The sequence below is a fragment of the Erinaceus europaeus genome, chromosome 20 (assembly GCF_950295315.1).
Source record: "Erinaceus europaeus chromosome 20, mEriEur2.1, whole genome shotgun sequence".
Lineage (NCBI taxonomy): Eukaryota > Metazoa > Chordata > Mammalia > Eulipotyphla > Erinaceidae > Erinaceus > Erinaceus europaeus.
Window position 1 is genome coordinate 44,338,655 of NC_080181.1, and position 139,315 is coordinate 44,477,969.

At 44.6% G+C, this 139,315-nt stretch overlaps 4 protein-coding genes and 1 non-coding gene across 13 annotated transcripts in view; 3 read left to right on the forward strand and 2 right to left on the reverse strand.

Annotated features, from left to right (window-relative positions):
* Positions 1-401: 401 nt before the first annotated feature.
* On the reverse strand, positions 402-39,101 carry FAN1 (FANCD2 and FANCI associated nuclease 1). 7 transcript variants are annotated; one of them, XM_016191734.2, is made up of 16 exons: positions 39,023-39,070; positions 38,204-38,725; positions 36,668-38,026; positions 30,660-30,800; positions 23,800-24,001; positions 21,664-21,897; positions 19,703-19,834; positions 15,566-15,674; positions 14,056-14,175; positions 8,191-8,355; positions 6,500-6,650; positions 4,316-4,419; positions 2,995-3,189; positions 1,567-1,695; positions 676-802; positions 404-596 (listed from the first exon to the last, which is right to left on the reverse strand). In XM_016191734.2, exons 3-16 carry the CDS (start codon positions 37,875-37,877, stop codon positions 577-579), a joined length of 3,039 nt encoding a protein of 1,012 aa, XP_016047220.2. In that variant the 5' UTR covers positions 37,878-38,026; positions 38,204-38,725; positions 39,023-39,070; the 3' UTR covers positions 404-576. The 7 variants fall into 7 exon arrangements, 6 of the variants coding, with proteins under 6 accessions (XP_060035254.1, XP_016047220.2, XP_060035253.1 ...); XM_060179270.1 differs by having other exon boundaries at positions 36,668-38,725; positions 39,056-39,101; XM_060179268.1 differs by having other exon boundaries at positions 36,668-38,725.
* On the forward strand, positions 28,748-28,857 carry LOC132535030 (U6 spliceosomal RNA). Its single transcript, XR_009546818.1, has one exon. It is a non-coding gene; the product is annotated as a U6 spliceosomal RNA (small nuclear RNA).
* A 2,851-nt stretch (positions 39,102-41,952) lies between the features above and the next one.
* Positions 41,953-62,322, reverse strand: MPHOSPH10 (M-phase phosphoprotein 10). Its single transcript, XM_007520673.3, has 11 exons — positions 62,166-62,322; positions 57,946-58,642; positions 56,395-56,534; positions 55,600-55,759; positions 52,160-52,301; positions 51,386-51,453; positions 49,692-49,829; positions 47,619-47,729; positions 45,519-45,626; positions 43,792-44,022; positions 41,953-42,882 (listed from the first exon to the last, which is right to left on the reverse strand). The coding sequence occupies exons 1-11, from the start codon at positions 62,252-62,254 to the stop codon at positions 42,733-42,735; spliced, it is 2,034 nt and encodes a 677-aa protein (XP_007520735.2). The 5' UTR covers positions 62,255-62,322; the 3' UTR covers positions 41,953-42,732.
* A 736-nt stretch (positions 62,323-63,058) lies between these two features.
* Positions 63,059-88,344, forward strand: MCEE (methylmalonyl-CoA epimerase). The gene is made up of 3 exons (XM_060179274.1): positions 63,059-63,260; positions 71,298-71,635; positions 86,082-88,344. The coding sequence occupies exons 1-3, from the start codon at positions 63,074-63,076 to the stop codon at positions 86,232-86,234; spliced, it is 678 nt and encodes a 225-aa protein (XP_060035257.1). The 5' UTR covers positions 63,059-63,073; the 3' UTR covers positions 86,235-88,344.
* A 42,376-nt stretch (positions 88,345-130,720) lies between these two features.
* Positions 130,721-139,315, forward strand: part of APBA2 (amyloid beta precursor protein binding family A member 2) — a 134,139-nt gene continuing 125,544 nt past the window's right edge. For all 3 annotated transcript variants that reach the window (XM_060179278.1, XM_060179275.1, XM_060179280.1), the window contains exon 1: positions 130,721-131,209. The gene's annotated coding sequence lies outside the window, so the exon portion shown is untranslated. The remainder of the gene's footprint in view (positions 131,210-139,315) is intronic.

A 139,315-nucleotide genomic window follows, 5' to 3' on the forward strand; every position in this document is an offset into this window, starting at 1 on the left:
CTGGGAGTATGGACTCTGGGTCTTTATGGGGTTCAGAAGGTGGAAGGTCTGACTTCTGTAATTGCTTCCCCGCTGAACATGGGCGTTGGCAGGTTGACGTGCTACATTTATAAAAATACTTAAAATTGAGTCAACATGTTTCTGTTTATTTATTTTTGCCTCCAGGGTTATTGCTGGGGCTCCATGCCACTGACACCATGAATCCACTGCTCCTGGAGGCCATTTGTTTCCATTTATTGGAAAGGACAGAGTCACTGAGAGGGGAAGGGAGATAAAGAGGGAGAGAGAAAAACAGACACCTGCAGACCCACTTCACCACTTGTGAAGTGTCCCCCTGCAGGTGAGGTCCTTATGCTTAGAACTGTAAGTGCTAACTGGGTGCATCACCGCCTATCCTCATTTCAATCTCTTTTTAAAAACTCTAATTTAGACTTGAATTACAGACACCTACCTCCTAAAACTACCACCAAGGTTCTGACCTTCAGAATTTATTACCTGTTTGTGGAACGGATGAATGAATGTATTCCGGACAATACCAAGCTTTATGATGTACAGACATGGTACAGCGATGAGTCGTCAAACAATCCAGTTTATTACTGACAGGAAAAAAAAAAAAAGGCAAGGATGCTTTTGCCATATATGACCAGAGACACAATTCCTTAACTCAGTTAAGACCTTTGCTCTTAGCTCCAACAGCAACCACATGGCAGACTTCTACTTCAGCCCCCAGCTTCTGCAGTTCATCCAACCAAATCATTTGCTTATGTGAGAGACGATCACTGGGACCTTTGACTTCCACCAGCTGGAAGATAATTTGTAAAAATTATGCATACTATTGCCCAGGAGGTGCCTGGGTGGATAAAGTGTTGGACTCACAAGCATGAGATCCAAAGTTTGATCCCTGGCATCACCTGTGCCACAGTATTCTGCTAGTTCTTTCTCAATAATAGATAAAGGGGGCCAGGTGGTGGCACTCCTGATTGAGGACATTCATTACAGTGCACAAGGACCCAGGTTCAAGCCCCCAGTCTCTACCTATGGGGGAAAGCTTCACAAGTGGTGTAGTATTGCAGGTCTCTCTCTCTCTCTCTCTCTCCTTTTTTATTCATTTTTTCTTTGCCTCCAGGGTTATTGCTGGGGCTCGGTGCCTGCCCTACAAATTCACTGCTCCTGGAGGCCACTTTTCCCATTTTTGTTGTCCTTGTTATTACTGCTGCTGTTGTTGGGTAGGACAGAGAAAGACTGAGAGAGAGGGGGAGAGAAAGACACCTGAAGACCAGCTTTACCGCTTGTGAAGTGACCCCTCTGCAGGTGGGGAGCCAGAGGCTCACACTGGGATCCTTACACCAGTCCTTGCCCTTTGTACCATGTGTGCTTAACCCAGTGCGATACTGCCCGGCCCCCTTCTTCTATTTACCTTCTCTTTCTTTCTATCCCCCTTCCCTCTCAATGTCTCTATTCTACCAAATAAAGTAAATTAAAAAATAAAGATAGGCCTAAGATCATAGCTTTAACTAGACTACCACCAAATTCCAAGTATGACTTTCCCTGTTGGCTGAAATTTACCTTAAAACGATGAGCCTGAGAGTCCCACACCACCAGGTCGGGGAGTCCCCCTCGGCAGTGTCGGAAGTCCATGGCCAGGCGCCTGCACACACCGCTGAGGATGGGGCCCCCCACGCAGGAAACAAGATCCTGAGCAGGGAATACAAAAGCAGTTAGCCAGCACACTGTGACCAAGACCCTGACGTCCTCCCAGGTTAGAAGATAGAGAAGCTCCGGGTGCAATTCAGCACCAATGAATCCCTGAGTTCAGGAGGTGGCTCGGTGGGTGAAACCCACCACATGGAAGGCCCTGGCTTAGAGCCCCAGCACCATATGGGAGCACCAAGAATGAAAACAGGGAGCCACTCAGATGGTGTTGTAGTGCCCTGGGGTCTTTCAAAGAATAGAATGTATATATTTGATAGGACAGAGAAAAATTGCAAGAGGAAGAGACAGCTACAGCACTGATTCACTGCTCACGAAGCTCCCCCCCTGCAGGTGGGGACTTGAGACTTGAACCCAGTCCTTGTTCACGGTGATACATGCATTCAAGCAGGTGTGCCATCGCCTTTTGGCCCCACAATATATATATATATATTTTTTTTTTAACAGGAAGAACCAGGATGGAGACTTGGACTCTCAAGAGTGAGGTCCCAAGTTCAGCCACAAAACCCCGTCAGTGCTGCTCTGGTTTCTCTTTCCCTCCCTCCACTCTCTCATTAACACGAATTTTTTTTGGGGGGGAAACACTGGAGTTGGGGAGGGTCAACCATATCACCCACATACACAGTTCTATGTTCACACCCCAACACAGCATGAGAAAAAGATTCTGGGCTCAACCAGTTGAACAAGCATATCGCCATTTATGCACAAGGACCCAGGTTCAAGTCCCTGGTCCCCACACCTGCAGTGGGGAAACTTCATGAATGGTGAAGCAGGGCTGCAGGTGTTTCTCTTTCTCCTCCTCTATCTTCCAGTCCCCTCTCAGTTTCTCTTTGTCCTACCCAAATATAAATATAAATATATATATATATATATTTTTTTTTTAAGGATTTCAAGGATAACAGGTGCTGCCAGGGTTCTAAAACCACTGGCTAAAATTCCTACTGGCAGTTCAGGAAGCCGCTGTCTTGTGGTCAGTCTATACCCCTCTGCGGCTGGACAAACTCTAGACAGCAGCTGAGGGAGAGGGGCTTCTGAGTCACCACAGAGGCATATGACAGCAGGGACTTTTGAGGCCAGCAGTCCCAGGGGTGGTCTCTGCCGGGGTCACAGGCCAAGCAAGAGAGGAGCTATTAGCTAAGTGGGGAGAAGGCATAATGGGGGTGTGTCTTATGCCGAGGTCTTCAGCACACACACAACTTTGCACACGCATGTAGAAATGCACAGACACATCCACCTCTGTGTGTGGGGGTGTGTGTGTGTGTGTGCCTGCCTGCAAATCTTTACCTGAGCCTGCTGAAGGGAGGTGAAGCGGTCCCAGCTGACGATGGAGACCACTCTGCCTTCCTGAGCCTTCCACGTGGCGGCCACCCAGGCCCGCAGGCTCTCGGCTGGGGCGCTATGGATTTCCTGCAGCCGAGCCTCGAGGGCCGGCCCCCGGCTTGTGAAGAAGCTATCCGTGCACAGGTCCAGCGGGAGGGCCTATGTTGCGGGAAACAAGCTGTCAGACTTGCCCTGAGAAACCCTGGTCAGGGCCAATGACTTCTGGAATTGGACCACAAAGATTAGACGGGCACCTCTTTTTCCTCAAGAATATGTACTAGAACATGGAAGAGGTTGGGCGGTCTGGTGAATGGTGCTCCTGTGTGTGGCAGTATCCAGCCTGGGCAAGCGCTCAGGAAAGGCAGCAGCTAAATAGGAATACTCCAAGTTCCCACAAGGACGGTGAAGGTAAACTAGACATAGAATTTAAAACACTAGGTCTGGGGAAATAGCATAGTGGTTCTGCAAAACAACTTTCATGCGTCAGGCTCAGAGGTCCCAGGTTCAATCCTCAGCACCATCATAAGCCAGAGCGGAGCAGTATTCTTGGGCCCTCTCTGACACTAAATAAACAAAGGTTAAATTTAATCCCTTTCGATAAATTTCTCATTTAAGATTTAATTTAAACACATTTTTAATTTTCTAATCTGTTTAAATAAAATTTTATCTCTTTAAATAATGTCAGTCTCTCATTAAATAAATTATTAAAATAAAAAAAATTTTAGAACACCAGACTGGTGAAATAGCTCACTTGGATATTACGTTGCTTTGCCATTGTATGTGACCCAGGTTCGAGCCCAGGCCCCACTACACTAAAGGAAGCTTCAGTGCTGTGATCTCTTTTACAGTATCTGTCTTGTTGACTCTATTAAAAAATATATAAATAAAAAAAATTTTTTTAAAGGAATCGAAAACACTGCACTTCTATTTTAAGCTTTGTGACTCAGATTTAAAAAGCAAAAGCTAATCCATACAGTGGAATCGGGATCATTGATCCAAAAGGCCAACAAGGCTGGAGAAACGGCTCTGCAGCAGAGCATAAGACTTGCAGGAATGAGGTCCCAGGTTCAGATCCTGGCACCGGATATGCCAGAGCTGAGTGGTGCTCTGGTGTGTCTCCCTCCCCCCCCCCCCTCATTAAAAAGGAAAGAAAAGAAAAATAAAAAGACCAAGATGTAGGGCTGTGATGGCTGCAGAAATGTGACCTAGAGGGGGTGCCAATCACCAAGGCTCTCAAGGGCCTGAGGGCCTGGCACGGGCACACAAGATAAAGGCAGGCATGGACCTGGTAGGCATTCCTGAAGACATCCGGGACACCCTCCATGAAGATGACATCCCACAGGAGGAGGCCGAACAGCGTGCTGAAGGTGGACCCTTCCCCATGGATACCTACGACAAAGTCACATGCAGGAGGGACAGTGAGCCTTCTTGATAGCTCAAATGCCACCAGTGTGAACTACTTACTGCCTGTGCAACAGAAAAAAAAAAAACTAGTCCGAAAACTTCAAAATAAATGCTAAGAGCAGGGTGGTGGCACACGCAGTTGAGTGCATGTTACAGTGCACAAGGACCTGAGTTCAAGGACCCGATGCCCACCTGCAGTTGGGGAAGCTCCATGAGCGGTGAAGCAGTGCTGCAGGTGTCTCTCTTCTTCTCTATTTTCCCCTTCCCTCACAACTTCTATCTCTACATAAATTAATTAAATAAAAACAAAAGACAAAGGGAGTCGTGTAGTAGCGCAGTGGGTTAAGCGCAGGTGGCGCAGAGCACAGGGACCGGCGTAGGGATCCCGGTTCGAGCCCCCGGCTCCCCACCCACAGGCGGTGAAGCAGGTCTGCAGGTGTCTGTCTTTCTCTCCCCCTCTCTGTCTTCCCCTCCTCACTCCATTTCTCTCTGCCCTGTCCAACAATGACAACATCAATAGCAACAACAATAATTACAACAATGAAACATCAAGGGCAACAAAAGGGAATAAATAAATAAAAATAAATAAATTAAAAAAAACAAAAGACAAATGCTGGTGGGGGAGTCGGATGGTAGTGCAGCAGGTTAAGCACATGTGGCACGAAGCGCAAGGACCAGCATAAGGATCCAGGTTTGAGCCCCCAGCTCCCCACCTGTGAGGAGGGAGGTCACTTCACAGGTGGTGAAGCAGGTCTGCAGGTGTCTTTTTCTGCCCCTCTCTGTCTCCCCCTCCTCTCTCCATTTCTCTCTGTCCTATCCAGCAACAATGACATCAATAACAAAACAACAAGGGCAACAAAAGGAAATAAATATTAAAAAAAAAAAAAAAAGACAAATGCTAGTCGTCTGGGAGATGGCGCAGTGGATAAAGCACCAGACTCTCAAGCATGAGGTGGTTCAATCCCAGCAGCACATGAGCTCATGTACCAGAGTGATGTCTGGTTCTTTCTCTCCTATATCTCTCATCAGTAAATAAAATCTTAAAAAACAAAACCAAAAAATGCTGTTCTTATGCCACTCACTCCTTGTTATACTTTCTTTGCCTTGTATAAAAGAGTCTCATTTATGGGCAAAAATCTTAGCGATCATGGGAAAATTTAAGCGCACCTTTCAGAATGACAAAACAATGGTTCTTAGTCACTAATGGGAAAGAAAAAAAAAAAGTAAAGGCTGTTGAAACAGTTCACTTGTATAGTGCGCTGCTTTACCGTATGCAAAGCCCAGGCGTGAGCTGGGCCCCACCACATTGCAGGAAAATTCAGCTCTGTGGGTTTCTTTCCCTCCTTCTCTACCTCTCTGCCTCAAAGAACAAACTAACATGTTTAAAATAAATTAATTAAGAGCAAAATCCCTCCTTGGGCTCTGGGGTTCAGGCTCAAAGGTTAGAATGCGCACAAAAACTGGGGAAGGTACTCCATGTGGGGTCCCTTGGTGTGACTTGGAGAAAGGCTGACATCTGGGGACATGTACCTTGGACCTCGCAGGTACCGTTTCTAATCACCTCATTTGGTACCTCGGACCTTGCAGGTACCGTTTCTAGTCACCTCATGTGACTCTCCACATTCCTGCTTGGATCCGACCCAGTGGCTGTGCTCCCTGGACTCTAGCTTTCACAGCGTCCTTCTACCTTAGAGATGTAGCGTTCCAATCCAGATCCCCAGCCCTCACACATTTTGAGAATAGCAGCTGAGACAGCAAGGTTCATGAAGAACCCGAGTGAAGCCAGGACCCAGCCTTGCACAAGGAGCCTGTGCACTGGCCCTGCCAGAGGCAGCACGAGGACCTGACATCTGGCTGCTTCCTGTCAGCAGTGAGTGCTATCCATTCAGAGAATTCCTCAACACCTGAGCTTCCATGCCGGGTGTTTGCATAGAGAGTGGGATGGATCCTTTTTAGTCAGATCCTTCTAAGTAATTCAGAAATAAGCACCCCAAAAAAGCCTGAGCCCTTATGCCACGTCTTCTCTAAATTCAAGGCTGGCAGCAGACTCTTCATTAGACATTACCCTGGTCATAGCCGCCACGTCTGTAGAAGGCCAGTGCCAGCTCCTCCACAGAGCACAGGACTGTGGTGGGTGCGTCAGGAGCCCCGGCCTCCATCACAAACACCGACTTGCCCATCCCACGCTGTGGGCACAGCTGGCCTGTGATAGTCACCTGAAATGGCAGCAAGAGAGGGTCTGTGAGTCTGTAGCAGCTAGTGCCCAGTGAGCCAGGCTTTGGGGGCACAACTCTGACACCCCAGTCAGGCACCTTCACACATTCTCCAAAAGTCTCACATTTTGAGTACAGTGGGTTCCCCACACTCCATGAGCTGCTGTCCAGGGGCTCTGACCAGCAGGCGAAATTGGCAAAGGTTGGGAGCTTCCACCTTCGGGGAGGGACAGGAAGTTGCTTAACCCAAGCACTGAGCAAGCATGCCTACCACCAGCCCTTGGAGGGGTGAAAATCGCCATCCACAATGGGGAGACAGGGTAGGGGCAGCACACGAGAGAACCTGGGAGAGGTCCCAGGTTTAATCCCTGGCAGCATTACATGCCAATGCTGAGTGGTGCTCTGGTCAAAAATAAGCAAGGCTAGGAGACAGCACAGACAGTACCAGGCACACTGCCCCATGTACAAGGACCCAGGTGCAAGCTTCTGACCCCACATGGGAACACTGTGTACAGCACCAGGGCAAGTTCCATGAACAGTAAAAGGGTGCTATGGTTTCTCTCTCTCAGCCTCTATCTGAAATTTTATTTTATTTCATTTTATGTTACTTGCAACCAGGATTATTACTGGGGTTCAGTGCCTGCATGACTCCACTGTTTCCGGTGGCCATTTTTTTTCTTCCTTTCTTAAAGATAAGAAAGTGAAAGAGTAAGGGAAAGAGACAGACAGACATAGAGAGGGAGAGAAAGAAACAGAGACAACACAGCCCCACCTTGCCACCTGGGAAGGTTCTCTCCTGCTAGGTGCTGCCTGCCATGTGTTGGCCAAGGGCTTGAACCCAGGTACTTGGGTGAGCCACCTGCTGGTCCCCTGACTTTTTTTGTTTGTTTATTTTGTTTTTCTTTATTGAGGGATTAATGGTTTACAGTTGACAGTAAAAAGCAGTAGTTTGCACGTGTAACATTTCTCAGTTTTCCACATAACAGTTCAACACCCATTAGGTCCTCCTCTGCCATCATATTCCAGGACCTGAACCGCCACCTCCCCCCAGAATCTTTTACTTTGGTACAATACACCAACTCCCCTGACTTTTATTAAAAGGCTGTAGGGGCTGGGGGTGGGCGGTCGGTGCACCAGATCGAGTGCACACATTGCAATGTGCAAGGACCCCACTCTCCTCATGCAAAGGGGGATGCTTCATGGGCTGTGAAGCAGGTCTGCAGGTGTCTCTCCTTCTTTCTCCCTATCTCCCCCCCTCAATTTCTCTCTGTCCTATAAAAAAAATAATTAAATAAATAAAAGGGAAATATGGCCACTTGGAACGACGGATTTGTTGTGCCAGCACTGAATCCCAGAGATAGACCCGGTGGCAATAAAAACAAATAAGTCTGCCGGGAGCGCTGGGATCACACAGGTGTGAGGCCTTACCTGGCAGATTAAGTAATTGAAAACCACTAAGAACCACTCTCAGGTTGCTCCTCCCCTATCAGCAAAAAGCCCTGGCAGATGCGTGTGAGCCCTGGTGCCCAGTGGCATCACTCACGTGCTTCACATCGGCCACAGTCACTTCCGGCAGCTGGAGGAGGAGGGACCTGTGCTTGTGGCAGCTCGGAGACTCTCGGAGGCGCATGGCTCGCTGGTAGAGCGACAGGCGATGTCCGGTCCTGACAGCGGGGTCCGCCAGCCCTGCGGCGATGCACTTAACTGCCTGGCAAAGGACACACACACAGTCAGGGTCCCAAATGGCCTGGAGTTGCAGCCACAATGGCTCGGTGGGGTCAGTTGGCTGGCAGCCGAGCAGGAGTTAAAGAGCTCAGGTTCTGATCCTTTGAAGGCACAGAAGTGATCAGAAGTGTGGGGAGCAATCAATGACTGGCTAACGAAGTTATGGGATAAGGGCCAGGTGGTGGCGTACCTTGTTGAGTGCACATGTTACCGGAGCAAGGACACAAGTTCAAGCCCCTGGTTCCCACCTGCAGGGGGAAAGCTTCACAAGAGGTGAAGCAGTGCTGCAGGTGTCTCCCTGTCTCCCTCTCTATCTCCCCCCTCTCAATTTCTCTCTGTCTCTATCCAATAATAAATAAATATTTTTAAAATGGGGGAAAAAAAGTTATGGGATTATATATACTCCATGGACTACTTACTCTGCCATCAAAAAAAGATGATATTGTGTCCTTTGGGACAAAACAGATGGAACTAGAGGAGATTATGCTTAGCAAAGTAAGTAAAAGAGATGAAAACTACCAGATGGTTTCACTTATATGTGAAACTGTTTCTAAGACTTTTGAGAACTATGGTGGTTATCTGTGGGAGGTGGAAGGGTAGGGACACAGAACTTTGGTGGTGGGTGTAGTGTGAAACTATATACACTGTAATCAACTATTATTAATCACAAATTTAAAAAAATAGGAAAATAAAAATAAAAAAGAAGTGTGGAGAGCACAGCGGTCACTCCTCAGAGGCCAGGAAAGGAAGTACGGTCACCTCTAGATGCTGGAGGACACAGGGAATGAGGTGAGCTCGGTGGTTCTCAGGGCACCACCTGGGCTGCTTTGGACAAAGAAGTCACCAGCCACCATCTACCCACAGAATGAGCCTCTGTAAAGCAGGGTCTGTTGTCCCCGACTCCTACCAGGACACCAGCTGAGTCTCCCACACACCCATGAACTCTGGGGCTGGTCGAAGGTTCTCAGTTACTGAGAAAAGAACCGTAAGGTCTGGAAGAGCTACCTTTACTTCCTAAGGTTACTCAGATTTGGACTAATAAAAATACTGAAAACCATAAAAGGCTACTGCTTCACGCCTACTGAGAAGGCAACAGTCAGAGAAATGAAAAAGGACCGTTGGCGAGGATGTGGCCATAAGTGGGACCCTCACACTTGGGTGGCAGAGACGTGAAAATAAGCCAAACTTGACAGGAACCACTGGGCAGCTCCTCAGTTGGCTAAATATAGAGCTGCCATCTGACCCAACAATCCCACGCTGAGCCTGTACCCAAGAGAACTGAAAGCAGTTTCAAATAGATAGCGGCACACTCAGAGTCACGGCAAGGTTGTTCACATGTCAAAATGCAGAAACTACACACACACACACACACACACACACACACACACACACACACACACACACACGTGCGTGCAGGCATTTCCCCTGCAGGTGGGGACCAGGGGCTCAAACCAAAGGCCTTGTGCATTGTAACATGTGCGCTCAAGCAGATACACCACCACCTGGCCCCTAAACAAATCCTTAAAAAAAAAAAAAAAAGTCTGCTGGAAGTAGTGGAATCTTGCAGGTACTGCCAGCAAAACCAACCCAAATCCTAAAACAGAGACAGAAAGCAGGTGAGTGGTTACCAGGGGGCAGAGGTGGGGCTGGAGGAGGAAAGGGCAGTAATCTCATCAAGGTTACAGAGTTTGTTTATAGTGACAGAAACATTTGGAATCTGCCATGGTGATTCACAACACTGTGAGCACAAATCAAGCCACAAAACTGTACAAGGGCAAGACCGCTAAAACGGCAAGCTTTATTTACATGATCTATTTAGTTTACTAGAAGGGGGGAGCCAGTGAAGAGAGTGAAGGGATTAAAAGTCACCAAAGTTCTACAGGACCTTGCCCCTCAATGTAGTAAAACAATGACAGAAACTGTCCCACTCTCTGAAGGGAGGCTGGATCAACATACTCTCTCACTCGAGGAAGATGGATCCTGAAATTAGTGCAGCCTAGCGATGTTCCTAACTATGACCATGGAATGTTAGCTCAGACCTTACAGGGATGCAGAGGTTACACAGGCTCCTGTGCTGAATATGGGCCCCAGATCAGATTGACTGGGTTTTCAGTTAATGGTATATATATATATGCTTTCCCCATATTTCGGAGCTACTCTCTGCCCTGGTCTAGCTTTCTAGTCCTACTTCCAACTCTAACCCCACCTCTCCAGGTGATCAATCTGCATATTAGCCCATCTGTACATTGGCTCAGGTAAGAATTAGTAAAGTTATGGGCCCCTTGGAATATACCCAAAATAGACTTCCTAGCTTCCTCCAAAAACAGAGAACCCAAATATGATCTGCTATATTCTTACCTTTAGGTTCCTGATTATTAAACAACTGGTTCTGCTTTATATCTTAGCGCTTTGCAGCCACCAAGCTGCAGATGCTACCATAATGCCAACCTGACTTTTTTTTTCTTTCTTTTTTTTTTTTTTAGGACAGAGAGAAATGGAGAGAAGAGAGGAAGACACAGAGGGGGAGAGAACGATTGACACCTGCAGACCTGCTTCACCGCCTGTGAAGCGACACCCTGCAGTTGGGGATCCGGGGGCTGGATCACACAACGTGCTCTTAACCTGCTGCGTTACTGCCCAACTCTCCCAACCTGACTGCCTAAGGAAGATGACCTCACCAATGTGTCCTGGAACTCTACCTCCCCAGAGTCCTAACCCACTAGGGAAAACAAGAAACAGGCTAAGGGCATGGATTGACTTACCAATTCCCATGTCCAGCAGAGAAGCAACTACAGAAGCCAGACCTTCCACCTTCTGCACCCCATAAAGATCTTTGGTCCATACTCCCAGAGGGATAAAGAATACAAAAGCTTCCAGTGGAGAGGATGGGATATGGAACTCTGGTGGTGGGAATTATATGGAATTGTACCCCTCTTATCTACAATCTTGCCAATCATTATTAAATCAATTTAAAAAGTCACCAAAGTTGGGGGACACTGAAGGGCACTGTCAGCCCCCCAGGAATCAGAGGAGGTTGGGAGGGGGTGGGGAGACAGATTCCAGAGAAGGGAGGGCCTGGCCACTGGGCTCTTCAGGAATAAACACTTCTGATAGATTGCAAAGGGGAACAGTCAGCAAAATAACAAAGAGGAACCATCAACAAAATAAGGAAGTTTGTGGGTGTGGCCCATAGATCTTTGGGAGAGGAGTTGGGCAGTGGTATACTGGGTAGAGTACACGTTACCACACGTGAGGACCTGGGCTCAAGGGACCCTGTCCTTACCTATAGCGGGAAGCTTCATGAGCAGTGGAGCAGTGCTGCAGGCCTGACTCTCTCTCTCTCTCTCCCCCCCCCCCTCTCTGTGTCTATAAGGAAAATGATGATGATGATGGTAATAATAATAATAGTAAGGTCACCAGAAGTAGTGAATTTATCATGCAGGTACCAAGCCCAGTGACAAACCTGGTAATAAACAAATAAAATCTTTGGGAGAAGGCTACAAGAAATGAAAGTTTTTTTATTTTTTTAGTATTTATTTATTTATTCCCTTTTGTTGCCCTTGTTGTTTTATTGTTGTAGTTATTATTGTTGTTATTCATGTCGTCGTTGGATAGGCCAGAGAGAAACGGAGAGAGGAGGGGAAGACAGAGAGGGGGAGAGAAAGATAGACACCTGCAGACCTGCTTTACTGCCTGTGAAGGGACTCCTGTGCAGGTGGGGAGCTGGGGGCAGGTGGGGAGCCCGGGGCTTGAACGGGATCCTTCCGCCGGTCCTTGCGCTTTGCACTACCTGCGCTTAACCTGCTGCGCTACCGCCCGTCTCCCAAGATGAAAGTTTTCTATTGGTCTCAAAAATCACAAGTGGGTGGTCAGCCCCTTGCTGTTGCTGCTCAATAAACCCCAGGAAGCTGGCAGCACCATACAACTGCCAGAGAGAGAACATGGCTTCCAAGGCTGTGTTGAAGACATGGTGCTTTTTCAGCTGAAGGCAGTAAAAAACAGTCTGCCCTGTCTCACACTCACAGTCAGTTTTTCCACCGTTGCAGCACCCTGACTCACCTCAGGTGGCAGTGGAAAGACTGAAGCTCCCAGAGGTGCATATGCCAGAGGGATCCTCTGGTTCTTTCCTTCCCCTGCCCCCTTATAAATAAAGAGACACACCTTTTGGGAAAGTGCATTTTCTGATGGCAAAACAGAATACCTCCCCTAGGTGTCATTCATGGAGTCACTGTAATAAGACACAGAAGGGAATGTCTCCTGACTCTCTCATCCTACCTGGAAGTCCCAAGTAGAAAACAAAAATCAAATCACCATTTTTATAATAAAAAGCACTCTTGATTTTTGGCCTCCAGGGTTATTGTTGGAACTCAGTGCCTGTGCTACGAATCCACTGCTCCTGGAGGCCATTTTTTTCTTTTTGTTGCCCTTGTTGTTTATCGTTGTTGTTGTTGTTATTGATGTCATTGTTCTTGGATAGGACAGAGAGAAATCAAAAGAGGAGGGGAAGACAGGGGAAAAGAAAGTGCAGACCTGCTTCACCACTTGTGAAGCGACACCCCCCCCCCCCCCCCCCGGCAAGTAGGGAGCTGGAGGCTTGAACTGGGATCCTTACGCTAGTCTTTGCACTTTGTGCCAAAGTGTGCTTAACCCGCTGTGCTACCGCCTGGCCCACAAAAAGCACTTCTTGTCGAGCACCTGCTAAGGGCAGAGATGTCTAACCCTTCTTTTTCCTTAAACTCCTAATGCCCAAAGTCAACACAGACCACACTGCCAACTCAACGGAGAGAAGACAAACAGCAGGGAGACAGCCCAACAGTCATGCAAAAGACTTTCAGGCCAAAGACTTGTAGGTTTCAAGTTCAAGCCCCGGCACCACCATAAGCCAGGACTAAGCAGTGCTCTAGATAAGAAATGATTAGGAGTTGGTAGTGGTAGCCCCTGTTGACTGTACACATTACCATGCACAAGTATGTGGGTTCAAGCACCCAGTCCCCACCTGGTGGGGTAAGCTTTATGAACAGTGAAATAGTAGTGCAGCTGTCTCTCTTTCTCTATCTCCCCTTTCCCTCTCAGTTTCTCTCTTTTCTCTAGCCAATATTTTAAAAAAGGAAAAATATTTTTAAATAAATGATGTTAATTAGTTAAATAAAAAAGGAAAAAGAAAAGCCTCCCGCTTTCTTTGCCAGGCTATTCTTCTCCAGGTTGGAAAAACAAAGACAAGGGGACCAGGTGGTGGCACATTTGGTTAAGCGCACACATCACTGTGCACAAGAACCCAAGTTCAAGCCCCTGGTCCCCACCTGCAGGGGGAAAGCTTCATGAGTAGTAAAGCAGGACTGCTGGTATCTCTCTGTCTCTTTCCTTCTCTACCTCCTCCTCCCCTCTCAGTTTCTCTCTGTCTATCCAATAATAAAAATAAAGTAACACAAAAAAGAGAACATAGTTTTCCTTCTAAAAAAGAAAGAAAAACAAAGACAAAAATATCTGGCTGTTGAAAAAGTCATGACACATCTTTGCAGAGAAAAACAGAAAAATACATGACCTTCCTGACAACCCAATATGCTTAAAAAATAAAAAAAGCTTGAATTATATTAGATTGTTAAAGTATTAGCAGTTGGCTAACAGTTCTTTAGACTTACACAAAAGTAAATAAAGACTAAGATAAATCAAGTTAACACAATACCGGTTCGAGGCGTTTCAGGTGCTGGTGTAAGTTAAGGGCCAGTCTGTCCCACCATCGGCCTCTGCTGTCAGGACAGTACACTCTCTGGGACAAGAGGTTTTCAAGTTCCACCACTGCTTCCTAGTGCAATGACAAAAGGAATTCATTAGGCTCTTGTACGCCAGAACTGTCATTTTATCAAGAAGCCAGTAAAGTTGACAAAGCATGTATATTGCTACACCAAAATAAGGCCCAGGATCCAGCCTCCCAGGACAAGGTGTATGAGACATCCCTCCAGACATCTCCACTCTTGGCCTAGAACCCTTGTCACCTGGAAGCCAAGTAAACCAGCTCAGGGCTGTAGATCTACACAAAGTCATTGGGGTTGATGGGTGAGGAATTTGGGGTGGGCAGGACAGTTATTAAGGAGTGTTCTTATTTCCACCTCAACAGAGAAACTGGCTAGATTTCCAGACTGTTCAGTCTTCATGATCTTTTGTGATTTGTGGAAATCTCTGAAGCATCTATCGACTGCCCTGAGGAAAAAAAAATGTGTGGAACCCCACCCCACCCCAGACACACATACAACAGTGGGGCTCACACATCCTCCAAAGCCAGTTCTTTGAGGATTCATGAGCCCAGGTCAATAATTCCAGCTTTGAAGCGTTCTCTTTGTCAAACACAGCAAGAGGGTACTCTAGCAGTCTCCCAATGTTTTGCAGAGGGGGTGGATAAAGCCAAATTTCTATTTGTTTTTATCAGCACTGGAGCTTCACTGCTCCAGGCTGACTTTTTCAGCTAGAGAGAAAGACAGAGAGACCACAGCACCAAAGCTTCCCCCAATGCAGTGGAAGTCCGGCTTGAGCCTGGGTCACGCACATGGCAGAGAGGGCACATAATCCACACGAGCTATTTTGCCAGCTCTTAACCTATAGCTGTAAGTCATTTTCAGGTAGTTCAACCCGGCTTTGACCTAGCACGTTATGATTGGGCCCTCCTCAATCACTATCGAACAGGCCATGGCCGGTGTGCCGCTATGTTCCATCGCTGGGGAGCCAGAGACGACCCGAACTGCCCCTGCGGATACAAACAGACTATGACCCACATAGTCAACGACTGCCACCTCTCCAGATTCAAAGGAGGTCTCGAAACTTTACATCAGGCTCAACCTGACGCTGTTGACTGGCTACAGAAGAAGGGCAAACGCTAGAAGAAGAAGGTAGTTCATTTGGAAGTGTGAATGCCACCTCCCAGGTTTTGGACAATTCCTTGATCACATAAATGGCTCTGAGAGAGCGCAGGCTCAGAGGTGGGTTCTGTGTGGCTTCCTATAGAGCAGTCTGTGACCCTCTGGGGCATTTTTGACAACTCACAAGCAGAGTCACTGGTCTTTAGCCATCATCCTTCTAAGACAGAGAGGGCTGACACATTCTACTGTACTGCCCAGAGAGATGCCTGGAGTCAGGCAGGCTCCCATGGGGGCATCACTGCCTTGGCTATGTAGGGTGGAAGCAGGGAGGTAAGATCTCACCTCATACAGGTGAAGGCGCTGCAGTATTTCAACGGCCCGAGACAAGATCCTGGTGTAAATCCACCCGACAGTAAAGCATCGCAAGAAGAGTGGTAAACGCTCGTGGTATCTGGATTGAAGATGGACACCGATGGTTTAGTTATGTGAATTTCGACCTTTAAAAAACAAAGATTCTAAACACTATGTGAGGTTCTGTACCACAAACTGGCATTCTCACACCCACTGACTGATTCCCAGATCACTCAGGAGCAGTGGAATAAAGTGCGAAACGTCAACATTGTTAATACTTAGGGTTACAGAAACATGCAAAAGACTTCGATGCCTGAGGCTCTGAGATCTCAAGTTCAATTCCCTTTTGTTACCCTTGTTGTTTATTGTCATTGTTGTTGTTATTATTGCTGTCGTCGTTGTTGGAAGGACAGAGAGAAATGGAGAGAGGAGGGGAAGACAGAGAGGGGGAGAGAAAGATAGGTACCTGCAGACCAGCTTGAAGCAACCCCCATGCAGGTGGGGAGCCGGGGCTCGAACTAGGATCCTGATGCCGGTCCGTGTGCTTTCTACCATGTTTGCTTAACCTGCTGTGCCAACGCCTGGCTCTCTATTTTTATTTTTACCAAACCACTGCTCAATTCTGGCTTATGGTGGTGCTGGGGATCGAATTTGGGAGCATCAGGCAAGAGAGTCTCTTTGCATAACCAGGAAGATCTACCTGCGAACAAGCCCTGGCCCTCTCAACTTACATTGAAAATGGATTCCAGAAGAATTTAAAGATGGGTGCTGTCTTTGTTGATCTCACAGCAGCCTATGACACGGTCTGGCACCGTGGTCTCCTAGTCAAGATCTTAAGATGCCTGCCTCCATGGGTGGCCAACACTATATCGTTTCTTCTCCAAAACAGAAGATTCCGGGTGCATCTGGGTGACAAGTCTAGCAGATGGAGACTTGTCTCAAGTGGCCTCCCCCAGGGCTCTGTTCTGGCTCCTACGCTATTTAATATTTACATCAATGACCTCCCAGAAACTTCTTCAAGGAAGTTCATCTAGGCCGATGACATCTGCTGTGCAACTCAGGCATCCAAGTTCGACATCCTCGAGGAAACACTCACGAAAGACATGTCTCTGATATCTGATGACTGTAAAAAATGGCGACTAATCCCTAGCACTGCAAAAACGGTATCATCTGTTTTCCATCTACACCATGCCTCGGCCTCGCGTGAGCTTAATGTGCAGCTTGGCGATATGAGAATCCGGCACGAAACCCAGCCAGTCTATCTTGGCGTTACTCTCGATCGCACTGTCATTTCACAAACATCTCATAAAAACTGCAGCAAAGGTGGGCGCGAGAAATAACATCATTGCAAGACTGGCCAGCTCCTCATGGGGCACGAGCGCTTCCACACTACGATCATCATCTCTGGCATTATGCTATTCCACTGCAGAATACTATGCCCCAGTATGGTTCCGTAGCCCCCATGTCCACTTGGTCGATTCCAAATTATATTCCTCCATGAGGATAATTTCTGGAACCATCCGTTCCACCCCGGTTCCATGGCTGCCAGTTCTTAGCAACATCGCCCCGCCAGATATTCGTCGGGATGCGGCATCATCTAAGTTCATTTCCCACGTCTACACTCAACCGGACCTGCCAATATACACGGATATCTTCGCCCACCCTGTCCAATGCTTGACGTCTCGTCACCCAATCTGGTCCCCTACGCCTACACTGAACTTCTCTGTTCCAGTCTATTGGAAACAGAGCTGGCAGTCAGCTGAGGTAAAGAACAAACACCTCATCGCAGACCCCTGCAAGCGTCAACCCGGCTTTGACCTAGCACGTTATGATTGGGCCCTCCTCAATCGCTATCGAACAGGCCATGGACGGTGCGCCGCTATGTTCCATCGCTGGGGAGCCAGAGACGACCCGAACTGCCCCTGCGGCTACAAACAGACTATGACCCACATAGTCAACGACTGCCACCTCTCCAGATTCAAAGGAGGTCTTGAAACTTTACATCAGGCTCAACCTGACGCTGTTGACTGGCTACGGAAGAAGGGCAAACGCTAGAAGAAGAAGACCATGATGCTATGTGCCCCACCCAGTACTGAACTCTCAAGCATGAGGTCTGAGTTAAACGCTAGGGATCAGGAATGCCAGAGTGATGATCTGGTTCTCTCTCTCTCCAATCCTCCACCTCTCTCATTAGTAAAATGAGTAAGTAAATATTTTTTAAAGGAAATCATCAAGTTTACATATACACCACAGGGATAATAAGTCTACGCTGATGATCAAATTTATTTTACTTATTTACTTATTTTGGATAGAGATGGAGAGAAATAGAGGGAAGGAGAGATAGAGAAGGCGAGAGACAGACACCTGCAGTCCTGCTTGACTGATTCTGAAGCCTCCCCCACTGCAGGTGAGGACTGGGGGCTTGAACTTAGGTCTTTACACATTATAGCATGTATGCTCTACCAGCTGCACCACCACTCAACCCCTGGTAATTTAATTTTTCCTAATTTCTTTTTTTTTTTTAATTTTTTATCAGAGCTCTGTTCAGCTCTGGCTTCTGGTGGTGCAGGGGATTGAACCTGGGACTTTGGAGCCTCAGGCATAAGAGTCTCTTTGCATAACCATTATGCTGTCTGTCCCCACTCCCCACCCCCTCACCCCTGATGATCTAATTTTTAAAACAGCCTTGAAGTAAATGGCTCAATTCTGTCGGAATCACAGAATATACCCAAACAAATTAAGGGTAGAACGTTCAGACATTTTTCTTAACTGCAAAGCTCATTTTCCTGGCTATGATTATAAAGTCAACAATATACCTGTACAAGATTTATGTCCTAAAAGTTTTTTAAAGGGATATTTATTGTAGTAGTATCATTTTTTTTTCTTCATCACTATGTAACAGTAAAGGAAATTTGGGGGCCAGGTGATGGTGCACCTGGTTAAGTGCACATGTTAGCATGTGCAAGGACCAAGGTTCAAGCCCCCGTCCCCACCTTCAGGGGGAAAAGCTTCACAAGTGGTGAAGTAGTGCAGGTTTCTCTCTTTCCTTCTAGATCCCTTTCCCTTCTAATTTCTCCCTATTCTATCAAATAAAATAAAGTTAGAAAGAAAAAAAAAAAAAGGAAAGGAAAGGATTTTATGTCAAACCAAAATAAGAATGGACCATGTAGTGAGTAGTGGAACTTCTAAATTATTTAGTTTTCATAACATATCCACTGGAAGATCATATCTAGCAAGCCCCCCACCCCTGCTGCTGGATTTCCCCACAATTAAATGAAGCTGTGAGCCAGGGAGATAGCACAGTGGTAACATTCCAGACTTCCAAGTCTGAAACCTCAGAGGTAACTGGTTCAATCCCTGATATCACCATATGCCAGAGCTGAGCAGCCCTCTGGTCTCCCCCCTCCCAAATAAATAAATGTTTAAGGATCTGGGTTTAAGTCCTAGTCCCCACCAGCTGGGGGGAAAGCTTCATGAGCAGTGGAGCAGTGTTGTAGGTATCTCTCCTTCCCTCTCTCTTTCTCATTCTCTCTGTCCCTGGCAAAAGGATCCCGGTTCGAGCCCCTGGCTCCCCACCTGCAGGAGAGTCGCCTCACAGGTGGTGAAGCAGGTCTGCAGGTGTCTGTCTATCTTTCTCTCCTCCCTCTCTGTTTTCCCCTCCTCTCCCCATTTCTCTCTGTCCTATCCAACAATGACGACATCAACAACAACAACAATAATAACTACAACAATAAAGCAAGGGCAACAAAAGGGAAAATAAATAAATATTAAAAAAATAACTACAACAATAAAACAACATGGGCTACAAAAAGGGAATAAATAAATAATTAAAAAAAAAAAAAAGCCATGCATCTGTCCACTTGAATGGCCAAGATATGCTAAATGGCTAAAGATGAGCTACGATGGAATCACAGGACTATCTCAGACCTTCCCTGCTCTGTCACATGACACGTGCCTACTACCCAAAGCATGAGGAGATTCAACTATATAGCTCGTCTGGCCATGAATGAAAAGGAGTATGTTGTCCACAAAAAAAATTATCTGAAATAGAACTGCTTGGTCAGTCAAGTAAATTTGACTAATACTTGTGAAAAAACAAACAAAATAAAAAAAATAAACAAACCTCACCTCAGGGAAGGGTGGTCTTTCAGCTGGTCCCAGTCCCGTTTCGCACACTGAGCGAGCTCGTTAGCCTCCTTCCAGTTCCCACTGGCCATTGCGGTAGAGATGTCATTCAGCGTGTATGCAGCAGACGCATACCTGGGGTGGAAACCCAGGCCACCCAGGTCTCAAATGTAGCAACAATCACCACAGCCTCCTCCTGAGGTCACACTATAAAGGTTGAAGGTGTGTGTGTGTGTGTGTGTGTGTCTGTGTGTGTGTGTGTGTGTTTAAATGTGACAGTTGACTGAAATCTTATTCTAGTGATCATTTAATGGTTTACTCCTCTGGAAAGGTCTAGAACTAGGACACGTGACCCAACTTGAGGGATTAAAACATTCACACCTGCAGCTTAGGAGGTGACACCATAGAAGAGCATGGGACTTACAAGCATGATGTCCTGAGTTCAATTCCCGGTGCCACATGTACCGGAGTGATGCTCCAGTTCGATTTCCCCTCTCTCTTATTAACACATAAATAAATTTTTAAAAAAACCAAAAAAATATTTACACTGGGTGCCAGACTGCTGGACTTCTGGTGGACCTATTTTTTTTTTTAACTTCAGAACTTTATTGAGTAATGATTTATAGTATAGTTAAGTTTATTTATTTATTTATTTACTTTGCCAGAGCACTGCTCAGCTCTGGCTTATGGTGGTGCAGGGCACTGAACCTGGGACTTTGGAACCTCAGGCATGAGAGTCTCTTTGCATAACCATTATGCTAACTACTCCCACTGTTTGTTTTGTTTACTACTCCTATCACCAAAGTTCAGTGTCCCCCATAGACATAGACCACAGTCTTAGATATAGGTTGATTTTTTTTCCACATTCATATGTTTAATTCTCTATATTCCACATAAGAGTGAAACCATTCAGTAGTTGTCCTTCAACACCTTACTTGCTTCACTAAGCATAATCTCAAATTACATCCATTTTATCCCAAAGGACAGGACACAATATCATCTTTGTACTGCTGTATAATATGCTCTATTCTATATATGTCCCATAACTTTTTCATCCAGTCACCTGTCAAAGAGCATTTTGGTTGTTTCAAACTGGGCACCCTTTTGCACAAAAGAAACAAACTGCCTAATTCATGTTAAAAAAAAAAAAGAAATTCAGTGGGAGGTTCAATCCCCCCATACCACCATAAACCAGAGCTGATCAGTGCTCTGGTGAAAATAAAAAATATTTTTAATTTTTTAGAAAAGTAAAGGAAATAAAATAATACAGTGGGATACACACACACACACGGGCGCACACACATATATCAGTCCATATCTGTGACCTTGAGAGAACTACTGCACTTTCAAATGGAGGGCCTGGGGACATAGAGCACCGACGGTGAAAACAGTGTGGAATTAAACACCTGTTACAATTTGTAAATATTAAATCACTAATAAAAAATATTCACATTGTATTACTAAGTATATCCTTTGAGTACAGAGGACAGATTTGTTTAGCAAGCAAATAAACATGTAACTGGCAGCAGTGGTACTGTGCATGTCTGAGGCCCCAGCACTGCAAAAAACAAAAACAAAAAGAAAACAAAACACTAACAGAATCTTTTTTTGGCCTCCAGGGTTATTTCTGGGGCTCTCAGTGCCTGCACCACAAATCCACTGCCCTTGGAGGCTATTTTTCCCCCTTTTGTTGCCCTTGTTGTTTTATCGTTGTTGTGGTAATTATTATTATTGGTGTTATTGATATTGTTATTGTTGGATAAGACAGAGAGAAATGGAGAGGAAGGGAAGACAGAGAGGGAGAAAGACAGACACCTGCAGACCTGCTTCACCGCCTGTGAAGGGACTCCCTTACTCCTTTACGCCATGTGCGCTTAACCTGCTGCGCTACCACCCGACACCCCAGAATCATTTACATAAATGAGAAAACACACAGATCTTAGAGTGAGTTGACATGATTGTACCTGATGAGATCGTCTCTATCTTGGAAGATTGGGGTCTGCCGACTGATTGTGTAGCTAGGAAACTGCATTCGGCCGAGGCTGACCAGCAGCACGGTAGACAGCTGCCCTTGTCCACCACAGGCAGCGTCCTCATCTTCCAGCGAGTCAGTCAGGGAGAAGAGCAGCAGGATCCGGGAAAACACAGCCCTGGGGCCTCTGCAGACTCTCAGCGACTGTCCTGCCAGGTCCTTAGCTCTAGAAGATATACAAAAAGGAAATAATTTTCTGACTGATGCAGAGGGCTCTGTGCACACCTATGTTCACTGCAGCACTGTTTACCATAGCCAGGAGTTGGAAGCAACTTATATGCCCACCAGTAAGTGGGCAGATAAAAAAGATCACACACACAAGACAATATTATTCAGCTGGGGCCACGTGGTGATGCACCTGGTTGAGCGCACATGTTAGAATGTGCAAGGACCCAGATTCAAGCCCCCAGTCCCCACCTGCAGAGGGAAAGCATTGCGAGTGGTGAAGCAGGGCTGTAGGTGTCTCTCTCCCTATCTATCACTCCCTTCCCTCTCAATTTCTGAGTTTCTATCCAATAAGTAAAGATAATTTAAAAAAAAAAAAAAAAAATTATTCAGCTACTCAGCTATTAAGAACGATGAATTCACCATCTTCACCTCATCTTGAAGGTACTTGAAGGAATCACGTTAAGTGAAATAAACCAGAAAGAGAAGGATGAATATGGGATGATCTCACTCATGGATAGAAGTTGAGAAATAAGGACAGGAAGAGGAAACACAAAGTAGAATTTGGACAGGGTTTGGTGTTTTGCACTGAAGTAGAAGACTCTGAGAGAGGGGTGTTTTCAGGTCTTGGTGCATGATGGTAGAGGAGAACCTATGCTGCGGGTGAGAGTGTTTTGCAGAAAGCTGAGAAATGTGGGGGCAGGGCAGTGGCGCACCAGCTGACGTGCACACAGTATGAAGTATAAGGACCTGTGCAAAGATCCCAGTTTGAGTCCCCGGATCCCCCACCTGCAGGGAGTTCACTTCACAAGTGAAGCAGGTCTTCAGGTGTCTATCTTTCTCTCTCCCTCTCTATCTTCCCCTCCCCTCTCAATTTCTCTCTGTCCTATCCCAAAAAAAAAAAAATTGAAAAAGTGGCCACAGGAACAGTGGATTTGTACTGTAGGCACTGAGCCTCAGCGATAACCCTGGAGACAGAAAAAAAGAAAATTGAGACATTTTACACAGGTAACAAAAAAAAAAGAATATTATTCAGTATGTAGAGTGGGGGGAAATAATAGCTCGCCAGGTGACACACACACTCTAATACTGTGCATAGGGACTCAGAGTTGAGCTCCTGACACCACATGGGAACACCATGCATGGCACCAGGGGAAGGTCCATGAACGATGGAATGGTTCTGTAGTGTCTCACCTTTTTCTTATTCTCTGTCTCTTATCTAAAACTGAATGTGGGAAGGGGGTTTCTGTTGGGAGCAGTGGAATAAAACAAAGCAAAAGAAAAAGATGGAATCCTGCCATTTGCAACAACCTGAATGGGAGCTGAAGAGCTAGCAGAATGGTTCTGCAAAAAGACCCTCATGCCTGAGATACCAAAGGTCCCAGGTTCAACCCCCAGCATTACCATAAGACAGAGCTGAGCAGTGCTTTGGTAAATAGACAAACAAAATAAAATAACTCTGAGAATCTCATTTCCCTACAAGTCCAAAGTCAGTGAGAAAAAAAAGTAATACATTTGGACAAAAATGTATGAAACTGGAGGTGATTATGTTTAACAAAATAAGTGATGAAAGACAACTACCAGATGGTTTCACTCCTATGTAAAATCTAGAGATCTGATACACATAAACTTGGAGGGGAAAAAAAAAAAAACAGAAACAAGCAAAATGTTTCTAAGACTTTTGAGAACTATAATGGTTATCTCTGGTTATCTTTGGTGGTGGGTGTGGTGAGAACTGTACACTGTTATCTTACAATCTTATAACCAACCATTGAGCACAAACAAAAACAACTTTTCTTTTCTTTTTCTTTTTTTTTTTTTTTAATGTAGCACTGATTATATAATCACCACTATGCACCACCAACATTTGAAATACAGTTACTGGAACAAGAGCCAACAAAACCTTTTTAACATCACTGTGCTGATGCCAGACTGATTCTTGCCCCAAGTACAGACAGAGCGTTGTCTGGCCAGCTTGAGCAAGGTGTCCACCAGATGCTGCTTCTGTCCATTGGGATTTGCCACGTGGAAGGTCTTTGCCAGGGTTTTCAGTTCAGGTGCAGAAAGGAGTTCAAGCACTTCAGGGAGGTCTTGCAACTCAGATTCTGAAATGAGAAGACACAATTTTTATAGCACTTCACCAGAGCTGGCAGGGTGGTGAAGCAGGTCTGCAAGTGTCTCTCTTTCTCTCCCCTCTCTGTCTCCCACGCCCCTCTCAAATTATCTCTGTCCTATCTAATAAAAAGGAAAAGAAAATAATAATAATAGAAAAAAAGTTAAAAATGGCTACCAGCGGTAGTCGGGTGGTAGCGCAGTGGGTTAAGCGCACATGGCGCAAAGAGCAAGGACCAGTGTAAGGATCCCAGTTAGAGCCCCTGGCTCTCCACCTGCAGGGGGACTGCTTCACAAGCGGTGAAGCAGGTGTACAGGTGTCTTTCTCTGCCCCTCTCTGTCTTCCCCTCCTCTCTCCATTTTCCTCTCCATTGTCCTATCCAACAACAGCAACAAAAATAATAACTACAACAACAAGGGCAACAAAAGGAAATAATAAATAAATAAATGTTAAAAAAATTAGAAAAAAAATGGCTGCCAGGAGCCATAGATTTGTTGTGCAGGTACCAAGCCCCAGCAATAACCCTAGTAGCAAAATAAATAAATAATAATAAGAAGAAGCAATGCAGGAGAGAGAGACCTCTTCTGGAGGAACTAGAGATTAACTCCAGGTCAGCAACTCCCTTCTCTGACTCCTCCAGTGAATCCTGCCCCCATTTGAGGGACGAATTAGAGCAATGCAAGAAAGATGTTAGCAACCTTTGTTCTCCAGCAAGTACTAGTGCTGGGCCTTATTTACTTTATCCCCTCCATGAAGGTCCAATCAGAGGAGGGGTCACTGGGTATGTGAATGCACCCTTATCTCACAGTGAACTTTAAAAAAAAAAAAAAGGGGAGTCGGGTGGTAGCGCAGTGGGTCAAGTGCGTGTGGCACGAAGCTCAAGGACCCACCTAAGGATCCCGGTTCAAGCCCCCGGCTTCCCACCTGCAAGGGGGTCGCTTCACAGGCAGTGAAGCAGGTCTGCAGGTGTGTCTATCTTTCTCTCCCTATCTTCCCCTCCTCTCTCCATTTCTCTCTGTCCTATCCAACAATACTGACAGCACTAACAACAATAATAATAACAGCAATGATGAACAACAAGGGCAACAAAAGGAAAAAAAAAAACCCTGGGGAAGACAGGGAAGTGGCACACTTGGTTGAGTATACACATGACTGTGCACTAGGACCTGGGTTCAAGTCCCTTCTGCCCCTGCTGGGGGGACACTTCATAAGTAGTGAAGTGGGTCTACAGGTGTCTATCTTTCTTCCTCTGTATCTCACTGTCCCCTATCAAATTGTCTTTGCCCTATTAATAAAAGAGAAAGAGAAAAAAAAGGCCAACAGGAGCCTTGGATTCCTAGTGCTAGCACCAAGTCCCAGCAATAACCCTGGTGGCAATTAAACAAACAAACATGGTATTGGGCAGTAGCGCAGTGGGTTAAGCGCACGTGGCGCAAAGCACAAGGACCAGCGGGAGGATCCTGGTTCATGACTCCGGCTCCCCACCTGCAGGGGAGTCGCTTCCCAGGCGGTGAAGCAGGTCTGCAGGTGTCTGTCTTTCTCTCCCCCTCTCTGTCTTTCCCTCCTCTCTCCATTTCTCTCTGTCCTATCCAACAACAACATAAATAACAACGATAATAGTAACCACAACAATGGTAAAAACCACCAGGGTAACAAAAGGGAAAAAATGGCCTCCAGAAACAGTGGATTCTTGGTGCAGGCATAGCCCTGGAGGCAAAAAAACAAACACACACACACTCTGGGAAAGTAGTGACCAGGGGACAATATCCTACTCCCCAGAAGCCCAGAAAGGGATGAGGTCAGTAATAGAGAGATTAATAAGGAATAGGCTGTTTGAGTCCAACATGTTCCCTTTCGATACAATGATACTTCCAGCCAAGAAGTCAGAGGGCTCCTATAGAGCAGTGTTAAGACTTGAGCGCCATAAATCAGCTGGTGAAAATTCCTCCCCAGGTGATGCCTACGCCTTATCCCCTGCTCAGTAAAATTCCTCATGAGCATGAACAGTTTAGTGCAGCTGATTTTATTTATTTATTTATTTATTTATTTATTTATTTATTCCCTTTTGCTGCCCTTGTTGTTTTATTGTTGTAGTTATTCTTGATGTTGTTGTTGGATAGGACAGAGAGAAATGGAGAGAGATGGGGAAGACAGAGAGGGGGAGAGAAAGACAGACACATGTAGACCTGCTTCACCGCCTGTGAAGCGACTCCCCTGCAGGTGGGAAGCCAGGGGCTCGAATCGGGATCCTTATGCCAGGCCCTGCGCTTTGTGCCACTTGCGCTTAACCCGCTGTACTGCCGCCCGACTCCCATTGTGTAGCTGATTTTAAAGGTGTTTTTTAGGCAGGCCTTCTGGATTCCAGGTGCTAGGACCTGTTTGCTTTTGAATGGAAGGATCCTGGGACAGGGAGGAAGTAATAATAGAGAAAATCGGGGCCAGGCAGTGGCGCACCTGGTTAAGCGTACACATTATAGTGCACAAGGTCCCAGGTTCAAGCCCCTGGTCCCGGCCTGTAGAGGGAAGTAGTGCTGCAGGTGTCTCTCTATCTTCCTCTTCCTTTCTATCTCCCCCACTCCCCTCAATTTCTCTCTATCTCTATCCATTAATTAATTAATTAATTAAATAATAATAATAATACAGAAAACCCCTCATGGGTTTACAGAAGCTCCTAGCCTTTTGGGGCGCTCCTAGGATGGGTGATGGAGACATTTTCTATCCTAGTTGAGGCTCAGCTCTTGCAGGATGTAGATGCTTTGCTGCTGTCAGGACAACAGAGGAAGAGGATCAAAGGGGAAAACTACTTACTGTCTAAACTTCCTTAGGGAACAGGCTGAGAGTGTTCAAAACTAAAGTACAATTGCTGAAAAGAGAAGTTAAGTGTCTGCCCAAGAACCAAGTTTAAGCCCTTGGTCTCCACCTGCAGGGGAAAAGCTTCATGAGCGGTGAAGCAGGGATGCAGGTGTCTCTCTGTCTCTCTATCTTCCCCCTCCCCTCTCAAGTTTTCTCTGTCTGTCTCTATTCAATAGTAAATAAATAAAAATATTTATTTTAAAAAAGAAGTTAAGGGGAGTCAGGTGGTAGCACAGCAAGTTAAACGCATGTGGCACAAAGCGCAAGGAACGGCATAAGGATCCTGGTTTGAGCCCCCGGCTCCCCACCTGCAAGGGAGTCGCTTCACAGGCAGTGAAGCAGGTCTACAGGTGTCTGTCTTTCTCTCCCTCTCTCTGTCTTTCTCTCCTCTTTCCATTTCTCTCTCTGTCCTATCTAACAATGACAACATTAATAACAATAATCACTACAACAATAAAAAACAAGGGCAACAAAAGGGAAAATAAATAATTTTTTTTTAAAGTAGTTGAGTATCTGGGAATCCTGATTAGTAAAGAAAATAGAAAAATTGACCGAGAGTGCACTTCAGGGATAGTAGAACTGCCTCTAACGAAAACAGAGAGGGAGCTTAGAAAATCCTTAAGACTGACAGATTATTGCTAAATCTGTATAGAAGCTTATGCACACAAACCTTTATATCAAAAGTTGCTAGCTCCCTCATGTGGGCATCAGAGGAAGTGCAAGCAGCCCAAACCCTTAGTCCCAGCTCTTCCAATACTAGAAGTCTTTTCCTATGTTCATGACCGTAGAACAGGAAATCACACTGAGGGTCCTAACTCAAATCTAGGGAGGGGAAAAAAGCAGCCAGTAGGTCAAGTTCATCCTAAATCAAAGAACTGGCTGGCGGCTGACTGACTCAGATCCTGAAACAGAAGGCTATGTTTATGAAAAGAGATGACCTAATATTAACCACATATAACTGTAAATTCTGCTAATTTTTTAAAAAATATTTATCCCCCTTTTGTTGCCCTTGTTGCTGTTATTGTTGTAGTTACTATTGTTATTATTGATGTCGTTGTTGGATAGGACAGAGAGAAGTGGAGAGAGGAGGGGAAGACAGAGAGGGGGAGAGAAAGATAGACATCTGCAGACCTGCTTCACCACCTGTGAAGCAACTTTCCTACAGGTGGGGAGCTGGGGGCATGAACTGGGATCCTTACACTGGTTCTTACACTTTGTGGCACCTGCACTTAACCCATTGTACTACTGCCCGACTCCCTAAATGCTGCTAATTTCTTATGGAAATGAGAACAGAGTGAATCTCAAGAATTAGAACATGACTGCTTAAATTTAATTGAATTTTATTTATTTATTATTTAATTTAATTTAATTTAATTTAATGGCACACCTGGCTGAGTGTATACATTACCATGTACAAGGACCCAGGTTTGAGCCCCTGTCCTCACCTGACGAGGGGACATTTCATGAGCAGCAAAGCAAGTCTGCAGCATATCTCTTACCCTTCTCTCTATCTCTCCCCACTCCCCCATATTTCAATTATTTTCTGTCCTATCAAAAAAAAAGGTGGGGGGAATGGACATTGGGAGCAGTGAATTCAGTGCCAGCCCCAGCAATAATCCTGGTGGCAATAAAATTAATTGATTACTTAATTAATTAAATATCCAACTTAAATAAGATTGGATCTGGGTAGAACACCTCTATGTGGTGGAAAGCAGTTGTACTTTGATGGATCCTCCCCAGTGCTTGAAAAAAAGATGATATACTGGCTTTGGGATAACAGACAGACTAACCCAGACTCTAGTAGAGGGGAAAGATTACCTAGTCATTGGTCAGCATAAACTTGTGAGTGCTAGGTATACACTAAACCAGGTATAAAAGAAGGGAGGTACTCAATTTGGAAGTACATATACTAAAAATTAGAAAACAATACAGAGATTAGCATGGCCCCTGGACAAGGGTGACAAAAAAAAAATTTGTGAAACTTTCCATATTTCTGACCTCTCTGGGTAGAAGACCTCACTAATGTGCCCCAGAATCTCACCTCCCCAGAGTCCCACCCAGGAAAAGATAGTCTTAGTAGGGAAAGATAGAAACAGGATGGGGATACAGATAGACCTGCCAACACCCAAATCCAGCGGAGAAGCAATTATAGAAGCCAGACCGGGTGTTGGGTGGTAGCGCAGCGGGTTAAGCTCAGGTGGCACAAGACCTAAGAACCGGCGTAAGGATCCTGGCTTGAGCACCAGGCTCTCCACCTGTAGGGGGGGTCAACTCACAAGCGGTGAAGCAGGTCTGCAGGTGTCTATCTTTCTTTCCCCCTCTCTGTCTTCCCCTCCTCACTCCATTTCTCTCTGTCCTATCCAAATGACGACGATATCAATAACAACAATAATAACTACACAATAAAAACAAGGGCAACAAAAGGGAAAATAAGTAAAAGTTTAAAAAATGTTAAAAAAAATAAAAATAGGAAGTTGGGCAGTAGTGCAAGGGGTTAAGTGCAGGTGGCACAAAGTGCAAGGGCCTGAATAAGGTTCCCAGTTCGAGCCCTGGCTCCCCATCTGCAGGGGAGTCGCTTCATAGATGGTGAAGCAGATCAGCAGGTGTCTATCCTTCTCTCCCCCCTCTGTCTTCCCCTCCTCTCTCCATTTCCCTCTGTCCTAACAATGATGACATCAATTACTACAACAATTAAACAACAAGGGCAACAAAAGGGAATAAATACACATGCATTTAACCCACTGAGCTACCGCCCAACTCCTAGCCTGTTATAATTTTGTAAATCTATATTGAATCACTAATAAAATTAAAAAAAAAAAGGGAGGGAGGGTGTGGGGGTTGCTCTGCTGCCTGACCACCATTCTGTTGGCTGCAAAACCTTTTGCAAGAGAATAAACGCCTTGTTTCCACTCCTTACCTTTTACCTTGCCAGTTAAATTTAAGTAGACCTTATTTACCACACCCAAGACCTTACATGTGGAAGGCATGTGCTGTACTGCTGAACCACTTCCCTGATCAGAAAGTTAAATTTTCCTTTTTTATTTTTTGCCTCCTGGGTTATCTGTGGGGCTCAGTGCCATCACTACAAATTCACTGCTCCTTGGGGCCTTTTTTTTTTTTTCCATTTTTATTAGGTAAGACAGAGAAATTAGGAGGGGATGGGAGGGGAAGATAGAAAGGGGGAGAGAAAGACACACCTGCAGCCCTGTTTCACTACTTGTGAAGTGTCTCCCCTGCAGGTGGGGAGCCGGGGACTTGGACCAGGATCCTTCTCAGGTCCTTGTGCTTTGTACTATGTGCACTTAACCCGGTGCACCACCACCCGGCCCCCTAAAGTTAAATCTTCCTATAATAGTTTCTTTTTTCCTCTTCATTTGCCACCTGTCTTATTGCTGGAACTCAGTGCCTACTCACCGACTTCACCAACCCCAGCAGCCATTTCTATACTTCTTTCTCTTGTTTGGTTTGGTTGACAGAGGTGTGAAATAGAAGAGAGAGGGTGGGGGTAGATAACATAATGGTTATGTAAAGAGACTCTCATGCCTGAGGCTCTGAAGTCCCAGGTTCAATCCCTGCACCACCATAAACCAGAGCTGAACAGTGCTCTGCTAGAAAGAAAGAAAAGAAATAGAAAAGATAGGAAAGAGAAACACCTGCAGCACTGCTTCACTTTCCCTGAAGTCCCCCAGCCCCAACCCCACAAATGGAGACCAGTAGCTTGAACCCAGATCCTCATGAGCCACCACAAAACCCCTCAGGTCCTATTTTTGTTTTAAATTTCCTTTGACTGATCATACCTGTCTGTAGAAAGCCTGCGTGCTTCAATTCTCCAATCACAGGCGTTAAATCAGGAGCAATCTCTTCATATTCCAATTTATTCAACTTAATCCAGCTGAGTTTACGTTGGAAAAGTCTCACATATAATTTCTGACCATTATCTGCAGGAAAGAAAAACAGTGGAAAGTATTACCTTTCTTCATAGAAAAAAACACACAAACCGCATACACTGATTAATAGTGACATGAGTATACTGGGAATATACATAGGTTTGTTCAGCTGGTCTTTTTCTTCTTTTGGAAGATATAGTTTAAAAACAGGAGAGGGACAAGAAAAGTGTGTGTCCTCACCTGAAGAGGGGAAATTTCAAGAGCAGCAAAGCAAGGCTGCAGCGTCTCGCTCCCTCTCCTCTCTATCTCCCCCCCCCCATATCTCAATTATTTTGTCCTATTAAAAAAGGGGGGGAATGGCCATTGGGAAAAGTGGATTCATAGTGCCAGCCCCAGCAATAATCTTGGTGGCAATAAAACGAATTGATTACTTAATTTAATTGAATATCCAACTCAAGTAAGATTGGATCTGGGCAAAACACCAGAGAGAGAACACCATCTTCCTCAAGTTGGTGGGAAGATTAAACAAGATAAAGTATTCCATGGTTAATGCATAAACTATTAAAAGATCCCAATGTTGGTAATAATTACTGATATTTAAAAGCTTGTCAGAATGGCAGCCCAAGAGGTGATACAGTAGATAAAATGCTAGACTTAGAAGCATGAGGTCCTGAGTTTGATCCTTTGCACCACATAAACCAGAATGCTGATCTAGCCTTTTTGTCAATCTATCACTTATGAAATTAAAAAAAAAAATCACTTCTAAAAACTGGATTGGGGAGACAGTATAATGGTTATGTAAAAGGCTTTCATGCCTGAGACTCCAAGATCACAGGTTCAAGTCCCATTGGCAACACCACCATAGCTAAACTGTGCTCTGGTTTAAAATAAACAAAAGGGGGAGAGACAGAGACAGAGAAAGTGACAGAGAGAGAAAGGGAGAAAGTTCTAGGAACCAAGTTCTTATTAAAAAAAAAAAACAGGCTCCCATTTTCTTAACACCAACTTCTCTACTCACACAGAGAAGTCCTACCCAGAATTCTAATAGCAGTTTGTTCCCTGCTTTAGTTTAGTGTGCATTATGTAAGTTTTGGCTAACAGGAGACTCTGGAAGAGCAGCACAAAGAGGCGGGAGCAGTACGGATACTTTATGCAACTGCACCAGAAGTTATCACTCACATATCAAAGTAATATAAAGGAATGCCAAAGCTGGCTGTGTGCATTTTTTTGCCATCAGGGTTATCACTGGGCTTCAATTCCTGTGTGACTCCACTGTTCCCAGTGGCCACTTTTTTATAGAGGGGGAGAGACAGAGGAGAGATAGAAAGGGATACATCTGCAACACTGATCCACCACTGTGAAGCGACTCCCCTCACACCACCACACCGCAGGTAGGGACTAAAGGCTTTAACCTGGATCCTTACACATGTGCTCTACTGGTGTTGGGCATTGTCTCAGTGAGACAGATAGTGAGACAGATACAGAGACAAAGGTACAGAAAGAGACTGAATCTGGGGGTTCAGAGCCTCAGGCATCAAAGTCTTTTTTTATTACTTTTTTTTCATTTATCCTTATTTATTGGATAGAAACAGCCAAAAATCAAGACCTAGAGAAGGATATATATAGACACCTGCAGCACTGCTTCACCACTAGTGAAGCTTTCCCCCTGCAGGTGGGGACCAGGGACTTGAACCTGGGTCTTTGTGCACTGTAATGTGTGCGCTTAACCTGGTGTGCCACCACCTGGCTCAGGCATGTATTGTGCTGTCTCCCCTGCCCCTGACAAATTATTTTTTAAGGTGCTAATTGAGTTTGAAAGTTCTCATTTCCTCCACATCTTAACTTTCAAGCCTAAATTTCTTTTTTCATTCTTGTCTGTCTTTCTTTCTTTCTTTCTTTCTTTCTTTCTTTCTTTCTTTCTTTCTTTCTTTCTTTCTTTCTAAGGAAATGCAAACTGCTTAACAATTAGGCAAAAAGACTTTCATGCCTGAGGTTCTGAGGCTTTGAAGTTCAAGTTCAATCCCTAGCACCACCACAGCCCACAGCTGAGCAGTGCTCTGGTAAAAATAAATAAGTAGAGGGAGTTGGGCAGTAGTGAAGTGGGTTAAGAACACTTGGCACGGGGGTCGGGCGGTGGCGCAGCGGGTTAAGTGCATGTGGCGCAAAGCGCAGGGACCGGCGTAAGGATCCCGGTTCGAGCCCCCGGCTCCCCACCTGCAGGGGAGTCGCTTCACAGGCAGTGAAGCAGGTCTGCAGGTGTCTATCTTTCTCTCCCCTTCTCTGTCTTCCCCTCCTCTCTCCATTTCTCTCTGTCCTATCCAACAACGAATTGCGTCAACAAGGGCAATAATAATAACCACAACAAAGCTACAAGAAGGGCAACAAAGGGGGGGGGGGGAATGGCCTCCAGGAGTGGTGGATTCATGGTGCAGGCACCGAGCCCAGCAATAACCCTGGAGGAGAAAAAAAAAAAAAAAAAGAACACTTGGCAACTTGGCACCAAGCGGAAAGACTGGCGGAAGGATCCCGGTTTGAGCCCCTAGCTCCCCACCTGCAGGGGAGTCACTTCACAGGTGGTGAAGCAGGTCTGCAGGTGTCTTTCTCCTTCTCTCTTCCCCTCCTCTCTCCATTTCTCTCTGTCCTATCCAACAATGATGACATCAATAACAACAATAATAACTACAACAATAAAACAACCAGGGCAACAAAAAGGAATAAATATATAAATATTCTAATAAATAAATAAATAAGTAGGGAATCGGGCAGTAGTGCAGTGGGTTAAGCACATGTGGCGCAAAGCGCAACAACCAGCATAAGGATCCCAGTTCGAGCCCCCGGCTCCCCACCTGTAGGGGTGTCGCTTCACAAGCGGTGAAGCAGGTCTGCAGGTGTCTATCTCTCCTCTGTTTTCCCCTCCTCTCTCCATTTCTCTCTGTCCTATCCAACAACGACATCAATAACAACAACAATAATAACTACAACAATAAAACAACAAGGGCAATAAAAGGGAATAAATAAATATTACAAGAAAAATTTAAAAAAAACATAAAATCAATAAGTAAATGGTATGGGAAAACAACAAAACAGGTGGATGACACGCTCAAAATGTGAAGTATATTTTTCAACATCATGCAGTTTCTCTCCTTTTCAAATACAGAAAAGGTGGTTTTACAGCCATCGAATACATATGTTAAGGAAAAATAGCTCTGTCCCTTTAGCCAAAGTATAGCTTGGGAGGTTTGCTACTACAGAAGCAGGTACCACCACAAAGCCTTCCCTTTGTTTTGTGCCTCCATAGTTATCACTGGGGTTTGACGCCTACACTACGAATCCACTGCTCCTGAAGGCCCTATTTTCTTTTTCTTTCTTTTCTTTTTTTTTTTTAATAGGCTAGGACAGAGAAATGGACAGAGGAGGGGAAGACAGAGAGGGAGAAAGGTAAGACACCCTCAGACCTGCTTCACCACTTGTGAAGCGACGCTTCTTTCTGCAGGTGGAGAGCCAGGGGGTTGAACCCAGATCTTTGCTGGGGTCCTTGTGCTTAACCTGCTGTGCTACTGCAACCCTCCCCCACCCCAAGCTTTCTTTTAACATTTATTCATTTTCCCTTTTTTGTTGCCCTTTTTTTTATTGTTGTAGTTATTATTGTTGTTATTGATGTCGTCGTTGTTGGATAGGACAGAGAGAAATGGAGAGAGGAGGGGAAGACAGAGAGGGGGAGAGAAAGACACCTGCAGACCTGCTTCACCGCCTGTGAAGTGACTCAACCTGCAGGTGAGGAGCCCGGGGCTCGAAGGGGATCTTTACTCTGGTCCTTGTGCTTTGTTCCACGTGCGCATAACCGGCTGCACTACCATCCGACTTCCCCCACGCTTTTTTAAAAGAGACAGAGAAGGTGAAAAGGCAAAGAGAGCGAAAAAGACCACAGCACCAAAGCTTCCTTCAATATCATGGGGGCTGGGCTTGAACCCGGGTCATACACATAACAAGGCAGCGCACTATCCAGAATTTTGTCTTATTATTTTAAAGCTGATTTTTTTTTTTTTTTAAATCAGAAAACTGCTCAGCTCTGGCTTATGGTGGTATGGGGGATTGAACCTGGGACTTTAGAGCCTCAAGCATGAGAGTCTCTTTGCATAATCATTATGCTTTCTACCCCCCACGCAGTGCACTATCCAAGTGAGCTATTTCACCAGCCCAAGCCTTGCCTTTATTCACAGACACATCAACCTCAGGATGGACCTTGCAGGCTGGTGGCTGTGAGAACTCCCCCCCGGGAGGACTTGCTAAACCAGTGGTTATCCCATTACTTACTTACTTACTTCTTTTTTTTTTTTTTTTGCCTCTAGGGTTATTGCTGGGGCTGGGTACCTGCATTACAAATTCACTGCTCCTGGAGGCCATTTTTTCCCCTTCTGTTGCCCTTGTTATCTATCATTGTTGTTGTTATTATTGTTGTTGTTACTGCTGTCATTGTTGTTGGATAGGACAGGGAGAAATCAAGAGAGGAGGGGAAGGCAGTGATGGGGAGAGAAAGACACTGGCAGACCTGCTTCACCACTTGTAGAGCGACCCCTCAACAGGTGGGGAACCAGGATGCTTACACCAGTCTGCACACTTCCCGCCATGTGTGCTTAACCCGCTGCACTACCGCCCAGCCCCCTTATTTATTTTTTTAAAGAAAGAGAGTTGGGGGTGGGGGTGTAGCATATTGGTTATGCAAAGAGACCTTCACACCTGAGGCTCTCAAGTCCCAGGTTCAATCACCCAGTACCATCATAAGCCAAAGCTGAGCAGTGCTCTGGTAAAAAGAAAGAAAGAAAGAAAGAAAATAAGAAAGAAAGAGAGAAAGAAAGAAAGAAAGAAAGAAAGAAAGAAAGAAAGAATTGGTATGCTTCTAAAAACCCCTTCTGTTTCATTGGTTTAATTCCCCCCGTGCTTAACACTGTTCTATTTACATAACCACTTCATTCTATTTACATAACCGCTGTTAACAAGCACCACCCTCCCTCCAGGGCATTGGTGGTTGAGTGGTAGAATTCTTGCCTGCTCCGCCCCCTCTCCTTGTCACACCCTGATTATCACCAGTCACTTTCTCTCCACCCTCTCAGCGTTGCATCCTGTTCCCACCCTACTGGGCTAGTATATTTATAAGGACAAGATTGTAGTTTTTAGTTTAGCTTAGCTTGGTATAGATTGCGCTGCGTCCTGCATGAATAAAGAGATACTGCCTACAGCTCAACCATGAGTCCCTGGTCGTCTGTTACCCGCCTGTGAAGCCAGCCCGGCGAAAACAGAAAGAAAGAAAGAAAGAAAGAAAGAAAGAAAGAAAGAAAGAAAGAAAGAAAGAAAGAAAGAAAGAAAGAAAGAAAGAAAGAGAGAGAGAGAGAGGGAGGGAGGGAGGGAGGGAGGGAGGGAGGGAGGGAGGGAGGAAGGAAGAAAGAAAGAAGGAAAGAAAGAAAGGGGGAAAGTTGGGTAGTGGTGCACCTGGTTGAGCACACGTTTCAATGCTCAAGGACCTGGATTCGAGGCCCCAGTCCCCACCTGCAGGGGGGAAAGCTTTGAGAGTGGTGAAACAGGGCTAGAGATGTCTCCCTCTCTATCTCCCAAGTACTCTCAATTCATGCCTATCTCTATCCAATAAATAAAGATAATTTTTAAAAATTAAAAAAGAGAGAGAAAAACATTGAGAGGGATGAGGGAGAGAGAGACCTGCAGCACTGTTTCACCTGTTTCACAGCTGGTGAAACTTCCCCCTGCAGGCGGAGACCAGGGGCCCAGACTCAGGTCTGAGCTGATGATGTATATACTTTACAGTTATCCAGCCCCTTGCCACCACTTACTGCCTATCACACAGCAGCCCAAGTCAGAACAGCCTAGGAGGCAACAAGACTTGAAAACTAAAAGGCTTAAGATACCTGATAGCTGATGGAACTTCCTTACAATTTCATGCTCTTGTTCGTCAAAGAGCCTGCTGTCATCTTCATTCTCAAACACAGCTTTCAGCACCATGAGGAAGTTCTGAAGGTAGTAAGGATGACTAGGGGCCACTGAAATCACTCTCCCCGGCACATCATGGCGTGTTCCCTGCTCCAAAGGAATCATGCCAGGGAACTCATTCTTGAAGCCACAGTCACTTCCTGGAGGAAGTTCGTGGAGATCATTCTGCTTAGAAGAATGAGATTTTGCCTCCCAATAGGGCAACTGTGTCTGATTAGCCTCAGAAGCAACAGTCATTTCCACTTCTTCATGACTCCCTGCCTCACACTTTTCTACACCTCCTGTGATAGTCTCCTGCTTGGCATGACTGTCAGTGGAGGCTGACTTTAATGAAAATAGCATGGAAGCACTATCTGGGGCGGCAGGGGTGAGCACGGTTGATTGCCAGCATTCCTGGGGTGAAACCTTGTGACTTTCAGCTTCTGTGATGTTAGAGCCTTCTCCGCCACTCTGTTCCTTCAGAGAATCGTAAGCAAACATATTTTCCTTCTGGGAACTATTCTGTAAAATTTTATCTTTGCCCTCAATCTCTGGAAAATCACCAACCAGACCCCCCTCTGATATGGATAAGGAACTCTGAGGACAATGACTGGCAAACTCCTCATTTTGATTTATAGATCGTTTCGCCTTTATGTATCTTCTGGACAATTTTGAAGACAGGCTTCCCAAAGAAATGACTTGCACATCGTGCTTTGGGGCATCCTGATTTTTGTGTACCAAGTTATCATCGCATTCAAAATAGGGGCTGGTCTGCTGTTTGATGACCATTTTTGCAGAATCACTTTGGCCAGGGCTTAAATTTATCTTTGGAGGTGATGACTTCTTTGGAGTTACATCTTCTAAAACAATACTGGTCAAACCCTCTGTGGACACATTTGAATTCATTACAGGAACATGGTGCCTGGGATTAACTGGATTGACACCATCACTGTTAGCACACAGTTCATCGAGGTGCTTGTTTAAGTCATATCTCGGTACCATCTCACTACAAATGGGGCAGGCCAGCTTTGCTGGTGGTGTATTGTTAAAAAATGAAACAATAGAGCTGGACACATTTTTTTTAGCTTTGCTGTTTGACAAACTTCTCCGAGGTCTTTTGCTCCTCTCAGCTTTTCCTTCTGACATCATGTGTATGAGAAAGACTGGATGTTTCAAGTAACAAAGCACATCGAATCATGCGGGAATGATAGCAATGGTTTCTGTTTACTCCCCTATCTCGAAATAAAAAGTCTAATTCTTTTAGGCTTCATGCTATTTCTTTGGACAGTTTCTTCTTCCTATGAAATCAAACACACAAGGTTCAAAACACGTTTATGAATTCACACATCAGGAGGGAGGGGGGAACAGCTCTAGAACAAAGCAGTAGTAGTTATCTGCGGCCTAGCGAGGCTGGGGAGGGAAAACCTTGCAAAGTTCTGGTCTCAGGCTACACACAGGTTCGGTGAGTTCCTTACCATAAAAACGGCCGTGCTATGCTGGGCTTTGTACAGTTTCCAACAAAATCGCATTAGGATCTACCATTGTAGGGGGCCGGGTGGTGGTGCACCTGGTTGAGTATGCATGTTACAATGCACAAAGACCTGAGTTCAAGCCCTCGGTCCCCACCTGCAGGGGGAAAGCTTCACGAGTGGTGTTGCAGCGCTGTGTCTCTCTCCCTCGCTATCAACAATAACAACAAATTTAAAGGCATCTACGATTGTAGAACTTTCCAAAAGGTGAAATTCCAGGGGGTCGGTGGAGAGGAGAGAGTTCGCCCGGTGGACACACACTTTACCATGCAGAGGACCCGGATTCGTACCCCCAGCGCCACGTGGGAGCATCATGTAGAGGGGAGGCTTCACTGGTGGAGCGGAGCTGTGGTGACTTCTCTCTCTGACGCTGTATGCGGACGGGGGTGTGAGGGGGGGGAAGAGGTTTGGGGGTGCATCTGCCAGGAGCCGTGGAAATGTGCAGGAGGCGCGGAACCCCAGCGAACTCTGGAAGCAATAAAAAAATAACTCTTAAATGGAAAATTCGAAATAACTCTTAATGGAAAATTCGACTTCTCCGGATTTTCCCCGGGGCCAGACTATCTGCAGTAACATTTCCCAGGAGAAAGCCTATCCCGGCGCCCCTCAGGGTCACTGCCGCCTCCAGAGCGGCCCGGGTCACAGACACTTATCCGGAACCCGGAAACACTGCAGCTCGGCCCGAGCCTGGCGGTCAGCGCCCGCGCTGCCGCCCTCCACCGCCGGCTCCTGTCCTTCCTCCTCTGCCGCCCGCTGGCTAGTGACCTGAGCCCAGTGCCCAGCGCCCCGAGCTCCCACCCGGCTCTGCGCGCCGCCATCACAGTCATTCCAGCCGATCCCCGCGCCTCGGCTCGCAGTAGACGCGACCAGCCGAGGTTCGAGCGATCGATCACGCTTTCCTTCCACATGGGTGGCTTAGACCGACAGCTTAATTTCTGGGCAGGCAGGCACCTCCTTTGCTTCACATTCAAAAGAAACAGATGGCCCAGACGCGCCCCATGCACCACTTTCCCAAATTGACGGGTGGAACGGTTACATTTGGGGGAAACACTTGAATGAGAAAGTGAAATGGTCTCCTGGGAGAAGGCAGAGGCAGGCCTTCTGTTTAACAAGCATCCTTCAGAAGACAAAGTAGAAAAAAAAAAAAAAAAATCAAAGAACCGAGCGGGCTGGAAATAGCTCACTCAATAGAGTGCACTCTTCCATGTGCTAGAACCCGATACAGCTTAGAGGACTCCCTGTGAAATCATAAGATGTGCAAGGTCGCAGGGCAATGATAATAAAGTTAGCAGACAAGATTGAGGCTGGGGAGTCAGTTTAGTCAAATGAAACATGAAATGGACAGGTCAAGAAGGGAGATTTGACCACCGCCATCATGTTGGAGTCAGAGATTTGGCAATAGACACCAAGAATATAAACAAAGCCACCTTTCAAGGATGGTGGCATATTTGTAATAAACTGGAGACAGGGTTCTCTGCTTTAGGCAGAGAAGTTCAAGTACAATTTTCATTGACCTATTGATATTACGTTCCTTTAGAGTTATTTAACCAACTTTTTTCCTGTTTTACCTAATTCAATTACTAGGTATGGATGAGGAAATTTCACCCCCTCTGGAGTTTAGACCAAAATTCTTTATCAGGTGCTGAAGGGGGAAGTCCTGGCTTCTGTAATTGCTTCTCCGCTGGATATGCATTGGCAAATCGATCCATACTCCCAACCTGTTTCTATCTTTCCTTAGTGGGGTGGGGCTCTGGAGAGGTGAGATTCTAGGACACATTGGTGAGATCATCTGCCCAGGGAGTTAAGGATTAAATTGTAGAAGCATCTGCAACTTGGTGGCTAAAATGTATGTAGATATAAAGCAGGATAAAATGTCTAATGAAAGGAGTTGGGCGATAGCGCAGTGGGTTAAGCGCACGTGGCTCGAAGCCCAAGGATCCCTGTTGGAGCACCCGACTCCCCACCTGCAGGGGAGTCACTTCACAAGCAGTGAAGCAAGTCTGCAGGTGTCTATCTTTCTCTCCTCCTCCTCTCCATTTTTCTCTGTCCTATCCAACAACATCAATAACAATAATAACTACAACAATAAAACAAGGGCAACAAAAGGGAATGAATAAATAAATAAATATTAAAGAAAAGAGATATACTTATTGGCTAGAGACAGAAATGGAGGGAGGGGGAAGACACCTGTAGCACTGCCTCACTGCTTGTGAAGCTTTCCCCCAGCATGTGAAGACCAGCAGTTTGAACCCCAGTCCTTGCACATTGTAACACATGCACCCAGTGGAGTGCACCACTGCCTGAACCTGTGCACTTATCTTCTTTTTATTATATCGTTATTTGATAGAGGCAGCCAGAAACTGAGAGGGAAGGGGGTTATAGAGAGGAAGAGACAGAGAGACACCTACAACACTGCTTCACCACCGCAAAGCCTTCCTCCCACAGGTGGGGAGTGGTGGCTCGAACCCGGGTCCCTGTTCATTGTAACATTTGCACTCAATCAGGAGTACCACCACCGGGCCCCTAAACATAGCTATTCTGATATCTGAATGATAACCCAGAATGCAAGATTTCTGAGTGTAGAGGATCTGAACTATCTTTGACCACCACAATAGCCAGCTGTGTGAAACGAACAAGTGAATGAACTAAGCAGAAAGGGGACAGACTAGGGGAATAATCTACAAGCATGTGCCTCCTACCAGGTAAGGATCATGATGCTGATGACAGTGAGCAGAATACTTTAACAGAATGTGTTCTTTCTGGTGGAGGTAGAGAAAGAACAAAAACTGGATGAATCACAAATGATGAGATTGAGGGAATAGTCTAAAAGTTAACTGAGTGAAGGATTTACAAACCTAAGGCTCCTGAGTCACCCAGGTGATATATACATTGACTTTTCCATACTCTTACAAAAATGCTATCTTGGGAGTTGGGCGGTAGCGCAGAGGGTTAAGCGCACATGGCACAAAGCACAAGGACTGTCATGAGGATTCTGGTTCGATCCCCAGGCTCCCCACCTGAAGGGGAGTGGCTTCACAGGCGGTGAAGCAGGTCTGCAGGTGTCTGTCTTTCTCTCCCCGTCTTCCCCCACCTCTCCATTTCTCTCTGTCCTATCCAACAATGACATCAATAACAACAATAACTACAACATTAAAAAACAAGGTCAACAAAAAGGAAATAAATATAAGTCCTGTTATATGTGGGTTTTCTTGCAAGCAATGTGAACTCATGGTATTGATAAATACAGCCCTGTACTTTAAAGGTATTTTCTATTATGGTTATCTTAGCTTCTTACTCTGATTACCTTAACATTTCTTCTCTAGCTAAGAAAACATATAATCAGACAACACAGAAAATACGTGCTCATCAGCTGTTCATAATTTCAGTAAGCCATCTTATTATTTTTGCTACCAGGCTTATCACTGGGTACATGTATGTATGACTCCCTCAGTTCCTGAAAGCCATTATTTTCCCTCCATTTATTTGCTTTTTGATAACAGGTCAGAGACAGATAAACACCTACAACATTGCTCAACTATCGTGAAGCTTCCTCTGCCTCTCACAGGTGGGGACCAGGGACTTGAACCTGGCCTTAAGCATGGAAACATGTGCTGTACCAGGTGAGCCAGCATGTGGCCCCTCAGTAAAGCTTCTCAACAGTACACTATTAGGAAGTTTGTGGGACTCAACATTTATTTTATTTTTATTTTTTGCTTATTATTGGAGACAGAGAAATTGAGAGGGGGATAGAGAGGAAAAGAGACAGAGAAACACCTGCAAGCCCTACTTCACCACTCGTGAAGCTTTCCTCCTGCAGGTGGGGACCAGGGGCTTGAACCCGGGTCCTTGCACACTATAGTTCATGCTTAACCAGGTGTACCACTGCCTGGCCCCTGGGACTCAAATTTTATACACAGATTTCAACCTTTGGGGGAAGATACTGAGGTGAAGTTGAACTCTCCCCCTCCCCCCCACATTCTGGTCACAGGGTCTCTGGTCACACTCTACTCTGTAGTTATAGTGTGAAAACTAAGAAAGGCACGGTGGGGAAGGGCTTGGGCCTAGATTCCGCCTCATGCCTACAGCAAGTGAGATAGGATTTGTTTATTTATTTTTCCAGAACACTGCTCAGGTCTGGCTTATGGCGGTGCTGAGGATTCAAACTGAGACCTTGGAACCTGAAAATCTTTTTGCAAAACCACTACTGCTATCTCCCCCTAGCCCAAGACAGGACTTTCTAAAGACAGTTTGAAGTTTGTCTTTTCCAACTATGGAATTCTCTGCATCTATGCAAAGAAAAGTTCTCAAAAGTTTTATTATAAAACAGACTAGTAGTGATCCAGAAGGTGGCACAGTGGCTAAAGTGTTGGACTCTCAAACATGAGGTCCAGAGTTCAATCCCTGGCAGCACATAAAACAGACTAGTGAAAGAATGTAAGTTTACATGTCCATATTTACATTATGTTCAAAATACATTACAGCTTTAATTTATGCACAGAAATATTCTGTTTTTTCTTCTTTTTCTTTTCTGTTTTCTTTGCCTCGCTGATTTGCATTTTTACTTGGTCTTGCAACTTAGAGAAGAATGCCTGTGATGACTTCAGGGCTTTGTCTTTTCCTTCATCCTGGAATTAAAAAACAATACAAGGTCATGTTACAAAAATCTTTTTTAAAAAAAACTATCCAATTAGGAGCCAGGTGGTAGCACAGTCAGTAAAGTGCATGTGGCACAAAGAGCAAGGAACAAGGACCAGCATAAGGATCCCAGTTTGAGCCCCGGACTCCCCACCTGCAGGGGGGTTGCTTCACAACTGGGGAAGCAGGTCTGCAGGTGTCTATCTTTCTCTCCCCCTCTGTCTTCACCTCCTCTCTCCATTTCTCTCTATTCTATCCAACAATGACATCAGTAACAACATCAATAACTACAGCAATAAAAAAAAAAAAATTAAAAAAAGCAAGGGCAACAAAAGGGAATTCGCAGAGGGCTAAGTGCACATGGCGCAAAGCGCAAGGGCCTGAATAAGGATCCCGGTTTGAGCCCCCGGCTCTCCACCTGCAGGGGAGTCACTTCACGAGTGGAGAAGCAGATCTGCAGGTGTCTTATCTTTCTCTCCCCCTCTCTGTCTTCCCCTCCCCTCTCCATTTCTCTCTGTCCTCCTATCCAACAATGACATCAATAACAATAATAACTACAACAATAAAACAAGGGCAACAAAAGAGAATAAATAAATAAATAAATATTATCCAGTGTTCACAATGGTAAATTTAAAAATGTGAAAAAGAACTAGAAGAGATTATGGGGGGTGGGTCACCCCAACTGGGAGGCACTGAGTACAATCTATTGCTGCTACAATGTTTGTGTAACTAAAGAGGGGGGGGGGAAAATTGCGGCCAGTGAACCAAAACTTTCAAGGTCACCTGCAGCCTGTCCACCCCGACGTGGGGGGCACTGGCTGATGTAGTCACCACACTGAGAGACGCCACCACCCCTTCCCCACAAAGGCTTTCCAGCAGTTTCCTGGCCACACCCTTACCTTTAAGAGCGCAGCTTTGCCTGTTCGGGTTAGCTGTTTCAGCTTCTCTGAAGCCACTGCTTTGCTATACTTCCCCACCTGGTCAGGGCTGTTCTTCTCAAGCAGTCTCCTTCGCTTTTCTTTCTCCTTGAGCTTCAAATGTTTCTGGTACTTCTTTTTCCTCCGTTCTCGTTTCTTGTCTGTAGCTGTTTTCTCGGCGTCGGTTTTCACATCTCCCGCTTTATTTTTTTCCTGTTTAAAAAGAAAAAAAAAATCACCAGCAGTAGAGTAGTTAATTTCAATATACAATTCAGGGAACTGAAAGAGAATTGCATCTATGGAATGTGACCAGTGGACTGTCTGTGGCCTCATGGAAGCATGCAGAACAAACAACCTCTGCCTGGGTTACAAAGAGCTTTGTGAACCAGAGTATCACTCTGGCACATATGATGCCGGGGATCGAGGTTGGGATCTCATACTTGAGAAATCAACACTATAGCCACTGCACCTCCTCCCAGTGAGGCAGCTCTTTAAAAGCTGGAATGCCTCCTTGGACAGAACAGCTGTGATGATGGCTTTGAACTAAGATTCAGCTTTCACAAAAGCAGCCTGGAGGTTGGGCTGTCGAGCTAACCCTCATAAGAAAGCTGGTCCCTGGGGTCAAGCAGTAACACCTACTTGAGTGCATATATCACCATGTTTAAGGACATGGGTTCGAGCCCCTGCTCCTCACCTGACGGGGGATGCTTTGTGAATGGTGAACCAGGTCTGCAGGTGTTTACCTTTGTCCCTATCTCCACCCCCCACCTCAAATTCTCTCTGCCCTATTAAATAGGAAAAAAGAAAAAAAAGAAAAAGAAAAAAAAGGAAAAAATGAGCTCCAGCAGTGAAATCTGTAGTGCTGACAAGGAGCAACAGCAATAACCCTGGTAGCAAAAAAAATAATAAATAATAAATAAATAACAGAAAGCTGGTCCTGTTTCATGAGATTCCAGCAGGGCTTTGGGGTAATGGCGGAAGAGGGTTACTGGGCTAATGGCGGAAGTCCCCTGACTTTTGGGCTAATGGCGGAAGAGGGTTACTGGGCTAATGGCGGAAGTCCCCTGAGATAGAAGAGAATTATCTACTCAGTGATGCGTCTTCTTTCCTTCTCTCCATTCTCCTGGCTGCCTATCTATTCATCCTGGGCTGTCATCTGAGAGCTAGGCTCTTGAAGAAAAGGATGTAGCAAAGCAAGGGAGAAGAAGGGGGAGCAGAGCTACAAGACGGGAGGGGGGGGAAGGGGAGTGCTCCAGGAGAAACCATTATTACTATGTGAGGCAGGGGCCACCTGTATGTGGTATGTTCACCCCACCCATTAAGAAATGCTCTATTCTAGACCTGGATTTCATCAGAATAAGCACTGAAAGGGCAAAATAATGGGGGAATCCTGACAGTGAAAGGTTGGTAGTATGCAACCGGTTTTCAAGTTAATATTACTATTCAAATTGGGCAAAACCAAAATACTAATGTTGAATATTTACAGATAGTTTTTATAACAATTACCCTATCTACCTCATACTAATGCTTCATTATAGAAAATTGGTGTTGGAGTTGCATTATTCATTTGATTATACTTGAAAATGGCTGAGCCACATTAGGATGAAAACAATCAACTCAAGAAAAATGAGATTAAGTAAAAAAAGGATCTAGCAATGCAAGTAATTCACTGACAATCAGACAGTTAACATTCACCACTGGCTTCTTACCTTGACTTCTTCTGGGGCCAAAAGAGTGGCATCACTAACACTCACTGGGGCAACTTCTTCCATGGTTATGGCTGGCAGATTTGACACAACTTTAATTTCTGGAACAGGCTAGAAGAGACAACACATTCAACAGGAAGTCAGAAGCAGCCTGAATATAAAATATCTCAATTGTGAATTTAGTAACTATGGAGATGGCATGGGAAACAGGAGAGACAGCAAAGTGCAAAAGGACGTTTATGGTCAAGGTTTCGAGGTTCAGGTCTAACCCCTGGCACCATCATAAGTCAGACTGGGCAGTGCTCTAGGGAAAGGAAGGAAGTTAGGAAGGGGAAAGAAAGAACCTAAGAAAGCAAGCAAGCAAGTAGGCATCAAGGGAACCTATATCAGAAATTCTTCAATTTTTGTAGAGGAAAAAGAATGACTTGTAAACTGTTGGGAACATGTGTGAGCCTGATAGAGCTTAGGGAGAACCACCCCCATCTTTGGATGGAGGTCTGAGAAGATAACCTCTTGGTAAGTCTCTCTCAACCGAGGTGAGCCTAAGGGGGGAAACTCAGACTTGGTTCTTTCCTTCTTGACTCTCAGGCCCACAGATACCCCAGTACTTCCCTCCATTAACCACAGGCCACATGGCCGCAGATTCACTTATTCAAAGTCACCTTCTGATCACAGAAGAACACACCTTATCTCACACTTCATCACACACCTCAGACCCCAGACAAGAGAAATTCCAAACTATATGGCCTTTTGATATTCATCTTCTTTCTGTCTCACCCTACGGATTTAACCCCTATGCTTCTCTCAGATAGCTTTGGATAATTAAGTTGCTTGTGTCATGGAAAATAACTGTTTTGTATCTCATCAATTCCTGTCATACCAACCCCCTACCTTGGGGGCATGCTGACTGTTAAGAAACCTGTAATTTCTGTCATATTTCAACAATAATTACCTCCATTGCTTTTCTATTTAACTCATGTCAATTTTGCTAATAAACGGACTCTAGGATTCTGGGACTCTAAGGACTCAGATTCTAGATTCACGCTAAGAGTCCCCTGGTGTCTTTTACTTCGTGTCACCCCTGTCGTGAGCGAGAAAGAACCAGCCCGTTACCTTTCCCCTGGAGGCCACCCTGCCGGAGAAGGAGAGAGACACCCCGAAAGTAAACCATTACATGTAAGACAGGAGACATAGCTCAGGTTTGAACCCAGATATCACACAAGAGTGCCACAGCAACTGGGAAAGATCTCATTGTGGGGGTTAGGGTGCTAGCACAACGGGTTAAGCACACATGGCCTGAAGCACAAAGAGCGTAAGGATCCCAGTTCAAGCCCCTGGCTCCCCACATGCAGGGGGTCACTTCACCAGTGGTGAAGCAGGTCTGTCTTTCTCTCCCCATCTCTGTCTCCCCTCCTCTTTCAATTTCTCTGTCCTATCCAACAACAACAACGACAACAATAATAATGACAACAACAAGAGTAACAACAAGGGCAACAAAAATGGGAAAAATGGCTCTCAGGAGCAGTGGATTTGTAGTGTAGTCACGAAGCCCCAGCAATAATCCTGGAGGCAAAAAGGAAAAAAGAAAGATCCCATTGCTATAATGTCTCTCCTTCTCTCTGAGTAAATAACCTGGTTTTAGAGAAGTAAATAAATTGAAATAAGTAGATAATTGGAGACACAAATACACATTCTCCCCCCCCACACACACACACAATTATCAGTTCAAGATTACTTTTTCAGACAAAAATACAAAAAGGCAGAGAGAGAATAACAGGTCCCTTTGCCAGGCATGAGCTTCCACACAAGAGGCTTTGCCTGTGATTTATCAGGAATGCAAAATGTTCTTCTTTTTTAATAATGTTATTTATTTGTTTATTTTACCAGAGCACTGCTCAGCTCTGGTTTATGGTGGTACTGGGGATTGAACCTGGGACCTTTGGTACCTCAGGCATGAACGGCTTTTTGCATAACCATTATGCTGTTTCCCCAGCAATGCCAGGTGTTCTACATCCTGAAACCAAATAAAGTCAATCTCACAAAAGCTCCAAGAACTAAGGTCACTCTGGTAGCATTTGCTCACTGAAACGTTAGTAGACTCACCGGTTTAGGGATGAAGTGAAAGTTGGAGAGGGCATCTAATTTTAAGAAGAGGGAATCCATCATCTTCTGAATTTCTACATGCTGAGGATTCTCCTCTTCTTCTGCTTTTTGCTGTGGAAAATAAATTCAACAACATCAGATTAAGCAACAGAGGACAAAATCTGGAAGGGTTATGAGGTTATCCCCATCTCATCTTCCAGGCTTCAGCTAGAAACATCTCAAGACAAAAATCAAAGTGAACAATACCAAGGCAGCACTAGTGACTGCCAAAGTATACATACAACAACCATTACCACTAATGTTTAGAACTTGTGGTGACAGGTGCCCTCTGTCGGGTGTGCCCCACATAGCTCCCCAAAACTTGTATTTAATTCTCATTAAAAACTAAGCTATTCCTTTTTCCAACTATGACACCATTTCCCCAGACAATAACCTGGGTCCACCTGCATATTAGATGTCAGGCACAGGAAAAAACTAGTAAAGTCATGGGCCCCTTGGAATATACCTAAAATAGATCTACTAGCTTTTTCCAAAATGGAGACCCCAAATCTTCATCTGCAATATTCTTGCCTTTAGGTTCATGATTAATCAATAACTTGTTCTGCTATATATATATATATATATTTTAGAATTTATTTATTTATTCATGAGAAAGACAGGAGGAGAGAAAGAACCAGACATCACTCTAGTACATGTGTTGCCGGGGACCGAACTCAAGACCTCATAGTTGAGAATCCAACGCTTTATCCACTGCGCCACCTCCCAGATCACTATGCTTTATTTCTTAACTCTTGTTTGGTCACCAGGTTCCAGTTAATACCATGGTGCCAATCTGACTTCCCTGGGTAAACAACCTCACCATGTGTCTTGGAGCCCCGCCCCACTAGGGAATGGGAGAGACAGGCTGGGAGTACGGATCAACTTGCCAACACCCATGTTCAGTGGAGAAGCAATTACAGAAGCCAAATCTTCCACCTTCTGCACCCCATAATGGATCCTGGGTCCATGCTCCCAGAGGGATAAAGAATAAGGAAACTATCAAGGGAAGGGATTGGATATGGAACTCTGGGAGTGGGCACTGTGTGGAAATGTACCGCTCTTACCCTACAGTCCTGTCAATATTTCCATTTTATCAATTAAAAAAAAAAAAACTAAGCTATTCTTGGGCAGGGAAGCCAGCATAATGGTTCTGCAAAAGGCTTCCATGTCTGCATGTCTGAAGCTCTGAAATCGCAGGTCCAATCCCCACATCACTGAAAGTTAGAGCTGTGTAATACTGTGGAAAAGACAAACAAAAACTAAGCTAGTCTTACTGGGATGATTAACAAATCACACAGAAGAACAGTGGAGGTTATCTGTTAATCATGTGAGTTATCGCTCAATCCCAAAAAAGCTTTTGGAAATTGCTAGTTTGTTTTGTTATTTAACCAGAAACATTTTTAAAAGAATCTATATAAAAACAATTCCACCAGCCCTAAGTATCTGAAAAAACATTCAGATAATTTTCCTCCACCAGAGCACTGCCCAGTGGTAGAGGAGATTGAACCTGGGATTTCAGAACCTCAGACATGAGAGTCTCTCTGCATGACTATTATGCTGTCTCCCTCACCCCAGATCTTTTAAAGCTATATTAAGAGTTTCAGAATCATTAATGAAAACGTATACATTTTAGTTGTACTGTAATAAGTGCTGTAAAATTCAAAACTAGTTGTAAAAGTAGCCGGTGACCAAAGTCTGATTCCAATAGTCCTTGGCTACAGTCTCTCCATTTCTAGCATGCTCACTCTTTTATTTTTTCCTTTATTTGATGGGACAGACTCCTGCAGTATTCGGTTCACCACTTCTGATGCTTCCCCCTTGCAGGTGGGGGGTGAGGGGCTGGACCCAGGCCCCTGTGCATGGTAATGTGTGCTTAACCAGCTGTACCACCACCCAGCCTGGCCCCCAAGCTTGATCTATTATACATTTAAAGGGAGACTAAAGAGCTCAAGATTCCTGTGTTCCGTGAACTACAACACTTCCAGTAGAGCTGATGGAACTGGTCTCTACATGACATAATAGTTACTTCCTTACCTGGTTGAGTTTGATGTACTCCTGCTCATAAATCTCAGCAAGGCTCAATTTACTCTTCTCGTGGTCTAATGTTAACCGCTTTTTATATTCAAATGCATCTTCTTTAGGTTTTTCTTTACGTACTACATCATCCCAAGCCTGGAATATGAGTGGCACATGAAATCCAAATAAACAAAACTAATATTTTTTAAAATTTTATTTCTTTTACTTGATAGGACAGAGAGAAATTGAGGGGGAAGGGGGAGATAGAGAGGAGGAGTCAGAGAGAGACACTTGGAACACTAGAATTTTCTGGAATATTTATTGTCACTGCAGAGTAAGAAAACTGCAGCAAGAAAAAAATTATTTTGATGAAATTTTCCTTCTTTTCTGATGGCTGTTCAAGTGACAATAAATGCAAAGGTCTTAACAGCAGTACCTTTTTTTTTTTTTTTTTTATTAAATGTTCCACACTTCCCCATCATTTTATAACATTTAGAAGTCCAGACACTATCCAAAAGTTTATCTTGTTTTATAAGTTTTCATTGCTTCACAGTACTCACCTTTTTTTTTTTTAATATCTTTATTTATTGGATAAAGACAGCCAGAAATCAAGAGGGAAGGAAGAGCTAGGGAGAGAGAAAGAGACGCCTGCAGCCCTGCTTCACCACTCACAAAGCTTTTCCCCCTGCAAGTGGGGAATGGAGATTTGAACCCAGGTCCTTGCACATAGTAATGTGTGTGCTTAAGCAGGTGCACCACCCCCCACCCCACACCTTTTTTCTTTTAAAGATTTCATTTAGTAAAGAACAAGAAAGACAGGGGAGAAGAGAGAGGGGGGAGGTGGGGGAGAAAAACACACTAAAGCATCACCAGAACAGGTGCTGCCAGGAATTAAACTCATAACTTTATCCTTGAGAATCTAAGGTTTTATCCACTTTTCTACCTTCCATAGCACAGTCCTCAGCTTTCATCCACTTTTCTACCTTCCATAGCACAGTCCTCAGCTTTCAACCCCATTCAAGCACAAATGTCTAAGCAAATACATGATAAAAGCCATCATTACTTATTTATTTATTTATTTATTTATTTTATTTATGAGAGAGATAGGAGGAGAAAGAACCAGATATCACTCTGGCACATGTGCTGCCGGGGATCAAACTCGGGACCTCATGCTTGAGAGTCCAAAGCTTTATTACTGCACCACCTCCCAGACCACAAAAGTCATCTCTTATTGTACATGCCACTTTTATTTTATTTTTACTGTATATGTCACTTATTGCACATACTCACATTTTAGTCTAGGTTTACAAAATAAGGCCAATTCTCAAACTAAACCTATTTAATAGCTTTTTAATATTGAAAGAATACTAGGCCCTTTACCTATTACACCAGACACTGTGTCTAGACCAAGGATCCTGGCTGTGACTACAGCAAATCCCACACTAGTCACCACACCCACCGCCCTTCATCTCACACTGCCCAGCAAATCTGTGGGGAGGTTGGAGATGGTGCTGGCTACTTTTTTTTTCCCCAGGCAGTGTTTCACAACAAAAGCTTATAAGAATCTTAATTTGAGACTTAAGGCTTACATGAAGAATAGTACAAATAAAATGTCCATGAAAACAAAAGACAATATTTTGGGTACTCCCCCAATATTATTTCCAAAAATTCTTTCAGATTTTTAAATTCAAGTTAAATCCAGTCATACTGACCTGATCTTTTATCCTCTGCTTAATGATATCTTCGAGTTGAAGGGTGGTTTCCTCTGTGATCACAGGCGCTAAGGAAAAACAATACACATTGGGGAGAGAGAGCAAGGACAGAGAAATGTTAGAAGTAGAGGACCGGGCTGAATGGCATACATGGTTGCTGTCTTGTTTATCCAACTTTCTTGTATGTTTGCAAGTGTGTTTAATAAAAAATTGAAGAGGTGCTAGGCAATGGCACACCTGGTAAAGTGCACAAGCTATACCATGTGTGAGGATCCAGGTTGAAGCCCCCAGTTCCCACCCACAAGGCAGGAGGCTTTACAAGTGGTGGAACACTGCTGCAGGTGTTTCTCTTTCTCTCTCTCCCCATCTCTCCTCCTGTTTCTCTCTCTATCATAATTACAATAAGTAAGGGGGGCAGGTGGTGGGACACCCAGTTAAGCACACATATCACTGAGTACAAGGACTCAGGTGTGAGTCCACTTCCCACCTGTAGGGGGTCCACTTCACGAGCAGTGAAGCAGGACTGCAGGTGTCTTGTTTTTCTCTCCCTCTTTCTATCCATCCTGTCACCTCTCAATTTTTCTCTATCCTAGCTAATAAAAATTAGAAAGAAAAAAAGGAAAAAATGGCCACCAGGAGCAGTGGATTCATATGGCTGGCACTTAGCCCCAACAATAGCCCTGGTGGCAATTAAAAAAGAAAATCCACCCCCCGCCAATCTGTCTATGGACTAGAAACACAAAGAAGGCAGCAAAGGGGAGTGGACACACATACCCATGCGCACGGCATGGTCAAAGTGCAGGGTCTCCTCCAGGAGGCTGTTCTCCGGTCGCTTTTGTGCTGTCACCTCTCCTTGCAGCTGCCAGGGTTTTTTTTCTAACAGCTCCTTTTCTAAGGATGCAATTTTTTCATTCATCTATGAAAGAAAACAAAAGGAGTAAGTCATTCATTTAGGAGAGAAAATTAGGCCTACAGCTGTGTAAAGGTGACTAATAATAATGTGAAAGCAGGATGTTCTATAAAACAATTGTTTCGGACACCTTGACCTTTTTCTTTAAACATTTTATTTTTTCATTTTTTTTTAAATATTTATTCCCTTTTGTCGCCCTTGTTGTAGTTGTCATTGTTGGATAGAAATGGAGGGGGGGGTAGACAGAGAAGAGGAGAGAAAGACAGACACCTGCAGACCTGCTTCACCGCCTGTGAAGCGACTCCCCTGCAGGTGGGGAGCCAGGGCTTGAACTGGGATCCTTATGCTGGTCCCTGCGCTTTGTGCCACCTGCGCTTAACCCGCTGCACTACCACCCAATTCCCTCTTTTAACATTTTATTTATTTGTAATGAGAGAGAAATACAGAGAAAGGGAGACCAGAATATGCTCAGCTCTGGCTTATGGTAGTGCTGGGGATCATAACACTGGCCTTTTGCAGAACCATTATGCTGTCTCCCCAGCCTGTTTTACCTTTTTAAAGGATGGTTAACAGGTATACACACACACACACACACACACACACACACACACACACACACACATATGTTGTTAAAATTTCGGACGGCTCTTGCCGAGTTAGCTTCGCAGTGGTGAACAGAGACGCGGAGACAACGGCTGGGCAGGGAAGCTGTATTTCTTTATTCAGGAACAACGATTCATAAACTAAGACAAACTAATCACCAAACAGAACTCTGCTGTCTCTTTGCGGCGGCGCAAGCACTCCCTCTTACTCTTGAACTCAGGAACTCTCCAACTCTAGAACTCTCCGAACTCAGGAACCCAAGAACTCTCTCTCTCTGGCACTCTCTCTTTTACTCTGGAACTCAGGAACCCTCTCCCTTACTCTCGAACTCAGAAACTCTCGCACTCTCGCACTCTCGAACTCCGGAACTCAGGAACTCGGTCACTGGGGAACTCAAGAACTCTCGGACTCCGGAACCCTCTCCCAGGGTCCCTTGGGGCGGGGCCAAGCGGCCCGCGAAATTAACTGGACTGATCCAATTCTCTTGGCGGGGGGGGGAGGGCTAGAACAAGCCAATGTAAAGCATACGACAATTCCCCCTTTTCTTTTTAACTAAATGACTACAGTATCAAGGGTGTGGGGTGAACAGAAACATATATAACAAAAACCAGCATGTTGCCAAGGGAAGGCCTGAGGGGGCCATATCTGAAAAAAAAACCATTTCTTGCCTCGGGGGGCTACTTGCCTCAACGGGCAATTGCATGGGGGTGGGGAACGGCCTAGGGTCCCACAGGCAGCTGGCTGCAACTTACTTACTATGAAACAAAACTTGTTATTAGCATATCTACTGCACGATCCAACGTTTCTAATAGAGAAGGAATTTGAGACTTTTACATATCAACAACGTCTTTTAACCTTTTGTTACACCCATTCAAGATGGAGACACACCCTAGGTGTGGGCCGGAGAGGAAACCTCAGGCATGAGAATAATTAGCATAGCCATTGTGCGATCTACCATTTCTAATAGAGAAGGTAGTGTTTTACATATCAACAAGTCTATTTAACCTTTTGTTTAGACCAACTTAGTTGAAATATATTGATTGTTAACTAATTTTTACCTCAGACTTTAAATGTAAGTTAATTTTTATCTTTATGAGGATTATATTGAAAACCTTTTTCATTTAACTTTGACTAGTAAGAATTTAGCCTTAAAGCTACTGTTTACCGAACTTTAAACATACACATAAACATGGTCATTAATACACAAGGAGAGAAACCTTTGTTACGAAGACATGTCATTTTAAACACGAATTTAAGTCTATACTGTCTTAGTTGTTGGGGGGGGGGGGGGTTTCACCATCCGGAGGTGGCTTCCCGCGCAGCTCCACTTCTAGGAATTGCAGGTTGCGATCTCTGCACAAATCTCTGCGTACTCCAGCTTGTCTGTCTTCAGACCGGACCGGCGGCTGGAGATCTCGTGTGCCCAGTTTCGGCAGGGAGCCCGGGGGTCCGGGAGGCCCGGGATGGTTCCAGAATTCATAGAAAGAGGGCAGGCAGGCCATCTTTGCAGAAGGCGTGAGCCTAGGTGCCCAGGGGTGGTGGCCATGATAGGCCGCCGCGGCCCTGCCCCATGGCCCTGCCATGTCTGCTGCCCTGTTCGCAGTGGCCGAGCAGCGTGGAGGGATCACGCGTCCAGTGCCCTGCAGCACGCGGTGGAGAGCCGGCTCCTGTGGGCTGGCCTCAGGCTCCAGCATGTTGGCATCGGGCTCCAGCATGTTGGCCTCAGGCTCCAGCATGTTGGCATCGGGCTCCAGCATGTTGGCATCGGGCTCTAGCGTGCTGGCATCGGGCTCTTGCATGGTGGCGTAGGCCTCCTGCGGGCTGCGGGGCTGCGGGGTTGCTGGCGCGGTGCGCGGGGTTGTCTGGGCGCAGCCGGCTGGCTGGCTGTTTGACCAGGTGGAAACAGCAGCTCCGCGCCTTGCCTCCCGCCCGCTGGCTCTTCCCGCTGGCTGTTCTGAGTTCGCTCGAGCGAGTGGAAACCACAGAGTGGTCCAGAGATAAATGTTCCAGAAACAGCAAAACAGTCTCGTGAAGAAAGAGCAGAGGCCTTTGGAGATCTCTTCACAAGCAGAAGAGAAGGCCATCGTGCATAGGTAGCCAAATTGTCTTTACTTATCTGAGAGATGCGCAGGTCAGGTCCACGTGGGCGCCATTTGTTGTTAAAATTTCGGACGGCTCTTGCCGAGTTAGCTTCGCAGTGGTGAACAGAGACGCGGAGACAACGGCTGGGCAGGGAAGCTGTATTTCTTTATTCAGGAACAACGATTCATAAACTAAGACAAACTAATCACCAAACAGAACTCTGCTGTCTCTTTGCGGCGGCGCAAGCACTCCCTCTTACTCTTGAACTCAGGAACTCTCCAACTCTAGAACTCTCCGAACTCAGGAACCCAAGAACTCTCTCTCTCTGGCACTCTCTCTTTTACTCTGGAACTCAGGAACCCTCTCCCTTACTCTCGAACTCAGAAACTCTCGCACTCTCGCACTCTCGAACTCCGGAACTCAGGAACTCGGTCACTGGGGAACTCAAGAACTCTCGGACTCCGGAACCCTCTCCCAGGGTCCCTTGGGGCGGGGCCAAGCGGCCCGCGAAATTAACTGGACTGATCCAATTCTCTTGGCGGGGGGGAGGGCTAGAACAAGCCAATGTAAAGCATACGACACATATATATCCCATGCCCCTAAGAAAAAACATCTTTACCTTTTCTTGTCTTTTCTCGAAAGAGGATTTGATTTCATCAGAATCTTTCTTTACATTTACAATTTCTGTATCCTCATCATCTGGTAAAGCAAAAGTTACTCTTTTTGAACTCTGTTTACCATGCTTGCTGTCTTCACTTTCAAGGTCACTATCTTCATCCCTGTAATAACCAAATACAAAAGGAAATACACAACTTCACATTAGGAAAAAAACAGGAAATAAGTTAACTAGTAATGAAAGTTCTTCTCCCAGCCCCCTCCTTTTTACCAGAGCACTGCTCAGCTCTGGCTTATGGCTGTGTGTGGGGGGACTGAACCTGGGACTTGGGAGCCCCAGGCATAACCATTATACTATCTACCCCCACCCGTGAAAGTTCTTTTATATGCACAATGGAGCTAAATATCCAGGACTTCTAAAATAATTTTGTTAGTAAGGTACACAGAACAAATGACATAAGTGAAACACAAATGTCTGCCATAAAAAAAAAAAAAGTTATTCATTGAACTATGAGACAAATTCACTTTACAAAAGAATTAAAATGATAGCTTATTGGCACAACAGATAAATCAGTGCTTTCCATTTGATTGCTATGATCAGTAGTATCCCTCTTCATCAGACAATCTTGTAATGTTCTTTTAAATACAGAGATGTTCTTCTAATCATCTGATCCTAAGGCATCTATTATTTGATGGCAGAGGATCTAATTCAAAGCACTCATTTAACAACTGGGAGTTAATCGACATACATGATTACACAGCTCCAGCTGGCAATGTCAGGGATGATTAAAGGACTCACATTTCAGAAATGTCACCTTCTTCAGCCATTTCTTCATTTTCATTTGAACCCAGCTCATCTTGAACACCTTCTATATCTTCATCACTTTCAACTGGGTCAAAGAAATCTTTGTATTTCAGGTTTCTGGAACTTCTTCCTGACTATAGGGGGGGAAAAAAAGACCTTCAAAATTTAATTTAAAAAAAAAAAAAAAAGCATTTAAACTTTAATTCAGGCTGGGAAGAAAAAAATACTTTATCATGTTTGCTAACTAATAACACTACTGTAAAGCCTTAAAAGATTCTAGATCATAGTGAAAGATAGATACTTGCAGACCTGCTTCACCACTTGCAGGTGGGGAGCTGGGGGCTTGAACCGGGATCCTTACACCAGTCCTTGTGCTTTGCACCACCTACGCTTAACCCGCTGTGCTACTGCCCGACTCCGGATGTATAGATTCATTTATGATGAATAAGAAAAAGTACAATATTCTGGGACAGCAGCACATCCAGTTGAATGTACATACTTCCAAGCACAAAGTTTCAGGTTCAAGCTCCTAAGCCCCACCTGCAGAGGGGAAGCTTCACACACAGTGAAACACTGCCACAGATGTCTTTCTCCCTCTGTATCTCCCTCCCACTTCTCAATTTCTCTCTGTCCTATCAAATAAGTGGTGGTGGTGGTGGGGTTTGGCTGCTGGAAGTAGATCTGTCCTTCAAACACAGAGTCCCAACAATAATCTAGTGGCAAAGAAGTAAAATAAAATATTAGGTGGTCTGTGAGGTGACGCAGTGGATAGTGCTGGACTCTCAAGCATGAAGTCCTGAGCTCGATCCCCGGCAGCACATGTGCCAGAGTGATGTCTGGTTCTCTCTCATCCTATCCTTCTCATTAATAAATTAAAATAAAATATTTAAGTATCCTTGTCGTTAGCAAGCCTATTTTTTTTGGCATGGGCTTGTGTCTGCAGGATTCCACCACTCCTGGGGAACAAGACAGAAGGTGAGAAACAAGGCAGAGCGTAGATAGCATAATGGTTATGCAAACAGACTCTCATGCTTGAGGCTCTAAAGTCCCAGGTTCCTGGGTTCAATCCCCCACACCACCATAAGACAAAGCTGAACAGTGGCCTGGTTAAAAAAAAAAAAAGAAAAAAAAGTGAGAAACAGAAGGAAAGACACACCACAGCACTGCTCCACCACTCACGAAACTTTCTCCTTTGCATGGTGCTCCCACAGGGTGGCCAGAGCTTAGACCCAAGCCCCTGTGCATGGTTGAATGTTCTACCAGGTAAACTACCTCCTGGCCCCACAAATGCCTTTCTTTTACTATTTCTTTTAGTGCTTGGGGAATATATATATGGAAAGTCTGGATATCTCTAACATGTGGGATCATGGTAGTAAGCCAGAATTCAAGCGTTTTGTGTTAAGGAAATGATGGCTTCAGTTTACCTTTCCCATTCTTTGAAGCAATGCTTCACTTATACCCCAGCAAGTTCTGAACCTTTCCTTGAGAAGTAGAAATACTTGATATGAGGTGGAAAGTACTGTCTTTCCTCTCCCAAAACTTTACCTTACGTTTTTGACCTCCAAACAGTCCCTCTTCATCAGAATCAAGATCTTCAAATAAATCAATATCTTCTTCGTCGCTGTCATCTTTCCCCTCCTCTTCTTTTTCCATGTTTTCTAAAAAGCTTTCCATTTCAGCCAGTTTGAAAAATTTGTCATCTACGACGGACTTTTCTATGGGCTTTTTGGGTGTTTTGGCTTTTTGGCTTTGCACCTTGCTCTGCTGTTCCAATTTGCTGATATCGAAGTCAAGATCAGAATCCACATCACTGAAATCTAGGCTTTCCTGTGGATCCGATTTGCTTGTGCTTTTAGCTTTCTTGTTCCCTCTAGGATCACTCTCGCTCAGTTCTAACATCTCCTCTTCCTCCAAATCTTGTTTGAAGTCCTGCTGGCCATCAGCTCCCATTTCTGAGGCCTCTTCCATCTCTGAGCCATCCTCTTCACACTCCTGGTCAGCATCCTCTGGGAGAAGACTGAGGTCTGCATCGTCGATGGCCTCACTCACTACATTCTGGAAGTACTGTAAAACTGGTTCATTCTGTAATTCCAGTTGCTGCCAAATCTGTTCATCATCAAATTTATCTATCATCAGTTTTCGTAAAGGACTTCCACGGACCTTCCCATTCTCCAGAACTTTGTTAAAGTCATAAAGTACTTTTGTTAAAGAAGTGAAGTTAGAGGCCAGTCCTTCTTGAATCCTATTTAGGGGGCAAATGGAGGATGCTAAATAAGATTTAGAAGTATAGTCAACTAAAAAAAAAAAAAAAAAAAAAAAAGCTCTGAAATAAATAAAATTTTAAAAAAAACCCTAACTCTTGTGTAACTTAAATTTAAAAGAAATGTCAGTTTTATATGTAGATTATAAACCTGCTATACAGATGTAGGCAAGAAAGCCATTATAGACCCATGTGCTTAATCTTAAATATTATTCTTAATCTTAAATTCTCCACTCTGCTGTTACTCCACCCTACTCATTCCGTTAGTAAAGATCAACAATTATTTCTGTAAAGAGTGGTCAGGGAATACCTTTTTGAGGATGCGATTATTTGAGATGAGACCCACACACTAACGAACAGCCTTAAAAAACAACTGGGGGGAGTCGGGCGGTGACACAGTGGGTTAAGCACACGTGGCGCAAAGCGCAGGGACAGGTGTAAGGATCCCGGTTCGAGCCCCGGCTCCCCACCTGCAGGGGAGTCGCTTCACGATCTTTCTCTCCCCTTTCTCTCTCTGTCTTCCCCTCCTCTCTCCATTTCTCTCTGTCCTATCCAACAACAAAGCAACGTCAACAATGGCAATAATAACCGCAACGAAACTGCAACAACTAGGGCAACAAAAAAGGGGGAAAAATGGCCTCCAGGAGGCGGTGGATTCATGGTGCAGGCACGGAGCCCAGCAATGACCCTGGAGGAAAAAAAAACAAACAAACAGCTGGGGAGTCAGGGTGGTGGCACACCCAGTTAACTGCACATACTACTAGGCACAAGGACTCACACAAAGATCTGGGTTTGAGACCCTGGCTCCCCACCTGCAGGGGGGATGCTTCACAAGCCCTGAGCAGGTCTTCATGTGTCTCTCTTTCTCGCTCTGTATCTTCCCCTCCTCTCTCAATGTCTCTCTGTCCTATATAATAAAATGGAAAAAAAAAATGGCTGCCAGAACAGGGGCACCCAGCTCCATTAATAACCCTGGGGCAAAACAAACAAAACCCAGCAAATATGCCCTCTGGGCAGATGAAACAACAAGAACTAATCACCTAAGGTGGAAATGAGGTTGATGAGTTTGAGGAGAATGGTCAGCATGTGGGGAAGGAGGTGTGAGTGAGTGTGGTGAAAAAGAAGCCAAAGGCAAGGTTAGAGACAGAGGGAAGAGACCTACTAGGGCTTGGAGGAAGCTATGTGCCATTTCATTGTAAGTATAAAGAGAAGCCATCAGAAGGTGTCATCTTAACAGGCAAAATGATATTCATTTGGCAGGATGGCCCAGAACAGAATAGGAAGGAAGGTAGGGTGATTAGGAAGTTCGTGAAGCCTTCCTTGCAAAAGACACACAGCTGTGCTAGAGTTACACCAGATTTTATGGTGAATTGTGGAATTTATAGTATAGTCTGGAAACAGACCTGGAAGGACTTATCAATAAATTAGGTGTATAGTTGAGAAAAGGGCATTAGAAAGTAGCATGCTTACGTGTTGGAAAGACTACAAAGATTACAAAGACAGAAGTACAATTTACCAAGATAAAAGAAGGCCGGTGGTAGGCAAGGCCCTGGGAGAAGAAATCTGGGAAGGGCAGATGGTACAGGGAAGTAAACAGAGCCAAGTGGGGACGTGGCACAGTGGGTAAAGCATTGGACTCTCAACCATGAGAGTCCAACAAGGTGTTACTTGTTTATCTCCCTCTTTCTCTCTCTCCCCCCACTTACATTAATAAATAAATCCTCTTACGTTTTCTACTTTATTTGCTTATTTTTGTCGGAGAACTGCTTAGCTCTGGCTTATGGTGGTGCTGGGGATTTTGGTGCCTGAGGCATGAAAGTCTCTTTGCATTAAGTAAATCCATTTAAAAAAAATAGTTTTTAGGGTGGGGGTATAGCATAATGGTTATGCAAAGAGACTTTCGGGCTCTCAAGTCCCAGGTTCAATCCCCCACACCTCCATAAACCAGAGCTGAGCAGTGCTCTGGTAAAAGAAAAGAAAAAAAATTTTTTTTAAGTTCTTAATTTTTATTTATTAGATAGAAAGCCAGAAATGGAGAGGGAAGCGGGAGATAAAAAGGGAGAGAAACAGAGAGACACCTGTAGCCATGCTTCACCACTTGAAAAGCTTTCATCCTGCAGGTGGGGACTGGGGGGCTCGAACCTGGGTCCCTATGCACTGTAACATGGGCACTCAACCAGGTGCGCCACCACTTGGCCCCTAAGTAAATCCTTTTCTAAAATGAGTACAACCGGGAGTTGGGCGATAGCGCAGCGGGTTAAGCGCATGTGGCACAAAGCTCAAGGACTGGCGGAAGGATCCTGGTTCGAGTCCCTGGCTCCCCACCTGCAGGGAAGTCGCTTCACAGGCGGTGAAGCTCACAGGCGGTGAAGCAGGTCTGCAGGTGTCTATCTTCCTCTCCCCCTCCTCTCTCCATTTCTCTCTGTCCTAATAACTACAACAATAAGACAACAAAGGTAACAAGGGGGAAAATAATTACTTAATTAAAAAAATAAATACAACCAGGGGCCAGGTGGTGATTCACCTGGTTGAGTGCACATATTAGAGTGCTCAAGGACGCAGGTTCAAGCCCACGGTCCCCACTGGCAGGGGGAAAGCTTCTCAAGTGGTGAAGCAGGGCTGCAAATGTCTTTCTCTCTCTCACTCTCTACCTCCCTCTCCCCTCTCAATTTCTCTCGGTCACTATCCAATAATAAATACCTCTTAAAAAACGGTTTAGGGGGTCAGGCGGTAGCGCAGTGGGTTAAACTCATACGGCGCAAAGCCGCAAGGACCAGCATAAGGATCCCAGTTCAACCCCCGGCTCATCACCAGCAGGAGGGGTCGCTTCACAAGTGGTGAAGCAGGTCTGCAGGTGTCTGTCCTCTCCCCCTCTCTGGATTTCTCTCTGTCCTATCCAACATCAATGGCAACAATAACAACAAGGGCAACAAAATGGGGGGGGGGGGGGAAATGACCTCCAGGAGTAGTGGATTCGTAGTGCAGGCACCGAGCAATGACCCTAGAGGCAAAAAAATAAATAAATAAATATAAACTTTTTTTTTTAAAGTACAACCAACGGTTCATTTTGGACATCCTAAATTTAAGACACAGAGAAGGATTTGGAGGAAGAGGTCAAAGTCAGACAATGTCAGACGCCAGATTTTAAGTTCACAAATTACAAAGAGCTTGTAGGTGGGTAGACGTGAAAGACAGTCCCAATCGTCAAGATTAATCGCTGCGGGTGAACAGACAGGCGACAAGCTCGTAGCAGAGCTGGGGCGTGGGGAAGCACTGGGTGCTCTAGGGGATAGAGAACTAGGCAACCAGATCAAGTCAGAAGGAAGGACGGGGTGGGCAGGCCCCTAAGAAGGGATCTGGGCATCGATAATGGATCTACACGGCTCTCGACATCTGCAAAATGACAGCTGGAACTATCTGAAACGTGGGAGAGCGATCACCGCTGCATGTCCCTCCCTGTACTCCAGTTTTGTCCACGTCCATGTGAGATCCGGGCCGCACTTACGTAAGGAAGCACTCAGGTCGTTCGGTGGCTTTCCCAACCTCTCTCAAACACCGCTCCAGGGTCTTTCGACGCCAGACCTGGGGAGCCATGGTCGTCGATACCGGTAAAGAACCTCACGCATGGAGGAAGAGAGCCGCCCGGAAACCGGGCCACAAATCGTCCTATGCAACCTGGAGCCGGGTGGCAAAGGTTCCGCCCCGCAGAGGTTCCGGGCCCACCCCCTTTCCAGAGCCAATGGCAGCGCAGAAACTCCCCACTCGCTTTTTTTTTTTTTTAATATTTATTTATTTTCCCCTTTGTTGCCCTTGTTGTTTCTCATTGTTGTTGTAGTTATTATTGTTGTTGTTATTGATGTCGTTGTTGTTAGGACAGAGAGAAATGGAGAGAGAAGGGAAGAAACAGAGAGGGGGAAAGAAGGATAGACATTTGCAGACCTGCTTCACCGCTTGTGAAGCGACACCCCTGCAAGTGGGGAGCCGGGACTCCAACCGGGATTTTTACGCCGTTCCTTGCGCTTTGCGCCATGTGCGCTTAAGCCGCTGCGCTACCGCCCGACTCACCGCCCCCCCCCCCCCGTCGCTTTCTGAGGGGCGAGGAGCTAAAAAGAGCTATTGGTCAGCTCCAGCGCTTTTGCAGAGTCCAAACTTTTCTGTTTTGAGGGGCGGGTTGAGAGGAAGTTACAGTGTTAAGTGCTTTGAAAAGACCGGTAGGGAGGGGGTTTGCATAATGGCTATGCAAAAAAACTCTCATGCCTGAGGCTCCCAAATCCCAGGTTTAATCCCCTTACCACCATAAGCCAGAGCTGAGAAGTGCTCTGGTCAAAAAAAAAAAAAAAAAAAAAAGTCGGGCTATCGGGCCTTTAAGGGTCCTCAGCCCAGCCGCATGACGGAGCCCGCCCCCTAGTCACCATGGCTCCGCCCACTAGCCACGCTAGTCCCACCCACTTAGCGTTGCTCGCCGCTTGTGGCTCCGCCCCCGGGCCCATTGCCCCGCCCATCGGCCGAGCTCCTCTACCTCCAGACCCACGTCGCGACTTCAGGGGCTGGATTTCCAAGATGGCGGGCTTGTGGAAGGTGGTTGCGGCGGCGGCCCCAGGTGAATATCCAGCGCCAGCGGGCTCGCAGTGCTGCTGGGCGAGCAGAACGGGAGGCAGGGCTGGAGGAGGCTGCTGGCGGGCAGTCCCCGCTGATCTGCTGCGCGCCGCCTCCCGCAACACCTCTGGGCAGCAGGTTTTCTCGGGAATTCCTCAGGTTGGCATGAGGGTGTCTCATAGCCTCTTTGAGGCGGTTGACATTGTCCCCTTTAAGATGTTTTCAGAAGGGGCCGGGTGGTAGCACACCTGGTTGCGCGCCCATGTTACAGTGCACAAGGATCCTGGTTCGAGTCCTCGGTCTCCACCTGCAAGAGGAAAGCTTTGCGAGTGGTGAAGTAGGGCTGCAGGTGTCTCTGGCTCCCCCTACTCTCTCATTCGTTTTCTGGCTGTCTCTATCCAATAAATAAAGATAATTTAAAAAAAATAGTTTAAAAAAGAATTTACTGAAAGAGACAGAGATAGGTGGTCTCAGAGAGGTGAGGGAGGTGGTCCTGGGGACAGCGAGGCAGGAACAGAAGTAATAGGCAATAACAACAGAAAGAGCTGTGAGCCTTAATTTACCGCATGTCCAGACACTGGGGAGAGGGCTGGAGAGATACATAATGGCTTTGCAAAAAGATTTTCATGCCAGAGGCACCAAAGGTTCCAGGTTCAATCCCCAGTACCACCATAAACCAGAGCTGAGCAGGAGCTCTAAAAATAGAGCGAGAGAGACAGAGGAGAAATGAAGGGCAAGTCTTTTATAATCTATAAATTGAACCTCAGGTTGGCCCCGTATCCTGCTGGGAACGCTTGAAGGTCAGCTGTGCAGAGAATGCCAAGTTGTTCTCCCCCCCACACACATGCTTATATGCCTAATATGCTTATTATCCGTTGAGTGTAAACAAAAAAGGTAAAAGCAGGTGGGTTTGAAAGATTCCATGAGTTCTCTCTGTCTTCACACTAAGAAAGCTGGGTAGAATCAGTCAAGACAAACTCAAGGGGGTTGGTTTTGTTTTGTTTTTAGAGAGTAGTAGCAGAGAAGCAGAGAGAGAGTGAAAGAAACCACAGAACTGAATCTTTAATGAAGTGAGGGCTAGGTTCCAATCTGGGTCATGCACATAGCAAAGCAGCACACTATCCAAGTGAGCTATTTTGCCAGCTAGAAATTCAGGTTTTCTGACTCTCCAGTCCACCCACATTCTCATCTCTCTCTCTTTTTCTTCTGCCTTCCAATCTCCTTTAGAGAGGTTTGCCACATTATTTCTTTAATCTCCAATTCCCTGCTAGGGAGAAAGTGCCTAGTGTTACCTCCTAGAAGTTTGCGATAAGTAAAAGTTTAGCACCTTCAGAAAGTGTTCAAGGGGGTGAGCCTTTAGTACTGTTAGATCTCTCAAAATATCTTGTCCATTTATCAATTCAAGTCACCAGGCTAAGTGATAACTCATGCAAAGAAGTGTATCATTACACTGTTTTTCATTAGTTTTTTTTTTTTCTTTCTTTTTAATGAGGAGAGGAATGAACCCATGTGTTATAACCTGCTGAGTGGCCACCTGATTATTTATTTATTTATTTTTTTGCCTGCAGGGTTATTGCTGGAGCCTGCATTCGTGCCTGCACTACGAATCCACTCCTCCTGGAGGCCATTTTCCCCACTTTGTTGCCCTTGTTGTAGTTGTTATTGTTGTTATAGCTGTTGTTGTTGTTGGAGAGGACAGAGAGAAATCGAGAGAGATGGGGAAGAAAGAAAAGAGGAGAAAAAGATAGACACCTGCAGACCTGCTTCACCACTTGCAAAGTAACCGCCCTGCAGGTAGGGAGCTAGAGGCACGAACTGGGAGCCTTACACCCGTCTTTGCGCTTTGACCATGTGGTTTAACCCACTGCACTACCACCCAGCCTCCTCACCTGATTTTTATTCAGCATTTGGAGAATTCCATCATTCAGGGGCTGTGCTTGGTGATGTCCATCCATTGTAGCTTTCATGCAGTGACACCTGTGATGGAGCCCAGGGCCTCACACATATTAAGGCCTGTGTTTCACCCGTTAAGCTAGGTCCTGGGCCCTCACTTTTAGGCCTCAGCCTTTCATTAGTTTAAAGAGATGATATGTATATAGGGGGAAAAAAACTGAACAGACTGAGCACATGTTGCTAAAGTAAATATTTATTTTATTATTATTGTTTTTTTTTTCATTTCTTTATTGAGGAGTTAATGTTTTACATTTGACAGTAAATACGATAGTTTGTACATGCATAATAACATTTCCCAGTTTTCCATATAACAATACAACCCCCACTAGGTCCTCTGTCATCCTTCAGGGATCTGTATTCTCCCCACCCACCCACCCCAGAGTATTTTACTTTGGTGCAATATGCCAATTCCAGTTCAGGTTCTACTTATGTTTTCTCTTCTGATCTGGTTTTTCAACTTCTGCCTGAGAGTGAGATCATCCCATATTCAACCTTCTGTTTCTGACTTACTTCACTTAACATGAATTTTTCAAGGTCCATCCAAGATCGGCTGAAAATGGTGAAGTCACTATTTTTTATAGCTGAGTAGTATCCATATATATGTGGATATATATATGGATACTACTATATATATATACCACAACTTGCTCAGCCACTCATCTGTTGTTGGACACCTGGGATGCTTCCAGATTTTGGCTATTACAAATTGTGCTGCCAAGAACATATGTGTACACAGATCTTTTTGGATGGGTGTGTTGGGTTCCTTAGGATATATCCCCAGGAGAGGAATTGCAGGGTCATAGAGTAGGTCCATTTCTAGCCTTATGAGAGTTCTCCAGACTGCTCGGGTTGGACCAATTTACATTCCCACCAGCAGTGTAGGAGGGTTCCTTTGACCCACAACCTCTCCAGCATTTGCTGCTGCAACCTTTTCTGATGTATGACATTCTCACAAGAGTGAGGTGGTATCTCATTGTTGTCTTTATTTGCATTTCTCTGACAATCAGAGACTTGGAGCATTTTTTCATGTGTTTCTCGGCCTTTTGGATCTCTTCTGTGGTGAATATTCTGTCCATGTCCTCCCCCCATTTTTGGATGGGGTTATTTGTTGTCTTGTTGAGATTTGCAGGTTCTTTATATATTCTGGTTATTAGCCTCTTGTCTGATGTATGGTGTGTAAAGATCTCCCATTCCTGTGAGGAGTCTCTTGGTTTGGTTAGTGGTTTCTTTTGCTGTGCAGAAGCTTTTTAATTTGCTGTAGTCCCATAGGTTACCTTAGTCTTCTTTGTAATTGGATTCGTTTCATTGAAGATGTCTTTAAAATTGATGCGGAAAAGAGTTCTGTCAATATTTTCCTCTAAGTATCTGATAGTTTCTGGTCTAATATCCAAGTCCTTGATCCACTTGGAATTTACTTTTGTATTTGGTGAGATATAGTGGTTCAGTTTCATTCTTCTGCATGTTTCAACCCATTTTTTCCAACATGATTTGTTGAAGAGACTCTGCTAACCTTGAGATAATTAGTGTTTTCTTCCGGGGTCTCATTTGTTGTTTCTGCATTTCTGATGACAATTCTTTCAATTTCAAATTCAAATTTCAGTTTCAAACTAGTGTTTGGATGTTGACCTCATTATTTTGTGCTTCACCCTTCCTTTGGGGGGCTTTTAGCTGGACTCTTGTCCTGGTTCATTTCTCCAGTATTTCTTCCTGTTGGTTTAACTGTTTTATATAGTATGTTATGAGGTCCCTCTCAGTACTTTTCAAATTACTGATCACTATTGCCTGGATTGACTTGTGTCTTAGTAAGGTAATTAAAGGGTTCACAGTTGTGGAAGTTAACAGTTGTTTCAATAGTATTTTAATCCCTGAGTTGGAGCTCAGTGGCTTAAAACCTCTTTTGTGCTTTTTCTTCCCTGTAAACTATAGGAGCCTGAGGGTTTTTAAACCATAAGTAGGCTTCTTAGCTTAATCACTGACTCCTGATCAAGAGATAAAGCAGGGTGGGGCAGAGATAATCCAGTGATTATGCAAAGAGACTTTCACAGCCTCACCGCTATGCCACCAAGGTATAGATCTTCTCCTGAGTTTCCTTGTTAGTTCTCTGTCCCCTGGTGTCAGCCCAGGGCCTCCCTGCAGCTGCTCCAGATTCTGAGGGCAGTAGCAATGGAGACTCAGAATTGCACTTGGTGAGTCTCAGGGGAGTCCTCTCCTCCCTTCAGCTCTCCCCTTGTTGGTGAAACAGACTGGAGGTGGTGTCTCAACTGATAAATTGCCGGACTGTTACTAGCCACTTAATCTCTCCCAAGGCTCCTCTCTGACCACCAGCCACATGTGTTTGCACTCACCAGTGGTTTGGTGGGTTCCGGAAGTCGTTCTAGTCCTGTCTTCTTTCGGTCCCAGGTGGCCTCCTTTGGTATTCTTAGTTGATCCGGGAGAGGAAAGGAGAGAAACACATTTGCTGCTGCTCGTAGCCCTGCCTAGAGTGTAACTTCTGTTGAGATATTTAATTTTTTTTTACCTTTATTTTATTGGATAGAGGCAGCCATAAGTTAAGAGGGTAGGGGAGATAGAGAAGGAGACAGAGAGAGACCTGCAGCCCTGCTTCACCACTCAAAAAGCTGCCCCCCTGCAGGTGGGGACCGGGGGCTTGCACACTGTAATGTGTGCCAACACTTGGCCCAGATATTTAACTATTTTTTAAAGATTTTCTTTTTTTTTACTAATGATCAAGAAAAGGGGAGAGAAAGAGAACCAGAACATCAGTTTGTCACATGTGATCCTGGGGGGTCATACTCAGAACCTCATGCTGGAAAATCTATAACACTTTACTATGCCATCTCCTGGGTTGCAATACTCAGTTTTTCATACCACTGTTTCCTGGCCCCCTCCTTCCTTTGCTTGGTAAAGGGGATCTTACATTATCTTAACTTCCACTCTCTCACATAGACTTATCTTTCGTCTTTCAGTTTCCATTAGAAGGGAAGAAAGTGAGACCCCATAGACTTTCCTACTATTCATGGAATTTCTCCTTGATGCTGTGCATGGTAGTCCCATGTGGTTTCCTGGGCTTCAGCCCCTGTCCTCTTGCATGAAAAAGTGCTCTCTACCTGGAGATCCAGCTTCCCTTACTCCAAGAATTGCAGGTTTTTGCCATTTGAAAAAGTGCTGTCTACCTAGAGATCCAGCTTCCCTTACTCCAAGAATTGCAGGTTTTTGCCATTTGAAGAGCAACTTAAAAAAAAAAAAAAAAAAAACAGTGGGGGTCGGTTGGTAGCACAACAGGTTAAGTGCACGTGGCACAAAGCGCAAGGACTGGCTTAAGGATCCCGGTTTGAGCCCCCAGCTCCCCACCTGCAGGTGGGTAGCTTCCAAGCAGTGAAGCAGGTCTGCAGTTGTCTTTCTCTCCCCCCTCTGTATCCCCTCCTCTCTCCATTTCTCTCTGTACTGTCCAACAACAACATCAATGGCAACAATAACAATAACAACAACAAGGGCAACAAAAACGGGAAAAAGTGGCCTCCAGGAGCAGTTGATTTGTAGTGCAGGCACCGAACCCCAGCAAAAAACCCTGGAGGCAAAAAACAAAAAATGCTTATCATGCCTGGGCTTCACTGCGCCAAGCTGACCTTTTCAGACAGAGAGAGAGGCAGGGAGAGAAAGAGAAAGACACGACACCAAAGCTTCCCCCAGTGTGTTGGGGACCAGACTTGAGTCCTGGATTATGAACATAGCAAATCAGGCACCCTCCCAGGTGAGCTATCTTGCACCCCCCCAAAAAAAAAAGAAAACCTACCTTTTTGGAATCCTTGCTTTTAATTACTTTGAATAGGTAGGCATGGGATTTCTAGGTCATAAGACAATTGCTTAACTTTTGGGGGACCTGCCAAACTTTTGCGGTGGCTACATCTCATTCTCTTTATACCCAGCATCAATACTGGGTATTGGTGCCTCAGCCAGTGACTCTCTCCCCATGCCTATAAGTACCCCTCTCTGGTGCCACAGGGACCCTGTATCCTCTGCACAGAGGTCAGTGGGGTTGGCCAAATGCCATGTGCTGTTTCTACATTCAGCAGAAACAAAGGTATGTTTATTAAGATGCCTGGAAAGATAACCCCACTCACTGTGAGGAGAAAGCCTGGCACAGGCTATGTAAGCTCTTTAGCAACTGGTGAGAAAGCACCCCAGGCCCCAAGCCCATTCTTCCATGGCCCAGTGGTGTCATGCCATTACCTTTCCCAACAGGAATTATCGTCTCAAACAAAACAGTGACACTCTCATTTCTTGTCAGCAGAAATTTCAGCAAAGGGAAAGTAATTTTAAGTTAGTTGAAACAGTGTGATATCAAGTGCTATTTAAAGTGTTTTTTTTTTCTTTTTCTTTTTTTTCTCCTGAGTTCTGAGAGAGAGCGCAGTGGTTGTGCAAAAACACTTTTCATGCCTGAGGCTCTAAGGTCGCAGGTACAATGTATCCTGGCACCTATATCAGCCTGAACTAAGTTAAAAAAAAAAGTGTTTTTCGTGAAGAAGACTGAAAAAATAAAAGCACATACTAGTTACTGTGAGTCAGGCCCTAGGGTGATTCCTGATGCCACAGGGGAGCACTGTGGATAGCAACAGGGCAACTCCATGGATAGTTCGTTCAGTGGTTCTTTGGTGTCTCTCTGTCTAGCTCTCCCTCTCCTCTCTATCCATCTCAAAAATAAAATGTAGAAACAAAAATTGGGGGGTCTAGCGGTAGTACCACCGGTTAAGCACACATGGCTTAAAGCACAAGAACCAACGTAAGGATCTCAGTTCGAGCCCCCAGCTCCCCATCTGCAGGGGGTAGATTCACAGGCAGTGAAGCAGGTCTGCAGGTGTCTGTCTTTCTCTCCCCCTCTCTGTCTTTCCCTCATCTCTCCATTTCTCTCTGTCCTATTCAACAGCAATAACAGCAATAACAACAACAATAATAACATCAACAGCGATAAACAAGGGTAACAAAAGGAAAAAAAATAGCCTTCAGGAGCAGTGGATTCATAGTGTAGGAACGGAGCCTCAGTGATAATCCTGGAGGCTAAATAAATAAATAAATAAATAGTACTATTATGAGTGGCTTGGCAGTCATGTAGTGTCACACTTGGTTGAGCACACCTGTACTTCTCTTTTCTCTCTTTCTCTTTCCCTCTCTATCTCTCCCTCCCCTCTCAATTTCTCTCTGTCTAGCTAATAAAATAAGGAAGAAAAAGGGTACTGGGACCAGTGATTTTTTTTTTTTGTCTCCAGGGTTATTGCTGGGGCTCAGTGCCTGCACCACGAATCCATTGCTCCTGGAGGCTATATATTTTTACCCCTTTTGTTGCCCTTGTTTTTTTATCATTGTTGTGGTTAATATTGTTGTTATTGATGTCATTGTTGTTGGGTAGGACAGAGAGAAATGGAGAGAGGAGGGGAAGACAGAGAGGGGGAGAGAAAGATGGACACCTACAGACCTGCTTCACTGCTTATGAAGCGACTCCCCTGCAGGTGGGGAGCCAGGGGCTCGAACCAGGATCCTTATGCCAATCCTTGCGCTTTGCACCATGTGCGCTTAACCCACTGTGCTACCGCCCGACCACCAGGGGCCAGTGAATTTGTAGTGCTGACACCAAGCCCCAGTGATAACCTTGATGGCAATAATAAGGTAAAAAAATAAAGAACTACTATGGCTAAGGTTTTAATGAGTTTACTGCAGAATAGAAGAAAGAAAATTGGTTATAGAAAGAGAAGAAAATTGCTTTCACTATTAAATGGGGTTGTTTCACTCAAACTTGTTTTGTGAAAAGCAGGTAAGAAGTCATTCTAAATGATCCTAAGTGTTGTTGATGTAAATGATATTATAAAATGTGCCATTCTTTGTTCTGAATCTAGATGAAGCTGAGAATTAGCTTTATAATTCTGAACACTCAGATGGTCAGAGAACAAGAAGTACTTTTGACTTAACTCTTTCCATTTATCTCCCCTGATTTTAGTAATTAGAAAAAATAAAGATATATAAATAATATCGGTGTGTATTACTTATTATTTTTTTCATTTCAGAAATATATAATTATCAGTGTTCATCTCTCCAGGGCTTTTATCCAGACTTCTAACTCAAATCTCAACAGCAACCCCTTTCTCCACATCCCAGCTCTCACATCAGGGGGCAGGTTCTGTGTGGAACCTGGGCCCACTCAATCACGTTGCTATAGCAGTGCCAGACCTGGAAAAGGCCAAGGCGTTTTATAAGAATGTGCTGGGCGCCCAGGTCAGTGAGGCAGTCCCTCTGCCTGAGCATGGAGTCACGGTCGTCTTTGTAAACCTGGGAAATACCAAGATGGAACTGCTCCAGCCTCTGGGACCAAACAGCCCAATTATCGGCTTCCTGCAGAAAAACAAAGCTGGAGGAATACATCACGTCTGCATTGAGGTATTCTTCATGATTTTAATGCCTGCTTTGGGCATACGTGATTTAATAATGGTTTACAAACTTATTATATTTCAGGAGTATAGTTTCACTCCACACCCACCACCAAAGGTCTGTGCACACACCCATAGCCATGTAGCTGTCATGAGGTCTGAGGGACAGGTTAGTTGGTTAGTTCCTTTAGTTAGTTTTTTGTTGTTGTTTTGGCAAGTTTGCATACTTTTGTCATCTATAGTCCACATAGGAGTGAAACCACTTGGTGGTTGTCTTCAAATTAGGGCCTCAAGGATAATAAAGCAAGTGCCTAACTGATTGAGCTCTCTCTTGCCTTCTTTTTTTTTTTTAATATTTATTTATTTCTTCCCTTTTGTTGTCCTTGTTTTATTGTTGTAGTTATTGTTGTTATTGATGTCGTCGCTGTTGGATAAGACAGAAATGGAGAAAGGAAGAAAAGACAGAGGGGGAGAGAAAGATAGACACCTACAGACCTGCTTCACCATCTGTGAAGTGATTCCCCTGCAGGTGGGGAGCCGGGGTCTCGAACCGGGATCCTTACTCCAGTCCTTGCTGTTTGCACTACCTGTGCTTAACCCACTGAGCTACCGCCCCACTCCCGTCTCTTGCTTTCTTATCCACAAAATTTTAATAACTTGATGATTATGGAAACAATACATTTTCAATCACTGACTAATTTCTAAGATTGTGTCAACTGCATCTGCTAATGTTTCCAAAACACACAAAAAAAGTAATTTGTTAGACAAGATCATTAGTTCATTAGAGAATCATTATCTACCTGTTCAGAAAACTGCTTTTTGTTTGTTTAATTTTTTTTTTTTCCCAGTAGAGAGCGAGAGAGGGAGAGAGCGAAAAAGACCATGGTATCTTCAGTGCGGTGGGGTCAGAGTTTGAACCTTCACTGTACACATGGCAAAGCAGCACACTCTCTAAGTGAGCTATTTTGCTGGCCCAGATGACTACCTTTTGGAATATCAACAATACCAGCAGTTGGTTTTATGGTGGACTCGAGCATTTATTCAATTTATAATGCAAACATTTGCCAACCTAAATGTTCTCTACTAAGTGCTTGGGTTTCAACAATAGTAAACCTTGGGCCATTCTCACAGTGAGGAGAGGCAGCTATTCAAACAGGTGATGACAACATACTGTGACAATCAAAAAAATTTTTTCTCAATTTTTTAAAAATTCTTTTCTTTTTTTTATTTTTAAAAAATATTTATTTATTTTCCCTTTTGTTGCCCTTGTTGTTTTTTATTGTTGTTGTAGTTATTCTTGTTTGTTGTTACTGATGTCATCATCGTTAGATAGGACAGAGAGAAATAGAGAAAGGAGGGAAAGACAGAGAGGGGGAGAGAAAGATAGACACCTGCAGACCTGTTTCACCACCTGTGAAGTGACTCCCCTGCAGGTGGGGAGCCAGGGGCTTGAACTGGGATCCTTACACTGGTCCTTGCACTTCGGCCACATGCACTTAACCCGCTGGGCTACCGCTCGACTCCCAAATTTCTCAATTTTGAAGCATACATGAAGGAGAGGTTGACTACTCCTAGCTGGCCAAGGAGGTGAGAGGAGACACAAGCAAGGCATGAGTGACGATGAAGTGGTCTGGGAGATGGCACAGTGACACATGTACCAGAGTGATGTCTGGTTCTTTCACTCTCTCTCTCTATCTCTTTTAAAATATAAGATATTTTATTTACTTAAAATATAAGGTATAGAGACAGAAATTGAGGGGGGCAGATAAGGAGAGAGACAGAGAGACACCTGCAGCCCTGCTTCATCACTCGTGAAGCTTTCCCCCTGCAGGTGGGGACCAGGGACTTGAACCCAGGTCTTTGGTCACTGTAATGTGTTTGCACAACCAAATGTTCCACCACCTGGCCTTGTCTGGTTCTTTCTCTCCTCCTATCTTTCAAATTAATAAATAAATAAATCATATTTTTTTAAAAAAATGAGTGACAGTGAATGTGAAGGAATTCCCCTAGTGGACATGAGGAGGAAGGTATTCCAGGCAGATGGAACAGTGTGTGGAAAGGCAGAGAGGGTTTTTTTTTTTTTTTTTTTTTGGTCTTTTTTTTTAATATATAAAGGAAACACTGACAAAACCATAGGATAAGAGGGGTACAACTCCACACAATTCCCACCACCAGATCTCCATATCCCATCGCCTCCCCTGACAGCTTTCCTATTCTTTAACCCTCTGGGAGTATGGGCCCAGGGTCATTATGGGGTGCAGAAGGTGGGAGGTCTGGCTTCTGTAATTGCTTCCTTGTTGAACATGGGCATTGGCAAGTCAATCCATACTCCCAGCCTGCCTCTCTCTTTCCCTAGTGGGGCGGGGCTCTGGGGAGGCGGGGCTCTAAAACACATGATGTGGTCATCTGCCCAGGGAGGCCAGATTGGCATCATGTTAACATCTGGAAGCTAGTGGCTGAAAAAAGAGTTAACATATAAAGCCAAACAAATAGTTGACTAATCATAAATCTAAAGGCTGGAATGGTTCAGATGAAGAGTTGGAGGGGTCTTTGTTTTATAGATACTTAGTAGTCCTATTTTAGTTATATTCCAAAAACCCCATGACTATACTAGTTTTTTTTTTCCCCTGAGCCTGACATCTGATATGCAGATGGATCGAAGTTATTGTCTAGGGAGATGATGTCATGCCTGGAAAAAGGACCAGAAAGCTGGATCAGGGAAGAGAGTAGTTCCCAAGCATATGGTGCTGCAGGGGATTGAACCTGGGACTTTGGAGCATCAGGCATGAGAGTCTCTTTGCATAGCCATTATGCTATCTACCCCTGCCTGAAAGGCAGAGAGTTATAACAACCAGGAGACCCCTGCCTGAAAGGCAGAGAGTTATAACAACCAGGAGTGAGTCCTGTGGCAGTAGTAGAAGGCTTCAGCACGGATTATCTACTTGAATTCTCATGACTACTATATGAGCTCACTGTTGGGGCCCCATTTGACAGATGAGGAAACTGAGCCTTCCTAACAGTGGTGCACCTTTACACATTATAGTGCACAAGGACCCAGGTTCAAGTCCCTGGTTCCTGCCCGCCCCTGGCATGGGGAAAGTTTCACAAGTAGTGAAGCGAGGCTGCAGGTGCCTCTCTAGCTCTTTCCCTCTCCACTTCCTCTTCCCCTCTCAGTTTCTCTATGTCTCTATCCAATAATAAATTAATTTTTTAAAGTTTAAAAATATTTATTTTAATGAGAGAGATAGAGAGAGGGAGAAGGGGGTAAGAGAGAAAGACCATTGCACTGCTCGGCTCAGGCTAATGGTGGTGCTGGAAATTAAACCTGGGAGCTTGGAGCCTCAGGCATGAAAGTTCTCTGCATAACCATTATGGTATCTCCACAACCCAACATTTCATTCCTTTTATTACTTTTTTCTTTTCTTTTCTTACTTTCTTTCTGTCTTTTTTTTCTTCTTTCTTTTATTTTTTTCCCCAGAACACTGCTCAGTTCTGTCTTATTGCTGTATGGAAGTTTAGACCCTCAGACATGACAGTCTCTCTCTCAGTTCCAGCTTATGGTGGTACGGGACAGGGAATTGAATTTGAGAGTTTCTTTACGTAACCATTATGCTATCTACTCTCACCCTAGACTCAGATGACTCAGATTTGTTCTAATCTCAGAGTCAGTATTGTCACTGTCAGCCATGGTACCACATTGCCTTTATTGTATTAGTTGCATTTGAAATTTAAAGTGAAGGAGGCCAGGTGATGGCGCACCAGGTTAAGCGCACGAAGTATGAAGAGGAAGGACCTAAGCCAGGATTATGGTTCGAGCCCCCGGCTCCCCACCTGCAGGGGTATCACTTCACAAGTGGTAGAACAGGTCTGCAGGTGTTTATCTTTCTCTCTCCCCCATCTCTTTCAATTTCTCCCTTTCCTATCCTATTTTTAAAAATGGAAAAAAAATGTGGAGTCGGGCGGTAGCACAGGTGGCTCAAAGTGTAAGGACCGGCTTAAGGATCCCGGTTCGAGCCCCCGGCTCCCCACCTGCAGGGAAGTCGCTTCACAAGCAGTGAAGCAGGCCTGCAGGTGTATCTTTCTCTCCCCCTGTTTGTCTTCTCTATTTCTCTCTGTCCTATCCAACAATAACATCAATAACAACAACAATAATAATTACAATAATAAAACAATTATGGCAACAAAAGGGAATAAATAAGTAAATATTAAAATAACAAGGGCAATAAAAGGGAATAAATAAATAAATATTTTTTAAAAATTTTTAATGGAAAAAAAAATGGCCTCCAGAGCAGTGGATTCGTAGTGCTGACACTAGGCCACAGCGATAAACCTGGAGTAAAAAAAAATTCAGGTGGATGAAGGGGCCAGGCAGTGGTGCATCTGGTTGAGTGCACATGTTACCATGAACAAGGGACCCCCATTCACGAGCAGTGAAACAGTCTTGCAGGTATCTCACTGTCTCTCGCCCTCCTTCTCCCTCTCTACCTCCCCCTTCCCTCTCAATTTCTCGAAGTCTCTGTCAAAAAAGGGGAAAAGAGAACATTTGAGGTGAAGGAGCGGGTTGGCAGGTGGCTCACCTGGTAGAGTGCATGTATTATCATGTTAAAGGACCTGGGTTTGAACCTGAGCCACCTTGTGGGAGAACCTATAGGGTGGGGGTTGGAGGTAGAGTAATCTCTCTTCTCTGTCTCTGTCTCCTGTCTTTCACTCTCTAAAAGGGGGAAAATACTGAGAGTGGTAGAGTCATGCAGGCACAGAGCCCCAGTGATAACCCTGATAGCTAAAATTAAATTAAATTAAAGTAATAAAAATTGAGGCAGGAGAACTGGAAGAGGTTAGGCCAAGGAGCTATGAAAATGTCTACTCTTTAATCTTTATCTCCCACTTTTTTTTTTTTTTAAATTAGGGTTAACTTTAACTTCTGTTTTTTATCTCATTGGACTTAAGGATTTGTCTAAACACACCCTCCCCAGGTTGAGAAGCAGGATCAAGAAATCATTTGAAAATCATTTGAAATTCTCCTTTCTCTCACACCACACTGGCTGTTCTACATCAGAGAGCCTGTGCCTTCAAAGGGAGCCACTATGTGAGTTACAAGTTCAGTTCAGTAAAGAATAGTGGAAGTTCAGTAATGTGACAGCAAATTCCAAAGCAGAGATTAAAAGGGGCTTGTATATCAGTATAAAATGAAGGCAAGGCAATTGGAGCAGGTATAGAAAGGGGTTAGGTAGTTGCTATGCCAGTATGCCACCCACTCCCATTAGCATCCCCCTACTCTCTATAAAAAATAAGGTCATGCACATAGCTAATTAGACTTTTTCTGGTCTCAGTCTAAAAGTGAACTGTCTAAGTAGTTCTGCCTCCTGTGACAAGTGTCCTACAGAGCTACTTCAGTCATTGCTATTGCTGTTTACCAGCAAGAGGGGAAGGAAGTCAGAGAGAGGATATCCAGCAAAGTCCTGACCCGGAAGTGATGGAGACATGATATAGCACTCCTAAGCTCATGCTTCATCACATGACACACTTGACAGGCAAATGGAGTCTATGTGTGGTGGGGCACTGATGTGCTCTGCTAAAACTTGGAGGGCTGCTCTGATTCAAAAGAAGGGAAAGAGAAAGGGCACTGAAGGCCACCCATCCCTGTCACACTTGGCACATTTATTCCAGGTAGCATTACCAAGATAGCATTTCTGAAAGAAGGTGGGCTGAAAGGTGGAGGCATCTGAGAACTGGTATGATGCTTTGACCAGACACAGGGGCCTTATGTCCTGGGTCACCAAGTAGAGCTGAATTCCTCCATTTCCACACTTTTGTTGAATGAAGTGCTGAGAGACACCTGCAGCACTGCTTCACTGCTTCACCGCTTGTGAAGCTTCTCCTCTGCAGGTAGGGAGCAAGGGCTTGAACTTGCATCCTTGTGTGTTATAGTAGGTGGACCACAACCTGGCCCCCCCATTGCCACTAAGTTCTAATACCATTTAATGCCATTCAATAATAGCAAAATGTCAAACCCACCTTCTGGAGAATTGATTTTCTCTCTGTCTGCTATTTGGGACTGAGTATCACGCCTCTGAGCTAACAGAGTGTCTAACAGATTTTTTTTTTTTTCTTATAAAAAGGAAACACTGAAAACCATAGGATAAGAGGGTTATAATTCCACACAATTCCCACCACCAGATCTCCGTATCCCATCCCCTCCCCTGATAGCTTTCCTGTTCTTTAACCATCTGGGAGTATAGACCCAAGGTTGTTGTGGGATGCAGAAGGTGGAAGGTCTGGCTTCTGTAATTGCTTCCCCGCTGAACATGGGTGTTGACTGGTCGGTCCATACTCCCAGTCTGCCTCTGTCTTTCCTTAGTGGGATGGGGTCTCTTTCCCTAGTGGGATGGGGTCCTGGAGAATCAGGGCTCCAGGACACATTGGTGGGTCATCTGTCCCGGGAAGTCTGGTTGGCATCATGCTAGCATCTAGAACCTGGTGGCTGAAAAGAGAGTTAACATATAAAGCCAAACAAGTTGTTGACTAATCATGAACTTCTTTTTTTTTTTTTTTTTTTTTTTACCAGAGTACTGCTCAGCTGTGGCTTATGGTGGTGCAGGGGATTGAACCTGGAACTTTGGAGCCTCAGACATGAGAGTCTCTTTGTATAACCATTATGCTATCTACCCACCCCTTCACAGAGATTTTTTTCACACCATGTCCTTTTCCTCCTCTATGAGTTAGGATCACACCAATTACCAACAGTTTCTTTCTTTCTTTATTTTTGATAAAGACAGAGAAAAGTTGAGAGGAGAGGGGGAGAGAGAGACAGATAGACACACACACTGGCAGCACTTCTTTACCGCTTTATGAAGCTTTGCTTCTGCATGGGGGAGGGGGCCCTTGAACCCAGGTCCTTGTGCATTGTAGTGTGTGCACCCTACCAGGTGCACAAGCACCTGGCCCCCTATCAACAGTTTTCTTTTATTGTTATTTTATATTTATTTATTTATTTTCCCTTTTGTTGCCCTTGTTGTTTTTCATTGTTGTAGTTATTATTGTTGTTATTGATGTCGTTATTGGATAAGACAGAGAGAAAATGGAGAGAGGAGGGGAAGACAGAGAGGGGGAGAGAAAGATAGACACCTGCAGACCTGCTTCACCGCCTATGAAGCAACTTCCCTGCAGGTGGGGAGCTGGGGGCTCGAACCGGGGTCCTTACGCTGGTCCTTGCTCTTTGCACCACATGTGCTTAACCCACTGGGCTACTGCCCGACTCCCTTATGAACAGTTTTCTACCTAAGGTGATTGTTGATTTCCATTTTTCACTCAAATGGGTTGCCTGGATTTCTTGTGTTGGTGTTTTTTATTATTGTTGTTTGTTTGTTTGTTTTGTATTAGTGTTTTTGCCCAAGGAGTTTTAAAGTCATCTAGTCTCAACAGCCTGATGTTTTCTGGTGCAGCTTGTCCTGCTGCTACCAATTTGTGTTTCCCGACTTCTGCAGAGATGAGCTGTGGTACTGGGGAGAATTGCTCGGTTTTCACGAAATAACTCACCCACCCTGCCAGCAGTGTCACAGTGAAGACCTCAGGACCACTGACAATACTGACTTACTCAACAAATGTCCACTGGGCTTGTAAAAACATTTGATCACTTCCATGCCAGTCCGTAAATAGCTGCTTCTTGAAAATTGTGTAGCATCCTCCATCCAGAGGGACCCTTCCCTTGCACCCCCAGGTTCCCCTCCACAGCACACACATAATCTAGCAGCTAGTGGGGCTAGCATCCGGCACACCATGGCTTCCTCGGGACTTTCTTGTTGGTAATGCCCCTTCTTTATTTTATTTTATTTTATTTTATTTTATTTTATTTTATTTTATTTTATTTGTGTGTGTGTGTGTGTGTGTGTGTGACTGGTTATCTTTGTATTCTGTTTGATCCTAGTTTTTTTTTTAAGACTCTTTTTTAAAAATATTTATTTATTTTCCCTTTTGTTGCCCTTGTTGTTTTATTGTTGTAGTTTTATTGTTGTTATTGATATCATTGTTATTGGATAGGACAGAGAGAAATGGAGAGAGGAAGGGAAGACAGAGAAAGGAAGAGAAAGACAGACACCTGCAGACCTGCTTCACTGCCTATGAAGCGACTCCCCTGCAGGTGGGGAGCCGGGGGCTCGAACTGGTATCCTTCAGCTGGTCCTTGTGCTTTGCACCACCTGCGCTTAACCCGCTGCGCTACCACCCAACTAGTATGCAACTTGACAGTGTTTTAACTTCCTGTACTATTAAATAAGGAAAATTTTTTTTCTACTTCCATCTGCTATTGGTGTGACTTTGTAAAGGAAAAGGTATTTAATTCCCTCCTACCTCACCAAAAGAAGTGAAGAAAAGGAGAAATCCTCTTTGGGTAAGAGTCTGTCAGTTAAATTCAGTTTGGGTTGTTTTAAGATTTTTTTTTTTTTTTTTACTTTACTACCAACAGGAGAAACTATCCATGGAGAGCAGCTTTTGAGAAACTTGTATAGGTACCAACCACAAATATAGCAAATATGGAACTTTAGATATTGCCCTTCTAAAACAATACCCAAGAGTATTTACAAAGTGAGAACAGGGCTAGGCTTGCATAATTCATTTAACTCTTAGGTTGGGGAGAAAAGCAATTGAAACAAAGATCTTTATCCAGACTTTTCATTTTAACTTTCATGATTTTATATCAGCATGGGACTTGAATTCACTCTTTATTGATACTAATTAGTACCATTGTTATTTGAATACAATAAAAAGCCTAGCTTTACGATATTATTCAGCATGTTATGCACCATTAAAAGCAGTCTGTTATTACTTGTTCATAAGGTACATTGGGTTTTTTTTTTTTTTTTTGCCTCCAGGGTTATTGCTGGGGCTCAGTGCCTGTACCATGAATCCACTGCTCCTGGAGGCCATTTTTTTCCCCTTTTGTTGCCCTTGTTGTTGTAGCCTTGTAGTGGTTATTGTTGTTGATGATGTCGTTCATTGTTGGATAGGTCAGAGAGAAATCAAGAGAGGAGGGGAAGTCAGAGGGAGAAAGATAGACCCTTGCAGACCTGCTTCACCGCCTGTGAAGTGATTCCCCTGCAGGTGGGGAGCCAGGGGCTCGAACCCGGGTCCTTCTGCCAGTCCTTGTGCTTTGCGCCGTGTGTGCTTAACCAGCTGTGCTACTGCCTGACACTTGATTTTGTTGTTGTTGTTTTTAGAAAAATCTCTCCCTTAAAATAATTCAAGTTGTTGTGGTCTGGGGGTGGCACACTGGCTAAGACACTGGACTCTAGAAAAATCTCTCCTTTAAAATAATTCAAGTTGTTGTGGTCCGGGGGGTGGCATACTGGCTAAGGCACTGGACTCTGGGCATGAGGTCCTGAGTTCAATTCCCGGCAGCACATGTACCAGAGTAATTTCTGGTTCTTTCTCTCTCTCCTCCTAACTTTCTGATAAATAAATAAATAAAATCTTTAAAAAAAGAAAGAAAGAAAGAAAGAATTCAAGTTGCATTCCCATTTTCAGATGGAACAGCTGAAGTTTCTGAAGTTTGGATTGTGACAGTACAAACATTTTCATTTGGAGTACTATCATTTTTGATTTACAAATGACTAGAGGGAAACAACAAAAATCCCCAGACTCAAATACACATACTGTGTTGCTCCCCCTGCAAGAATAAAATGTGATCAGAAGTTGAAGTGACTAGCCCCGATTTTCATTAATGGCATTTAAGATCTTCCAGAGCTAGATAAGGGAAATCTGCAATTATTCCAAGGACTATAAAAGCACATTTGAAGATGGGCTTTTACTGACTATATTATTTTTATTAGTTAGTGAGGGGGACAGCTTCATTCCTCAAATCAAATTGTTTCACATTTCTTATAAGCAACTCTTGGAATTGTAATGTAGATAATGCATTCCTTTACAATTCAGAAAACGAAAAGGAATTTTTACTTCATTCTCTTTGCTACTGCCAAATAAAACATTAGAAGTACTCTTAAAGAATTATAAACTTGAAAGTAACACTGAGAAAGAGTGAGTATGGTACAAGGTCTTTTAAAATCCAAGTGAGTGTTAGAAATAGTAATGAAAATGGAAACTAGTAAACTTTCAATTAGGCATCTAAAAATAAATCTTCGAAGTGTTTCCTGGAGTAAGGCACATTGAAGAAACAATGCAATAAAAAGTGGGATGCGACTTTAGAACTGCAGATATTGTACTTGGGCAGAATGTTCTGAATGATCATCTTCATGATCACAAGGAGAACAGGTATTATCAAGTGGGAACTGGAAAAATTCATGATTACACTATGACTTGATTATATCATATATGATATGATCACATTATATTATGATAAAAAACAATCTAGTGAGCTCCCATGTCCCCATTGGCTTTATTTTTTACTTCATTATTTAAGTACTCACAACATTCTTTTTTCCCCAGAGCACTGCTCATCTCTGGTTTATGATGGTGCTGGGGATTGAACCTGTAAGCTCAGAGCCTCAGGCATGAATGTCTTTTTGCAGAACCATTATGCTGTCTCCCCAGCTACATGTCATTTTAACTTCCTGCCATTTCCACCTTGGACAATCACCACAGTGACATCATATCAATCAATTAAAGATAAATCTCTTATCATTTTCACACTTACTGGCCATACATCAGATTTCACAAACTGATTCTCCAGTATCATTATATAATTGACTGTGGTGGGACCAGGCCTTGTACGTATGCATTTTCTTTGTTCCCAGGCTATTTTTTTCCATTGATGTTGAGAAACAGAAGAGAGGGAGACAGGCCACAGCACCAGAGCTCCCCCCCCCCCCACACACACACACGTCTTCCCTGGGCCATGCACAAAGCAAGAAACATGCCGACCAGACACTTTATTTTATTTGTAATTTTTTTTAATTTATTCCCTTTTGTTGCCCTTTTTGTAGTTGTTATTGTTGTTATTGATGTCGTCATTATTAGATAGGACAGAGAGAAATGGAGAGAGGAAGGGAAGACCGGGGGAGAGAAAGATAGACACCTGCAGACCAGCTTCACCGCTTGTGAAGCGACTTCCCTGCAGGTGGGGAGCTGGGGCCTTAACTCCAGTCCTTGCGCTTTGTGCCACCTGCGCTTAACCTGCTGCGCTACTGCCCAACTCCCCAGACACTTTATTTTAGTCTGAACTCAGACAGATGGACTTATTCTAGATAGTTGTTACCATCTTTAAATTATTTTATTATTATTTAGGGTTGTATATATTTTTTTGGTCTTTTTTTTAATTGTATTAGGATGGAGAAAGAGAAATTGTGTGGGGATGGTATGGAGAAGAGAGCTATAGAGAGACACCTGCTGAAAAGATTCTAAAGCAACCAGAGGGGGAAAATATGAAATTAAAATATATGTAATGGTATTTTATACTAACAAAGTGTAGTACCAGCTTTGGGAAACTAACAAAGAAAAATAGTAATAACAAAGAAAAATCTGCCAGTTCAAATTCTTATTTTAGCCAAGATGGTGTAACAGGAGATCTAGCCTTTCTCTTAAAAAAGTCTAGATAAAGAGAGAGAATATTTCTTGAAGATTTATATGTTAATATGAGAAAGAACCAGAGAATCACTCTGGCACATGCGATGACGGGGTTTGAACTCGGGACCTCGTGCTTTTAAATCCAATGCCCTAGCCACTGTGCCACCTCTGAGGCCACTGACCAGTTTTAGAATCTAATATACAAACCATAGCTCTTTGAAAATAAGGTTGCATAGGACCAGAAGGTAGCTCACCCAGTAGGGTATGTTTGCAAAGCTGCAGGTTCTCGCCCTGACAATACATGGAGCTGAGGTGGCTCTCTCTTTTCTTTCTATCTGAAATAAAATGAAAAAAAAAAATCCCAGGAGCAATGAAGTTATGTGTGAGCCCTGACACTGCGAGACAAGAAGGTCGTATATATAATACCATTTTCAAAAATCTTTAAGTTGGAAATATGGGTGTTATTCTTTTTTTTAATATTTATTTATTCCCTTTTGTTGCCCTTGTTTTATTGTTGTAGTTATTGTTGTTGTTGTTGGATAGGACAGAGAGAAATGGAGAGAGGAGGGGAAGACAGAGAGGGGGAGAGAAAGACAGACACCTGCAGACCTGCTTCACTGCTTGTGAAGCGACTCCCCTGCAGGTGGGGAGCTGGGGGCTCGAACCGGGATCCTTATGCCAGTCCTTGAGCTTTGTGCCACCTGCACTTGACCCACTGCACTAAACGCCCAACTCCCAAAATGGGTGTTATTCTTTTTTTTTTTTTTTCAGTGTTTGGAATATTTTGTTGGATCACTAAACTCTGGGATGATTTATCACCATCTATAGATTGTGATAGGCATCTATAGGCAATCACTTCAGACTTTTATGTCCATTTAGTGGCCTCCTAGTCTAGGCAGATAACTCTTCTCAACAGAGAAATGTTCTTCCATTAAGCCTATAGAGACACACAACCCAGGAGATGGTGCAGTGGATAAAACATTGGACTCTTCAGGTATGAAGTTCTGAGTTCGATCCCTGGCATTGCATGTACCAGAGTAATCCTCTGATTCTCTCCTTCTCTCTCTCCTCACCCTCTCTCCAATAAATAAATAAACCTTTAAAAAATAAGTAAACATATAGAAACATATGTGATCCTTTCCTAGACTGCCAATAAATATGAACAGAAATTTAAAAGAATTACAAAATGAACATTTGGGTCTTTTGAAAAAAACATTCTGATGGCATTTTTTTTTTCTTTTTTGACCTTTTTTTATTTGATAGGACAGAGAGAAATTGAGAGGGAAGTGGGAGATAGGGAGACAGAAAAGCACCTGCAGTCCTGCTTCATCACTCATGAAGCTTCTCCCTGTAAGGTGAGGACCAGGGGCTTGAACCCAGGTCCTTGTGCACTGTGATGTGTGTACTTAGCCAGGTGCACCACCACCCGGCCCCCTGATGACACTTTAATAATGATTTTCATGAAGTTTTCATTTCAAAAACAGATGGTTTGGAAACCAGGGGGAGCGCTCACATTTACTGAGCACCTACTACATGTGTGCTGTAAGCTGTGCTAAGAGGTTCTCATCACTTCACTCATTTTAATCTGTAGCCCACTTAGATGGGAGGCCTCGTCTCCCATTGTAATGACCAACATTGCCATGGCCCCTAGGGTGAGACATTTTTAAAAAATATTTATTTATTTTCCCTTTTGTTGCCCTTGGTTTTTTTTTTAAGGCCTTTTTTTAAAAAAAATATTTATTTTATTTATTCCCTTTTGTTGCCCTTGTTGTTTTATTGTTGTAGTTATTATTGTTGTTGTTCGTTGTTGGATAGGACAGAGAGAAATGGAGAGAGGAGGGGAAGACAGAGAGGGAGAAGAGAAAGACAGACACCTGCAGACCTGCTTCACCGCCTGTGACGCGACTCCCCTGCAGGTGGGGAGCCGGGGTTCGAACCGGGATCCTTATGCCGGTCCTTGTGCTTTGCGCCACCTGCGCTTAACCTGCTGTGCTACAGCCCGACTCCCCCCTTTTTTTTTCTTATTGTTTTTGTAGTTATTGTTGTTATTGATGTCATCGTTATTAGCTAGGACAGAATGGAGAGAGGAGGGGAAGACAGAGGGGGAGAAGGGGCAGACATGTTGTGTAGTATCACCAATACTACCTCTGGAGGAAAACATGATGAAGTGTAACCTGCACCATTCAGAGCATAAGAAAGAACAAGTGTTAACTAATGGCAAAGTATTGTTTTTGCCTTCCTTGAAAATGTAGCAACTTCTTTTCCCTCTCTGGAAATAATTTTTTTTTTAATTTTTATTTATAAAAAGGAAACACTGGCAAAAACCATAGGGTAAGAGGGGTACAATTCCACACAATTCCTACCACCAAAGCTCCGTATCCCATCCCTTCCCCTGACAGCTTTCCTATTCCTTATCCCTCTGGGAGTATGGACTCAGGGTCACTGTGGGGTGCAGAAGGTGGAAGGTCTGGCTTCTGTAATTGCTTCCCTGCTGAACATGGATGTTGACAGGTAGATCCATACTCCCAGCCTATCTCTTTTCCTAGTCGGGCGGGGTTCTGGGGAAGTAGGGCTCCAGGACACATTCTTTTTCTTTGCCTTTTTGAAGATTTTATTTATTAATGAGAAAGATAGGAGGAGAGAGAGAGAGAGAGAGAGAAAGAACCAGACATCCTGCTAGTACATGTGCTGCCAGAGATTGAACTCAGGACCTCATGCTTGAGAGTCCAGTGCTTTATCCACTGAACCACCTCCCAGACCACATGGATTCTTTTTTTTTTTTTTTTTTTTTTTAATGTGTGTGTGATCAGTAGATCCCATGAGCTCTTGAAGTTTTTTCTAGGTCTTAAGATACTATTCTGACCTTACATTTTCACAGTACATCTCAAAAATGATGGTCTCTCCCCTGCCCCCCCCCCTTTTCTTTTTTTTCCTTCCTCAAGGTGGATGATATAAATGCTACCATGGTCGATTTGAAAGAAAAGAAGATCCGTACTCTAAGTGAAAAGGCCACAATAGGAGCACATGGGAAACCCGTGATTTTTCTCCATCCAAAAGACTGCAGCGGAGTCCTTGTGGAACTAGAGCAAGCTTGACATACGTTTGCAAGAAACTAAGTGACATGAAAAAGCCTTATAAAAATGTACTTTGCCATTGAATCTCTTGCAGCTTTAGTCACTTGGAAGTTCTAAAACTAAATTATACAAAGAGATAAATAGGGTGGGGGCATAGATAGCATAATAGTTATGTAAAGGGACTCTCATGCTGGAAGCTCCAAAGTCCCAGAGGTTCAGTCCCCTGCACCACCACAAGCAAGAGCTGATCAGTGCTCTGGTAAAAACAAAACAAAAAAACAACAAAGAGATGTAAACATATATATATGTACATGTGTGAATGTGAAATTCCAGCTGTGAAGAAGTGTTGCTATTACTATTTGCATATTGACAAAATGACACACATTGAAAATCCTGAACCAACCAAAAAATTACTTAGAAATTATAAACAAATACAGTAGAGTGGCAGGATACAAAAATCTTTGTACACCAAAAATTGTTTTATTTCTACATATAAGTAAAGGAAAGACACTTGATGAAGGCAATCCTATTTCAAGTTCATCTGTGGTCTGGGAGGGGTGGTACAGTGGATAAAAGCATTGGATTCTCAACCATGAGGTCATGAGTTCAATCCCCAGCAGCACATGTGCCAGAGTGATGTCTGGTTCTTTCTCTCTCTCTCTCTCTGCCTATCTTTTTCATGAATGAATAAATAAATTCTTTTTTAAAAAAAGTAAAGTACCTGGGAGTAAAGTTTTAAAAGTGGAAAGACTTGTATATTGAAATTTATGAGACATTGTTAAAAAAAAAAAAAAGGAGGGAACTATTCCATTTTATGGGTTGAAAGAAATATTCATTGCTAAAATGGCCTTCCAAACTAAAGCTGTTTACCAGTTCTGTGCTATTTTTTTTTTTTATCAAAACCCCGATGCCATTTTTTTAAAAGAAGTAGAATACATAATTCTTAAATTTCATGGGACCACAAAAGACCCTTAATAGCCAAAGCAGTTTGGAATAGAAAAGGAAAATGGGGACATCTCACTTCCTGCCTTTAAACTGTACTATTAAAAAATGGCATTGGAGAAAAACACAAACCAACAGAACTTAGAACCAAGAGCCCCAAAATAAATCGCATAAATATGGACAATTGATTTATAACAGTGCAGCTAAGGTGATACAGTAGAGAAAGCAAAGCCTTTTCAGGGGCCAGGTGGTAGCGCATCTGGTTTAGTGCACTTGTTGTCACAGTGCACAAAGACCCAGGTTCAGATGAGATCGGGCGTGTTCAGGGTGATATGGCTATAGACAAGACCTGGGTTCAAGCCACTGGTCTCTGCCTGCAGGGGGGAAGCTTCACAAGTGGTGAAGCAGGGCTACAGGTGTCTCTGTCTCTTTATCTCCCCCCTCAATTTCTCTCTGTCTATCCAATACTAAATAAGAGGTTAAAATAATGATTTTTTAAAAATTTCTTTATTGGGGAATTAATGTTTTACATTTGACAGGAAATATAATAGTTTGTACATGCATAACATTTCTCAGTTTTCCATATAACAATACAACCCCCTCTAGATCCTCTGTCACCCTTCTTGGACCTGTATTTTCCCCACCCCAGAGTCTTTTACTTTGGTGCAATATACCAATTCCAGTTCAGGTTCTACTTATGTTTTCTCTTCTGATGTTGTTTTTCAACTTTTGCCTGAGAGTGAGATCATCCCATACTCATCCTTCTGTTTCTGACTTATTTCACTTAACATGAGTTTTTCAAGGCCCTCATCTCTCCCTCCCTCCTCTCAATTTCTGGCTATCTCTACCCAACAAATAAAGATAATAAAAAAAACTCCTAAGAAATCATGTTAAAAATAACTCACAGATTCTGAAAAAATAAAACTAAAAACACTGTGATTACTAGAGGGGGGTGAGTAAGTATTAGAGGGGTCAATCTGATCAAGAGAATGACACTAGAACTCTGGTGGTAGGTTACAGTTAAGTTTTTGGATACACAGAGCTGTGAAGCTGTACTTCTAACATGCATGTAATGATGACAACAAACAATAGATCAATATCATTTTAAGTAAAGAACGTATATATGTATTGCTTTTTAGAGATTTGGAGGAAACATTGATCATTAAATACTTATGGAACATTATTAAAATCCTGTTCATAGAAATCACTTTTTTCTTCTCTAAAATGAGGTGACTGAGTTTGCCAGCTATGTGAATGGGTGCGGGTAAGTGTGTGTGCATGTGATGAGCTGAATCCATAGCACTAAGGCAAGTAAGAATTCTACCTCTGGGGGCCTGGTGGTGGCTTGTTAAGCACATACTACTAAGCACAAGGATCCGGGTTCAAGCTTCTGCTCCCACCTACAGGGGGACACCTCACAAGCGGTGAAACAGTTCTGCAGATCTATATCTCCCTACCCCTCTCATTTCTCTCTGTCCTATCTAGTAAAATGGGGGGGGGGGTGGTGGGAGTAAGTAATGGCCACCTGGAGCAATGGATTCATAGTATAGGTGAGCCCCAGCGATAACCCTGGAAGAAAAAAAAAAAAAGGAATTCTACCTCTGAACCACCAAAGCCTGACTGCAAAGAAGCTGTGAAAGACTAATCTGACAGCCCTCTGACTACTAATTGGCAAAGTGATAACATAATGGCTGTTGTTGTGAACTAAACTTTTTAGGGAAAATTGTTTAAGGAATTTTAATACACCAAAGCCGTCCAAATTCTGCTTTGTGATTTCCCTTCTGTTCTTATTTTTCAACTTCAGACAGCTGATTTCTACTAATAAATAGAGAGGGCAATGAATTTGTAAAGGTACCTGTTGGCCAGGTGCTACTACATAAGGAAGATACAAATTAATGGAGACTCATTGCAAAGAAAATTATTGTTCAACTGGGAAAACTACTTTGTGAAATACATGGAAATAATTTTTTTCCTTTTTTTTGGCCTCCAGGTTTATTATTGGTGCTCACTATGAATCTGCTGCTCCTAGGGGCTACTTTTCCCCCCTTTTGTTGCCCTTATTGTTTATCATTGTTGTTATTGTTGCCATTGTTGTTGGATAGGATAATGAGAAATTGAGAGAAGAGCGAAGACAGAGGGGGAGAGACAGACAGACACCTGCAGACCTGTTTCACTGCTTATGAAGCAACTCCCCTGCAAGTGGGGAGCCGGGGGCTCAAACCAGGATCGTTATGCTGGTCCTTGCGTTTTACGCTATGTGCACTTAACCCATTACACTACCACCGACCACCAATTTTCCCCATTTTTTATATGTGATTAATAGTGGGCTAGCATACTTTTAAATTACAGTGTATAGTTCCATACCACATCCGTCATCAAAGTTCTGGGTCTCCATCCTCCCACCTCCCAAGAATAACCACCGTAGGTCTCACAAGTCTTAGAAATAGTTTGTTTGCTTTTGTGTTTTGTTTTCGTTTATATATTTTTTTGTTATCTTTATTTGATAAACATAGCTAGAAATCGAGATGGAAGGGGGAAATACATAGGAAGAGACAGACACCTGCAGCCATGCTTCATCACTCATGAAGCTTTCCCCCTGCAGGTAGGGACTGGGGGCTCGAACCTGAGTCCTTGCTCGTTGTAACATGTATTTAACCAGGTGCACCACCACCCAGCCTCCCTTTTTTTATAGTGCATGTTTATATGTTATCAATTCTCTAGATTCCACGTGAGTGAAACCATCCGGTAGTTGTCTTTCATCTCTTTATTTATAAATACTTAAAAACAAACTCTATGGGGGTTAATCATTCTTTTCTGATTCTTTCTTAGAATTTCTCTCAGCATCTCTCACCCATGTGCTCTTGCATGCCGTCTACTTTTTCACTGGGGTCCTTAATAAATTAATCATAGTTTTTTTAAATCCCCAGTCTGACAGTTGCAGCTTCCCTCCCAGATCTGACTATAACTGATTTAGTATGTGTTACCATCTCTTTGTTGTTGAAGGCCTTTTATGATGTATCAGGTAGGAGGAGCTCCAATAAGCAGGACTTTCATCAACGTGCTGGTAAGGTGCAGGAAGGAGAGCATCCCATAGTTCCATAATTGGTTCCATTAGTGGCCTGTATCTCTGGGTCCTGAACTTCACAAGTACCTGTTTCTCACCACCCCCTTTAGTTGGAATGTAGTGGCTGAAGGGTACTGGTATTGAGAAGGGGGTTCTTGTCCCCATGTGGGCTCAGCTTTGATATGATACAGGTCCTGGTAAATTTGTATCTCCCCAGGCAGAACTTGTTACAAAGAGTAGAATAGATTTCTCTGCCATATGTCAGATGAGTTACTTCCTCCCTCCTGCTGCTGGAAGCCTCAGAGGACCTGATGTTCAGTGAGAAGACCTGGAAGAGCTTTTGGGGACAAACTTGAGAAAATACAGGGACTTCTATATATATATATATTTTCCCCTTTAAACAGAGAAACAAAAAGAGAAGCAGAGTGAAAGAGACCACAGCACCAAAACTGGGGTTAGGCTTAAACCTGGAACATGTACCTGGCAAGGCAGTGCACTGTCCAAGTGAGCCATTTTGCTATCCCCCTCTCTAGAATTTGTAACTTATTCACAGTGAACTTCCAGTAATTCCTCAGTTCCCTGTGTCTATCCTGTTACTGGTTCCTACAGAAGTTTCTCTTTTGGGGGTTCTATGGTGAGTCATGCTTCTCTGTGTCTGCTTTCGGTGTCTACCATTTGGGGAGGGATCTGCACTTTGCCTTGGGAGCTTACTTTTCTGATCAAGCTAAGAAAAGTGACTGATTTAGTCTGGAGGTATGGATTGACCTGCCAATATTCATGTTCAGCAGAGAAGCGATTAGATTTCACATGAGTGAAACCATCCAGTAGTTGTCTTTCATCTCTTTACTTGTAAAATCTTAAAGCCAAAACTCCCACCTTCTGCACCCCAAAAAGAATTTTGGTCCATACTCACAGAGGGGGGAAAATGTTAGGGGAGATAACCAGAGGGCTCTAAAAGCCAGTTCCATCAGGACCCAGAGAAAGAAGAGGAAATAAAAAGGATATTCTCAAGGAATAACAGGTGTAGGTGTGACTTAAAAAGCAAGAAGGCAGGACCATAGAAAAAGTGGTAAATATATATATATACAGATAATTATCGAAATAATAGTCAACCCATGTCTGTGACCTTGGGAGAGCTACTTCAGTTTCTTTTTTCTTTTTAATTTTTTATTATCTTTATTTATTTGACCGGGATCCTTACACCGGCCCTTGAGCTTTGTGCCAAAAGAACTTTGAAGAGAGAATTCAAGAGGGCGTGAAACTGTTAAGAGGTAAACAGGTGTGGTCCACGGGAGCCCAAGTCCTTCTGATCGAGGCCCAGCCCGTGGATAGTGTGAGGCCAGTGACCCTGGTGCACCAGGCCCAGGCCTTCCTAGAGTCAGGTTGCTTGGGAATGCAGCCCAAAACGGGTGGTAAACTCCATCTAAGGCTAAATACCAGCACGAGACCAACAGTCAACAAGTACAGTAAGTGAAAGTTGAAAAGAACTTTGAAGAGATTCTTACAGGGAGATTCGTTTCCTCAGTTCCCCATTTTTCAATGGGAAAAGCCTCACCATGCTCAACCTAATGGTTCTCACAGTATTCCCAGCAGAGACAGCCAGATATCGAGAGGGAAGGGGGAGACAGAGTGGAAGAGAGAGAGAGAGATACCTGAAGCAGTGCTTCACCACTTGTGAAGCTTCCCCCTGCAGGTGGGGATTGGGGACTTGAACCCAGGCCCTTGCTCATTGTAATGTGCACTTTTTTCTTTTTTAAAAAATTTATTTATAAAAAGGAAACATTGACAAAACCATAGGATAAGAGGGGTACAACTCCACACAATTCGCACCATCAGAACTCTGTATCCCATCTCCTCCCCTGATAGCTTTCCTATTCTTCAACCCTCTGGGAGTATGGACCCAAGGTCATTGTGGGGTGCAGAAGGTGGAAGGTCTGGCTTCTGTAATTGCTTCCCTGCTGAACATGGGCATTGACAAGTCGATCCATACTCCCAGCCTGTCTCTCTCTTTCTCTAGTGGGGAAGGGCTCTGGGGAAGCAGAGCTCTAGAACACACTGGTGGGATTGTCTGTCCAGCGAAGTCAGGTTGGTATCATGGTAGCATCTGGAACCTGCTAGCTGAAAAGAGAGTTAACATACAAAGCCAAACAAACTGTTGATCAATCATGAACTTAAAGGCTGGAATAGTGCAGATGAAGAATTGTGGGATACTCCATTTTGTAGATAGCTACTAAGCATATTTTAGTTATATTCCAAAGGGCCTGTGGCTATACTATTTTTTTTTTCCCCTGAGCCTGAAAGCTAGAAGGAATTATGTTAAGTGAGCTAAGTCAGAAAGATAAAAATGAGTATGGGATGATCCCACTCGTAAACAGAAGTTGAGAAAGAAGAATAGAAAGGGAAACTAAAAGCAGGATTTGACTGAATTTGGAGTAGGGCACCAAAGTAAAAACCCTGAGTTGAGGGTTAGGATGGATGTTTGGCTTCCTGGGTTGGGGGTGGTGGATGGGATGGGACACAGTCTTTTGGTGGTAGGAATGGTGTTTATGTACACTTCTATTAATTTGTAGTCATATAAATCACTAATTAATATGAGAGGGGAAAACTTGTATGTCTCAAACTTTTTAAAGCACAGACTGAGTCTTTTTAATACATAGGCTAAGTCTTTGATATGTTGATTCTCTCAAAAGCCTAGACCAGGGAGAGCAGAAGCAACTGGTGGCACAGCTATATACAAATAATGTCAAAGGACATAAATTATGGTGTTGGTGTGTATGATACAGCAAATCCTAACAAAGGGATTTTTCAAAGTTAGCCCAATTGCCAAATAATGTGATTATAGTAATAACTAACTATTGTCTTCTTAACCCTAAAACATCAGGAACCTCTCACTTCCTCAATAGAGCCTATATTTCCCCCAGTCCTGGAACCTCTAGGGTGGGGCTCATTTTCCTGCATGCTTCTCTCAATTTATACCAAATGATATTGCATCTGCTGACCCCAACCTAATCAATGCAACAAGTACCACCTCAGCATGCTTCACTTCAGACTGTGTCCAGAGACATCAGGCATGGAATGTCAACCCTTCACCCTCATTACTCAGGTGAGACCTTTCCTTTCATAGTATTCTCTAAATTCCATTCCAGGTGGTTCACTTCCTAACAAAGTCCCAGAACCTAGATATAGACCAGGTCCCATGAGATAGAGTATATGTTCACATGTATCCATAAATTAGGGCAAAATATATACCTGAAAGCAAAAGTACACAATAGTCTGCAGTGAGTCAATATAAAGTTCCTAATGAAATAGTGTCTATTTAGACTTAGATACCCTCCTCACCTACTTCCTATTACAGTTATCTCACTCACTCCAAAGCTAACCTTTATCAAAGCAAGGACTGCAAAAGCTGAATAAAGCATACTTAATGATGACTCTTTAGGCACAATCAGGCCACCCCATCAGCTGGGGCCCTTCTTGGGGAGTCCTGAGGTTCCCAAACAGACATGATGGGTCTAGACCTCGAATAAATCCTTCTTTCCATTGTTACCAGTCATCTCTATCAGGAACAACAAAATAGACCCCTTTGTGGGCCCCCCATGGGACCTTGCCCTCAACTTGGATCAACAATGGTAGAGAATGTTCCATCCTCCAAAGGGAGGCTGGACAATATACTCTATGCTACACCTGAGGAAGATGGGTTGATAATAGGGCAGCAATGGGGCAGCTTGGAATGTTCCTACTCATGACCACAGGATGTGAGCTCAGATCTACAGGGATGCAGAGGTCACATAGTCTCCTAAGCTGAATATAGGCCCCAGACCAAATCAAATCAATGGGATTTACAGTCAACAATATTTATACACCTTTCCCATATTAGGGAGCTACTTTCTTCCCTGATCCAGCTTTCTGTTCCTTCTCCAGCCATGACACCATCTCCCCAGACAATAACTTAGATCCACCTGTATATCAGATTTCAGGCTCAGGTAACATGTGTGCTTAACCAGGCACGCCACCACCAGGCCCTGAACTACTGCAGTTCCCAATGGAAGGAATGGGGACACAGAACTCTGGTGGTGAGTGGGAATGGTGTGGAATTATACTCCTGTTATAAGTTTGTGAATCAGTATTAAATCACTAATAAAAATTTTTTCAAAAAGAAAAGTGACTGATTTTTTTTTTTTCAATTTGTTCAGCCTTTTACTTGTTAAGGTGGCGTGGGAGCTTCCAAGCATCTTAGATGCTGGAAATCCAGTCTCTTCAGTGACATTTTTAACTGCTGGAGCCATTCCAAATCAATTGGAAACTCACCCTGCCTCTGAAGTGCCTTTTAGATGAGAATTCATTTCCTTAGTTTTAAAGCCAGCTTGAGTTTTCTGTTATTTGAAGCTGGAAGTAGCTTAATAAAGTGCAAATGTGAGAGGCCAGAATTATGACTTAGAGACGGTGCCCTGGGATTCATCCACAACACAGCTTTCACATGAGAGCGACAGGAACAAGTAGAGTTTGATAGATGATGAACAGTGCTCTGTTCTCTCTCACACACACATGAAGAGGAGGGGGATTTTAGAGCTTCTAGGCTGATGAGCTTTTGGAGAGAATGTGGGAGCTGACCCCTAACCCCACACCTAGCCCTGTGCCTCTCCCACCTATCTTGTTTAAGCTGGTGGTTTGGGGAAAATCATTTAAATTCCTTTAATGAAATATTTATTCTGAGGTCAGATGGTGACACACCCAGTAAAGTGCATGTTTCCATGTGCAGGGTCCCAGATTCAAGCCCCTAGTCTCCACCTACAGGGGGACGTTTCACAAACAGTGGGGTAGTGCTGCAGGTGTCTCTCTCTAGTGCTATATCTCTCTTCCATCTCAAGTACTCTCTGCCTCTATAAAAAAAAAGAAGAAAAGAAGAAAGAAAAAAAATTTTAAAGGGAGGGGGTCGGGCAGTGGCAAACCTGGTTAAGTGCACATAGTATTAAGCATAAGGACCCACTCAAGGATCAGGGTTCGAGCCCCTGCTCCCTACCTATGAGGGAGATGCTTCACAAATGGTGAGGCAGGTCTGTAGGTGTCTATATTTCTCTCTCCCTCTCTATCTGCTCCTCCTTTCTCAATTTCTTTCTGTCCCATCCAATAAAATAGGGAAAAAAATGGCTACCAGGAGCAGTAGATTCGTAGTGCAGGCACTGAGCACCAATATTAAACCTGGAGGCAAAAAAAAGGAACACAATGACATGTAGACACTGAGCCCTAACAATCACCCTGGTGGCAAATATATATATAATCTTTATGAGAGACAGACAGACCAGAGTGCTGTTCAGCTCTGACCATATGATGGAGCTGGGAGTTGACCCTGGGGTTTCTCTGGTCTCCAGAATGCAAGTCTGGTGCTCTACCACACAGAAATATCTTCCCAGTCTCCATCTGACTGTTGACTCATGTTCTTTTCAATCCTTTGTGATAAATAAGTGATCCTGAGCTATCCGTGCCATTCTAGCAAATTCATCAAACCCAAGGTTTTGCCAACCAGCCAGTCAGGACTGGTGACAGTCGCCTGAAGTCTGAGGAGGGGCTCCTGTGTACCTCTGGTCTGGAGTCTGTGGTCAGAAGCACAGGCCTGCCTGGGACTGGTGGCCAGTATCTGAAGTGGAGGCCAGAGTGTGGGAGATAGCTTAGTGATTATGCACCAGACTTTCATCCCTGAAGCTCTGAGATCCCAGGTCCAATCCCTGAAATCACTGGAATCCAGAGCTGAGCAGGACTCTGGAAAAGCAACAACAAAATGAATAAAATGGAGGCCAGTCTTGGGAGACTGAGCTCTTTTTTTTTTTTTTTCCTCCTCCAGGGTTATTGCTGGGCTCGGTGCCTGCACCATGAATCCACCGCTCCTGGAGGCCATTTTTCCCCCCTTTTGTTGCCCTTGTTGTAGCTTCGTTGTGGTTATTATTATTGCCCTTGTTGACTCAATTCGTTGTTGGATAGGACAGAGAGAAATGGAGAGAGGAGGGGAAGACAGAGAAGGGGAGAGAAAGATAGACACCTGCAGACCTGCTTCACCGCCTGTGAAGCGACTCCCCTGCAGGTGGGGAGCCGGGGGCTCGAACCGGGATCCTTACTCTGGTCCCTGCGCTTTGCGCCACATGCGCTTAACCCACTGGGCCACCGCCTGACCCCCTCTTTTTTTTTAATTATTTATTTATTCCTTTTTGTTGCCCTTGTTATTTTGTTGTTGTAGTTGTTATTGATGTCGTTGTTGGATAGGACAGAAATGAAGAGAGGAGAGGAAGAAAAAAAAAAGAGAGGAGAGGAAGACAGAGTGGGAGAGAGAAAGATAGACACCTGCAGACCTGCTTCACTGCCTGTGAAGCGACTCCCCTGCAGGTGGGGAGCTGGGGCCTCAAACTAGGATCCTTCCGGTCCTTGTGCTTTGCGCCACCTGTGCTTAACCCTCTGTGCTACCGCCCAACTCCCGAGACTGAGCTCTTAACCTGTGGAGCCTGAAGCCATCTGAAGACACATGTGTCAGAATTGAGTCTCATTCTTAGAGACCCTGCTGGTGCCCTGGAATTGCTCGATGGTGGGGGGCAACCTCAGCACCCATGTCTCCACTGGAAATGGGTTGCAGGACCCATCATAAAATTTGATCATTTACTTACTTGCCATGCTCTGCTTAGGAGTCAAACACTACCGTTTCTGGAAGATGACACCTCTTTTATCGTCTCAGATAATCAGACTTTTCTAGCAGTGGGGCCTGAGGGTCCACAGGTTCTCATTAGACACTTGGAGCTCGTGGCAAATATTCTCCACAGCACCACATGATAAATAAGGAGTGCATTTCCAACAGCCGTCGTCGCCTGAAATCTCTCTCTAATGACAAAACACCAGGGTGCAGGCCAGGAAAAAGCAATTAGATGAGGCTCTCTCCTCAGTGCACATGAGTGAAAATATGATTATACTCCCGATTCCAGGGACCGCTCCTTGGGAGGGAGGGTAGAAAGCTGTCAGAGTGTGAAGTTGGACTCTACTTCCTAGAATTGTACTGGTCCCAGAGACTGTGGAAGAATTAGGGTGCAGGAGCTGCCGTGTGGGGAGAATGGAAGGTGGAGAAAGGACCCTGTTTCCCACATGCAGGAGGGGGGCTTCACAAGTTTTGAAGCAGGCCTGCAGGTGTCTCTCTTTCTTCCTCTCTATCTCCCTCTCCCTTCTCAATATCTCTCTGTCCTATCAAATAAAATAGAAAGAGGAGAAAAAAAAGGTGGCCATTGGGTGTGGTTGATTATTAGTGCTGGCATTGAGCTCCAGCAACAACACTGATGGCAATAAAAATAAAGCAAGTAAAATAATAAAAGAGAAAGAAGCTGCCAGTGTGTGTGTGTGTGTGTGTGAGAGAGAGAGAGAGAGAGAGAGAGAGAGAGAGGGAGAGAGAGAATGGGGGAGGGCATAGTGAGGAACTCCAGACAGACAGGTGTGAGAGTACCAGATGTGTAGACACCAGGAAGAAAAAAAGCCAAGAAGTGGGCCAGGCAGTGGCACATGTAGTTAAGTGCACACATTACAGTAGCAAGGTACCGGGTTCAAATCCTTGGTCCCCACCTGCAGGGGGAAAGCTTCACAAGTGGTGAAGCAAAGCAGGGCTGCACGTATCTATCTTTCTATGTCCCTCTCTATCTCCCCCTCTCCTATCAATTTCTCTTGGTCTCTACTGAATAAAAATGCTAAAAAGAAGAAGAGGGGCTGGACTGTGGCACACCTGGTTAAGAGCACATAGTACTAAGCACAAGGACCTGTGCAAGGATCTGGGTTCAAGCTCCCCCTTTCCACCTGCAGGGGGGACACTTCACAAGCAGTGAAGCATGTTTACAGGTGTATGTCTTTCTCTTTCCCTCACTATCTCTCCCTCCTCTCTCACCTTCTCTCTGTCTTATCCAATAAAATGGAAAAAAAAAAAAAAAAAAAGGCTGCCAGGAGCAGTGGATTTGTAGTGCAGGCACCAAGCCCCAGTAATCACCCTGGAGGTAAAAGAAAGAAGGAGGAAGGGGAGGGGGAGGAGAAGCAGAAGCAGCAAAATAGGTTTGTAGGAGGTTAAGATATTTATTGTCTGGCTGGCAAAATAGTTCATTCACCTGGATCATGCCAACCCAAGGTTGGAGCCCAGCCCCCACCACATTGGAAGAGGAAGCTTCTGGGCTGTAGTGTTTCTCCTTCTCTATTCTAACAAGTCAGCCTGGAGCCAACACTTTAGCCTACTGGACAGCGCACTGATTTGTCACACACACCACCCAGGTTTGAGCCTGGCCCCCACTGCACTGGAGGAAGCTTCGGTGCTGTGGTTTCTTTCCTCCCTCTGTCTCTTTGTCTCTCTCTGCAAATGTCAGCTTCAAGTCCTAAAGTTTATGGTGGTGTAGATGGATGAACTTCAATTCTTTGCTACCTCAGGCATGAAAGTGTTTTTGCATAACCATTGTGTTAGCTAACCAACCCTTTGATAGCTTAGAAGTGTTTTTTTTTTTTCTTTCTCTTTTTTAAATGGTTCCTTCAAGGTTTTGGTGGCATTCTAGGTAGAAACAAGAAGAGGAAGGTTAAAAGTCTGTCTCTGTCTCCTTTCAGCTGAATAATGTAGATTACTTGAACATTTCAAGATTAGGCTTCCCGTTTTTCATCCTTTCGGCTTCTTTTCCACCAAGCCCAGTCCATGTCGTGAGCTCACTGGGCATGTTGCCACCTCTTCCATTAGGAAGGAAGCTGGGGTAGTTGATACTCAATAAGCAACAAATACTATCTGTCTTGATACCCTCACCAGGCCAGAAGTTTAGCTTTTGCTCTTCTTGGTTAACAGATATGCAATTCATCTGATTTTATTGGGGGCCAGAAGGGGGCTCAACTGAATGGCCTGCATATTTATTAATATGAATTTACCTATTTTTCCCCTTTTTTTAAAATTAAAGTTACAGTACAGCCTTCCCTACATTTCAAGGGTGTATCATTGACAACTTTAATTTTTTACTATAGGTAAATTTGTGTATATATATATATATATTCCTCTAGGTGTTTTTTTTTTTTTTAAATTTTTTTTTTTATTAAAGAAAGGATTAATTAACAAAACCATAGGGTAGGAGGGGTACAACTCCACACAATTCCCACCGCCCAATCTCCATATCCCACCCCCTCCCCCGATATCTTTCCCATTCTCTATCCCTCTGGGAGCATGGACCCAGGGTCATTGAGGGTTGCAGAAGGTAGAAGGTCTGGCTTCTGTAATTGCTTCCTCGCTGAACATGGGCGTTGACTGGTCGGTCCATACTCCCAGTCTGCCTCTCTCTTTCCCTAGTAGGATGGGTCTCTGGGGAAGCTGAGCTCCAGGACACATTGGTGGTGTCTTCAATCCAGGGAAGTCTGGCCGGCATCCTGATGACACCTGGAACCTGGTGACTGAAAAGAGAGTTAACATACAAAGCCAAACAAATTGTTGAGCAATCATGGACCCAAAGCTTGGAAAAGCGGAGAGGAAGTATTAGGGAGGTACTCACTGCAAACTCTAGTATACTTCTGCTTTCTTACTTTGGTGCCATACTCCAAACTCAGTCAATTTCTGCTTTGCGTTTCTACTTCTTTTCTTTTTTTTTTTTTTACATGCATAACATTCCCCAGATTCCCATTTAGCAATACCACCCCACTATTTCATTCATCATTTTTCATGGACCTGTATTCTCCCCACCCACCCACCCACCTCAGAGTCTTTTACTTTGGTGTAATACTCCAATTCCATTTCAGGTTTGACTTGTGTTTTCTTTTCTAATCTTGTTTTTCAACTTCGGCCTGAGAGTGAGATCATCCCATATTCATCCTTCTGTTTCTGACTTATTTCACTCAACATGATTTTTTCAAGGTCCATCCAAGATCGGCTGAAAACGGTGAAGTCACCATTTTTTACAGCTGAGTAGTATTCCATTGTGTATATATACCACAACTTGCTCAGCCACTCATCTGTTGTTGGACACCTGGGTTGCTTCCAGGTTTTGGCTATTACAAATTGTGCTGCCAAGAACATATGTGTACACAGATCTTTTTGGATGGATGTGTTGGGTTCCTTAGGATATATCCCCAGGAGGGGAATTGCAGGGTCATAGGGTAGGTCCATTTCTAGCCTTCTGAGAGTTCTCCAGACTATTCTCCACAGAGGTTGGACCAATTGACATTCCCACCAGCAGTGCAGGAGGGTTCCTTTGACCCCACACCCTCTCCAGCATTTGCTGCTGTTACCTTTTCTGATGTGTGACATTCTCACAGGAGTGAAGTGATATCTCATTGTTGTCTTGATTTGCATTTCTCTGACAATCAGAGACTTGGAGCATTTTTTCATGTGTTTCTCGGCCTTTTGGATCTCTTCTGTGGTGAATATTCTGTCCAATTCCTCCCCCCACTTTTGGATGGGGTTATTTGTTGTCTTGTTGTTGAGTCTGGTAAGCTCTTTATATATGTTGGTTATTAAACTCTTATCTGATGTATGGCATGTAAAGATCTTCTCCCATTCTGTGAGGGGTCTCTTGATTTGGGTAGTGGTTTCTTTTGCTGTGAAGAAGCTTTTTAATTTGATGTAGTCCCATAGGTTTATACTTGCCTTAGTCTTCCTTGTAATTGGATTCGTTTCATTGAAAATGTCTTTAAAATTTATGCGGAAAAAAGTTCTTCCAATATTTTCCTCTAAGTATCTGATAGTTTCTGGTCTAACATCCAAGTCCTTGATCCACTTGGAATTTACTTTTGTATTTGGTGAAATACAGTGATTCAGCTTCATTCTTCTGCATGTTTCAACCCATTGTTTCCAACACCATTTGTTGAAGAGACTCTGCTTCCCCCATATAATATTCTGGGCCCCTTTGTCAAAGATTAGATGTCCATAGGTGTGGGGCCTCATTTCTGGGCTCTCAATTCTATTCCACTGGTCAGTGTGTCTGTTCATGTTCCAGTACCAAGCAGTTTTGATGACAATGGCCCTATAATATAGTTTGAGATCTGGCAGTGTGATGCCTCCGGTTCTGTTCTTTTTTCTCAAGATTGTTTTGGCAATTCTAGGTCTTTTCTGGTTCCAGATAAACATTTGTAGCATTTGTTCTATTCTCCTAAAAAATGTGCTTGGGATCTTGATGGGGATAGCATTAAATTTGTAGATGGCTCTGGGTAATATATTCATTTTGATGATGTTAATTCTTCCAACCCATGAGCATGGAATATCTTTCCACTTCTTTGTGTCTTTTTCAATTTCTTTGAGTAGTGACTCATAATTTTCAGTATACAAGTCTTTCACTTCTTTGGTTAGGTTTATTCCTAGATATTTTATTGTTTTTGTTGCTATAGAAAAAGGAACTGATTTCTGGATTTCAATTTCTTCTAACTTAGTGTTTGCATAGAGGAATGCCACTGACTTTTGAATGTTAATTTTATAGCCTGACACATTACTGTATTGCCTGATGATTTCCAAAAGCTTCTTGCTAGATTCCTTAGGTTTTTCCATGTATACTATCATGTCATCTGCAAATAAGGAGAGTTTGACTTCTTCTCTTCCAATCTGTATTCCTTTAATTCCTTGCTCCTGCCTGATTGCTATGGCAAGAACTTCCAACACTATGTTGAATAGTAATGGTGATAGTGGGCAGCCCTGTCTAGTACCTGATCTGAGGGGAAATGCTTCCAGTTTTTCACCATTGAGTATGATGTTGGCTGTAGGTTTGCTATATATAGACTCCACTATCTTCAGGAATTTTCCATCTATTCCTATTTTTTGTAGTGTTTTGATCATAAAGGGATGTTGTATTTTGTCAAAGGCTTTCTCTGCATCTATTGATATGACCATGTGGTTTTTGGTCTTGCTTTTGTTGATGTGGTGGATCACATTGATTGATTTACGTATATTAAACCAACCTTGCATGCCTGGGATAAACCCCACTTGGTCATGATGAACAATTTTTTTGATATACTGCTGTATCCGGTTGGCTAGAATTTTGTTCAATATTTTCGCATCTATGTTCATCAGAGATATTGGTCTGTAGTTTTCTTTTTTGGTTGTGTCCCTGTCTGCTTTTGGTATCAGGGTGATGTTGGCTTCATAGAAGCTGGCAGGGAGTATTCCAGTGTCTTCAATCTTCTGGAAGACTTTTAAAAGTAGAGGTATTAGTTCTTCTTTGAAAGTTTTGTAGAATTCATTTGTAAAACCATCTGGTCCAGGACTTTTATTTTTGGGAAGATTTTTGATAACTGTTTCAATTTCATTAGCTGTGATGGGCCTGTTCATGTTATCCACTTCCTCTTTACTTAGTTTTGGAAGTTGGTAGGTATCTAGGAAATCATTCATTTCTTCCAGGTTCTCTAGCTTGGTGGCATATAGTTGTTCATAGAAGCCTCGCATGATATGTTGAATTTCTGCAGTGTCTGTTGTGATATCTCCTCTTTCATTTACTATCCGATTTATTTGGGTCTTCTCCCTTTTTTGTTTTGTGAGTCTGGCTAAAGGTTTGTCGATTTTGTTTACTCTTTCGAAGAACCAACATTTACTTTCATTGATCTTTTGTATGGTTTTCCTATTCTCAATGTTATTTATTTCTGCCCTAACTTTAGTAATTTCTGTCCTTCTGGTTGCTTTAGGGTTCCTTTGTTGTTCTTCTTCTAGGTCTTTAAGATGTGCAATCTGGCTGTTTATTTGTGCCTTTTCTTGTTTCCTAATGTGTGCTTGTATAGCTATGAACTTCCCTCTTAGGACTGCTTTAGCTGTGTCCCAAATATTTTGATAGCTTGTGTCTTCATTTTCATTGAACTCTCGAAACATTTTGATTTCTTCCTTGATTTCCTCTTTGACCCAGAAGTTGTTAAGAAGTGTACTGTTGAGCTTCCACATTTTGGTACTGTTACTAATCTTTTGTTGATTGTTAAGTGTTAGTTTAATTCCACTGTGGTCTGAGAAGATGCTTGGGATGATTTCAGTGCTCTTGAATAGGCTGATGCTGTCTTTGTGGCCTAACATATGGTCTATCCTTGAGAATGATCCATGTGGATTTGAGTAAAATGTGTATTCCAGTTTCTTGGGATGAATGACTCTGAAAATGTCCAATAGTTCTAGTTTATCTATCTCTTCATTTAGCTCCCTTATGTCTTTACTGATTTTCTTCCTGGATGATCTGTCAAGTTGAGAGAGTGGGGTGTTGAAGTCCCCTACTATGATTGTGTTACTGTTAATATATTGCTGTAGCTCTTTCAGTAGAAGTTTGATGTATTTAGATGGCTTCTCATTGGGTGCATAGATATTAATAATTGTTAAGTCCTCTTGATTGACTGATCCTCTGAGCATTAAGTAGTGTCCATTCCTATCTTTTTTAATCTTATCTATTTTAAAGTCTATCATGTCAGATATGAGAATAGCTGTTCCTGCCCTTTTTTGTGGGCCATTGGCTTGAATGATAGTTTTCCATCCTTTCACTTTAAGTCTGTGTTTGTCTTGTTGCGTTAGGTGAGTTTCCTGTAGACAACATATTGTTGGGTTGTGTTTTCTGATCCATCTTCCTACTCTGTGTCTTTTAATAGGTGAATTCAGGCCATTCACATTTATTGATATCAAAGATTGAAGATATTTTAACGCCATTCTTGTAGAGTTTTAGAGTGTTTTGATATATGTTCTATTTGTGGTGGTCTGGTTGTTTATAGGAAACCTTTCAGAACTTCATTCAAGGCAGGCTTGGTGATGGTTGCTTCCTTCAACTGTTGCTTGTCTGAGAAGGTTTTGATGCTTCCATCTAGTCTGAATGTCAATCTAGCAGGATATAGTATTCTTGGCTGAAAGCCTTTCTCATTGAGCACTCGATAGATATCTTGCCATTCTCTTCTGGCCTGTAGTGTTTGTATGGAGAAGTCTGCTGCTAATCTTATGGGTTTTCCTTTGTAGGTGACTCTTTGTTTTTCTCTTGCAGCCTTGAGGATCCTTTCTTTATCCTTATTCCTTTCCAATCTAAGTATGACATGTCTTGGTGTCTTTAGGTCTGTGTTAATTCTGTTTGGGACCCTCTGGGCTTCTTGAATCTTTATGTCTTTGGTGTTGTCTAGACTAGAGAAATTTTCAGCTATTATGGCCTGGAGAACGCTTTCTTCCTCCCCTTCTCTTTCTTCCTCTGGTAAGCCAATAATGCGTATATTGTTTCCTTTGAAGTCATCCCATAGGACTCTGTTGTTGTTTTCAGCATCTCTTAATCTCTTTTTGAGATCTCTTACTTCTTTTTTAGTTGTCTCTAATTCATCCTCAATCTTGCTAATTCTGTCTTCAGCCTCATTGATTCTATTCTCTCTGCCCTCTACTGCTTTCTGGAGTTCATCTATTTTGTTGCCCTGCTCTGATACTGTTTTAGCTTGTTCAGCTAGTTGCCTTCTTAGCTCAGCAATTTCAGCTTTCAGCTCTCTAATAACCATGAGATTATTAGAATTTTCTTCCATATTCTCATTTGTTGTTCCTGCAGTTCTGATTACAATTTTTTCAAATTCTTTACTCACTCCTGTTATTATTTCCTTAGCTAATGTTTGGATGTTGAACTCGTTGTTTTGTGCTTCGCCCTCTGGAGGACTTTTAGCTGGACTCTTGTCCTGGTTCGAGTCTCCATTATTTTTTCTTGTTGTTTTAACCATTTTATATAAGTTAACAGTTTTTTCAATCCCTGAGTTGGAGTTCAGTGGTGTAAAAGCCTTTTTTTTTTTCCCCTGTAGGCTATGGTAGCCTGAGGGCTTTTAAACTATCAATAGGCTTCTTGGCTTAATCAATGACTCCTGACCAAGAGATAAAGCAGGGTGTGGCAGAGATAATCCAGTGGTTATGCAAAGAGACTTTCACAGCCCTTCAGCTATGCCACCGAGGTATAGGTCTTCTCCTGAGTTTCCCGGTTAGATCTCTGTGCCCTGGTGTCCCTCCCTGTTGCTGCTCCAGATTCTGAGGGTAGTAGCAATGGAGACTCAGAGTTGTATTTGGTGAGTCTCTGGGGAGTCCTTTCCTCCCTTCAGCTGTCCCCTTGTTGGTGGAGCAGACTGGAGGTGGTGTCTCCACTGACAAACTGTCGAACTGTTAGCAGTCACTTAATCTCTCCTTAGGCCCCTCTCTCCTCTCTGTCACCAGCCACGCGTGTTTGTACTCACGGGCGATTTACTGGGTTTCTGTGGTCATTCTAGTCCTGTCTTGTTTCGGTCCGGGTGGTCTCCTTTGGTATTCCTAGTTGATCCAGGAGAGGAGAGGAGAGGAGAGAAAGCGATCTGCTGCTCGTAGCTCCGCCTCCCCCTCTAGGTTTTTTTTATTGTTGTGTTTTTGTGGGGTTTTTTTGTTGTTATTGTTACTTTTTTTTTTTTCACCAGGGTTATTGCTGGGCCTCAGTGCCTGCACTACAGATCCACCACTCCTGGAGGCCATTTCTCTCTCTCTTTCTCTCCTTTCATTTTTTTACTTAATAGAATAGAGAGAAATTGAGAAGGGGGGAAACAGAGAGGGAGAGAAGAAGAAAGACACCTGCAGATTTGTTTCACTGCTTGTGGAGCTTCCCCCTGTAGGTGGGGAGCAGAAGCTTGAACCTGGGTCCTTGAGCATGGTAACATGCATGCTTAACCGAGTATGCCACCATTTATGCCCCTTCATATCTCACTTGCCACCACGCCCAGTAAATGCTTTTTGTTGATGATGTTCCAGATAAAGGGTGAGAGAGAGAAAGAGGAGGGAAAACACCTGAGCACTGTTCCACCACTCATGAAGCTTGTTCTTAGCATGGTGATGCCATGTGGTGACCAGACTTAAACCTGAGTCCTCATGCATGATAAGGTACATTCTACCAGGTAAACCATCTCTGACCCTTATGATAAATTCATCAATAGAATTTTAATACAGTAAAAAAAAAGAATTTTAATACAGTAATTTAAGATAAATCACTCATTTTCGTTAAGTCATTCTTACATCTCTAGAATAAAGCCTACTCTGTTATGTGTGATATTATGATATGTAATATGAATTATATGTAGGGACTGGCTGATGGCTTACCCAGTAGAGCACACATGTTACCATGAGGAGGACCCAAGTTCCTAGTCCCCACCTGAAGGGAGGGATCTTTATGAGTGGTGAGCAGTGGAGCAGTTGTTTCTGTGTCTCTCTTTCTTCCTTTCTACCCCTCCAATCTATCAAAAAGAAAAAATAAGAAAAAATATGGCCACTAGAAATGTTAGCACCTTGTAGGCACTGAGCCCCAGCAACCACACTGGTGGTGTAATAAGTAATTTTTTTTCTTTTTTAAAAAATACTTTATTTTTAATGAGAGAGAGAGATACAGAGAAAGAGCAAGAGAGACCAGAGCACTACTCTGGCTTATGATGGTGCTGGGGATTGAGGGAGACTTCAGCACCTCAGGCATGAGAATCTTTTGCATAATCATTATGTTGTCTCCTATCCTGGAAAAAGTAATTATATTATTTATTTATTTATTTATTTATTTATTTTTATTGCCTCCAGGGTTATTGCTGGGGCTCAGTGCCTGCACTATGAATCCACTGCTCCTGGAGGCCATTTATTCCCTTTTGTTGCCCTTGTTTATTATTCTTGTTGTTGTTATTATTATTGTTATTGGTGTCATTGTTGTTGCATAGGACAGAGAGAAATGGAGAGGAGGGGAAGACAGAGGGTGGAGAGAAAGATGGACACTTGCAGACCTGCTTCACCGCTTGTGAGTCGACCCCCCTGCAGGTGGGGAGCCGGGGGCTCCAACTGGGTTCCTTACTCCATCCTTGTGCTTTGCTCCACGTGTACTTAACCTGTTGCGCTACTGCCCGGCCCCCAAGAGTAATTTTTAAAAAGTGATATGTATTCTTATTTCTACCTCCATATCCCAACATAGAGCTCTGAAAACCCTTGTAAATTCTCAAGTGATTAGGGCAGTACTAGGAGTTTCCTTTGTTCTAATACTTGGTCTTTGACTCTAGTTCCTGACACAGAGCTCCTGAAAGCTTTATAAACTCAAGATTCTGCAAATGACTTTTTGTTCTATTATAATCCTGTGGCCCCCTGGGCAGAGACTGGTCAGCAGAAAGACCCAACCATGATGAGAAGCTTGGGAACATCACCTCCACGCCCCCTTCACTCCCTTGAGAAGGGAGAAGGGTTGAAAATGGAGTTAATCATCAATCCCTCCAATGTAAGGAGGCCTCCATAAACAGTCCCCCCCCAAAGTACAGGGTTCAGAGAGCTTTGAGGGGAAGAGCCTTATCTTTTATTTTTTTTATTTTTTATTTTTTATTAAAGAAAGGATTAATTAACAAAACCATAGGGTAGGAGGGGTACAACTCCACACAATTCCCACCGCCCAATCTCCATATCCCACCCCCTCCCCCGATATCTTTCCCATTCTCTATCCCTCTGGGAGCATGGACCCAGGGTCATTGAGGGTTGCAGAAGGTAGAAGGTCTGGCTTCTGTAATTGCTTCCTCGCTGAACATGGGCGTTGACTGGTCGGTCCATACTCCCAGTCTGCCTCTCTCTTTCCCTAGTAGGATGGGTCTCTGGGGAAGCTGAGCTCCAGGACACATTGGTGGTGTCTTCAATCCAGGGAAGTCTGGCCGGCATCCTGATGACACCTGGAACCTGGTGACTGAAAAGAGAGTTAACATACAAAGCCAAACAAATTGTTGAGCAATCATGGACCCAAAGCTTGGAAAAGCGGAGAGGAAGTATTAGGGAGGTACTCACTGCAAACTCTAGTATACTTCTGCTTTCTTACTTTGGTGCCATACTCCAAACTCAGTCATTTTCTGCTTTGCGTTTCTACTTCTTTTCTTTTTTTTTTTTTTTTACATGCATAACGTTCCCCAGATTCCCATTAAGCAATACAACCCCCACTATTTCACTCATCATTTTTCATGGACCTGTATTCTCCCCACCCACCCACCCACCCCAGAGTCTTTTACTTTGGTGTAATACTCCAATTCCATTTCAGGTTCGACTTGTGTTTTCTTTTCTAATCTTGTTTTTCAACTTCGGCCTGAGAGTGAGATCATCCCATATTCATCCTTCTGTTTCTGACTTATTTCACTCAACATGATTTTTTCAAGGTCCATCCAAGATCGGCTGAAAACGGTGAAGTCACCATTTTTTACAGCTGAGTAGTATTCCATTGTGTATATATACCACAACTTGCTCAGCCACTCATCTGTTGTTGGACACCTGGGTTGCTTCCAGGTTTTGGCTATTACAAATTGTGCTGCCAAGAACATATGTGTACACAGATCTTTTTGGATGGATGTGTTGGGTTCCTTAGGATATATCCCCAGGAGGGGAATTGCAGGGTCATAGGGTAGGTCCATTTCTAGCCTTCTGAGAGTTCTCCAGACTGTTCTCCACAGAGGTTGGACCAATTGACATTCCCACCAGCAGTGCAGGAGGGTTCCTTTGACCCCACACCCTCTCCAGCATTTGCTGCTGTTACCTTTTCTGATGTGTGACATTCTCACAGGAGTGAAGTGATATCTCATTGTTGTCTTGATTTGCATTTCTCTGACAATCAGAGACTTGGAGCATTTTTTCATGTGTTTCTCGGCCTTTTGGATCTCTTCTGTGGTGAATATTCTGTCCAATTCCTCCCCCCACTTTTGGATGGGGTTATTTGTTGTCTTGTTATTGAGTCTGGTAAGCTCTTTATATATGTTGGTTATTAAACTCTTATCTGATGTATGGCATGTAAAGATCTTCTCCCATTCTGTGAGGGGTCTCTTGATTTGGGTAGTGGTTTCTTTTGCTGTGAAGAAGCTTTTTAATTTGATGTAGTCCCATAGGTTTATACTTGCCTTAGTCTTCCTTGTAATTGGATTCGTTTCATTGAAAATGTCTTTAAAATTTATGCGGAAAAAAGTTCTTCCAATATTTTCCTCTAAGTATCTGATAGTTTCTGGTCTAACATCCAAGTCCTTGATCCACTTGGAATTTACTTTTGTATTTGGTGAAATACAGTGATTCAGCTTCATTCTTCTGCATGTTTCAACCCATTGTTTCCAACACCATTTGTTGAAGAGACTCTGCTTCCCCCATATAATAGTCTGGGCCCCTTTGTCAAAGATTAGATGTCCATAGGTGTGGGGCCTCATTTCTGGGCTCTCAATTCTATTCCACTGGTCAGTGTGTCTGTTCATGTTCCAGTACCAAGCAGTTTTGATGACAATGGCCCTATAATATAGTTTGAGATCTGGCAGTGTGATGCCTCCGGTTCTGTTCTTTTTTCTCAAGATTGTTTTGGCAATTCTAGGTCTTTTCTGGTTCCAGATAAACATTTGTAGCATTTGTTCTATTCTCCTAAAAAATGTGCTTGGGATCTTGATGGGGATAGCATTAAATTTGTAGATGACTCTGGGTAATATATTCATTTTGATGATGTTAATTCTTCCAACCCATGAGCATGGAATATCTTTCCACTTCTTTGTGTCTTTTTCAATTTCTTTGAGTAGTGACTCATAATTTTCAGTATACAAGTCTTTCACTTCTTTGGTTAGGTTTATTCCTAGATATTTTATTGTTTTTGTTGCTATAGAAAAAGGAACTGATTTCTGGATTTCAATTTCTTCTAACTTAGTGTTTGCATAGAGGAATGCCACTGACTTTTGAATGTTAATTTTATAGCCTGACACATTACTGTATTGCCTGATGATTTCCAAAAGCTTCTTGCTAGATTCCTTAGGTTTTTCCATGTATACTATCATGTCATCTGCAAATAAGGAGAGTTTGACTTCTTCTCTTCCAATCTGTATTCCTTTAATTCCTTGCTCCTGCCTGATTGCTATGGCAAGAACTTCCAACACTATGTTGAATAGTAATGGTGATAGTGGGCAGCCCTGTCTAGTACCTGATCTGAGGGGAAATGCTTCCAGTTTTTCACCATTGAGTATGATGTTGGCTGTAGGTTTGCTATATATAGACTCCACTATCTTCAGGAATTTTCCATCTATTCCTATTTTTTGTAGTGTTTTGATCATAAAGGGATGTTGTATTTTGTCAAAGGCTTTCTCTGCATCTATTGATATGACCATGTGGTTTTTGGTCTTGCTTTTGTTGATGTGGGAGCCTTATCTTTTATTAGTACTAGCAGAATATAGCTAAAGTGGGGGCTTTTTTTTTTTTTTAATCCAAGTTGATATTCTCTTTTAGTTTTTTTTTCCTCCAGGGTTATCACTGGGGTTCAGTACCTGCACTACAAATCCACTGCTCCTGGAGGCCATTTTTTCCTTCGTTTGTTGCCATTGTTGTTGTTATTGTTATTGATGTTGTTGTTGGATAGGACAGAGAAAAATCAAGAGAGGAGGGGAAAACAGAGAGGGGGAGAGAAAGACAGACACCGGCAGACCTGCTTCACTACTTTTGAAGCGACCCCCCTGCAGGTGGGGAGCCAGGGGTTGGAACCGGGATCCTTGAGATTAGCATCATGTGTACTTAACCCACTGTGCTACTGCCCCCCCCTTTTAATTTTTTTAAATTATTTACTCATTTTTTGTGAGAGAAAACTGAGAGCCCAAATCACTAATAAAACATTTGTGGTGCTGGGAATTGAAACCAAGGCCTCAGGCATACAAGTATGGAGTTCTACAGCTCTAGGTATTGAGCTAGCTCCCTGACCATCAGGTTTTAAAGAAAATTTTGTTACCCTTGTTTTATTGTTCTAATTATTGTTGTTGATGTAGTCGTTGTTGGATAGGACAGAGAGAAATGGAGAGAGGAGCAGAAGACAATGGAAGAAAAGGGGAGAGAAAGACAGACACCTGCAAACATGCGTCACCGCTTATGAAGCGACTCCCCTGCAGGTGGGGAGTCAGGGGCTTGAACCAGAATCCTTACGCTGGTCCTTGCGCCTTGCGCCACGTGCACTTAACCCGCTGTGCTACCACCCGACTCTCGACCATCGTTTTTTATTGAAAAATTAAACTGAGGGATAGGTAGCATAATGGGTATGCAAAGAGACTGTCATACCTGAGGCTCCAAGGCCCTATATTCAATCCCCTGCACCACTATAAGCCAAAGTTCTATTTTACTGTTGACTGTAAACTATTAGTCCCTCCAATAAATGAAAAAAATATTTTAAATTTATTTTTGACTTCACTGGGGTGGGGGAATTAATGATTTAATTGTTCCAACCCCTGTGAAAAACAATCTGGAAAAATCTCAGAAGGTGAAAAATGAACCTACCCTACGACCCTGCAGTTCCTCCCCTGGGGATAATATATATATTGCCTCCAGGGTTATCACTGGCGTTCAGTGCCTGCAGTACAAATCCACTGCTCCTGGTGCCCATTTTTTCCCATTTTGTTTTTCTTGTTGTTGTTCTTGTTGCCATTGCTGTTGTTGTTGGACAGGATAGAGAGAAATCGAGAGATGAGAGGAAGACAGACCCTGCAGATTGCTTCACTGCTTGTGAAGTGATTCCCTGCTGATGGAGAGCCGGGGGCTCAAACCAGGATCCTTATGCCGGTCCCTGTGCTTTGAGCCATGTGCACTTAACCCTCTGTGCTACAACCCCCCCCCCCAAGGATATATATTAAGAAACCATATACACCCATCCAAAAAAAAAAAAAAACTTTGTACACACACCACACTTCTCCATCATATTCCCTCCTAATCCAGAACTGAGGGGATCCAACAAAGACACCTGCAAACGTTGTTTCATATTATACATACACCTGGGCCTGAAAGAAGGTCCCCTCAGAAGTAAAGAATAGAGGCCATGCAGGTATCTGTGCTGGGGAGGAAGATTCCTCTACTATCTACACTTCCTCTACTCTCCCAGTTCCATGTTCTGAAACATAACTAAATCGACACGAGAGATTAGAAGCCCGCTGGTAAAATAGCTCACTTAGATGTTATACTGCTCCATCATGTGCTAGAGCAACGCTTGAGCCCAGCCCCCACTGCATTGGAGGAAACTTAGGTGCTGTGGTCTCTTTCACTCCCTCTCTGTCTCTCTGTTGAGAGAGAGACAGAGAGAGAGAGAGAGAGAGAGAGAGAGAGAGAGAGGAGCAAAAGTGAAGATTAAACTGCATGTGCTATCTGAGGCCTATACATCAAGTAATAGGACTTCTCACTTGATCATTTCAATGAGACTACATAATCCCAGGAAAAGAAGCAATAATTTAAGAGGGAAAGCCAGAATGAAGGACTTACAATTTTAAGAGTGGGGTGGGGGCTTTAGAAGATTCATCCACATAGGTAGTAAAAACAGACCTTGCAGACACTATAATCTGGGGTGAGAGGGCTTTCTTCCATCCCTAGGACTACCATAGAAATGTATTTCCTGGTGTCAGGCAGTGACGACCTGGTTATCTACACATTGCAGTGTGCAGGGACCTCGGTTCAAGCCCCAGGTTCCACTCACAGCTTCACTAAGGAAAGCTTCACATGTGGTGAAGCAGTGTTGTGGGTGTCTCTCTTTCTGGCCCCTGCTCTGTCTTCCCCTTCATTCTCAGTTTCTCTGTCTCTATTTAATTAATAATAAAAAACAAAAAGTAGAAATGTGTTTCCTGATTTAAGGGGGATAGCTAGGCAAATAAATCAGTCTTAGATATTTATTTATTTATTTTTAACCAGAGCACTGCTCAGCTGTGGCTTATGGTGATGCAGGGGATTGAACCTAGGACTTTGGAGCCTCAGGCATGAAAGCTTCTTTGCATAACCATTATGCTGGGCACCAGACAGTGGTGCACACTGGCAAGCACACATAGTATTAAGCTCAAGGACCCTAGCAAGGATCTGGGTTTGTCCCCCCTACAGAGGGGACGCTTCGCAAGTGGTGGAGCAAGTATGTAGGTGTCTCTCTCCCTCTCTATCTCCTACTACTCCCTCAATTTCTCTTGATCCTATCCAATAACAGTAACAACAACATAAAGGACAAAATAGTCGCCAGGAGCAGTGGATTCCTAATGCAGGTACTGAGCCCCAGTGATAAACCTGGAGGCAAAAAAAAAAAAACAAAAAACTAAAACTAAAACCACCATAACCATTATGCTATCTCCCCCACCCAGTCTTGGATTTTTTTTTTTTTTCTGTCTTATTCTTGTAGCACTTAGACACATCCTGGGGCAGCTGTCTTTGGACGCAACACTTGAATTGGCTTCACAAGTCACAGGTGGGAGAAAACTAATTTTGGGGAGCCCTGTTCGTCCATGAACAGGCAAGTGCCAGAGCTACTTAAGGCACCGCCTGAACACAACTGCAGGAGATTCCCGACCTCAGCCCCATGACTGCAGAGAGCAGAGGAAGAAGTCACATGTTGTAGACAGCCCAACACATCTCTGCAATATGGGACCTACTAGCTTGGTATTTTAAGTATGCTAAATCCAAGACAGGTGTTACAATTTAAAACTCCGTTCAAGTGTAGGAGTAAGACACAGCCGATATAGTAAGTGCCGAGAAGTTCATGGTTCTCATAGCAACAGCGGAAAACGTCTCTGAGCTTCCCCCACAAACCTGGCCCTCTGTCAGCCTCTCTAGTCTCAGCGAAGGGGACTATCTTCTTTCAGGTGATACAATCCAGAGACAAAGACAAATTCTGGCACTGACTTACCCTACCTCCTGTCCCTCCATCAAGTGCAAACACACACACACACACACCTCACAAAAGCCTCTGTTGAGTCTTTGAAAGTTGTTTGTCCATATGCTGCCTTCTAGCTCCTTTGCATAGGTCCTCCTACAAACACCACCCCAGTTCCTCTTGCACGTGGCAGCCAGAAGCTATGTTAGCGTGTTTATCATCATCATCATCATCATCATCATCATCATCATCATCATCATCATCATTTCTTTTTCTTTTCTGCCTCCAGAGTTATTGCTGGGGCTTGGTGCTTGTACTACAATACAAATCCACTGCTCCTGGCAACCTTTTTTTTTTTTTCCCTTCCATTTTATTGGATAGGACAGAGAGAAATTGAGAGAGAAGGGGAGACAGGGAGAGAGAGAGAGAGACCTGCAGACCTGCTTCACCATTTGTGAAGTGGCCTTCCTGCAGGTGGGGAGCTGGGGGCTATAAACCGGATCCTTGTGCGTGTCCTTGTGCTTTGCACTATATGCATTTAACTGGGTGTGTCATCACCAGGTGCCCTTCATCATCATCATTTACTACACAACTGACATCCATGCTAGCAGCTACTTAACATGTTGAAAAATATCTCAAGTAAGTGCATACAAAATCAGGGAAGGACAACTTCCAGTCTTAGTGAGAACATCTGACCTTTAAGAAGAACCTTTTTGTGGGATAGGGAGAATCGAACAGTAGTGCAATGGATTAGGCGCATGTTGTGCAAAGTGCCGTGACCTGCGTGGGGATCCCAGTTCAATAACCCAGCTCCCCACCATCTCACAAGTGGTGAAGCAGGTTTGCAGGTGTCTATCTGTCTTCCCCTCCTTTCTAGATTTTTCTCTGTCCCATTCAACAAAAGCAATAGCAATAACAGCAACAAGGGCAACAACAACAACAAAAAAGACTTTGGGGGTTGGGCGGTAGCACAGCTGGTTAAGCACATGCCGCGCAAAAGCAAGGACCGGTGTAAGGATCCCGTTCGAGCCCCCAGCTCCCCACCTGTCCCTTCACAGACAGTGAAACAGGTCTGCAGGTGTCTATTTTTCTCTCCTCCTCCCTGTCTTCCCCATCTCTCTCCATTTCTCTCTGTCCTATCCAACAACAGATAACATCATCAACAACAATAATAACCACAACAAGGGCAACAAAAGGGGGGAAAAATGGCCTCTAGGAGCAGTGGATTCTTGGTGCAGGTACTGAGCCCCAGCAATAACCCTGGAGGCAAAAAAAAACAAAACTTTTTCTCAGAGTTCAGATTAGCAAAGATCAAAACATCTGCCTAAGTGTTGACCCTTCTAGGGAAGCAGACACTCTTGTTTGATGTTAATGGCTTATATGGGTTAAGAAACATATCCAACCAAACATGCTGTGGTAGTTGGGAAATGTTTATTGAAGTTATACATTTGTATGCTTTGGGATCTAGCTTTTGACACTTAACCTCCAGAGCAAATTGTGTGCTGATAACCTTGCACCACTGTTTGTGATATTTCTGACAAATGGCTGGAAATAGTCTAAAAGTTTATTCATAGAGGTCAAAATGTACAAGGACACAGTGATCAACTGGACCTATAGGTAGGTGAAAACCAAAGGAAATTCTCTAAGTACAAACTTAGAATGTTTTTCAAGCAATATATTTACTGAAAATAAAACAAAACAAACAAAAAAAAGCAAGGTTCAGATTGGCCTTGTGAACCAGAATTCATTTTTCCATTCATAAAGACTTTCTGGAAGGGTCCAGAAGAAACAATAACATTAAGCTAGGCTAGAGGAACTGAGTATCTGTGGGGAGAAACATTCCTTCTGTTTCCTTTTTGATATTATAGAATTTTAGGGACTGGGAGATATAATAGAGGGTACACTTTACCATGTTTAAAGTCATGGATTCAAATCCCAGGTCACCATATGGGAATACCATAGCAAAAAACAAACAAACAAACAAACAAAACCCCCCAAATATCTGAACATTTCAAAGCATGTTCTAATATTACTCATTCAAACAATGAGATAAGGGTGGCTATATGCACTGAAGGAAGATTTGGTGTGCTGTGATTTCTTCCTCTCTTTCTCTGCCTTTTTATAGAAAAAAAAAGTAAAATAAGGTCACGGAGATGGTTATATAGTGCAAAATATTTTCATGCCTGGGCTCCAAAATCTCACGTTCAAACCTCTGCACCATCATAAGCCAGAGCTGAGCAATACTCTAGTTTAAAAAGAAAGAAAGATAGTCAACAATTTGCTCTGCTTTCTATCTTAACTCTTTTTCAGCCACCAGGTTCCAGATGCTACCATGATGCCAACTGGACTTCCCAGGGCAGCCAACCCCATCAATGTGTCCTGGAGCCCCACCTCCCAGATCCCTGCCCCACTAGGGAAAGAAAGAGACAGGCTGGGAGTATGGATCAACCTGTCAATGCCCATGTTCAGCAGGGAAGCAATTACAGAAGCCAGACCTTCCACCTTCTGCACCCCATAATGACCCTGGGTTCATACTCCCAGAGGGATAAAGAATAGGAAAGCTATTGGGGAGGGGATGGGATATGGAATTCTGGTGGCAGGAATTGTGTGGAATTGTACCCCTCTTATCCTATGGTCTTGTCAGTGTTTCCATTTTATAAATAAAAACTTAAAAAAAAAAAGAAGAAGAAGAAGAAGGGACCAGGTGGTGGTGCACCTGGTTGAGCTCACATGTCACAATGTGCAAGGAACCAGGTTCAAGCCCCTGGTCCCCACCTGCAGAGGGAAAGCTTTGCGAGTGGTGAAGCAGTGTTGCGGGTGTCTGTCTCTCTCCCTCTCTATCACCCCTTCCTTCTCAATTTCTGACTGTCTCTATCCAATAAATAAATAAAGATAACAAAAATTTAAAGAAAGAAAGAAAGAAAGAAAGAAAGAAAGAAAGAAAGAGAGAGAAAGAAAAGGGAGGTGGGGGTAGATAATACAATGGTTATGCAGGGAAACTTTATGTCTGAGGCTCCAAAGTCCCAGGTTTAATCCCCCGTACGACCATAAGCCAGAGCTAATCAGTGCTGTGGTAAAAGAAAAAAGAAAGGAAGGGACTGGGCAGTGGCGCCCTTGATTAAGTGCACATGTTACAATGCACAAGGCCCTGGACACAGACAGAGTTCGTGGAGGGCAGCTTCCCAGGCACAGAATGGCATGTGGAAGGCTGGAGTGTGGGCCTTTAGTGACAAGAAAGGCCATATCTTCTGCTGTCCATTATTTGATCTCTGTGTGCTTTGTTTGACTGAGGAAGTCTCATTTGTCACCATGTTATTACACGATCTTGTGGACTTAAGTCAGTCCCTATTTCCCAACTAGGAACCTAAAATGTTAACCTGTTTTGTTTACATGAGGCAGATGTGTGTGTGTGTGTGTGTGTATGTGTGTGTGTGTGTGTGTGTGTGTGTGTGTGTGAGACAGCTAATAGAAAGCGCCTGCCAGAGACTTTGTGTTATGCTTCAGTCTGGACACACATCTGGAATCATTCTGAGCCACATCTGGAGCCACAGCTGCAACTGGATTCACTACCAGAGTAAAGTGTTGTCGGTCCAGGGTCATTTCCCATGATTTGTGTGACTTCTGCACAGGCCCTGAGGGGCAGATCAGATGTGGCTGGGACAAACCACCCCTCCCCCGAACCCTCTCTAGCCACTGCCGGTGACAGTGGTCTCTGCAGCTTCCCCTGATGAAACACTGTCCTGGGGGAGGAAGTGGAGGCCTTCCTCCTACAATGATCTCATCTCATGGGTCAAGGGAGGCAACCTGGGGACTCTGCAGGGGATCACACATGCCTGTCCTAGTGACACAATCCAGAAGTGGGGAGTGACTGCAGGGAGCAAATGAAGATCCCTTAGGCCCAAACTCAGCCCCAACCGTGACTGGCAGAGCTCAGTGGCATTTTGCTCTCCTATGAGTTTTCTAGAAGTCAAGCTGGGGGATAGCACAGTGATTATACATAACAACTTTCGTGCCTGAGGCCCCAGAGGTCCCAGGTTCAATTCCTGGCACCAACATAAACCAGAGCTGAGAAGTACTCTGGTCCTTCTTTCTGTATCTTTTCCATTAGAATAAATAAAAATATATATTTTAATATTTAATTATTTCCTTTTGTTACCCTTGTTTTATTGTTGTAGTTATTATTGTTGTTGCTGCTGTTGGATAGGACAGAGAGAAATGGAGAGAGGAGGGGAAGACAGAGAGGGGAAGAGAAAGATAGACCTCCTGTGAAGCGACTCCCCTGCAGGTGGGGAGCTGGGGGGCCGAACCGGGATCCTCATGCAGGTCCTTGTGCTTTGCACTACCTGAGTTTAACCTGCTGCGCTACCGCTGGACTCCCATAAATAAAGTATTTTTTAAAATCAAGACTTTTCTAGACATTTCCTGAGAATGTCATTTCAGGCCAAAGTCTGCAAGTCCCTAGTGAGATTTTCCTTCTTATTTTTCTCTTACTTCCTTTTTCTTTCTTTGTATATGGCACTGGGGTCTCATCCATGCAGAATACCCCAGGAGAAAAACCAAAATTTTTACTATTATCTTATTTTACCTTATTGCCAACCGGGTTGTCTCTGGGTCTTGGTACCTGTACAGCATATCCACTATTCCTGGTGGCCATTTCCCCCCTTTCTTTGGTTAAGATAGAGAGAAATTGAGAGAGAGGGAGGAGATAGAGACACAGGAAGAGAGACACCTTCAGAATGCTTCACTGTTAAGCTTCCCCCCTGTATGTGAGCACTGGGGGCTTAAACCTGGGTCCTTATTTTTAAAAAATATTTATTTATTCCCTTTTGTTGTTTTACTGTTGTAGTTATTATTGTTGTTGTTATTGATGTCGTTGTTGTTGGATAGGACAGAGAGAAATGGAGAGAGGAGGGGAAGACAGAGAGAGGGAGAGAAAGATAGACACCTGCAGACCTGTTTCAGCGCTTGTTAAGCGACTCCCCTGCAGGTCGGGAACTGGGATCCTTATACTGGCCCTTGTGCTTTGTGCCACGTGCGCTAAACCTGGGTCCTTATACCTGGCAATATGTGCACACTATCAGGTGTGCTACCACGCAGTCCCTCCTTATTATTTTAGGGGGAGAGAGGGGGAGGGTGTTGGTATGCTTCTGGACTCTGCTTGTGAAGTCTTCTGTTTTATCATCACATGGGTTTGCTTGTGTTGCTTGCTATGTGTTCTGTTTGCACGTCCACTGTTGGCTGGGCACCCCCCTGCCTCCGGGATATTGGTTTGGTCTTCCACCCCCTGCCTCTGGGACATTTGGTTTAGTCATCGCTGGTTCCCACTTCTTTCTTCTCCCCACACCCTATCGTAGGTATTTCCTGGGTGGCTGACTCTTCCAGCGGAGGAGAGAGATGGAAGAGAGAATTGTGTTGTAATAAGAAGAGTTTGTTGTACCGGTCCCCTCTCGTCAATAAAGAAATACTGCTTCTCCGCTCAGCCATGAGTCCCTGGTCGTCTCTGTCCCCCACCCTCGAAGCCAGCCCGGGAAAAACAACAGGAGGGAGAGGAAGAGAAGAGGGGAGAGAAAGAGGAGAAACACCAGCAACATTGTTCCACCATTCATGGAACTCCCCTGGTATAATTAATTCTACAATATTCACGATTCAAGTCTTAATCTAACTTCATGCTTTTTTTCCCTTTCTCTTGGCTCCAGGGTTATCACTGGGGCTCGGCACCTGCACAAATCCACCACTCCAGGTAGATATTCCCCTCTCTTTTTTTAATTGAAGAGGACAGAGAGAAATTGAGAAGGGAGAGGGAGATAAAGTGAGTGAAGGAAAGACAGACACCTGTAGACCTGCTTCACTACTCATGAAGCTTCTTCCCTGCAGGTGGGAAGTGGGGACTCGAACTGGGATCCTTATAAAAGGTAGTCTATGCACTTAACTGGGTGTCCCACAGCTGGCCCCCTAACTTAATGTGTTTGACTCTGTGCCTACAGAAAATACTAGATTATGTAGGGGACACGATAGAAGTTTCCTGATTTCCTGGTTGAGGTGAGCTCAGAGTTTAAACCCTGATTTTGTGGAGAATTATTAAACAGATAAAAATAGAAATACCATATGATCCTGCAATGCCACTTTGAGGTACATATCCAAAGGACATGACCTGTTAACATAGCTTATTAGAAAAGTCTTGACACATTTTTGCATAGAAAAATACGTCATGGGAGTCAGGCAGTAGTGCAGCTGTTAAGCGCACCTGAGGCAAAGTGCAAAGACCAGCGTAATGATCTTTGTTCAAGCCCGGGATTCCCACCTGTAGGGGAATCGCTTCACAAGCGGTGAAGCAGGTCTACAGGTGTCTGTCTTTCTCTCCCCTTCTGTCTTCCCCATCTCTCTCAATTTCTTTCTGTCCTAACAACGACGACATCAATAACAATAATAACTACAGCAACAATAAACAACAAGGGCAACAAAAGGGAAAGTAAATAAATAAAACAAGTGGTGAAGCAAATCTGGGTGTCTATCTTTCTCTCTCCCTCTCTACCACCTCCTCCCCTCTCAATTTCTCTCTGTCCTATCAAACAAAAAAAAAATTGAGAGGGAAAAAAAGGTCAAAGGAGCAGTGGATCTGTAGTGCAGGCACCGAGCCCCAGTGATATCCTTGGAGGCAAAAAAAAAAAAAGAAGAAGAAGAAGAAAAAGAAAAAAGAAAAATATGTTAATACTCTTCAAACTACCCAATAATTCAAAGGGACATATATTCATCGCCATGTTCAGAGCTGCACTATTCACACTAGCCAAAAGGGTATAGTAAATATCCATCAATGAATGACTGGATAAAGAAGTCATGAGACATAGACTCAATGGAATATTACTCTGCAATTTTAAAAGTTGTTATTGTCTCCTTCTGGACAAAATGAATGGGACTGGAAGTAAGTTAACGAAGTAAATAGGGAGGTGAAAGATAACTACGAGATGGTCTCGGTTGGAATACAGATGCCCAGAACACATGAACTTGCCAAAAAGAAAAATAATAATAATAAATAAAATGGCCACTGGAAATGTGGATTCATCCTACAGGTACTAATGATAACCCTAGTGGCAATATACTACTACTGTTAACAACAACAATAATAGTAATAATAATAATTATTAAATGGGGCTGGGAGATACATTACATGATTAGAATGAGGAGAGGGTGGGCCCTGATTCAATACAATTAATGTCCTTATCTGGAGGCTGGGCGGTAGCAGGTTAAGCGCACATGGTGCAAAGCACAAGGACCGGCTCAAGGATCCCGGTTCGAGCCCCGAGCACCCCACCTGCAGGGGGGTCGCTTCACAAGTGGTGAAGCAGGTCTGCAGGTGTCTATCTTTCTCTTCTTCTCTCTGTCTTCCCCTCCTCTCTTGATTTCCTGTTCAACAACAACAGTAGCTATAACAATAACAAGGGCAATACAATGGGAAAAATAGCCTCCAGGAACAGTGCATTCTTGTTGCAGGCATAGAGTCCCAGCAATAACCCTAGAGGCAAAATAAATAAATAAATAAATAAATAAATAAAATGTCCTTATTTATTTTCCCCTTCCCAGGAATTTTTTTTTCCTTATTTAAGTCATTCCCTGCTTATGAAGAACTCTTAGATATTTGTACCTTTTTTTCATGCACATAAATAGATATATTAGGAGATTATACAGTGGAGTTTCTGAATACTGATGCTGTTGGCTTCTTGGCTCACACCAGATTGTGTGTGTGTGACATTTCACTCTTTTGTCTTGAGTCCAGTGTGATGTGGTTCCATTATGACTTGGGTCCACTAGGACTTAAGTCCACTGTGACTTGGATCAAATGTAAAATGCAACATAAAAAAATTATCAATCTAATTATCACAGGTGGACCTGATCAAGGGTGCAGTGGCTCTTGTAACTTAGTTCCCAAGACCTTTTTACACTTCATTACATGTTAATATTACACCGAATTAGAAAACAAGAAAACGAAGGGGTACTACAGGTTGACCCTGCCCCCCCCCCCTCCTCCTTCATTGGTGCTCTGGACTGACTTTTTCAGACTGAGAGAGAGGGGGAAAAAAAACACCATAGCACTGAGAAATCCCTTAGTGCTGTGGGGGCTGGGCTGAACCTGGGTTTAATGTGTGACCAAGTGCCTCCTGTGTGAGCTGTCTTGGCCCTTACCTTCAACCCTCCTCCCCGCTTTTTCCCCTCAGGGCTTCCTGCCTGGGTGATCCCGCACCCAACAGACTCCCCTTCCTCCTTCAATCATAGGTAGAAACAGAGAAGGAAAGAGACTGAACAGGATCGAAGGAGAGGCACCATAACACTGCTCTACCACTTGTGAATTTCCCCTCTGCATGGTACTTCCATGTGGGGACTGAGGCTTCGAAACTGGATCCTAGAGTATGATAAAGTGTGTGGTGGAGTCGGGGAGACAGCATAATGGTGATGCAAAAAGACTTCCATGCCTGAGCATCCAGAGGCCCATGTTCCATCCCCCACACCACTATAAGCCAAAATTGAGCAGTGCTCTGGTAAGAAAAAGTGCTCTACCTGGTGAGCTGTCTCCTGGCTCCCTCCCCTCCCTTTCCCTTTCCCTTTCCCTTTCCCTTTCCCTTTCCCTTTCCCTTTCCCTTTCCCTTTCCCTTTCCCTTTCCCTTTCCCTTCTGTTCCCCCTCTTCCCCTACCCTTTCCTCCCTTCCCCTCCCCCTCCTCTCCCCTCCCCCTCCTTCCCTCCCTTCTCCTCCCTCCCCTCCCCTCCCTTTCCATTCCTTTTTATTGTCACCAGGGCTCAATGCCCGCAACATGAAGCCACCACTTCTGACAACCATTTTCCCTTTTTTTCTTTCCATTTTATTAGATTGGACAGAGAGACATTGAGGAGAGAGAGAGAAAGAGAGAGAGAGAGAGAGAGAGAGAGAGAGAGACCTGCAGCACTGCTTCACCACTCATGAAGGGTGAGCAGGGGGTTTCACCTTGAGCAGCATAACTGTGCACTCAACCAAGTACACCACCACCTGGCCCCATGGGCTCTGTCTTTTCCTTTGAATCACTGATACCTGTTATTAGCAGGACATCACCACATCCTGAAATTACTCTTTGCTGAGGACTCCCCTACTCCTCAATACTCAGCAGTGACAGGCCAGGGATCTTGGGGCTTTGACCTCTCAGGCTCCTCAGTGCTTACAAAGTAAGCCTTCACAGTGGGTGCTTCCTGCACTAAGGGGCTGGTTTCTTTCTGCTGACACCCTGCTCTGCTGGGGACCTCATGTCCCACAATCTGTTCTGTGTGGCTTTCAAGGCTGGCATCTGAAGGGAAGAAGCTAGAATCTGCTTCTTTCTTTCTTTCTCTCTCTCTCTTTTTTTTTTTTTTTTGCCTGTAGGGCTGGGGCACAGTGCCAGCACTACGAAGCCACTGCTCCTGGCTGCCATTTTTTCCATTTTATTTGATAGGACAGAAAGAAATTGAGAGGGGAAGAAGTGATAGGGGGAAAGAGAGACATCTGCAGACTTTTGCTGTTTGTGAGGCGTTCCCTCTACAAATGGGGAGCCGGGGCTTCATACTCTGTGTGCTTAACCCAGTGTGCCACCAACCAGTCCCTCCTCCCCCAGCAGATGACAGACTCAGAGGGAAAGATAGATAGAAAGAGAAGGCAATACACCACAACATTGTTTCACTGCTCATGAGCTTCCCTCATGTGGTGGGTGGGAGTTCAAACCTGGCTCTTCCAATGCATGTAAGGTATATGCTTTACCCAGCGAGTTATTTCCCCACCCTTCCTTCCTTTCTCTCTTTTTCTTTTCTTTTCTTTTCTTTTCTTTTCTTTTCTTTTCTTTTCTTTTCTTTTTTTTTGCCTCCAGGGTTATTGCTGGGATTTGGTGCCAGCACTACGAATTCAACGCTCCTGGAGGCTTTTTTTTCCCCTTTTGTTGCCCTTGTTGTTTATTGTTGTTATTATTATTGTTATTGCTGTCGTTGTTGTTGGATAGGACAGAGAGAAATCGAGAGAGGAGGGGGAGACAGAGAGGGAGAGAGAAGGATAGACACCTGCAGACCTGCTTGTGAAATGACCCCCCACTGCAGGTGGGGGGCAGGGAGCTGGAATTAAGATCCTTAAGCAGAGCCACATGCTTCATGCTATGTGCGCTTAACCTGCTGCACTACTGCTGGATCTGTCCCACCCTTGGTTTCTGTCATTTGTCAAATAATCCATTTTACTACCAGAAAGCCTGGAATCTGCAGTTTGAAATCAGCTGCCAAAAATCAATGCTATTTACTTTTTAGGAAGGTACTTCACTGCCATGGTTGTCAAAAAGATTTCCATGCTGTGTCTCTCTGTGTATTCTAAGACAAAGCAAAGAGACTGGAGGGAAGTCTTTTATTTTATTTTATTTTATTAGTGATTTAATACTGATTTACAAAATTATAAGATAACAGAGGTATATTCCACACCATTCCCACCATCAGAGTTCTGTGTCCCCATTCCCTCCACTGGAAACTTCAGTGGTTTCCCAAGGTCACAGATATGGGTTGGCTATTATTTCTAAACTATTTATCTATATTTATATATATTTGCCCTTTTTTCCTATGGTCCAGCCTTCTCTTTCTTTTTTTTTAAGTTTTTTTTTAATTGTCTTTGTTTATTCATTGAATAGAGACAGCTAGAAATTGAGAGGGAAGGAGATAATAGAGAGAGAGAGAGAGACACTTGCAAAAACACTGCTTCACCAGTCGCAAAGCTTTCCCCTTCCAGGTGGGACTGGGGGCTCAAACTTGGATTCTTGTGCATAGTAATGTGTACTTAAATCAGGAGCTCAATCTCTTCCTTTCTTTTTTTTAAAATTTATTTATTCCCTTTTGTTGTCCTTTTTTATTGTTGTAATTATTGTTGTTGTTATTGATCTTGTCATTGTTGGATAGGACAGAGAGAAATGGAGAGAGGAAGGGAAGACAGAGGGGGGAGAGAAAGACCTGCAGACCTGCTTCACCACTTGTGAAGTGATCCCCCTGCAGGTGGGGAGCCGGGACTTGAACCAGGATCCTTGCGCCATGTGCGCTTAACTCACTGCGCTACCACCGGAATCCCTTTATTAAAACCTTTTTTATTTTAAAATTTAAATCTCATCCTTTCTAATTATTTATTTATTTATTTTCCCTTTTGTTGCCCTTGGTTTTTATTGTTGTAGTCATTATTGTTGTTGTCGTTGTTAGATAGGACAGAGAGAAATGGAGAGAGGAGGGGAAGACAGAGGGGGGAGAGAAAGACACCTGCAGACCTGCTTCACCGCCTGTGAAGCGACTCCCCTACAGGTGGGGAGCTGGAGGCTCGAACCAGGATCCTTACTCTGGTCCTTGAGCTTTGTCTGGTCCTTGCACTTTGTGCCACCTGTGCTTAACCCACTGACTCCCAATCTCTTCCTTTCTAAGTCACACCTATACCTATTTCTATTTCCAAATGTACTTCTTTTTTTCCTCTTCTCTCCGAGTCTTGATGGAACTGGGCTTCAGAGCCCTCTGGTCATTTACCCCTAACATTTCTCTCCCTCTGGGGGGTATAGACTAAAATTCTTTGGATTTTTTTTTTTTTTAGAGTGGGATCTAGCTAGTGAATTTTCTCATTGACACAGATCTTGGGGGCAAGAAAATCACAGATTCCTGTGAGATGGGTTGTCTCACATTTCATCTCATACAACTTGAAAAATCTTAAGGATTTTCGGGGGTGGGGCGGCAGTGCAAGGGGTGAAGTGCACATGGCGCGAAGTGCAAGGACCAGTGTAACAATTCTGGTTCAGTCCCTGGTTTCCCACCTGCAGGGCGGGGGGGTCACTTCATGGGCGGTGAAGCAGGTCTGCAGGTGTCTGTCTTTCTCTCTTCTTCTTTTGTCTTCCCCTCTTCGATTTATCTCTGTTCTATCTAACAACAATGACACCAATAACAACAACAATAATAAGCACAACAACCTTAAACAACAAGGGCAACAAAAAATAGCCTCCAGGAGCAGTTGATTCCGTAGTGCTGGCACAGAGCCCCAGCAATAACCCTGGAGGAAAAAAAAAAAGGAAAAAAAAAAGGAAAGAAAGAAAAAAGAAAAAGAAAAAAAAGAAAAAAGAAAAATCTTAGGGATTTTTCAGGGTCAAGTTCCTCAACAGAATAGAGGAAGAAACTATACCCTGGAGACCCTGGTTATCTATTGATATAATACTTGAGATCTTGTCCTGGCTTGTGTTTTAGCTGGGACCAGAATACAGGATCCCTGGTTCTTGGCTTAGTGTCCTCTAATTATACAAGGTAGAGGGGTAAGAAGACGTGCTTGGAGTTAACAAGACAGATGAGTCCCAACAAGGTTTGCATGGGGGGGGCACTGCCACCCCCACAAAGGGGGTTGTGTTTTTCTCAACCAAGCCCATTTACATCAGTTTCTCCAGAATGAAAGAAGTAATAGCCTGTTTTTCAGGAGTTTTACAAGTGAACATCCTCTCCAGCCTATAAAACAGAGCACATTTTTTTTTTTTGTCCTATAGAGGGAAGACATGTTATTAAAAAAAATAAGTTATGGTGAGTGCTGAGAAATTGACAAGATTTAGCTCTACTGTACAAAACAACAACAAAAACCTTGTAGGATAATAGGGGCTGGCCAGACATGCTCTGTGCTAAATATTATCAACACTAAATCTGGAATTCATGAGTTCCACCACAATGTGACAGTAGGAAGCATGCCCCGTGCTCCAAGCACAGTCGCAGGTGGAATCACAGACTAGTTTCTGGATCATAAGACAGGTTCTTGGTCTTATCCTCCCTCCCTTTGGGAGAAAGGACCATAGAGTTCAGAGTTCTATTACCCTCCAAGTAAAACCAGGATTATGAATGATAACTTTTTTTTAGAATTCAGGGATGGATACTAATAGTATATATATTTTTTGTGACACTTTGTAGAGTCTTTATGACTGCAGTCATGCGTCTGCGTACTCATTCTTTTTCTTCCCTTTTCCTGTTTTTCACATGTTGGCATACTATACACATCTGCTCTTTGTTCTTTAACAATGAATCTTGGAGAAACTTCATGTTAATTCATCTGCTGCTTCCTTATTTTCTCTTTTTTAAAAAAAGATTTTTAGGGGGATGGGCGGTAGTGCCGCGGATTAAGCGCATATAGGACTAAGGACTCGCCTAAGGATCCCGATACGAGCCCCTGGCTCCCCACCTGCAGGGGAGTCGCTTCATAAGCAGTGAAGCAGGTCTGCAGGTGTCTGTCTTTCTCTTTCCCTCTCTGTCTTCCTCCCCTCTCAATTTCTCTCTGTCATATCCGACAATGACATCAATAACAACAATAATAACAACAACAACAATGATAAACAACAAGGGCAACAAAAGGGAAAAAATAACCTCCAGGAGTAGTGGATTAGTAGTGCAGGCACGGAGCCCCAGTGATAACCTTGGAGACAAATATATATATATATTTTAATTTTTAAAAAATTTTTATTTATTTATTTATTCCCTTGTGTTGCCATTGTTGTTTTATTGTTGTAGTCATTGGTGTTATTGATGTTGGATAGGACAGAGAGAAATGGAGAGAGGAGGGGAAGACAGAGGGGGGAGAGAAAGACAGACACCTGCAGACCTGCTTCACCACCTGTGAAGCGACTCCCCTGCAGGTGGGGAGCCAGGGGCTTGAACCGGGATCCTTATGCTGGTCTTTGCGCTTTGTGCCACCTGCGCTTAACCCGCTGTGCTACCGCCCGACTCCCATATTTTAATTTTTTATTGGGAGATCAATGTTTTATAGTCGACAGTAAATACAATAGTTTGTACATGCATAACATTTCTCAGTTATGCATGTACAAACTACTGTATTTACAGTACAATAACAACAATACAACAATACAACCCCCACTAGGTCCTCTGTCATCCTTGAAAAAAAAGTTTTTTAATGGAGGAGAGAGAGATAGAGAGACACCAACCAGAGCACTGTTCAGGTCTGGCTTACGGTGGTGCTGGGGATTGAACCTGGGACCTATGAGCCTCAGGTATGAAATTCTGGTGTGTTTTTTCTATGCTAGTTCGTTGACCCCTTACTCCTTTCATGGCTGCAAGATTTTGGTGTTTGCTTGTGTTCTTGGGTCCTCCCCTGCCTCCCACATACACACAGTTTCCTCTCATGGCTGTTGAGGCTGTTTGCAGTTCTGCTCATGGCCATTTTGAACATCTGTGAGGCATGTGTATAATAAAAATGGTTAGAATTCCCAGGTCAAAGTGCATCTGTGACCTTGGTAGAAGTGATCTCATTCCCCTACACAGAGGTTGTTCTTGTCTCTCTCATGGACTGTGCAGGAACCTGCGAGTTTCTTCTGGATTTATGGAACACGTCCTGGGATTATGTTCTCTGTCTCTGCTAGGTAGGTAAAAAACATGGTGTCGCAGCATTGGGTGGTAGCTCACTCAGTAGAGTACACAGAGTATCATACTTGATGACCCTGGTCCCCACCTGCATGGGGAAGCTTCAGGAGCCATAGAGTAGTGGCTGCACGTGTCTCTTCTGTCTCTTTTTCCACTTTTGTGCCTCTCATTCTCTATCAAAAAATTAAACTGGCCACGGGGAATGGTGGAGTTATGCAGAAAGGCTTTCCTTGATTTCTCATTCTTTCTTTTTTTTTTTTTAATTTTTTTTAAATTTTTTTTTTATTTTTAATTATTATTTATTTTATTGTTTTTTTGTTGTTTTACCAGAGCACTGTTTAGCACTTTTTTTTTTTTTATTAACAAAACCATAGGGTAGGAGGGGTACACACAATTCCCACCGCCCAATCTCCATATCCCACCCCCTCCCCCAATAGCTTTCCCATTCTCTATCCCTCTGGGAGCATGGACCCAGGGTCATTGAGGGTTGCAGAAGGTAGAAGGTCTGGCTTCTGTAATTGCTTCCTCGCTGAACATGGGCGTTGACTGGTCGGTCCATACTCCCAGTCTGCCTCTCTCTTTCCCTAGTAGGATGGGTCTCTGGGGAAGCTGAGCTCCAGGACACATTGGTGGTGTCTTCAATCCAGGGAAGTCTGGCCGGCATCCTGATGACACCTGGAACCTGGTGACTGAAAAGAGAGTTAACATACAAAGCCAAACAAATTGTTGAGCAATCATGGACCCAAAGCTTGGAAAAGTGGAGAGGAAGTATTAGTTCTCATTCTTTAAAAATGATCTCAGTGAGGCTGGATCTGCTGTGCCTTTGACCCTGAGGACATCAGGCACTGTTGCTACAGCATGCCTATGGTGCCCTAGGCAAAGTGTCAAAAGGGAAGACAGCACAGAGTTAGTCACTCATCCACACCCACAGACATGCAGCTCATCTTCCAGTTTGGGTGCCAGTTTTCCTACTGGTTTTTCACCAAACTAGAGCAAAAAGAGATGAAGGAGCTAGGGAGATAGCTAAGCCTAGTAGAGCCTAGTAGAGCACCATCTTGCATGCCCCAAGGCCCCAGAGGCTGCAGGTTCAACTTCCAGTATATGGAGCTGGAGCAATAGTCTGGTCACCCTCTTCTCTCATAATAAACAATACTGGAAAGATAGCTTAATGGTTATGCAAAAAGGCTTTCATGCCTGAGGCTCTGAGGCCCTAAATTCAGTTCCCAGAACTACCAAAGATCAGAGCTGAGCAGTGAGTACTCTGGTAAAAACAAACAAACAAACAAACAAAAAACAAACTAGGTGATGCATCTGGATGAGTGCACACATTACAGTGCTTAAGGACTGGGGTTCAATTCCCCAGCCCCCAGTGAAATAGTACTACAGGTCTCTCCCCACGCTTTAATCCCTGTCTCTATCCAAAATAAATTAAAAAAATATTAAGCAAACTTTTTTTTTCTTTTTCAGTAGAGCACAGCTCTGCCCTGCTCAAGTTTATGGTAGTGTGGGGGAATTGAAACTAACACTTTGGAGCCTCAGAAATGAGAAACTATACCCTACCCTCTCCCTAACAAACTTTTTTTTTTTTTTTTTTTTTAAGTGAATGGACTCTGGGAACCCACTTCCCAGTAGTTACAATCTGTTCATGGCTTTTGGATTGAAGCTCAGGTCCCAGTATTTAGAAGGACCTGAACTTAAGCAGGTGGGACACAATCACTGAGGACATGCCCACCTCTGGGCAAGGCCACTGGACCAGGAAGCCTTTCTGATACATAGCTGCCGTACTCTGAGCAGCCCTGGTGGGTGGCCCTGGCCTGGGGTCCAGCGGAGAGCAGGAGTGCCATCCACAGCAGAAGTGCTAGCCCCATGGGAATTCAACTCCCTGGGGGCCTTTCTCCTGGGGGTGGGGGCTTTCAGCTCAGACCCTCCGGGTAAGGGAAGGAGGGGCTTCCCCACCCCACCCAGGCCTCCTCTTCCCTTAGGGCTCACATCCTTCACTAATACAAGGTTTTCTGGTTCTGGGAAGCCAGACTATGAGCACCCACAGGTCAACACACCTGCTTGGGACTGAACGTAAGAACCAGAGGGGTCAAAAGTGACATGGTGTGCTCAGCACAGCTTTAGGGCCTTCAGAGGACAGTTCCCACTGCTGGGTGAACCAAGGACTCTTCTTGCAGGTGTGTGTGTGGGAGGGGGTGTCTGGGTGTGGAGGAGGTTGGGGTTTCTGCATTTCCATGGAAGCATGGAGTAAGGGACCGGGAGGCCTGAGGCAGAGGACGCCAGTGGTCCACAGCTGAGGCAACACAGGGTATTAAAAAGGGGGGTGGGTTGTCCAGGGGTCAGGAGAGAACGCAGCTCACGACTGGGGGGGGGTGCAGCAGGCCCTCCCTTATCCCCACTTTCCGTGATCCTTGAAGGCTTCAAGCCTAGGGTCCAGGTTCACCCGCTCAGGGCCAAGCAGGGCGCGGTCGCCCAGGCCCCTCGGCGCCACCGAGCTCCCGAGCCCGCCAGGGGGCAGCGCTGCGCGCAGGGCATGCTGCGGGCGCGGGGAGCCCGGCGGCACCTGTTCTACCCTCCTGAGCACCAGACCCTCCCGGGCGCCCTCGGGCAGCAGCAGGGTGCGCCCCCTTCCCCAGAGTCGGGGTGTCTGGGGCTGGAGCCCCGCAGGAGCCGCGCCCCAAGTGCGCGGCGGGGAGGGCCCGCAGCGCGCATCTTTGTCCTCTCGGTCTTCCCGCCGCGCGCTCCCGCCGGCCAACCGCCCCGCTTCCCGGGCGAGCGAGTGCGCGGGGGGCGGCGGGGAGGCCGGGGCGGAGCGGGGGCCGCAGCAGGCCGGTGCGGGGAGCCGCGTGCGCTCGGCAGAGGCGGCCCTGCGTGCTGTACGCGCGTCCGGGGCGCGTCCGCCGCCATCCAGCTTCCCGGGCTCGTCGGCTTCTCGGCGAGCGGCTCGGTACCGGCTCACAAAGGGCTGCGGCGGGGCCCCGCGCGGCCTCGCGGACCAGCCGGCGGTGGGGGCGGCCGTGCACCGCGCAGCCCCGCGCCCGGGCAGGTAGGGGGGCCCGGCGGGCGGACTCGCAGCAGCCGCGTCCTGGGGGCGTCTGGGGTGGGGGGTCGCGGAGGCTGTGAGCGGGGCTCCACCGCCCCGGACCGGGGGCTGAGGGGCGGCGGTTGGGGTCGGGGCGCGGAGCGGCGCCTCCCTTCCCCGCGGGCGGGCGGGCGCGCATCTCGGGCGGGGGCCCTGCGCGTCCAGGGGCGCTGGTGGCGATGTCTGCTCGGGGGGGTCCCGCCGGGCGTCTCCACCAAGTGCCCGCGCTGGGCGGCAACTCCCGACTTTGGGGGTCGCTTTTGCCTCCCTCGCCCCCCCCCCGGGGGGGGGAACCGATAGTCTGCTCGGGTTGTCCTCCCACCCCTTTTTCCTCTTAATAATGAGGCCCGTAGGGAGAAACTCAGCAATTAAAAATTCCGCTCTCCGGCTCCCCGGGGCGCGGGTGTTTTAGAGGCGCAGCGTGGACCAGCCCCTCGGCGGAGCCCCTGCAGCAGGGAGCTCGGGTCACTGATGATGGGGGCGCACAGAGACCCCCCAGAAACCCCTAGGCTTGGCGTCACGCGCTGGGCGGTGGGTAGTTGCCAGGGCTGGAGTGAACTTGTAGGGTTTGGGGGCGCAGAGGGCCGCTCCTCCCCAGCCTCACCCATTGAGCCTGCTAGCCCTAACTCAGTGTTTCCTCACCGGAGGGAGCCTGAAGCGCGCCCCCCCAAAAAAAGATCGTGTTAGATGCCGCGGTGCTGATTGCCAGACTTGCCTTGTGAGTCCAGAGAACTCGCAAATGGCTCTGTGGACGTACCCCCAAACTGGTCACCTCTGCTGGGCTCTTCATCTTGTGGACTGAGCTGTCCCCTGACCATTGCAATTCTGTCTCAATTTCTGGCTACTTTGAGAAGAAAACCACTGGGTTTTGGAAATAATAATTGAAGACAGAAGGGGAGGACAACTTTTCTGGAGGTGTACAATTGAGGTCCCAGGAGCCTGTGTGGGTGGCCTCTGGTTTGGGGCGGTGGTTCTAAGAAAAAGTGTGTGTGTGATGGGGATGGGGTGGGGGGTTGGACAGCCACTACAAAGATATTTATCTGATATTCAGCCGGAGGTGCCCTGCATGCTGTTTACCCCCCACCCCCACCCCACAGCCAGGGGTGAAGAGGGGGGTGGTGTGTGTGGAGAGGGACACAGGCGTTCTTCTGGGGGACCTGTTGGGACCCTAGGCAGTGTTCACGGGTTCAGTGGAGCTTGCAGGCAGCTTGCCCCAATGGACTGCAGTGGAGACCCCCTGGTCTCTGGAGCTGAACTGTATCTGGGGTGGGGGCAGGGGAGTGACACAGTGTCAAGGCCATCCCAGGCATCTCCCTTTGTGACCACTAGTCATGTTAGTGAACATGGTGCCCCTCCCCCACTGTCTACTTGAGTCTCTGGGCTGCCCAGCTGGGAGAAGTACAGGCTGAGCCAGGTGTGTGTGTGTGTGTGTGTGTGTGTGTGTGTGTGTGTGTGTGTGTGTGTGGCTGTCGGTGGGCGTTGGCAGGGTAGTGAAGCTGGTGACAGTCACCCTCCTCACTCTTGTCCCTTGCTTGCTTGCTTGCTTGGACACTCCAGGCCCAATCCTTGGCTTCTTCTCTTGTCTGCCTAATTATCCCTAGAGTACTGCTAACTTTTTTTTTTGTTGTTCCTTTCCTTCCCCAAATAAAATATGTAAGTTTCACAAGAATAATTGGTGGGGCTGGATTGTGAAATGGAGGCACATAAATAAAGCCCATTGGCAAATGGAGCTAAGACACATGGGATAAAAATAAAAGGTAATTGTAAAAGACACCAGTCACACCCCAGGGAGCTGAGAGGGAGCGCTGAGACACCTTGATTTTTTTTCCCCTAGATACAGCCGAGGATCTCAGAGGGGAAACACCTCCTGTGGGCTGGCAGGTTGGCATTGGTGAGCTGGGTTGGGATGGAGTGGCCATGAGGCCTGGCCAGGGACAGGAGACAGGAGTCCCTCCTGGCCTTGGACCCCCATCCCCTACCCCCAAGTCTGCCTTGGCTGCTCAACAGGTGAGGATGAGGCTGAGGTCTTGGAGGAACCTATACTGGACACAGTCAGAGAGTGTCAGGGGCAGGTGGGTGTTGAGGCCCTGCGTGCATTCCTGGCCAGCTTCCGAACCTTCTAGAACTCTTCGTAGCATGCTTGCCTTGCAGTCAGCTCTGACTGCAAGAGTAAGAGAGAGCCTTGGGTGGTAGCAGAGGTCTAGACCTTCCTGGGTAGCCCTGCTGACTGGGGCACTTTTACTATGTGGCACCCCCCGACCTAGGTCCCATTTGGGATGATGGCTCTTTTAGGGGGTGGCCCAAGTGCCTGGTGCTGCTTGGGCATGTGCCCATGGGGTGGATTCTGGGGTGTTGCCCCCCTTCTCCAGTCCTCCGCCCACTGCCTGGGCGGCGTCCAGCTCGTGTTCTCTGCGCCGCCTGCTGGCACTGGCTGAGTCAGCTCTTGTGGGCGCTGGCTTCTTTTCTCTGCAGCCAGCCCTCTGCTGCCTGTGTCCTTTCTCCTGGGTGCATGGGAAGGACAGTGACCATCAGGTCACAGAGCCAGGCTCTTCCATGGGGTGGCAGGTTCCTGCTGCCTCTGCTCGGGGACTTTGAGTCTTACTGGGGTGTTTTTGGTGTGTGGATGGGGACTTCTGAGCCAGCCGTGGGTCTGTCCTCTTGGCAAATTGGTTTCAGTGCTTAAGCCTCCAGCGGCTCTCCAGTGCCCACTCTTCAGCCTGTCCTACTTCTGTCCTCTCTTTTGCTTTCAATCGTGCTTCCTCTGGGGCCAGGCAGAAAGACACCCTGCCCACATTCTCCTCACCTGGCACCTGGACTTGGGGTTCCCCAACTCCACCCTTGATGGTCTCTGCTGATGATCACCCCAGCTCCCATTTCCATTTTATCATCTGGTCTTCAAATTCATCAAACTTGTGCCTGCCCCAGGGCCTTTGCTCCTGCCATTTACACTGCAGGGCCTATGCCTGCCCTATATGAATCGATATCCTCCCCGTTTATGTTTTTTCTTCCTATTTAAAAATATTTAAATTCTATTTTTATTGCCACCAGGGTTATTGTTGGGGTTCAGTGCCTGCACAACAGATCTACTGCTTCTGGCAGCCATTCCCCTCATTCTTTTTATGTGATAAGACAGAGGTTGAGAGAGGAGGGGAGATAGAAAAGGAGAGATAAAAAAAGAGACACCTGCAGCCTTGCTTCACAGCTCATGAAGCTTTCCCCTGCAGTTGGGGTCTGGGAGCTTGAACCTGGATCCTTGCACATAGTAATATGTGCGCTCAACTTGGTGTGCCACTGCCCGGCTTCTGTGTTTCCTCTTCTTGCTTAACACTTGGTTTGTTTTGGGTGTACTTGTTTATTGTCTGCCTCTGACCCCAACAGCATAAAGACGTTCTTTCCCTCTGTGCCCCAGGAAGGTAGAACAGCCTGGCACCTTGTAGACCCTCCATGCTACTTCTTGTGGGAGGAAAGAATGAATGAATGAGCCCCATGGGGCACTCCATTCTTACTTGGGTGCAGCTGGGTGCCTCTCCTCACTTCCTGTAGGCACATGCTGGAGCAAGCTGAGTCCGTACTTAGACTCCCTCCTGCAACCCAGCTCATTCTAGTGCTTTTTTGTTTGTTGTTTGTTTCTTTCCTCCAGGGTTATTGCTGGGGACACTATGAATCCATTGCATCTGGAGGCCATGTTTTCCTCCATTTTATTGGATAGGACAGAGAGAAGTTGAGAGAGGGGGAGAGAAAGAGACACCTGCAGACCTGCTTCACCACTTGTGAAGCAACCCTCCTGCAGGTGCGGAGCTGGGGTCTCGAGCCGGGATCTTTATGTGTACTATGTGTGCTTAACCTGGTGTGTGCTACTGCCTGGCCCCTGGCTTTATTATTATTATTATTTGCCTTCAGGGCAAATAATATTATTGCTTGGACTCATTGCCTTCACTACAAATCTACTGCTCCTGGTGGCCATTTTTTCCATATTTATTTTTCCCTTTTGTTGCCCTTGTTTTTATTGTTGTTGTAGTTATTGTTGTTGTTACTGATGTCGTTGTTGTTGGATAGAACAGAGAGAAATGGAGAGAGGAGGGGAAGACAGAGAGGGGGAGAGAAAGACAGACACCTGCAGACCTGCTTCACCACCTGTGAAGCGACTCCTCTACAGGTGGGGAGCCAGGGGCTCGAACTGGGGTCTTCATGCCAGTCCTTGTGCTTCCCGCCACACGCACTTAACCCACGGCGCTACCGCCTGACTTGCTCCATTTTGTCTTTATTGTTGGTTAGGATGGGGAAAAATAGAGAGAGGAGGGCAAGACAGAGGGGGATGAAAGAAAGATAGATACCTGCAGACCTACTTCATTGTGAAGCGACCACTCCCCCTGGAGGTTCTAGCTGGGGGCTTTGAACCAGGATCCTTGTGCCAGTCCTTGCTTTTCGCACTATGTGCGTTAACCTGGTGTACTATTGCCTGGCCCCTGCAGTCTGGCCCTGAGGCTGGACTGGGCTGTGGAATTGTGGGGTGCAGGCTCCTTGCTGTATAAGTCAGAAGACAACAGGGCTGGGAAGGCAGGCCTAAGAGTGGGTTCACTAGTTCCCCATGACATTCCCTGGTCTGGTCTGCAGGTGGGCGCCCCTCCTGCCGGCCCTCATCCCTGTGTTGCCCCTGCTGTTCCCTCCCTTCCAGGGTTCAGGCATCCTGGGAAGGAGTCACCTTCTTGCCTGACTTTCCTCCATCCTCCATCTGGATGTTTCTAAACTTGTCTTGTACCTTATGTCAGGTCCTGCTTGCCAGCCTCCCCTTCTCAAACCCTCCCTACCCATCTCACTGTCTGCTCTCTGGTCATGGCCGGCTTTAACAAGAACAAAGGCTGCAGCATGAGGGTATGGAAGAAGAGGGCCTGGGCATCAGCAGAGCCTCCACTTGAACTTGGCTCAACTGCTCACCCTCCTGGGGGCCTTGGGGAGAATCACCAAACCTGGGAGTCTTTCTCAGCACTTTATACCTCTTGCTGCCACTGTCATTTGGCAACACAAACAAGACCTGGTGCTGGACAGGGACACCCCGCTGGGACAGGCAGGGTGTTCTAGGGAGAGAGGGGCTATGTGGCCACAGGCTTATGTTTCTGGGCATCAAAAGGATCATGGAAGGAGTCAGGTGGTAGCGCAGCAGGTGAAGCACACATGACGTGAAGCGCAAGAACCGACCTAAGGATCCCGGTTCGAGCCCCAGCTCCCCACCTGCAGGGGAATCGCTTCACAGGGAGTGAAGCAGGTCTGCTAATCTCTATCTTTCTCTTGCCCTCTCTGTCTTCCCCTCCTTTCTCCATTTCTCTCTGTCCTATCTAATAACGATGACATCAATAACAATAATAACCACAACAATGATAAAAGAACAAGGGCAACAAAGGGAAAATAAATAAATAAATATAAAAAATCAAACAAACAAAAAACCCCAAAAGGGTCATGGTTGCTGGCTTCTACTAGGAGTCGATCAGATATTGTCATCTGGGCACCCCACATGTGAGGTGTGGCTCCTGTTGCTTTGTGCCTAGAACTTTCTAGAACTATCAGCAGCCAGGAGAGAGACTTGGGTGATAGCAGAAGGTTCCTTCCCCCAAAGGACTGAAAGTAAGAAAGGGAGAAATATGGTGGGGAGCCCTTGCCTCTGCTTCTGGTGACACTGTTTTCAGCTGGCAGTTGTCCAAAGTAAAGCCCCCCAATGTCCGAGGGAAGCTCTTGATGGGGCAGGATGGAAAGGCACCTTGCCAGGCGAGACTGGGAGTTGATTCTGCTCCTCTGTGCCTGCAGCTTCCATCATTTCCTGACAAGTCCCGAGGCCTGTGTGCCATCTTCTCTTAGCAGTAGGGTCCTGGAGGCTGGGTGGCTGTAGCTTGGGTAATCAAAACCCACACTCTCTCCCTATGTCCCACTGGGGCCCATCTTTCATCAGATTCATTTGCTTATTTTTAAAGATTTATTTAGAGGGCTGGGTAGTGGTGCACCTGGTTGAGTGTATATGTTACAGTGCACAGGGACCCTGGTTCAAGCCCCCTCTCCCACCTGCAGGGAAGTGTTCATGATCAGTAAAGCAAGTCTGCCAGTTTTCTGCCTCTCTCTCTCTCTTCCCCTACTCTCTCAATTTCTGTCTCATCTACTTAGAAAAAAAAAATGGCTGTCGGGAACTGTGGATTTGTAGTGTAGACACTGAGTCCCAGCGATGACTGATGGCAAAAACAAACAAATCCCAATCCCTCCTGCCCATTCATTTATTCATGAGAGAGAGAGAGAGAGAGAGTCAGAGCATCACTCTGGCATATGTGACGCTGGGGATGGAACTCAGTAACGTGTGCTCAACCAGGTGTACCACCACCTGGACCCCTGGTGGATTGAACTTGGGAACTTCATGCTGGTGAGTACAATGCTTTATCCATTATGTCAGCCTTTGGGCTACAGTCAGATTTTTTGAAAAATATTTATTTATTCCCTTTTGTTGCCCTTGTTTTATTGTTGTTGTTATTGATGTTGTTGTTGGATAGGACAGAGAGAAATGGAGAGAGGAGAGGAAGACAGAGAGGGGGAGAGAAAGAAAGACACCTGCAGACCTGTTTCACTGCCTGTGAAGCGACTCCCCTGCAGGTGGGGAAGTGGGGGCTTGAACTGGGATTCTTACACAGGTCCTTGCGCTTTGCGCTACGTGCACTTAACCCACTGCATTACTGCCCGACTCCCTACAGTCAGATTTTTTTAAAAAGATTTTTTTTTTTTTTTTTGCCTCTAGGGTTGTCCTGGGGCTCCTGGAGGCTATTTCTCCCATTTTTTTGTTGTAGTTATTATTGTTGTTATAGCTGTTGTTGTTGCTGCATATATCAGAAATTGAGAGAGGATGGGAAGACAAAGAGGAGGAGAGAAAGACAGACACCTGCAGACCTGCTTCACCACTTGCTAAGCGACCCCCCTGCAAGTGGGGAGCTGGGACCTCAAACCAGAATTCTTATGATGGCCCCTGCGGTTCACACAAAGTGCATTTAACCCACTGAGCTACCACTCAGGCCCCTAAAAAAGATCTTATTTACTTATTCACGAGAAAGACATGAGGAAGAGAGGAAGAACCAGGTATCACTCTGGTACATGTACTGCCGGTGATTGAACTCTGGACCTCATGCTTGAGAGTCCAATGATTTATCCACTGCACCACTTCCCAGACCACTACAGTCAGATTTTTAAAAGATGTATTTTAGCCGAGTCACAAGAGATACAGGGAGAGAGATGACAGCACGGGGCTGGGCGGTGGCATGCCTGGTTGAGCTCACATGCGACAATGTGCAAGGAATCGGGCTCGAGTTCCTGGTTTCTCACCTGCAGGATGAAAGCTTTGCGAGTGGTGAAGCAGTGCTGTAGGTATCTCTCCTCCTCTCTGTTACCTCCTTCTCTCTGGATTTCTGGTTGTCTCTATCCAATTAAGATAATAACAAAATTAATAAAAAGATGATAGCATCACTAACACATGCAACGTCAGGGGTTGTACTCAGGACCTTGTGCTTCCAAGTCCAGACTTCTGCACTTCTCCACCTCTCAGTTCGCCATCAGATTTTTTTTTTTTTTGTAAATGGGGTGGATGTGACATGAACAGGGATTAATGTTCTTTTTAATTAGTTAACTGATTGATTATTATTATTATTATTATTTTGTCACCAGGGTTATGGCTGAAGCTCAGTGCCTGCATGATGACTCCACCACTCCCCTAAGCCTTTTTTTTTTTTTTTTTTTTTTTTTTTTTTTTAAAATTTTTTTTTTATATTTATTTTATTTATTCCCTTTTGTTGCCCTTGTTTTTTTATTGTTGTAGTTATTATTGTTGTTGTCGTTGTTGGATAGGACAGAGAGAAATGGAGAGAGGGAGGGGAAGACAGAGAGGAGGAGAGAAAGACAGACACCTGCAGACCTGCTTCACCGCCTGTGAAGCGACTCCCCTGCAGGTGGGGAGCCGGGGTTCGAACCGGGATCCTTATGCCGGTCCTTGTGCTCCCCTAAGCCTTTTTTTTTTTTCCTTCTTTCAGGTTTTCTTTTCCTAGAGAGTGA

Bases quoted from the DNA above. Each gene is read 5' to 3' on its own strand.
- FAN1 (XM_060179270.1), bottom strand. From the start codon at position 37,877: ATGATGTCAGAAGGAAAAGCTGAGAGGAGCAAAAGACCTCGGAGAAGT. The intron at 15,675-19,702 runs GTGAGGTTTGTT...TCTTCAATCCAG, and splicing joins AAAGACCACCCTTCCCTGAG to ATACCACGAGCGTTTACCAC. The intron at 6,651-8,190 runs GTGAGTGATGCC...CTGCCATTTCAG, and splicing joins CTGTGGCCGATGTGAAGCAC to GTGACTATCACAGGCCAGCT.
- MPHOSPH10 (XM_007520673.3), bottom strand. From the start codon at position 62,254: ATGGCTCCCCAGGTCTGGCGTCGAAAGACCCTGGAGCGGTGTTTGAGA. The intron at 58,643-62,165 runs GTAAGTGCGGCC...CCCCCTAAATAG, and splicing joins CGACCTGAGTGCTTCCTTAC to GATTCAAGAAGGACTGGCCT. The intron at 42,883-43,791 runs GTAAGGGTGTGG...TTTTAATTCCAG, and splicing joins GCAAAGCTGCGCTCTTAAAG to GATGAAGGAAAAGACAAAGC.
- MCEE (XM_060179274.1), top strand. From the start codon at position 63,074: ATGGCTCCGCCCACTAGCCACGCTAGTCCCACCCACTTAGCGTTGCTC. The intron at 63,261-71,297 runs GTGAATATCCAG...TCATCTCTCCAG, and splicing joins GGTTGCGGCGGCGGCCCCAG to GGCTTTTATCCAGACTTCTA. The intron at 71,636-86,081 runs GTATTCTTCATG...TCCTTCCTCAAG, and splicing joins TACATCACGTCTGCATTGAG to GTGGATGATATAAATGCTAC.